The sequence below is a fragment of the Lygodium microphyllum genome, chromosome 29 (genome assembly GCF_053477565.2).
Source record: "Lygodium microphyllum isolate KBCC chromosome 29, Lygodium_microphyllum_v1.1.10, whole genome shotgun sequence".
Taxonomy (NCBI): Eukaryota; Viridiplantae; Streptophyta; class Polypodiopsida; order Schizaeales; family Lygodiaceae; genus Lygodium; species Lygodium microphyllum.
Genome location: NC_141163.1, coordinates 51,422,487 through 51,566,665, shown reverse-complemented (window position 1 = coordinate 51,566,665; position 144,179 = coordinate 51,422,487). Strand labels below are relative to the sequence as shown.

General features: G+C 41.4%; 2 protein-coding genes and 1 pseudogene across 4 annotated transcripts; 1 reads left to right on the top strand and 2 right to left on the bottom strand.

Annotated features, from left to right (window-relative positions):
• Nucleotides 1-3,680: 3,680 nt before the first annotated feature.
• On the bottom strand, nt 3,681-12,088 carry LOC148010619 (short-chain dehydrogenase/reductase SDRA pseudogene; annotated as a pseudogene).
• A 17,784-nt stretch (nt 12,089-29,872) lies between these two features.
• Nucleotides 29,873-142,088, top strand: TRN1 (transportin 1). 3 transcript variants are annotated; one of them, XM_087671007.1, is made up of 29 exons: nt 29,881-30,465; nt 52,766-53,053; nt 53,481-53,570; nt 53,671-53,748; nt 60,725-60,805; nt 61,312-61,362; nt 86,291-86,376; nt 86,505-86,571; nt 86,688-86,744; nt 86,910-86,939; nt 87,046-87,111; nt 87,210-87,323; nt 90,581-90,694; nt 90,894-90,992; nt 91,199-91,327; nt 109,818-109,892; nt 122,176-122,247; nt 122,366-122,476; nt 122,583-122,666; nt 122,753-122,860; nt 139,366-139,467; nt 139,543-139,605; nt 139,707-139,778; nt 139,912-139,983; nt 140,077-140,201; nt 140,277-140,328; nt 140,409-140,477; nt 140,620-140,679; nt 140,955-142,088. In XM_087671007.1, exons 1-29 carry the CDS (start codon nt 30,286-30,288, stop codon nt 141,036-141,038), a joined length of 2,679 nt encoding a protein of 892 aa, XP_087527133.1. In that variant the 5' UTR covers nt 29,881-30,285; the 3' UTR covers nt 141,039-142,088. The 3 variants fall into 3 exon arrangements, 2 of the variants coding, with proteins under 2 accessions (XP_087527133.1, XP_087527132.1); XM_087671006.1 differs by having other exon boundaries at nt 29,884-30,465; nt 139,704-139,778; XR_015689426.1 differs by lacking the exons at nt 140,409-140,477; nt 140,620-140,679; nt 140,955-142,088 and having other exon boundaries at nt 29,873-30,465; nt 139,704-139,778; nt 140,106-140,201; nt 140,277-140,334.
• LOC148010618 (uncharacterized) lies at nt 104,716-109,777 on the bottom strand. The gene is made up of 4 exons (XM_087671031.1): nt 109,755-109,777; nt 109,562-109,625; nt 105,274-106,026; nt 104,716-105,236 (listed from the first exon to the last, which is right to left on the bottom strand). The coding sequence occupies exons 1-4, from the start codon at nt 109,775-109,777 to the stop codon at nt 105,186-105,188; spliced, it is 891 nt and encodes a 296-aa protein (XP_087527157.1). The 3' UTR covers nt 104,716-105,185.
• Nucleotides 142,089-144,179: the final 2,091 nt, after the last annotated feature.

Here is a 144,179-nt window from a genome sequence, read left to right as displayed (position 1 = left end):
TCTCTTTTTGCTTCTTGCTCTTGCTTCCGTGTTGTGCATGAGAGAGGGAGAGAAAGAGTGTGAGAGAGGGAGAGGGTATGTGTGAGGGAGTGAGGGACCGTGGAGAAGCTCTTCTTCTCCTCTCTTCACAATCTTCTTCTTCTCTCCCCCTTTCTTGCATGCGGGGCTATGGAAGTCGAAGCTTAGAGCTTGGAGATGGAACTTGCTTGAGAGCACATCTCGAATCATGGAGCCATTGACGAATTTGTGGGAGGAGACACTCGATCAAATTCTAAGGTAAGCTCACTACATAAGTGTGTGGAAGGGTGCACATGACTATGTGAGAGATAGCCGTAGCTCTCAGCTTGAAATGCTTGAAGCAATAAGCAATCCATGGGTCTTGGTGGTTTGCCCGTAAGGGCGATGACAATCAATGTACCATATATGTGTATGTATGACCAATAATTATTAAAGGGTGAAAATGTACTAGTATCACTTTTCTCCAACACTTTGGTTATGACAACTCTTAATAGATGTCAAGTTTTCTTTACCAATTTCTTGTTGATAGTATAGTATGCCTCGCCCCACTTGGATCTAAATTTGGAGTTAGAGATTTGTGCCTATTTTTTCTCAATCAACCACATAACCATATCATAGTCATCCTACATTTAGTGAGTTATAGTTATGCTAACGATAGTGGATTAGTGTTTAGAACCTAACAAAAAATGGATTATATATGGAGCTCGAAGAAACTACCTTCAACATGACATGGGCAAGAGTAATCAATGGTCCTTGGTACCATGTGGAGATAGGTGATGGCATCGTGCGTGCTTGCACCTATGAGTTTGCATCTTTGTTCAAGCTATCAAATATTGATGTGTGGTTAGCCTACCCTAGCATTCTTGCTTTGCATATGAGATCTCGATATAAAGTATGGATGACCCCCTAGCGTTCTTGCTTTGCATATGAGATCTCGATATAAAGTATGGATGGCCCCATTTTGTGCCAATCTATATAGACTTCGGTCATGGTACATGCATATTGGTTCTTATCCATTGACTTGAAAAATAAAACCAATCCAATAATTGAAAAAATAAGCTTCTCTAAAAATTATTTATATTGTGAAAGTTAACTTTCATATACATATTTATACAAGGTATTGCTAATAATATCACCTCCCTCCTCGCCACACTTATCATCTTCAACAAGAAACAATCCACACATATGTAATAAAGAAAATAAATGCCCTTAGGAATAGCTGGGCAAAATATTCATGAGGACTTGGGATGGGCATAAAAGGCTAGAATTGTACATGAGGAGATACTTTTTGATCATTTGACAAACTATTAAGAATTGTTTAGTATTAGTTATAGCATTAGCATTAACTACCTTCTCCATTATTGTATCTTTCATAGCCATGGATCCATGGAGATATTTCAATGGAAGCTTATCAATTTCTATCCATTTTCTTATTTCTTAGTCATTAAATGTTAGTTTGTTATAGTTAATGCAAGCTTTCCTTTCATTGGTATCAAAGCTTTAGTTTAGATCCAACCAATAGGCCATTTACAACCTTTGGATATGGTGTCTATAGTTAGGATAGGTAATTGGAGTCACAAATCTTGGTTGTTTTGTCAATTCTTGATTAGGGACAAGTTTCTATAGTTAATTGTGGCTATAGTTGAAGACATTATGGAAGTTCTTGGCAAAAGAATGGCGATCTTCCTAGTATTTTGGCAAGTCGTCATAAAATCTGGAGCTATTTTAAAGGCTTGTTGACAAAGGGAGGGATACAAGAGGCTATAAGGAACTAAAGTGACCTCTACTTTTTTAAAGTAGGGTCTCTCAAGCTCTTCCTTGAGCTTTCATGGTGGAAATTAGAATCTATCTTTGGTTTCAATCCTTACAAGCACAAAAGGAATCAAGACTAAGCTTCTTCTTGCTTAAAGCTTCATCTCCATAACCAATATGCCTTGGTTTTCAATGAGGACTTCATGTAGGTCAAGAGGATGATTCAACACTATTTGCAAGCTATCTAGCATGCCCACAACTACGAATCTACTTCAATCCCTTCTACAAGATATGAGGAATAAAGCCATGCTTCATTAGCATTCTCTACTGCTAATACTTCATGTAGAGTGGTATTGTGATTAGTTTTGATTTGCCACCCTATATTGTGGGAGAAGCTTATACCAGATTTAGAGCTTCCAAAATTGCTTGAGGGATAAGAAAAAATTGATGCTTGGAGAAGCCAATAGCTCTATCCAATCATCTCTAGAACATTTTTGTAGCTCTTCTGGGTCATAAAAGAGAAAAAATAGCCTTCTTACTATTAGATGCCTTATGTCCTACCTTATCATGTGTTACAACAGTGTGAAGGTCCTTCTTAGCTTGATTTGCTCTAGAAATCCTAAAAAGACATGTAGAGACTGAGGTTGAGTGTTGTTAACAAGCTTACTTCTTGGTGGTAGATCATATAGTCGTTGAAATTGAAAAAGCCTCTAGAGATTGTTTTCCCAAGGCTGAAGATGGAAATAAGTCAAAACAAGTATTTGAGAAATGTGCAAGTTTGAATGCTACATTAATGCCAAAGATAAGAAAGCGATTAAAACTTGCATTGATGAGTGTGACCGTGAAGTGTCAGAGGTGGTGTGGGAGAACGATGATGCATCAATGAGTATGAAGGAAGACAATAAGTCCAATAAAGATGCAAAATCTCATGCTCATGTTGAGGCATTGAAAACTTTAAATGCAAGGTCATTGTCTTCTAGGTTTACCAAAGGTACAAATGTACTTTCAAATCCACCAAGCAAAATGAATACCAAATCATCTGGAAAGATTGTATCTAAAGTTTCCCAAAAAGAGGCCAATAGGGTGTCCAATGTCCAAGATTTAAGTGGTAAAGTGTGCATTTTCACTTTAACTGAAGTGAATTAGGTTCCAAGATAGATTAGCTTGGACTCATAAACATCGTCTTGAGTAGCTCAAACTTATAGTTCCATTACATTTAATGAGTGTCAAGTACATGCCTTTATAACTTTTTGGATAGTACCACTTTTACTCTCTATGCTTATGGGATTTTGGACAACTCTTTGTAGAGCTTCTAGAGCATACATATTTGTCATATCTCTCATACAAAGTCACTTATAGGCTAGCCTCTTTTGGGCATACATCATTTGATTTCTCAACACCCCCCTCAAATGATGAGTTCCTACCATTGCTGGATTTTGCCCCCCCTGCATGTAAACAAGGACCAGGAGACTAGGTCTTTGGCAGCCTAGTCAAGTTAAGGCTTGAAACTTTACATCTTGGTAGGGTTTGTTACATCCACTATGGGAAATTTTTTGCAAAACATTTTGTATATTTCTCATGCTTTTTTGGCATCTTTTACTTTTCTCGATCTTTTGGGTGTTTTTGATCTTCTTGCATTCTTAGTTGGTCTTCTTTGTCTTCTTGGACTTCTTTTTCTTTATGTTCTTGTTCTCTATAGAAACCTTCTAAGCTAGTTCCTCTATTACATCTTAGCGTAGAGTTCCCCCAATCTCCAATACTCAAGACACATATCCATCTGCTAAATACGGGCTTCACCCTCTGTTCATATGCCTTGAAAAAACAGATCTGACATCTTTATTCCAGTTAGCAAGAGTTAGTCCGTTCTGTAAAGAACCTCTACAATTATTATTCAACAAAGCAGTAGCTTTTTACAGTCTAGAGGGCATTCCCCCGGTGATAGGAAGGGTTTCTCTAGTAATGTATGAAGCATCATCTAAAATCAATAAGGCTACAGTTGCTACCATATCACAAGTAACACCAAACCTATCCAATATGAATTTTCAACTCTGCCTTCGTATCCTCATTTTGAAACAAAAATTCTGACAAATGTGTATGTACAAATCTAGGGGCAACACAATTAACCCGTACATTTGGTGCAAGCTATGCAACAAGAGCCTTAATCAACCCAAATAGAGTTGTTTTTGTAACCCCATACATAGCAATAGCCTTTTGTGGGTTAAAGCATGCTATTGAAGAAATCAAAATTACAGATCCTCCTCTGGATAAGTGAGGAGCTACCTCTTGAATGAGAAGAACTGCTTTAACATTAACTTCCCATAGCTTATTCAATGTTGCATTAGACATCTGGAGAATGGGATCTATAAAGGGGTTAGCTGCTGCATTTGAGATCACAAAAGTCAATATGGCCATAATTCTAAATGGCGAGTTTGATAAGGTTTTTTTTCTTTATTTAGCATTGCTGACATGACAAGCCACTCCAACAGCATCAATCCCAGAGGACTTCAGCTTTGCCATAGCTTCATCCACATTTTTCTGCTTTCGGGATGAGATGACAACACAAGCACCTTCCAGGTCGAGGCATTCGGTGATGGTGAATCCGATGCCCTGCGTGGAAGCGGTGACCACATTGACCTTGTTTTTGAACCGCTTCTACTGGAACTAAGGAGAATCAACCATGGCGGTAGTAGCAAAATGATGAGGAGTGAAACAAACACACCTCCCCTTCTCCAACGCAAATTTGTGTTAAGGCAAAGGCAATGGCCTGCTTTTGCTGATGCTGCTTTCGTTAATTCCTAGGGAATCAATCTAGAATTTGGCCTCTTATAGCAGAGCTAGTGAGCAATCCTTCCCACAGAGAAGTGAAGGCCAGTAGCACCCTTTGAATCTTCCTTTCTCTTCTTTGTCTCTATCCAGTTGCTTCTTCCTTTGTGGCTATTGCTTGTGTTTGAACAAAAGCTAGCCTTCAATGGTTGTAGCCTTTCTCTTTTCTCCCAAATGACAACTTGAGGATATGGAAATGACAATGGACCTCAATGCCAAACAGATCTTCTTGAACATCACTACAACACTTCCTTAAGCTTCTTCTCCTCCTACACAGCACCTCTTACACATCAATGGATCTTGAATGGCTTGTACAAGGAGAAAAGAAAAATGAGAAAGAAATGTTGAAAGACTATGCCCACTAACTACCTAGCTCAACCATGGCTCTGATACCATGTTGAAAAACACGGATCTAGAGCTAGTTAGCTATGGTGGACGCAAATCAAACACGTGATATATTATCAGAATGAGAGATTGTAACTCAAGTGAATTAGGTTCCAAGATAGATTAGCTTGGACTCATAAACACAGTCTTGATTAAGGCTCATAAACATTGAAAGGAGTGTCAAGTACATGCCTTTATAACTTTTTGGATAGTACCACTTTTACTCTCTATGCTTATGGGATTTTGGACAACTCTAGAGCTTCTAGAGCATACATCTTTGTCATATTTCTCATACAAAGCCACTTACAGGCTAGCCTCTTTTGGGGATACATCATTTGATTTCTCAACAGTGCAATTGTAGATGGCATAAGTTTGCTTGAAACTAGTGAAAGATGTTCAACTGCTACCTATAGTAATGTTGCATGTAGTATTGGATTGTGTCAAACATCATTAAGATCTAGTAGTGTGTCAAAGGTATCTAAGAAGAATGAATTGCATGCACTCTTTTGTGATGTATCGCAGGTTATAGTAGAGAAGATAGAATGCATCAAGGAATAAGTGAATGGAACCAGCAACATACCTAGCAACATCAACCTTGTTTGCACCAACTTGAAGACCTACAAAAATTCAGCCCTCCCTTGGCACTCATTGGCAGCTTAAAAACACTTCATTTGGCACTTGGGAACACCCCCTTGATGCTCGACATTGGTGATTTATCATTGTCATTATTTGTGGATTAATTTACCTTAGTCCATGAATGTTTTCCATAGTCTAGATATAGCCACAAACAGTGTTACATCATCACTTTATGTTTATGCTTGGATAGCATTGACATTTGATGCCCGGTTGGTCCCGCATGGTCTCCGAATGCTAGGGGAATGTATGCCTATTGATTGGCCATCATTTGGAGCTGATTTAGTGATTTGAAATACTTAGTTTTACACATTAAATCACTGATGTACACTCCAAGGCTGAAGCTTATTTAGTCACTTTATGCTTTGCCTATTGGTCATCACATGTGCTTCCCGGGTGTTTCATATGACTATTAGGATGCAAATGAAGGTTGGCAAATACTTTAGATGGTTCCGAAATGTATTTTGAGCCTTGTTTGAGCTTTGTATTTATTGGCATTTAGTTGACATTGGTCTACACTAGCATGCTTTGTGACAAAGGTTATACCTATGGTCTATGTATGGCCCATTTGGTACATGCTTGATGCTTATGTTACCTACACATGCTAGTTACATTGTTTGGACTTGAATGCTACTGGAGCTTCGTTTGGCCTTGAATTTGGATATTTTGGAGCTTATTTTGGTCTTGCTTTGGCTCATGAGAGATTGATTGGGATTGTCTTCATGACATTGGATGCTATCATTGAATACTTGACCGCTCATATGCTCTGGATGTCTTATTGATGTATGATCTTGGATACTCTGTCATTAGTGCTCTTACATGCTTTTTTGAGCTTATTTGCTTGATACTTATGGCTTTTGTGCCAGTGGGAACATCTTTGTACGCTTATGAGACATTGAGCAGTGCAGGTTATGTGTATTGAGCTTTTGGATATTTGAGACTAGGGTCTCCTCGTGGATGATGGATGGTTTATATACCTTAATCCGTGTAGATGTACTTGGGCTGATTCGGCTTTGTATTTAGTGAGTAGACATTGACTTGTGTCAAGTCTTGGCAATGGTATATACATTTTGCCCTGTTGATTAGGGGGTATACCAACTTTACTAATGGACTTTATCTGACATGCTTGGGTGTTGGCTCATGTCAGTTTGACTGTTACATGCTCATTTATGCCTGCTTGATGATGGTTTTGCATTGACAATCAGTGATTGACTTTGAATATTGGGTTTTCCCTATTGTCAGCTCTCATTATACACTGTTGTCATAAATTAAAGTAAGCAAATATCTCTGTATTGTCATGTATTTTTCATGCTGAATCATCCTAGTTTGATGTACTTTTGATGTTACCTGGTGGGCAGCATCATTAAATACTCGTTTCTCGCCATTCTACCTTGGTTTTGGTGGTTTTTTGGTCATTTTCTGTAATTTACAAGTAGTTTTGAGCCGTCTACACTGTTTCAACTTACAGTATGGCATCTTCTTCCACTTACAGTGCTATCTTCAACATCACTAAGCTTGATGGTACAAACTATGTCTATTGGAAGAGCCAAGTTTGGCAGGCATTGGTGCAAAAATCGTAGATCAAGCCACTAAGGTTGAGTGGAGAGCAGCCTGAAACTATGACTAATGACAAATGGATGGAGCTTGATGAGTTATGCAAGTCCACCCTCATCTTGTCTCTCACTGAATAGGTGCATTAGAATGTGGTTGGGGAAGCACAGAGTGCTTGGCAACTTTGGGATAAGATCAAGAACATCTATGACAAGCAAAGTCCTACAAGTCAAGTGTATTGGCTGAAACAGCTTATGGATCTCTGCATGAAAGAGAATGTGACCATGTAGCTCATTTGAGCCAGTTTCATACTATTCTTAAGAACTTGGTTTCATAGGGCATTGATTTCAAAGAGGATGTCACTCCGTTGTTTTTGCTTGGAACTCTTAATGAGTCTTGGGATGTATTCTACACTGCCTTATGTGCTTCTGCCACAACTCTGAAGCTATCTAATGTTGAGAGCTCTCTTTCGTAGGAAGAGATAAACCGTAAGAATTTGGATGCCTCTCGTGTAACTCATGCTTTGATAGTTAGACGCCCACATGATGGAAATGCAAAGAATTACCATGGTAATGGCCATGGATGGTGGCCATGAATGAGATTCACAAAAATCTCAGTCCAAGACACGTGGCAAGTCGCACAATAAGTCTCGTGGGAGAAATGCAAATCTGACTTGTCATCACTATGGGAAGAAAGGCCACAGTGTCATGAATTGTGCAATGAAAGGCACAAAGATAAGGGGAAAGAGAAAGTGTAGGAAAAGTCTTCGATCTCAACATAGTACCTGCTAAGTCAAGTGTTAAAATTGAAGAGATCAATGTTATGCAGCCCGAGGATAGTGATGGGGATTATATCCTTGCAGCGACTTCATTTAGTGCTTCGCAGATGACAAAGATACACTCTATATATGCACAGTGTTGGCTCTTGGACTCAGGTGTGTCCTTTCATGTGACACCTTGTTGAGAGTGGTTCCATTCATACTGTTCTGTTTCGGGTTCTGTGCGCTTGGATGTTGACATGTCTCTGAGATTGTTGGCACTAGTGATATTAGGCTATAGTTTCCTTCTGGCAACAATTTTGTTATGCACGATATACATCATGTACCTACATTGACATGTAGTCTCATGTCTATCGGACAGCTTGATGGCGATATCATGTATCTTTTGGAGACTCTGCATGGAAGATTACTCATGGCAGGGTTGTGCTTGCGAGAGGTGCCAAGGCTGGCAGCCTCTACCCCTTAGTTGTTTCCAGATCTATAGTTGATCATGCTTTGTTTGTGGGGTCTTTACCTCATGTATCTCTTTGGCATGCCTATTTGGGGCACATGTCCGTTAAGGGAATGAAAATGCTTTCTAGTTTGTAGTACTTACCGCCCCTTGACTATTCTCATTTTGATTCTTGTGTTCATTGTCTTTATGGCAGGAAGACTAGGTCTATGCATAAGAAGTTTGGTATGTCACGCATGAGTGAGCCCTTGGATTTGGTTCATTCTGATGTCTATGGGCCCATGCCTTGTCAGTATATGGGTGGTGCGAAGTATTTTGTTACTTTCATATATGAATTTTCACGTAAAGTATGGGCTTATCCCATAAAGTAGAAGTCTGATGTATTGGTAGTTTTTCAAAGATGGCTTGCTTTGGTAGAAGCTAGTCTGGGCATAGGAGGCTGAAATGCCTAAGGATAAATAATGGGGGTGTGTATGTCTCACGTGCTTTTGAGCATTTATGTGATGAGAGGGATATTAAACGTCAGTTGAATGCCCCCTACACCCCTCCCCAGAGTATGCTTAGTCATGTAGGTCTACCCTAGCACTTTTACACTAAGGCAGTTACAACTATCGTGCATATCATTAGTAGATCGCCCTGTAGTGCCATTGATTTCGAGGTTGCAGAGGAGGTATGGACAGGAAAGCCTCCCTCTTAAGCACATTTACGTGTCTTTTGATGTGAGGCATTTTTCCATGTGCCCAAGGACAAGCATAACAAGCTGGATCCTAAGAGTGTTAAATGCATATTCCTTAGCTATGGAGACGCAAGAGAGATGGATTACCATCTATGGGATCCGTAAGTGTGAAAAGTCATCCGCAGTTATGATGTAGTCTTCCATGAAGACAAGATGCATAGGCAGCCTGAGAAGATAGTGGAGATACGCATGGTTATATTTTAGGAGGAGCCAGGAGATCCCATACAGCTAACTGGACAACTAGCAGCAGCAATAGGTATTCATGGCCAAGGTGGTGGACAGAATGTTGAGCAGGCAACAGAGCCTGTAGTGTGACGTTCTACTAAAGATAGATGCCCCCTAACATATTTCAGCCCTTGATACATTATGCCTCGGTTACAGATGCAGGAGAGCCTTTCACTTATGATGAGGCTATGCAGAGGGGTGACAGTCACTCCTGGGAGAGAGCTATGCAATCTGAGATAGACTCCTTGCATAAGAATGAGACTTGGGATTTGGTTTCCTTGCCTAGTGGCAAGAAGACTCTGCCATTCAAATGGGTGTACAAGTTGAAGAGTGCCCCTGGACACCCCAAGCCGGCTTATAAGGCAAGACTTGTTGCTAAGGGTTTTAAACAAAAGCATGGAATTGACTTTGATGAAGTCTTTTCTCCTGTGGTTAAGATGACCACCCTTTGCTTGGTTTTGGTCTTTGCACAGCTTGACTTGGACCTATATCAAATGGATGTCAAGATGGCATTTTTACAAGGGGATTTGCATGATGAGATTTACATGGAGCAATCTAATGGCTTTGCAAAGCCTGGCAAGGAGCACCTAGTGTGCAAGTTGAACAAAAGTCTTTATGGCTTGAAGTAGGCACCTAGGGAATGGTATCATAAGTTCGATGCTTTTATACAGTCACAAGGCTATAGTCATAGTGCTATGGATTCGTGCTTGTACATGAAGAAACCTTTGATGGATCTTTGCTTATTTTGGTACTCTATGTGGATGACATGCTATTAGCAGGGAAAGCTCATGATGAGCTAGATGCTCTTAAGACTCAACTTAAGAAGAGCTTTGAGATGAAGGATCTGGGACAGGCCTCTCACATACTTGGTATGCGCATTAGATGCAACAAGCATCAAGGACTCCTCTACTTATCACAGAGGGAGTATATTCATAAAGTCCTTGAGCGCTTCTGCATGATGCAGGATGTGAAACCTATTGGCTATCCATTGCCTTCTTATGTGAAGGTATCTCAAGTCGATTGTTCATAGATACATGAGCAAAGGGCTGAGATGGCCAAGATTACCTATGCATTCGCAGTGGGCAATCTTAAGTATATCATGATAGCCACTCGTCCAAATATTGCCTTTGCAGTTGGTGTTGTGGCACGCTATATGGCTACACCTGGCAAAAAGCATTGGGATGCTGTGAAGGGTATCATGAGGTACCTAAAGGGCACTGAAGATATGTGCATATGCTATGACAGCCAGGATACAAGATTCGTGGGGTACACTGACTCTGATTATGCGAGACATGCAGATAGTAGGAAGTCCACTTCTAGCTATGTGTTCACCTATGTTGGAGGTGCTATCTCTTGGATGTCCAATGTGCAGAAGTATATGGTTCTTTCCACCACTGAGGTCGAGTATGTTGCAGCCACTGAGGCTTGCAAGAAGGCCATATGGTTAGGCCGTTTGGTTCATGACCTTGGTATTGATGATATCCCTACACTACATTTGGATTCTATGAGTGCTATTCAGTTAGTCAAGAATCCAGTCTTCCATGCGAAGATGAAACACATTGAGGTGAGATATCACTTCATACGCAGGGTCATTGAGGACAAGTCTATTGACCTTTTCAAGATCTCAACTGACCAGAATCATGTAGATCTACTCACCAAAAGCCTCTCGACGAAGCGCTTTGCCTTCCTCAGGAGATTGATAAGCGTGGGATGGGATGACGTCTTTCCTCATCATGTTATACATGTGTACATGTTGTACTATCTTTTTTTTCCTTTTTCACTCCTCACCGGGGCAGATTTTCCTTTAAGTGGGAGGTTGTTGGAGGTAAAGGTGCCTCCGCCTAGCTGCCATGTATTTCTGCACTGATAGTACCCGCGCTTGCACACTGCAGGCATCGGGTGCCCGTCAGCTTCACTTTATTCTTTATTATTTTAGTGACAGATGAATAAAGGGAAGGCCAACAGTGACACATTGTGACTATTAGAGTTCCCACATTGTGAGTCTCTCTCTCTCTTGCTCTTGCTCTCCCGCCATAGCTCTCCCATGCAAGCTTAGATCCTTCTCACCTTTCAAGAGGTTTTCACTCTTGGAATGAGCCAACCTGTAAGCTAAGTCTTTGACTCTATCTTCGTTATTGGCTACCTATTGCTCTGCTTTCTCTTTTGTCTACTCTAGCCCTTGATTTTGGTATTGGGCTAAGGTGGCAATCACTTGCTCCTATTCTTGCCATGATATGTGCATTTGTTGTTGCTCCTAATTTTTACATTCTACTTGTTCCCTTAGTATGGCTTGCTTGTGGAGAGCTGCTTGAAGTTGGTTGTGCAGCTCTATCAACTTCTTCTTGGCCTCCTCATCTCTTTGGGTCCTTGCCGCCTACAACTATGTCCTTGTCTCTTCTTTTTGGCTCTTCAACTCCTTTATTTCTAGCTCCTCTAGGTGCCTGTTTCCCTTGGAAATGAAGGCGCACATGTTTTCTAAGGCAATGTGGTTGTCTCTTTCTTCATCATACAAATCATTTAAGCTCTCTTCTCCTTCTCTTGCCTTTAACGCCTCTTTTAGTGCAATCATTTCCCTGTTTAAGATTGTCATTATCCTTGTTCTTTCTACCTTATAGGCTGCAAATGCAATCTTCTCTTCTTCCATCTTTGTAAATGTAGCCTTTTTCTCCTCCATCATCTTGTCAAGTTGGCTTTGAAGCACTTTTACCAATTCATCATGATCTTCAATGTTGTGCATGGTTGAAGGTATCAAAGTAGTTGATACTTCTAAACATGGTATCTTTGGCCCTTGGCATGATTCTGCATTAGTTGCTCTACTAACCTCTTTGTTCTTGTAAGGGGGGCTCCTTCACTAGGTACAGTGCAATTTCTTGCAGTTTTCTCACTAAGTACTGCACCCAGGCCATGATGTTGCTTTCATTGATTGCCCCTTCAGTAGTTCCTTATGTTGGGGTGATTGTCGAGGTTGCCACCACGACTGGTTGGATTGCATGTGAGGGGATTTATCCTTGCCTTCTACCACCAATCTTGTCTTGCCTCTTCTACTATTGCACTTGTGCTTAGTATGTCATCTCGTGATGGCCTCATCATTGTGAAGGGGATGTAATGATAGTAGAGAAGGAGAAGAGGAATATGTGGGAGAGAAGAACACACACAATGTAGGTGCTGTCAAGAATTATATATGATAGCCTTATCGCACTATCTCATATATATGAATAAAGAATATGGGCTGTCAGTGTACACAGGCAGGCCCAAGGGCCTTTTACCCCAACAACCCCCCACTAAAAGACCAATGGGCCAGGGAGTGAAAAAATAAAGAAAAAAGGAAAAGAGATAAGGTGAGGAATCATGACATCTCACCCAATGCCCAATTGGAAAGCGAGCTGTGCAATAAGCGGGAAACTTTGTGAAAGAAGAGTCAAGCATCCCCAAGTCCATGACATCCAGGAGATAAGCGATCCCACAAATCCATACAAAAAAGCAATCCAAGAATGCTTCTCATTAAGTAAGCACAACTCATGAGTGCAAGGTTGTAATGCATAAGCATTAGAGTAGTGCATAGCATCAGCGTGGGGCATAGGAGACAACTGAGAACACATAGACTAAAGTCAATCACATAGAAGAAGGGCCAGCATCCCGGACACATGTTAAACGAGGTCTCAATATAGTATGCGGCCTCAGCGAAGCGGAAGACTGACATATGGCTGTAGCATCAACCATAAAGCACACTAAACGTGCATCAAGAGCATCAAGAGGCTTGAGAGATATCTGCGTCTCATAAAAGATAGCATGAAGGCTGCATATAACCTGTTGGGCATCCAAATCCCATAACTTGTAAGCTTGAAAGTCACCATCTCCATAACCAAGGAGGATAAATTTGTGTGACATACGCATATCTAGCATACATACAAATGCCTGGGAGCCAAACATCCTCAAGTAATCATAGGAGGGTCTCATGCCACTCCATGCCTCATGTGATGTAATAGCATCCAAAGTCAGACACAGCATCCTATTAAGCAAGTAGACTGCCATCATAAGGGCCTCATCCCAAAAGCCATAAGATAACCCAGCTGTGGTAAGCATAGAAGCAACCTTTGCCTGTAGAGTAAGGCACATGCCATGAGCAATCCCATAATACATGGGCATAGAAAATCAATGCTAGATTGCTGACAATAGGACTGAAAGCTAGGAGAGATGGCATGACTCTCATAATCCATTTGCAAGCACCCAAGCCTGCAACCAGCAAAATCCATAAACATGTCAAGCATAATTGTGGTATCCTCAATCTGTACCAAGGGAAAATCCCAAGAACGGTGGGTAGCATGATCCACAAAGGTCATAAAGTACGATGCTCCACCAAGTGACTGGGAAGGCATAGGTCCATATACTGCACAATGGACAAGATCTAGAGGATCATGCCTCTCATGATCGGCATGAGCCAAAGGGGCTCCGCAAGGACCATAAGTACAATTAAGGCAAGCATCAAGATCTGCATGTGACAAAGGAGGCAGCATGGAGTTTGAACGAGACAAGATCCCATCTCTCTATGGTGCATATGGCCTAGGCAATAATGCCATAACAATGCATGCGGTATCCAGATAACTGCAACCATAGAATCTCTTACATAAGAGACATGTATTGGGTAATGAGAACCAACTCTAGAACCTCTGGCCAAAACCAAGCAACCACGACAGATCTTCCATGAGCTATCCTGAAGAGAAATAATATATCATGCATTATGCAACTGACTCACAGAAATCAAGCTCTTACTGAGCATGGGAACATGTAAAACATCCCTGAGCATAAGAGAAGTCCCATCATGCAAAGCTAGGTGTATATCCCTTGTACCAACAATAGCATAAGACTGCTCAAGGCCCAAATCAGTACACCTCTCAACCTCCGTGTAAGAAGAGAATCATGCTCTATGAGGGGTAACATGACAAGATGCCATAGAGTCCAAAAGCCAATCAAATGCATAGGCCTGATCACTAAGCAAGTAAGCTATAGGAAAACAAGATGACATGAGTACATGCTCAAATCTATCATCATGGGTAATTGCATGTACCTCACCACTAGTAAGAGTGGTAACACCTACTGCATCTGCTATATCTCTGACTCTCTGCTCATGTCGAATCCCCGTCTCTGTCTTTGCTACTCTCTAATCTGTCTAAAGCATTTTCTTTGAACGTGCCCAAGATTCCCACAATGGAAGCAAACAACATCTGAAGTAGAAGAACCTGTAGAAGATGACAAGGAATCCAAGTCATCATGAATAGGGCTATCCACATTCAAGGAACTCAAAGAGTCTAGGGTTGTCCCAACATAGGGAACCTACTCATCAAGACAACTATCAATAGAAGCACAAGTGGTAGAAGCATGCTGCTGCAAAAGTACTCTTCGACGTTGTTACGTGAGCGGTGATCGAAAGCAAGCCTCACTCACAACCCGATAACGAGATGTTAAGGAGTGCCGGTTGGAGAAATTTGACTTTTGTCGGATGCACAATACAACTCAAAAAATTTTAATTATTCGACAGAACACCACAAGCCACACACAAAACTAACGCCAAACAATGCCTCTTATAGCTCAAACAACTAAAACCCAAATTTGAGTAAAGCATCATCACACAACCACCACAACACAACGAAAATACCAACAATTCAAAAACAAACCAAGGGAAATATATTATCATACCTTAATAACCTTGAGCTGATGCTCAACACCACAAAATCCAAATTCTTCAACTTCCCAATTAGCATGACAAGAGCTCACTCTAGCATGCGACCCTCCACTCTCCTCTCTCACAAAATACAATTGCAATCAAGGGGGAAGGCCCTTAACTCTTCACTCTCCTCTCCTTATATAGTTTTCGCAAGTTCTCTCACATACATTAGGCTTTTCGCTTTTAGCTTTTGGCTTTTGCTTTTCACTATTTTCGTTTTTTCTGCCCATGCATGTTTGCAACTTGTTTGGATCATAACTTCGTCATATGAACTCCGAATATAGTCATCCGGGTACTCAAAACGATCGAAATATATTTGGTCGACAAGCTAGCACGGGCAGAATTACAAAAATCCATCAAAAATGGGCAAAAATATTGATTTTCGTAAATCACATCATTTTTCTCAATCTTTTATCTTGGACGACTTATTCCCTTCCTTGGCCTATTGTTCTTGTAATTGCACACACTTTCAACATACATATCCTCTTTTTCATCAAGAAATACTCGCTCACGATGTAAAACTTATGACCTTTTCCTTTGATCCTTGAGTCTTCGAAATAAACATTCTATGGATATAAACCTGTTTTTAATGGAGTGTGCCCTAGCAGAAATATGGTTTTTTGAAATGAACTCCATGCCCAATCATTCATGATTTGAAAAAATATCCAATGTTGGATAATGGTATGCAACCAATCAGTCGATGCTTCACACGAAAATTATGGATGCACTGGAGGAATTGTGCCTAACCTATCTACATGTGCTCATGCGTCATGCAAAATGTAAACAAAATTTCTTGTTTATTTAAATCCTTATCCTCACCTCTCAATGCTCTTCAAAAAGATATAACATACTCCGCTCCTCCCATCCAAAATCTCACAAACACTCTAGAAAAGATGGCCTTCAAGATGTCAAATAAGAACAGCCCATCTCACTGTTGGCGGGGTCCTTCAAGTCCCTCTAACTCTCCCAACCACCTTACACACTCATCCATAGGTTCCTAATTTGGTGATGAATATCCCAGATATCGTGTGTACAAGAAATGTGTGTGTTCAATGACAAGTGCTCTCTCATGTACGCATGCAACTAAGATTTACTACATATAGTTGTAGCAGGCCTCACGCCGTGCATGTACTCAATGATGGTGCGAAACATGCATAATATCAACCCATGGCATGGAAGTATTTGATAAGAATAGGATACGACCCCCAAGTGTAGTGCATCAACAAGTGCATCGTGAAGTGCTAGTGAACCCATAATCCCCGTGATGTGCAAGAGTCTCAACAGGAAAACATACCATGTTCCACAATGTCCGACAACTACTAGCAAACTCCACCTTCAACCTGTCCAAAAAAAATACCAAGCTCAACCAAGGCTATCAAGTTTCACACTCAACAAATCAAATAAAATGACATAAACAAATCCTAAGCTAGACAAACACAAGAAATCCAATTACAAAATGACAAAGCAAACTGTCACGCAAACAACTAAACTAGCAAAAATCAAACCCAACTACAATTTGACTAGGGGTTTTTAGTTTTCAAAAAATCGCTTGACAATGCATATTAATTGGACCTTAAAACTACATTTTTTAATTGGTGATTTACATAAGGGAATGTATGTTTTTAACTTTGTGATTTCGTGAAAAAATGCAAGAAAACAAAGTATGCTGATGGAAAAAGCTTTGCATGGTTTGTAGAAAACATTGTAGGCTTCATATGAGAAGATGCATGCAAGTCTTTGCCCAACAAAAGGGCATTCATTTTGATTAGATTTTTGCTTCCACTTACCCTATGACAACTATTTGTAGCATTTGTGCATTGGCATCTCATAATGGTTGGAATGTATATTAGTTGGATATCAAAACTTCACTTTTGAATGGTGATTTACATGAAGAAGTGCATATTTTTCAACCCTATAGTTTTATGCAAAAAGTTAAGAAAACAAAGTGTGTAGATTGAAAAAGGCTTAATATAATCTAAAGCAAGAACCTGAGGCTTGGTATACACATAGTTTTCAAAATAGTCCAACTAAGAGCACCTTATATGTCAAACATAAGGTGATGTGCCTCTGATCATTGTGGTTTATGTTGATGACATACTACTTATTGATCCTGATGAAACACATATTGGTAATTTTAAGACTATGAGTAGAATTTAACATTTGACATGTTAGATTTAGGACTATTACATAATGATTTTGGCATTTAGTTCAAACTTGCAAACCTATTGCTACTCCTATGGAGACAAGTTTAAAGTTGAGTCTTTTATAATGTCAAAGACTGCTTTAATATATTTATCTAACAACAAGCTATGGAGTGCTTGGTTTATATATGTATTGTGAGGCTTGACATTTAGTTTTTAGTCTCATAGATAAGTAGGTTTATGCGTAGCCCAAGCACTCACACACTCTGATATATATATATATTGTGTATAGTAGTGAAGTAAATATTTCGCTATTTGAGTGGTACTTGGCACCCTAGGTTGTTTTATCCCAAGTGAGATTATTACTACTAGATTTATATGCTTTTTCAAATTCTAACAAGGTTGGTTGCTAAGATACTTGTGTATCCACAAGTGGTTTTTGCTTTATGCGTGGTAGCTCATGCATATCGCGGTTAAGTAAGAACCAGCCCACTATGGCCACTTCTAGTTGTGAAGCTAAGTAAAAGAAAGCTTTTATAGCTACAGTTAAGTGTGTTTGGCTCAAATGCCTCCACTGATTTGGGTGTTTTTTGACACTCATCTACCACCACAATCTTTACTAACAATCAAAGCCCATTGGCAATTGCACATGATCCAATGTTTCATGCACATACTCAGCACATTGAGGTGCATTATCATTATGTAAGGGAGAGACATTCAACATGAGAGATCAACTTGGCCTATGTGCTAACACGAGATAATCTTGCAAATCTTTTCACAAAGGCTTTGCCACATGAGAAGTTTATTGAAGCCTTCTGCAAACCTTTGGGCTTATTTCCATTTTTGGTTTGATATAGTCCACTAGGCATGGCATTTTCCTATATATGATTGCCAACCCTTATTCCTCTCAACACCCTCATGGAGATTTGTTTATCACATTTTGATAATGATGTGTATATATACATTTAGAACTGTTAGGGCTTTTTTTTTACCTCTTTAGGAGGTTTTTTTCCTCGAGCCTTGTATATATGTCTATTTACTTTTAGGAAAAACTAGTCTTCTAAATATTCTCTATTGATACCTCTTGATACACTTTGAGTTGTGCTCTCTCAAGCTTCTTCTAATCCTAGATGTATACTTGCATTCTTACAATCCTAAATCCAAAGAAAGAGAGTGAGGAGAGAGTAAAGGATTGGGAAGGATAAGGCTTCTTCTTATAGAAGCTATCAAATTTTTAGCCAATGATGTTACTAAATAAACTATGAAACTCATTGAGCTCATTGCCATTGCAGGTGGTGGCAGCGCCATTGCAGGCAGGTTTGAATCTGCAGACTTGCAACGAAGGAGGTCTCATCTCTCTTCTAGGAGCGGTGTGGCCACCACAGTGAGATGGCGCCTTAATGCGATACCTAGTGGAAATCCCTATATATATACCCAGATAGGGAAACACCAATGCATCGAGTAGATGAACGTAGAGAGCCCGCAAGCATGTCTAGACTACAAGCAAGCGCTGCAAACACCTGATGTTGACATGGCCGCGGTAGAAATGACCCTGTTGCAAGACCAGAAGAGATACAATGAAGCATGTAAAGCTAAGCTTAACGACCCATCCCATCTTCGTAAGGTTACTGTCTCCCTTTCACTTGATCGGGTCAAACAAAGATATGCTGGCCTCCTTTTAGTAGGTGTGTTCTTATATTTTATGGGTTGCCCTCCTATAGAGGATGTGTTTTGTCATTGTTTTGAGGCTACATACCAAGGGAAGGCGAATATGGTTCAGTTCAAGTTTGTGGGAAAAGGATTTTACCTTGTTCTACTATCATTGAAAGCAAAGCACGATTGGTTATTGGCTTTAGTGGTTGGATATGGAGGCAACCTTGTGTATGCCCTACCATGGTGCTCCTCATTCTCTCCGAAAAGCATGTTACAACATGAATCTCCAGTTTAGATATCCTTCATCAATCTCTCACCATGGCTTGATGAGGAAGCATGTACAATTGCAAGCATCTTGGGTCGCATGCTTTATGCCCCCTCTGTGGCAACTTCATGGGGTCTTCTCAAGAATGAAGAAAGGTATGTATCCTATGGGATAGGCATATTGAACTGCCTAAATGTATCCAAATCCAAGACCCTAGTGGCTTTGAAGTGCTGCTTCAGGTCAGATTGTCTCCCTTTCCAGATTGCTACTATCATTGTAAGGGCAATGGACATTTTGCGAAAGCATGTCCCAATAGGCAAGGCGAAGCTACTACACAATAAAATGAGGGAGTTGGCAAAGGGGGTGAGAGCACTATGCATGCTGGTCCATCACACAATGCAACTGAAACATTAGCTCCAAAATAGCCTGCCAGGAATATCGATGCAATTGAAGCCCCTATGGAGAATGCAACGAAAGAAAATAAGCAAGATAAAGCTTAACAGGTTGATAAACATGAACCTTGTAAACAGAGGCCCAACAACTTGGAGAGTAATAAAGAGAATCAGCATCCGAAGCCAAGCATCTTGAAGGAGAAAGGTCACAAGGACAAGGCTAAAACTTCCCTTAAGAAATTGGCCCGAACCCTACTGGTGGGCAAGAACTTCTTTGCTCCTATTGATAATCATGAATTGTTGGATGAGCCATATTACATGTGATGACAGGGTGAAGACCACACCCAAGTTGAGGTATGCTCATGGAATGTTAGGGGCATGGGCTTTGAATTGCACAAACAAATATGTTTTGCTCTAATTAGAAGGCACAAGGCTTAGGTGGTGGCACTCCAAGAAGTTAAGCTTGATGAAGAGGCTTGCAAGTAGCCTGAAGATCCCAAGCTATTCTATCTTCATAAACTCCTACTATAGGGGTAAAGGAGGCTAAATGCTTTGTATCAAGGATGATCTTGTCCCTACACCTATTTGGAAAGCAGGTGATAGTAGCTGCATTGTTGTTGCTATCAAGATTGGGTTTGAGAGGTTAATTGTTGCCTCAGTATATGCATCCAACACTTCAGCTGTGAGGGCACAGCAGTGGGCTGCAATCAAGGACTTTGTTGCTGATCAAGTTTGTTTGCTTGTTGCAGGGGACTGGAATATGGGAATTGATCCTAGGGATAGATCCCATGGGGGAGGCAATATGATCATTGAAGAATGAGAAGTATGGGACAACCTTGTTCTCTCTTGTGACCTCAAGGATCTAGCAAAGATGCATGAGGGGAGCCAACTTCTTCACATGGAACAACAAGCACGTTGGTCCTACCTGGAGGGTAGCGCGCCTAGATCGTGCATATGCTACACAAGGTGGTTGGTGGATTGGGGATAGGCTGACATTTGGAGGACTACATGATATCACTGCTTCTAATCATCTGCCAATTCTAATAACCCTGAGGATGATTACCTCAACAAGTAGGCAAGGAGGCCCTCCTTTGTTCAAGATGAATACTTCGTTTCTTGAAGACCAGTACTACTGCAATGAAGTCAAGCAAGTTTGGATGAGAACTTGGGATCCCAATATCACTCTAGACTTTAGGTGGTTGAAATGCCTAAAGACTGTCACAGATTTCACCAAAAGGCATGGAAGAAGATTGACTGTAGCTAGAAGGAAAAAAATGGCTAATGTTGAAAATGCAAGATATGCCTTGAATATGTCTCTAGTGCAATACCCGAATGATGTCTACATACAAAGGTTCCTAAGTGATGTTGAGATTTATCTTAAAGAAAGGGAGGAAACCTCGGTGCAAGTAGCCAAAGTACAATTGCGGGGAAGCTGGGAGTTGTATGGGGATGCACCGAATACCTTCTTCTTCAACTTGTTTAAGATAAAACAGAAAAATGAGATCATTGTTTGCATGGAGAATGCAGGTGGGGACTTAGTTTATGAGGATGAAGCGATAGCTTCAGTTTTTCACGAGCATCTAGCTGCCATTATTGGCTTAGATCCACTGCAGCCAAAAGATTATCACAATAAGCTAGATGATTTCCTAAGCGAAGTAATCAAGCCTATCCCTCTAGAGGAAGCCCTCTGACTGGAGAGGCCTTTTTCCCAAGAGGAGTTGAAGTATGTGGTGATGCAAATGAAGGTTGGGAAGTCCCCAAGAATTGATGGACTGCCCACTGAGTTTTTTCAAAAGACATGGGACACCTATGCTCAAGACCTAGTTGATATGGTCAATCATGGACTATCATAACTGAGGCCTCATCAAGCCGTCGATCAACAGGCTAAAACTGGCTAATTGGTGACCACTTACAATGTTGAGCTTCTCATACAAAGTGTTGGACAAAGCGCTTGCTGTAAGAATCAAGCATCTTTTAGCCAAAATTGTACACCCTAAACAGTTTGGCTTTGTCTTTGGTAGGAGCATCCAAGACGCAATCTTAAATTTGGTTTTCTCTGTAGATCACACTTTAAGCCTAAGTATGGACTTTGTCCTAGTCAATATGGACATAGACAAAGCCTATGATAGGATTAGTTGGTCTTTCATAATAGGTGTCCTAAAATCACTCAAATTTGGGCCAATACTCATTAGTTTGGTACAAGCTTTGTTTAAAAATGCCTTCGCTTTTGTCAATGTAAATGGACTAATCTCTGCTCCTTTTCTACTAAAGAGATCAATTAGGCAGGGGTGCCCACTAGAACCCCTCCTCTTTGCTCTCATTATAGATCCTCTTCTTAGGAAAATTAACAAGAGGGTCCAAGATGGAGTGATCAAGGGACCACCACTCCCTGATGGTTCACAAGCAGCATCATAATTCTTTGCAAATGACAATGCGAGTATTGTGGTTGCGGATAAGTAGTCTTTCAATGGTCTGCTTGAAGACTTCAATGAATTCGCAACTCTCTTGGCGTCCAAGATAAATCAGGCCAAAACTAAGCTGCTTCTTCTCTCCTGGAAGGATCCTGAACCCTGGCTATAGGACTATGGTTTTAGGATGGTTCAACTAGGGGAAATTGGGGTTGGACTCACCATGAGTCAGCACTTCATGTGGCTGTACACTAAGCTAAATGCTAAGGTGGACATCTGGAAGCATGTTCCCTTGACTTTTGCGGGTAAGCTCATGGTCACCCTCAAGACTATATTCTGCAACCACTGTCTACTTGGGGTCCTTGATTAGCTTCAACAAATTTTCATGGATGAGACTTGAGTAGTTGTTTCGCAAGTTCTTGTGGACACACAAAGATGGAAAGCTCCACCCACAAGTTGGCTGGGATACCCTTACCATTGATAGGAGGGATGGTGGTGCAACCTTGGAATCTCTTCATGATAAATCCAATAAGCTCTGTCTACAGCTCCTAAAATGAATCAAAGGTGGATAGCCATGGATGATCCTTAATCAACATTGGATTTCTCGTGTGCCTATCAAAGGTGTGGTCTGGATTGGCAAGTTATCATGTGTTGTATACATGCAGCAATCATGATCCCGCAATCCGAAGCTGCATAGGCCTTGGCTCATTCGTATGGGAGACAATTGCAGAGGCAAAATGGCGGCTTGCTGAATGCAACAAAAATGGTAATGCATCACTCAGTAGGAGTATATGGCTTAACTCCTTTGCCTGTGAGTCACAGAGCGCCCCAGCATTGCGGGTTTCAGAATAGCTCATATCTCTATCTCCAAGGGATTAGAACATGGCTGGACATATGGGATGAGCAAAATCATTGCTTTCATGATATTAATTGGATAGTGGAGCAGTTTCAACTGACCAATAGACAAAAGGACTGGCTTACTTCTACACTCCTGGAAGTCAAGGATGACTGGCCAGCCTCAATCATGCCAAGGTCTATTCATGTGATTCGGTCCCTAGAGAGACAACATGGTAAAAGACTTGGTCACTGTAGGAAGAAAAGAGACTTTGCAAGCTCGAACCCAATCATAAGTATGAATGTCTCCTCAAGATGAAATAAGATATTTCCTCGTACAAGGTTGCTCACTTGGATAACATGATTGAAGAGGTGTGGTTAGCTACTCCTTCCTATAGACTAAATGTATTTAGATGGTGTCTCCTCCTCAAGAGACTACCAACGGAGAAGAGTCTGGATTGTCATGTGCAAATATCGCTACTCTGCCCCTTCTGCAAAAAAGTAGAAGAAGATGAAAAACATCTCTTTTGAGAATGTGTCCACACTAGGCCAATCTAGAGTAGAATCAAGCGGCCGTGGTATGAAACCAACCTCAAGAATCAATTCAGCATGTTTGTTGCCTTTTTTGTTGATTTTAGAAATCTAGATGAAGCCAACTAGAAACTAATCTCCACGATTAATGATGTTGTTCTCAAGTTTATATGGGGGAGAAGAAATGATTACATTTTTGGGAGAGGACCCAAGAAACCTCCTGATGAGTGCTGGGAATTACTAACTTCGAAAATTAAAGTGTTGATGAAGTAGCCTAGAAGCTTTCACTGGATTTACATGCTTTTTTGCAAAAAGCTTAGTCTGATGGCTTGATGCCACGTTGTAAAAACTTTTACTTTACCCTTTTGATGAAATATATAATTAAGCCGCATTACCCAAAAAAAAAAAAAACTCATTGAGCTATGAAGCTCTCATCATCGTATCAGATTATACTTGACAAGTAAAGTCATTGGCCATTCTCCTCTCATTCTCCTTTCCATGTATTTGGTCCAAATGAACGATAATCATTCTAAACATATAAACAACATACCTTTGAACATGGAAAACTTTAAGCATGCATTCTTAAAACTATGAATGGAGGCTCTTTTGGATTTGTTAAGGAGCTTGTGCTCAACTTGTGTTTCAAGCAAGATCAATCATGCAATGTCAAAAACTAAGGTTAAAGAGATAATCATGTGCTACTATAACTAGATCAAACACACTATTTTTGCATCAACCGAAATTGCATGGCACCGTTCAAGCCAAGATAAGTGCATCATATTTCTCGATAATAACTAGAATGTCTAAGAAAATAGAAGAATGGTTATTTTCTACTTCCAATGCTCCTAAAAAATAATAAATAAACATGTGCACAATTGGTGTCTTCTCTATAACTTGCTAGGTTTTTATGTTGTTAGTGGATGGTGCAAGAATACATAAACTTTTAAAGTTTGCATAATCTATGATATATATGTGTAGGTACATGCATGTCTATGCACACATGTACATGCATATGTATATGACCTATATGTATCACCTATTTAAACATTGTGTTGATTCTTTCTAACACATGTATATTATCAATGGTTTGCATGTAAACTTTTACATGTTGCATTGATATGCATGTTGCCTACAAGTTTGTTTAAGACAAAAAGTCAAAATCTAGAAAATTTATTTGAAGGTGCTAACAAATCCATTGTGAAGCGTTTAAACACTACTTCTCCATGGCAATATTTGGTATCATAGAGACTTAGGTTGGAAATTTACCATGAAGCATTGTCCACTTGCAAGAGCTTTAGTATTTCAAGAGAAGTGAAATCCAAAGATCGAGAACATGCTAACTAACAAGGAATTTGATAATTCCAATGTTTTGTAAATTAATGTGAAAACTCCCTATGTTGTCTTTCTTATGGGTGGTTTGGATAAGGAGTAAGGGTCATACATAAAGCTCATTTAGTTTGTTACTTAGCTTCAAATTTGCACCACTTATTATTAAAACCTTCAATCCTAAACAAATGCAATGTTGTGTTGGAATATCATATTCTCTTTCATGGATGCAAAGGACATACATGAGCTTTTAGACATTACAACTTTAAGTGACCATGCACCCTACATTAAAATTTATTATTTCATTGCTATGGTTTTAACTTTTACTTTTATGACCCACCTAAAAGCTCCATTGTTAGCTACTATGATTTCATAGGAAATGGTTCACCTTTCCTTTTTGCATGTGTATGCATGTGTCTATGTCCTATTAGGGCTTAGTATAGCTTAGCGAACTCTTTATTTGCATTTAATCATGTAGCCTAATATCCATGTGCGTGCGCGCGCGCGCGCGCACACACACACACACACACACACACACACACACACACACACACACACACACACACACACACACACACACACACACACACACACACACACACACACACACACACACACACACACACACACACACACACACACACACACACACACACACAGAGTGTGTGTGTGTGTGTGTGTGTGCGCGCGCGCGCGTGCATGTGTAAACTATCACTTGCAAAAATTGTGGTCTTCAAGATAAGTACATATCCAAGGTTGGAAAATCACAACTAGTGAGGAATTTGCCACTTTCAACATGTTATGGATTTATAAGAAGCTTAGATGATTTTTTGGTTGTGTAATAAGCAATTTACAAAAGCTCATTAAAATTTAGGAGACCTCTAGGAATGGATGTGTGCAATTCTAGACCACTCCAAAAATATGTTACAAAATACATTGTACTTTCTGGCATAATTAATGTGCTACTTCTCAAAGCTTAAATCATTCACTCAAGTTATATATTTTAAAGTGAACCACACAATCTTTAAAGATATGAATCACTCTTTTATTATAAATTTTTATTCTATCTTGCCACTTCAATGTGAGCCATGGTTTGTTAGCTTGTCATACTTCAAAATGATAATTGGCCTTACTATATTGCATGTGAATTATTATGTATGGGTTCTTATTTAGCATATGTTTACATGTCAATCATTACTCTTATACGCACGTGTTCATGAATATGAGAGAGAGAGAGAGAGAGAGAAAGAGTGTGTGTGTGTGTGTGGAGTAGTTTATTATTGTCCATGTAAAGCCAAATTATGACCCATGGGACCTTTCCAGATATACAATGATTCTCCTCCCCCATGGTAGGAAAGGGTAGCTACGGTGAAAGAACGATCTATGCAACATGGTTCTCCCAAAAGCGTAACATGCGGGTGATGAGAGCCCCTAACTTCGATATAGGAGTAGTGGTCAGAAATTGGTGAAGTGGCCCTTGTAAAGGGATATCAAAGTCAACGCGTATGCGTGCATATGCTGGGCATGTCATAATCATGTGCTTCTCTGATTCTACATTCTTTAGTCCACACAACTTGCATAACCTCGTCTCTCTTACCTGTCCACTCCATGCACCTGTCTCGATCAATAAAGTGTGTGATCGAGCTCACAGTTGTGCAATACTTCGTCTAAATACCATTGAGAGCAGGTTGGCTATGGATGGCTATGTGTGTGCCTCTGCATGCATGTAGGATTCCCAACATGAAGGATAGATATGCATATTGTAATAAGCAAGTTTGCCATTCGCTCCCTTACTTTGATGTTTTGCTTGATATTTTCATAAGAGGTCTGATTGAAATGTGTCCATGCATATATCTTCGGATGCCATATCTAGATATCTATCCACTCCCCACCCTTTAAACCATTTTCGCATATCCAGCACCCATCCTGTTGAAAGCACTTTACTTTTCCACGTTTTCTGTAGGCGTGTGCTAGCATTCCATGCCCATTTGGGGAGCCTAAAGTCATCCATTTGACGTACTCGGGTGGCATATCTCAGTACTTGGATCATAGCATGTACCTCAATTGGCTGACAACCAATTTCCAAAAGCATAAGTACATATGGTGTGGTGCTTTTGATGTCCAAATGTCTACGAATAAAAGCTATTTGCAGCTTCTCAATGTCATTCCATGCAAATGAGGAGATACTCCCCCCCCCCCCCCCCCCCCCAACCCACACACACACTTCCACTCCATATAATACCATATGTAGGACATATGCATAAAAAATCATACAACGTATTTTCCAGCATTTAGTATCTATACGGTTGTAGTCATTTTCAACGTGATAATACTTCGTTTTCCCTACTGCTAATCGTTCCTCCACACATGTATGCCATTTGTGGTCTGCAGGTATCTCAATCCCCAAGTATTTGAAAGTAGATACTACCTCTATAGTCTATCCTGCATAATGTACTTTTGGTGGGGTTTTTGATTTCTTGGTGCACACAGCCATTAGCTTTGTTTTTTATACATTCACCATCAAACCACTATCTTGACAAAACTGTTCAAGAATCCCCATGAACTGTTGCATACGTTCCCCAATATATGTAAAGAAGACCACATCATCTACATAAAGTAGGAGCAAGATGGCTGGCAAACATACCAATACGCGGGCTTTTGGCTTCCTCTTTATTCATAGACGTGAGAAGTATTTCCTCTAGCTTATCAATGCATAAACCAAATAATGTAGGGGAGAGCGGGCAACCTTATTTGACTCCCATATTACTCTCAAATACTTGTGACAGCCCGTTGCGACCTCTGAGGCGGCACACCACTTGTTGAATATCCTGTAAATTTCCATGCATAGATCATTTGGGACCCCTAATTCTTGCATTTGTTGCCATAAGCCAACCCTTGGTACGGTGTCAAAAGCCTTCTTAAAATCCACAAAACATCAATACAAGGTTGCTCCCTCAACCCGACTCTCATCCATAAGCATATGTAAAGTAACCAAATGGTCTATGGTGTTATGACCAGGGCGAAAACTTGCTTGTCCATAAGCTCGTTTGTTATTACTTTCTACCCATTTACTCAATTGCATTTCTAGGATAGTGCTGAATAGCTTTGCCATGGCTAAACTGACCATAATCATGCGGTAGTTTGTGAGTAAATTGCAATCTCCTCCCTTATACAACGGTTGTATCCAATTCTCTTGCCATTCTTGGGGAAAACCATATGCAAAAGCATGATGTATCACATGCAACATAAACAATCTCGTCTCCTTTGTTGTCCATTTCAAGATCTCTGCATACAACTACAAAGTATCACATGCTTTTCCATTAGCCATCTTGTTGAGGGCTGCCTCCAATGTTTCTAAAGTGAACAGAGCACTAAATGGCTGTGTATGTACATCACATTTGATGGATTGTACCCTTTTATGCATGTAAAGTTCTGTAACATACAATAGCATGTTAGCATCTGTGAAATCCCCCATAGCATTTGACCGTTTGGTTTGCAATTTTCTCCATGCTTACCTTGGACATTTCTCAAACTCCCTAGCATCTTCACTTTCTTTGGCCACTACATATCGCCGTCACTTTTTACGCGAGAGCATCATATCGTTTTTCCGCCTCACTTCATTCTTGTCCCTTAGGGAGAATTTTCAGCTTTCTATGTCCAGCCTTACATTCATCACCAAACCATTTCTTGCACGGCAATCCTTTGGCATTTTTGTGACTGCTCTTTGGTTTCACAAAAACCTCTATAGCCATATTTAACATTTCATCTCTTAGATCAGCTTGTGTGCTCCTAGTAAGATTGCTCATAAGACTATCCAGGTGACCAGTATATGCTTGTTTCTTGTCTACATCAATACGGAATGCACCAATACCTACAGTGTCCCCTACATGTCCTACATGGTGGCAAATATCAAGTGTCAAGCCCAAAGCTATATGATCCAATTCTGGATGTTTTCCACTCGATCAGAACTCTCTAATCATGGATAAATCATTCATGATGAGAGAGAGAGAGAGAGAGAGAGAGAGAGAGAGAGAGAGAGAGAGAGAGAGAGAGAGAGAGAGAGAGAGAGAGAGAGAGAGAGAGAGAGAGAGAGAGAGAGAGAGAGAGAGAGTACTCGATTGAAAAGGTAATGGATTAGTATGAAAAGCTTCTATGTGACTCCATCCTAAGAGTTGCACTCCACCTAGGGTAAGCACTGGCAAACATTGAGGGGGTCTACTTTGTATGTATCTAAACTCTTGTGATTGATTGAAAAGATAATGAATGTTAGCTCAATGAATATTAAGGAAGTATATGATATTTCTTAGGCAACATATAAGGTTTGGCAATGAATTTTTGTGCATGACATTGATAAATGTCAAGATCCACTTATGTACAAGTGAAAGCACTAGATTGATGGCAAGGACAAACTAGCTATGCCAAGAACGATCAATCTAGTGAAAGCACTAGATTGATGGAAATGACAAACTAGATCTGCCAATAATGATCAAACATAAGGGTGGTTGTAGGGCACCTTTGCATAAGCTCCCTTGTAGTGGGAGTAGGAGATGGCATAAAAAGAGAGGCAAGAACATGGACCTTGAAGTGAGTTCCCATTACAAGAGGAACAAAAACAAGACCTTTGGACTTGGACTTTGTTTTGTTTCTCCTCAAAGCATACAACAATCCTCGTTGCTTCTTTCTCAATGGGCCTAGTTGTTTGGTAGCAAATAATATATAGGATTTAAAAGACATCATTCCCCCTTTAAATATTACTCCCTTTTCCATATCTGCAACCAATATTTCACAAACTTCAAAAGAAGATATATAGCAACATCACAAAGTGTGACAATCATAATTCTCTCTCTACTAAATTTGCATCTCTCTCTCTCTCTCACCTTAAGCACATGAGACAAATTGGTTTGGAATTATGATATGATTAACCTACATGGTAGCGGGGCCCTTAACATTTTGCTTTCAAAAGGGAACATGTAACTTCCTTTGGAGGTACATAAGTAGGGAACAACAAGGAAGGATTTAGCAACAAATCAATGACTTGCACATCCTTTCCTTTGTGTCGTGACCTCTTCCGCCCACGTTAGCGACAAGTAGTCGAAAATGCTCAACATAGTTCAACAAGCGTATATATGTACCCCTAAATTTTGTCATGCTCGAGCAAGTAGGTTTTTGATTGGACCTTGAACGTCCCACTGGCGAGGCGTCCCTCTCTCTTCTCACACACTCTCTCTTCTCACTTGTGTGTGTGCGTGCGTGTGTGTTGGGTATTTGGAGTCCATTTGGTGGCTTCCGTTTGGTTCGTTGGGCGCCCTTCATCATTATGACCAGCATCATCACCATCATCATCATCATCGTCGTCGTCATCATCATCTTCCTTGTTGGCTGAGTGTTTTTGTTTTGGCCCTTGAGAGGGTGTACCGTGTATGTTCTTTTCCCTCATGGTCATCAGCTCTCCCGTCTGTGCGTCTCCAACACTTTTACCCCCGCTCTCCGATCCTTACCTCGCTTCTAATCATTCTTTTACCTCCACTCTAACCTAGGTCTCGATCTCTGAGCTGATCACCGTTCTCTCGTCCCTCCACTCGAAACTAAAGACAGGTATCCAGGCTCCCAGCCGACAGATCGAGGATTCCAGCGTATCAGTGAGGAGCACAGCAAGGAGACCATGGCCATGGCTTCCACGGTGTGGCAGCCACAAGAAGAGGGACTGAAGGAGATATGCACGCTCTTGCAGGAGCACAGGGCCCCTAGTGCCGATCAGAACCGCGTGTTCCAGCAATTGCAGCGGTTCAGTCAGTTCCCAGACTTCAACAACTATCTTACCTTTATCTTGTGCCGTGCAGAGGTATCGCTTTTTCTCATTGAACATCTCCGTTGTTTTTGATCGGTCTGTCAATGCCAATAAGCGATCTAAACACTGCCAGTAGTCTCTCGATCTTATACGTACACACATAGTTACATTGCCTATTGTAAGAGATAGGATGTTTGGTCTTTACAATGACTAGCTGATCTTTACTGATCTTTATGTTTATCCACTTGGTGTAAACTGTGCTGATCACAGAGTAGACAGGCTCACTTGTGCTGAAATGTATCATCTCCGCTCCGTTTAATGGAGCATACTTGAACTAAAGACATAGCCCCTTTATAGGGAGGTCCTGACCTCTTTTTACGTTCAACGTGGAACTGACGAACCTGAACTTCAGCTCTCCAATAGGTGCTGAAGGGCCAAAATCCATCTTTTAGAACTATTTATGAAACCAAATGTGCTACAAGATGAGATCAGCACTCTAAAAGTTATTGAGGAAATATTTGAGTTGATCACAGTTTTACTTGATTTGTGAAGGGTTTGTAGGCTTTGAAGTCTCACCTAACCTTTCTAGATTGCAGCTTCTATGCAAGATTTTTACGTCAGCAACTGTGATGCCATGAGTAATTCTGGCTCATTTCCCTTGTAGGAGCTAAGCCCCTATTTTGAGTCCAATGTTGCAGCACTGTGTTGAGGTGCAGAACTGTGCTATCTCTATTACAAAAGGCATGATGGTTTGATCAACAATATTGTTAACTTTAGAGCATATCAGCTGACATCAATTCGCTGCAAAGCTGTGTCGCCCTATTGAGCTTACCATACCTTGCTTATGCTCACAGGATACATCTTTATGTGCACATTATATGCATAGATATAGCAAAGTTGAGAGCGAGTGGTAGATGTATCTCAATAATGCAGTTGATATAACTCTTTTTGCTAGTGCTTTAGTTAAGCAAATGCTATGATATGTTTATGAAGAAGGCAAGGGATGCCTCCAATATTGGAAACTAAATTTGTGAAATGTGTGGGATTGTGATATGTGCATCTTCGTATGAGAAGAAACAAAACAGAATCTTGAAATGTAGAGTGCTGTATGTCAGTCCACCCACAATGCATTTTGAAACTCCAGAATTCAAGCTGCAATGTGGTCCTTGGCCTTTGTGTGTAACACTTGCCATTTTCCTTGCATCCTTTGCACATCGATTGTTGTGTTGTGATATGTCCTTTGGCTTGCATAGCGCTAGTTTGTATCTATGGCTACCTTGCACATAGTTATTACTTCCTTTATCTAGTGAAGGCATCTAGTCTGGGTGCTTAAGCCCATAGATGAGAGAATCTTTGATGGAAATTGGAAATAGAAGTGGAATGAAATTAGAAATGGAATGGGAAGACCATCGTGTCACCCATAGTGGCTATGGGTTTTGAAGCAAGAGTTATGAAATCGGTTTCATGTGAGTTTTTTAACACGTCAGAAATGAGTTTTTTTGAGATGGAAAAAAAGTATGTAACTTTATATAAATGTAGAATATGACTTATACAATGTAGCAAATACCTGTTGAGCACGATTCATGATTCTACACACTACAAATGTGCATTCAACCTAACATCAATATTCACATGCAAGATGGTCCATTATCCATGACTAACATTAGCTTTAAATATAGAAGCATCATAGATGGACACCATCTCAAACAAAATCATTGCGATCAATGCCAATTATTAATGAAAATGTATGCTAGTTTGTCAAATGAATCCAATATAACTTCAAACATGTTGTTTAGGGTTTTTTGTTTTGGGTGGGAAAAGTTTGCAAGAGGTGTTTTATAGATTTGTAAAACTTGAGATGCTCAAGTACGATATGAGTTTCCTAATGTTATAAAACAATTTTCTTGGCAACTACGATGTCATGGAAAAGGGAGACACATCTAGATTGCAATGTGAAAATTAGTTTGAAATTCAAGCTTTGACTAGTTGTGAATGCCAAAGTTAGGGCTTCAGACATTATTAAGGGAAGGGGTTGGCAAACTTTTCTCAAGGGTCCACTATTTCATATAGGAGCCATGTATTACATGTTGAAGCCTTGACTAGTATCTTGGATGAACATGAGTGGCGTAGAGAAGAGTCAACATGATTGGCATAGGTGAAGGGCTAGTTATGGTTTTTTAGATTGATAGAGGGTAGAGAAGAGTCAACATGATTGGCGTAGGTGAAGGGCTATGTGTTGGAAGGTTGCAAAATGGCTTTACCTTGCTGTAGGTTGCAATCTATCCTTAATCAAAGCAACTTTCCCCGCTAATAATAGGAGTGAGATAAAGGTTGAACTTGCTCTAGCATAGTCATAGCTTGAAAAAAGCCAAAATTTGCTGTTACACTGGTTTCTTGCTGAAGCAAGAGGAGTTAGATGCAAAATGGAGTTGTTTTACAGGCATAATGTTCCTCTTTGTTGTTCCATAGCTCATTTTCCCTTCTATAAAATGATAGAATAGAGATACCAATCTATCCCTTAACTCTCTCGCTATATTTTCTCTTTCTTCTTGTCTCCTTTCATCCACCCTAAGTCTTTTTGCAATTAGAGTAATGGCTCTAAGGCATAGCATCTTCTTCTTGCAAAGAGCACTCATGCAATAGGTTACAATTGTGCTCTTTTGCGTTGAACAGATGCACGAGGAGCTGACTTGTGAGGGGGCTTAACTCGAAATGCATTGAGCCCTTGTCAAGTTTTTTGGATATAGATTCCATGTTGCTACTATATGTGTGAACATCGAGCATCGACTCCCTTTACTTGTAGCATTGGCCCCAGTTGTGGGTCATGTTAGTAGATTAGTAAGCTCATGAGTCTAGGATTGGTTTAGTGGGCTGGGCATAGGGGATTATTTTATGCATTTTTTGGTGCCTATTCTAATGGTTTTTTGCCATTATTTATTGCTGACCAGCATTTATGATTATTTTATTTGCTTGTCGACTTGATCTAGATATTGCCACATTTCTGGCTATTTGTTTAGTGGCTTCCTCCTCCTCAATCATTCATTCACTTGTAGTCTTCTAGAGAAGGTCTCGTTGCAAAGAGGGAGTTGGTGCTAGTGCCTACACAGTAATCGACTCACTGTTGTTCACGATTGTCTCATGCTTAATATGTTAATTCCATTTCCCAAGCATATCTTTGAGTTCTCTCTTTGCAATGTTCTTGTGTTCTCTCTTTTCTTGGAGTCTCCACTTCTGACAAGTGATGTTGACTAGGTGTGAATGTGCCTTTAGGCTAGGGTGGTTAAGGAGTCCTATAAAAATGACCGAAGGGTACATTTGTGTCACATCTCATGTGATCATTACACTTGGACTCTAGCTGCTGCTGATCTTCTATTGTCTGTTGCGACCTGATTCCAGCTCGGATGACAATTTTCAATAGATTTTTGGCCTGTTTTCTGCCCGCGCAAGCTGCATTTTTACTGCAGCAATCTGCGATTTGCTGATCTGCTCATTTTGCAAGCTATACAACTGCAATTTAATGCTTCTCTACTCTGTGTTTTGCTGACCAGCATCTGTGTTTACAGGTTCTTCACCCTCTTCAGCCTGGGTGACAATTGTTTTCAGGCTGATTTCTATTTCTGGTGGCTGCAATCTCACTATTTGATCCTATCTTGGCTGAGTTTGGTCTAATTTCCCTTGTTTGATCTGATTTTCTCTGTTTACTGCAGTCGTTTTGTGATCAGCAGTTCTTGACACTGTGAACTCTTGCCAAGTACTTTGTGCGCTGTTATGCTGTACTCTCTCAGTCTCTCTTCTCTTCATAGTTGGATTTAGACGTATATGATTCAGCATACCAGACATCTGCAGATGTCTCCTATGCAGACGTATGAAAAGCCATTTCATGCTTGGCCAATTTTTGAGGTTTAAAACAATGGTTTTTGCTGGTCAAAACTGCCACTTTTTGCCTAGGAAGTATTTCCCTACAGTTTTGGCATTCTCTCCTGCAGATTACCTGCATGTGCAGCCTGCACACTCAAGCCTCAGCCTATTTGTGTGGAAGCAGCAAGATCAATCATCAGCCTGGGCATCAGCTTGGGCATCAGCCTGTGCACTGTGTAGAAGGAGGGCAGCGTGTGCAGAAATTCAGATTCTCGACCCTTAATCCTTCAGTCTTTTGGGTTTCTAGAGTCTAGAGTACTAAGAGTCATGACATTTTGGGGATCTTAGTGGGCTGATTGTAATCTCAAAATTCATACAGTACCCTTGTAAATTTCAATGTCTTTTATGCTTGTTTATCAAAGTGTAAGCTTTGTTGGAATGTTTACAATTCATATTAAAGTTCAACTTATCATTCTTATATTTTTTTAGTTTTTTAAGAAAGAAATTAGGGCAACGTATGATTCAGCCCAGGGGTTTGAATCATACTTCAATCATACTTTCATACCCGTACATGTATGGAAGTATGAAACATATGTTATCAACTATGCTTCTCTTCATCTGTACTTCCTATCCTCTATAATGGCACCTCCTTCTTGTTCAATTGATGATAAGCTTAAAAGTTCTGATTATCTCACTTGGAGTGCCATGATGAAAGCATGTTTTGTGCAAAAGTGCATGTGGTATGTTGTTTGAGGATCTATTGTGCATCCCCAAACTATAGATTCTATTCCACTTGACAGTGACAACTACGAGGAGGCAATTCTTGCTTGGGATATGGATGATGCCTTGTGCTTATTCTACCCTTCTTAGGTGCATCTCTAAAGAGGTCATTTCGGCGGTTACTTCCTACAGGACAACTTTAGATATGTGTCACAACTCTATAGAAACAGAATTTGTATCCTTTTTCATTAATTTGTCTATATAATGATTTATTAAATTTGTTTCCTTTGCACTAATTAGATATAAAGAAAAGTGCATTGGAGCTGGCCACTGATGAGTGGTCACAGGTTATGGTGGACCCATGCGGTGGGTTAGAGAAAATATAGTTCACACACCTATATGGCCCGATTGGGCGCCTGTGACCAGAACTCACGCATATCAGGGTTAGACTCGCACACAGAAAGGATTGATGCCTTGAAGTGTGGGCTAGATCTACCAGAACAGACAGTTACAATCAATAAGATGGCATGATCATGAAATGCTTGTACAATGTGCATGTGTGGGCTGAAAGCTTGAAATGCACATTTCTTTGCATAGGAAAGTCACATGAAGATTTTGATACCGTTTTTGCGATGTACACGGAAAAAGCTTTTATATGACACCCATATTGGGGGGTTCCCTAAAATTTAGGGACCTTAGGAGGTCCCTAAATTTTAGGAGCCTCAAATTAGCCTAAAAATGCTAGTCCTAAAAAATAGGGATGTCATTCTAAAAATAGTAAATTTTGTACTCTGATTGTGCTTACTAAATTTGATTGTTTCTATTCTTGACAGTATTCAGCCCAAAAAGGAAGGCCATAGAGAAGAGACAAGTGTCAAGACACTTGTCACACAAGTTTTCAAGTGTCCCACCACTTGTCACATCTCATGACATGTGGCTAGACACTTGTCTTGTGCTACTCCACTTTCCCCTTTTGTACTAGCTCTTCCCTCTCCTATAGATAAGAGCTCGTTTTTCTTCATTCAGCATCATTTTTCTTTGCTGTAAACTCATGTACAGCACCCACAGATAGCCAGAAACTGGCCCCATCCATCCCCATCATCATTTCCCACTTCTCCATTATCAAATTCCTCCATATTCCCTCTTCTATCATTGCTGTTTTACAGGACAGCAAGCCTGTAAATTCATTACAACACCTCCTTCTCGAGCTTTTTCTTCCATTTTAGCAACAAGAAGCAAGCCCTATCCATGTACTGCTGATCAATGATGAAGAAAGGCTGATTTCCCCTCTTTCTTCTCTCATACTGTAAAGAAATCAGTTCTTATCATTGCATAATAGATAATGCATGTGTGTTTGTACATCTTTGCATGATCTTGTGAGAGTGAGAATTACTTCTCCTCACTCTCAGGTTGATTGTAACTGAGCTCTTCCCTAAGGGACTTGGGTTGAGCAGAAATACATTCCTTCGGGGGGGGGGGGGGGGGTTTACCCATCTTCAACCCTTAATCTTGTCTCCATTACTTTTACATTTTCATGGCTGTAATTTTGTGAGTAATTTTTCATTTTCAGCTTTAAGTGTTCATTCTCTTTTATATTAAATCTCGAAAACAAGCGAATATCATAATTGTTAAGCATACTACGTTGCTCGGGGCGTTTACAGTGGTATCAGAGATTTGGCTCGGTCCTCACCCCAACACTGGTAGTGCTTACAATTATAAGTTTGTTTGTTTTCAGCCCTTGCATTGAGTGCTTGAGCATATTTTTCTTAGAGTCTCAATGGATCAGTCGAGTGCTATCCTTCAAGCCATTCAAAGTCTTAGAGAGGAGAATCAGCAAATTCGTGAGCAACTTCTCAAATTAGAAAAAGTTGAGAATCCCAAAGAATTCAAGGAAAGAAGCCCATCTGCTTCAAGGAGACAAAGCCATACCAATGAAAGGAGCCGATTAAGAAGTCCAACTACTTCTAAGAGGCAGTCCCATTCTAATTCAAGACAAAGAAAGAGATCGCGTCGAAGCTCATCCTCTTCTTCAAAGTCATCGGGCGCCTACTCTGATGGACCCTTTTCTAGTGACGAAGAGTCACACCCTTCTCGTGGAAGACCTCATCATCGTCAAAGGCGTCGACATTCTTCACCCTTGTCTCCATCTTCATCCCCATCAAGCAGTTCATCATCTTCAACCTCAAGATCCGGGCATAGACGAAGGCATAAGAAGAAGAAGAAGACTAAGTCACTATCTCAACTTGAAAAGAAAATCAAGTTCAGTATGTATGATGGTTCCCGAAATCCTGATCTTCTTCTGAATTTTATTCGTCAATTTCAAATTTTGTATGGTCGTGACAAGTACAAAGAAAAAGAAAAGATTAAGTTTGTAGCTTTACATTTGACCGACTTAGCCCATACTTGGTGGACGGGGTTGGAATATGATCATGCTGCCCCAAAATAATGGCAGTCCTTTGTTCGCATGATACAAAGCCAATTTCTTCCTGTTCATTTCAAAAGAGATGTAAAAATGGAATGGGATCGGCTTTGGCAAAGGAAAAATGAGTCACTTGGTGACTATACCAAGAGATTTTGGGAGCTACTTTTCAAGGTCCAACATTTCAAGAAGATCAGCAGTTCGGAAAAGCTTAGGAAGTTTCAAGGAGGTTTGCATTTTAAACTTCATACTGCTCTTAATCATTATCATTGTTCTAGTCTCAGGGAACTCATTGGCCATGCAAAGACATGGGAAATGGAGCACAATGGCAACAAATCATTCCAAAAGAATGATAAGAAGAGAGTAGCTGATGATGAGGAGTATTCAGCCCCAAATGAAGGACAAAAACAGCGGCAAAAGCAGCCATCAAATCAAAAGAAGATGAAGCCCTATGCACCTTCTAATGCTCCTCAATTTCGCTCCAATCTATACCCACAAGCAAAGCAACTTTTCGAAGAAGAAAAGCAGCGCTTCATGAAAGAAAGTAAGTGCTTTAAATGTGGACAAACAGGCCACATAGCAAAGCAATGTCCAAACAAAGGACAAAGCAAGGTTTTTGACAACAAGCCTAAGTCGCCAGTGAAAATCAATTCTATCAGTGATGTAGTTGCAAACACAACTCACACTCCAGAGATGCGCAAATTATTAAAAGCTTGGGGACAGTTGCAAGGTAAGCAAGCACTATTCTTGATAGATCTTGGGGCGAATGAAAATGCCATTTCCTTGCAATTAGCTAAAGAGCTTGGATTAAAGAATGAAGAGATGGACACTCCGGCAGAAGTTCGCTAAGCTTTAAATGCCAATGAAGATGACACAGTGAAGACTGTGACACCCTACATTGGCAAGCTCAAGTTTCAAATTCAAGGCTACAGTGACGAAGATACCTTCTGTATCGGAGACCTTGATGGTTGCGATGTGATTCTTGGCATGCCCTGGAATCATAGAGTAGATTCAACCATCTTCTCTTAGAAAAAGAAGGTAGAACTCACCAACAAAGGCAAGAAGTACGAGATCCAAGCTGGAGTTTCTGGAGACACCATACCTATGGTAAGCCATATGCAAGTCTCTAGAGCAATTAAGGATTGTGTTCAATGTTGTTTGCTTTATGTCACTGATATAAAAGATAATATGAATGCTGAAAACCAAGAGCGACTTCAGCTCTTGGAAAAGTATAAAGATTGTTTTTTGGAAGATCTTCCTTATCAACTTCTCCCAGAAAGGCCAGAAGACCATCATATTGATATTATTCCGGGCAGTTCTCCTCCTAATATAGCACCATATCGTGTGAGCTGTCCTTAACAAGAAGAAATCAGAAAGCAAGTCGAAGACCTACTCAGCCGTGGGCTAATTAGGCCAAGTAGCTCACCATTTTGTTCACCGGTTCTTTTTGTTCAAAAGAAAGATGGCACATTCAGGATGTGCATTGATTATCGAGCCCTCAACAAAATCACTATGAAGAATCGGTTTTCTATTCCCAAAATTGATGACATTTTGGATCGTCTAGGAGGCTCAAAGGTTTTCAGCCGCATTGATCTAAAGAGTGGTTATCATCAAATTAGGGTAATACCACAAGATGTACACAAAACTGCTTTCCGCACTTCATACGGTCTTTATGAATTCTTGGTGGTTCCTTTCGGATTAACCAATGCACTAGCCACCTTTAATGGAATGATGGAGCGCATCTTTAGAGAGCATCGACAATATGTCGGTACTTTCTTTGATGATATTCTTGTCTTTAGCAAGAATGAAGAGGAGCATCATCAACACTTGGAGATTGTTCTACAATTACTTCAACAAAATCAACTCTTGGTAAATGGTAAAAAGAGTGAATTTTTCATGCATAAAATAAATTACCTTGGGCATGCCATCTCTTCTGAAGGGATTCAGATGGATCCTGAAAAGATCAAGATAATCCAAGAATGGCCTCATCTTCATGATGTACATGAGGTGCGATCGTTTCTTGGCTTATGCTCTTATTACCGCCGCTTCCTCAAGCATTTTGCACATATGGCTTCTCCACTTCATGACATTACAAAGAAGAAGACCTCTTTCCAATGGAAGGAAAAAGAGAAGGCAGCCTTCACAAGGCTGAAAACAGCTCTTACTTCTGGACCTATTTTTATCATTCCAGATTTGGTAAAACCATTTATGGTGGAAGCAGATGCTTGCGGTGATTGTATTGGTGCAGTGCTAAATCAAGAAGGCCATGCCGTAGCCTTTGAAAGCCGCCGTCTAAATGATGTGGGATCAAGGTATGACATTTATGAAAAGGAGCTCTTAGCAGTGGTTCATGCTTTGAAGATATGGAAACATTATCTTTTAGGCAATGAATTCCTTATTAAAACTAACCATCAGAGCTTGAAGTATTTCAAGACTCGAAAGCATTTGTAGGAGAAACATGCAAGATGGGAAAATTTCTTGTCTATATTTCATTTTCAAATTATGTACACTCCAAGGAAACAAAATGTAGTTGCTGATGCACTTTCTAGAGTGCCTCACATTGCAACTATTACAGTGGCTCATTATGAAGATTTTCAAACGATGAAGAATACTTATGATGAAGATACCGATTTTGCAGCAATTTGGTCAAATTTACAGCAACGGGGTTCTCATCCAGATTATTCCATCAAAGACGGTTACCTTCTCATGAACAATTGCCTTTGTGTCACTCTTCCTGTTCGACAAAAGGTGCTTAAAGAAAGTCATGAACCCCCTTATGCAGGGCATAGAGGGAGGGCAGCCACTCTAAGTGCAATTGAGTGCTACTTTTATTTGCCAACATTACGAAGAGATACACATAACTTCATTGAGGCTTGTCTAGTATGCCAAAAATCCAAGTATGATAGGCAGAAGACTCCAGGATTGTTGCAACCTCTTCCAGTGCCCAAAGATCCATGGGAATCTATCACAATGGATTTCATCTTAGGTATTCCAAGAACACCTCAAGGTCATGATATGATTTGGGTCATAATTAATCGATTCAGCAAGCAATCACATTTTATTCCATGTCATAAAACATTGAAATCCGCACAAGCTACAAGACTTTTCATTCAACATATCTTCAGATTACATGGTATGCCTTCTGAGATCATTTCAGATAGATACTCCAAATTCACAAGTAACTTTTGGCATGCTTTATTTGAGAATTTGGAAACCACTTTAAAGTTCTCCTCAGCTTTTCATCCTCAAACTGACGGCCAAACAGAGGTGATGAATCTCACTCTTTTGGATATGTTGAAAGCTTATGTTAGTGAACATAAGTCACAATGGGAGAAATATCTTCCATTATTGGAGTTTGCTTACAACAATACAGTGCACTCATCCACAGGGAAAGCTCCAAATGAAATAGTACAGGGTAAAGTGATTCCTCCTCCAATTATTCGCACTACAGATAAGATTTTTGCTGCTGATGAGTTTGCTTCAGATTTAAAAACAGCAATGGATCAAGTTCAAGCCACTATCAAAGTTGCCCAAGAGCGACAAAAGAAGCAAGCAGATAAACGAAGAAGACCTTTGGCTTTTGAAAAATGTCAATATGTCTTGCTAAAGTTTGATAAAAGCAGGCTCAAACAAGGTTCCGGTCAAAATTCATCTTTTCCAAAGCTCTCCAGTAGATACTTTGGACCCTTCAAAGTGATTGAGAAAATAAATGAAGTTTCTTATCAACTTGAGCTTCTTGCTCATTGGAAAATACACAATGCTTTTCATGTAAGTTTGCTAAAACCTTACATAGGACCAGAACCAAAGAAACCCATTACTGAAGATGCCCCAGAAGTTGAAGAAACAGAGCAACTCTTGGAACCTGAACAGATTTTGTTTCACAAGGATCGAACCACAAGAAGTGGCCTTGTGAGACGAAAATTCTTACTAAAATTCAAGAATCTACCCACAACAGATACACAGCAGGTAAATGAAAAATTCTTGAAGGATTACCCAGACATTCTTCAGCCATATCAAGAAGCTTTTCAGTTGAGGACAACTGAATAAAAGCTAGAGGGCTGTCACAACTCTATAGAAACAGAATTTGTATTCTTTTTCATTGATTTGTCTATATAATGATTTATTAAATTTGTTTCCTTTGCACTAATTAGATATAAAGAAAAGTACATTGGAGCTGGCCGCCACTGATGAGTGGTCACAGGTTATGGTGGACCCACGCGGTTGGTTAGAGAAAAGATGGTTCACACTTCCACCTATATGGCCCGATTGGACGCCTGTGACCAAAACTCACGCATATCAGGGTTAGACTCGCACATAAAGGATTGATGCCTTGAAGTGTGGGCTAGATCCGTCAGAACAGACAGTTACAATCAACAAGATGGCATGATCATGAAATGCTTGTACAACGTGCATGTGTGGGCTGAAAGCTTGAAATGCACATTTCTTTGCATAGGAAAGTTTCATGAAGATTCTGATACCGTTTTTGTGATGTACACGGAAAAAGCTTTTATATGACACCCATATTGGGGGGTTCCCTAAATTTTAGGAGGTCCCTAAATTTTAGGAGCCTCAAATTAGCCTAAAAATGCTAGTCCTAAAAAATAGGGATATCATTCTAAAAATAGTAATTTTTGTACTCTGATCGTGCTTACTAAATTTAGTTGTTTCTATTCTTGACAGTATTCAGTCCAAAAAGGAAGGCCATAGAGAAGAGAAGTGTCAAACAAGTTTCCAAGTGTCCCACCACTTGTCACATCTCATGACATGTGGCTAGACACTTGTCTTGTGCTACTCCACTTTCCCCTTTTGTACTAGCTCTTCCCTTTCCTATAAATAAGAGCTCGTTTTTCTTCATTCAGCATCATTTTTCTTTGTTGTAAACTCATGTACAGCACCCACAGATAGCCAGAAACTGGCCCCATCCATCCCCATCATCATTCCCCACTTCTCCATTATCAAATTCCTCCTAATTCCCTCTTCTATCACTGTTGTTTTACAAGACAACAAGCCTGTAAATTCATTACAACACCTCCTTCTTGAGCTTTTTCTTCCATTTTAGCAACAAGAAGCAAGCCCTATCCATGTACTGCTGATCAACGATGAAGAAAGGCTGATTTCCCCTCTTTCTTCTCTCATACTGTAAAGAAATCAGTTCTTATCATTGCATAATAGATAATGCATGTGTGTTTGTACATCTTTGCGTGATCTTGTGAGAGTGAGAATTACGTCTCCTCACTCTCAGGTTGATTGTAACTGAGCTCTTCCCTAAGGGACTTGGGTTGAGCAAAAATACATTCCTTCGGGGAGGGGGGGGGGGGGTTGCCCATCTTCAACCCTTAATCTTGTCTCCATTACTTTAACATTTTCATGGCTGTAATTTTGTGAGTAATTTTTCATTTTCAGATTTAAGTGTCCATTCTCTTTTATATTAAATCTCGAAAACAAGCGAATATCATAATTGTTAAGCATACTATGTTGTTCGGGCGTTTACAATATGTGGGAGAAGTTACGGATGTTGTATGAGGTTCTGTCAACCATACAAGTTATGACTCTCTATGGTTAGCTCCAGACCATGTGGTTCTAGCCTAAGGATATGATCTAGTCTTTTTTGCTTTGGGTTATATAGGTATAGGATTTGGAACTGGCCTTTCTCCTCAGATAGAATGGTAATAACCTGATTTAATAGTAATTAAAGCAAGTAATTAATTCACATAAATTTTGGCGTCCCTTGCAATATTTCTTTAGCTTTCATTGCAAATGGTTGGAGTACAACTAAGATTCTTTGATCCCAAGTGCTAATCCAAGTGCCACTTGGTGTCAAAACTAACTAGCAAGCCTTTAAACCAATTTGCCCCTTGGTTTGCTTGGGGATTGGCTTTCACCATGCTCCTTGAAAAGCAAATTAGGCCCCAAATCTGATATGGACTGGTTGGTCTCTTGAATCTCCTTGAAATTCTTTAATTTTCAATTGTTGGAATTGAAGTCCTAGGCCTGCAATTATGAGCATGCATCCCAAGGTGGTTGCCAAACCCTAATTTTTGCTATAAGTTAGGGTTTACAAGCTATAGTGGAGATTTTCCAATCTCTCCTTCTTTGGTAATTGAAATGGCTGGATTTTTTTGAGATAAATTAAGAGATGGCTATAGGATGAGAAAGAATGCTATAGAGCAAGAAATTTCAGAGTTTCATCGCAAGGAAAGCTGTAAAACTGTGTTGCCTTGCTCAAATAGCCATGGAGGCTGTCCTTACAACTTAGGACTACTGGAAAGGCTATTGTCCCCTCTTGTATGTTGTTACTTGCACCAGAATGGCCTTGGGCTGCTATCTCCTACACTTGGAGGGCTCTAAAGTGCTGTCACTTGCTGTAGGAGTGGTCCTTGGTGGTTGCAAATCACATCAACAATATCTCCTTGTTCTCTAACAGTCTCCTTTTCTTTCACAATGGCTAGAATAGGCTTCCACCAAACCTCGAGAAATGTTTTTTCCACTTGCACGGGCAAGTTTTGCTAAGTGGCAATCCTCTCATTCCAATTTTCAGCATTATCTAGCTTATTAAATTAATTTTATAATTATTCTAGTGTCCAAAAAATAATTCCACCAATCAATAATTAAATTGGCTATGCCAATTTGTCTTTCAAGTATCCTTGAAAGTAGTTATTTGCCCTTAGAATGTCATTAATTGATAAATTAATGCCGAGTCTCTAATGTCACCATTGACATTAGTGGCAAATAAATTAGTCTAGGCCAAAATTTGACACTGGTTACCACCTAGTACCTATCAAACATAACTTGGCAGTAAAACTGAGACTTCAGGGTCTTGGGTCCCACACTGTGAAATAATTAACTTGCACCTCACAGGTGTACCATTAGCACATTTGATTAACTTTTAATCAAATGCTAAGCAAATCAATAAAATTTCATGTCCTCGTCACAGGATCAGCTTTAGTACATGTGAGTTGCCCTTTCAAAGGCTGTTTATGTTGTTGGTCTATTTTTTCACCTCAAGGGACAATGTCCAAGTGGCACTTGTTGCATGAGCATTCTCAACATGTAGTATCCTTTGCATCTCATTGTGTAGAGTACCAAAAGGTGGATCTTGAGTTGTCTCCACCAAAGGTTCTTTTACCACACCACCAAATCTTAATCAACCCTTTCCTCGTTATTGATGCCCTCGAGTGGATGGGTAGCTTGTTTGTTTTGTGATGGGTTTGGTCTAAATCAGTAACCAAATACTCCTTAATCCAATCTTGTTTTTGATTAAGGGCTAATTAATGACTTGGTCATTAGTGATACTTGCCCTGTCCTTGTATCACAAAATGTGTACACTTATCCACTGCATAGACCAGTGTCAATTTATTCGTTCCCAGTGCAATGGTCATCGTACCAAGAGTTAGAGTTCATTTTAATCAATCATTAAGCTGATTTTTTTGTTCTAGTCATAGAGCCCATATTGGCTTTAATGGTTGGGAGGTGAGCATGATGTTCGTTTCCTTTATGCTTGTCTTGTATGGCTTGCGGTGTGTTGTATGTGCAAGCTGGATCCTAGTAGTGTGTTACGACATTGAATCTTGTGATGGGACCTTGACTCAATGTATTGTAAAGAAATGCCCTAAATGTAGAAAACACAAATACAATCGTACAAGGGTAATTTAGAGACAATGAACACAATGAATAATCTGGAATGGATGAATCTAAATAATACAATGTGCATGCAGCAAACACACTATGGAATGAATGAATATTGTATCTTAAACTTTTGTCTTGAGGACTAAGGCAAAGGTAATGAGTAGAAGAGTGTCGTATTTTGATGAATCTTGAAACACAACAAGGCAGCCTCTGAAAACGTCTAGCAACAGCAAATACAACAATGTGGATGCCACATTAGTTTCGGACAAGAAGAGAGAGAATTTGTAAGCATAGCTACTAGAGTGTGAGTGATAGTTTGGACGGCTTGAGAAAGGTCAAAACGCAGTAGTGTGATGTGGGTGACAGTTGATATGGATCAAATGCAACCTTTTGGAGTGAATGCAGCCTATGGGAAGTGATGTGTTGGGGGTGTGTGTAGATGCAATAAACACAGCCCAAATCAGGTCACCAGCTGCAAATGCAGCTTCTTGGAGGTAGGCGACGGCTAGCAACAGCATTATGGGGTGTGAACAACGAGATGATGGTTGGAAATAAACACCAGAAGGATGTAGATAGTGTAAGGCAGCTTCGTTGAGACGTCCTCTACGAATGGGGTATGGAAAGCGAAGTTCTAGCACTTGAAACTTGCAATAAACGAGATTGGACCAAGTGAGAGGGCAACTTGTCTATTTACAAAAAGTTTGGGGCCTCCTAAATTAGGGTTTACATGTGGGACATTGCAACTCTCTCGAACGGCTCTTGGTTTAAAAGAATGGTTAAAATTCATTAACTAACTTGAGTTTTGAGGCTGTTTAATGAAAGCTAATGATAATTCACCTCAACATATACTATTGATCCTAGGGTTAGGTTGAGCCTGTTTTGGCATCATTATTGGGAGATGATTTTGTTGTTCATCCATTCATGTTTCCTTCTATTCTTGGTATGGTGTTTGCCATATAATGTGCATATGTTGAAAATTTATGTTGACCTTTGATTGGTGTTAGCCTAAGAGAACGATCCAACCCATGGAGGATATGTTACTTGCATGCTTGTCTCTCATCGACTATTAGAGTGAGAGTGCTACTGTCCACAAATTGACTTTGCTTATAATAGAGCTACGTGTTCGATTATGGGATATAATCTAGTCATGTAGACGTATAAGAAAAAACCATTCATTATAATGTAATTGAAAGAAGTAAAAATGCAATCTCAAGTGGTTGTTTTGCACCACATGCAAGAAATGTTAACAATTGTAAAGGAAAGCATTAAAAAAAGTTTAGCTTGATTGTGTTCTGTTTAGAAAAGTTGTTTAAATTTCGAGGTTTAAGTTATTGTCCTATCATTGAGAATCGATGATAGGACAATAACTTAAAGATGATGGGAAGGCGTGTAGTGTGCTTTTTAGAGAATGTGTAGGTATAGGAGTTTTAACCCTGATATACTTGAGTTCCAATTGGGTGCATGAGTTCTAATCTTAAGTACCCAATCGGGTATTATAGGTGGAACTGTCTATTGTATTTTCTTTAACCCATTGGGTAGGTCCACCACAACCTATGATCACTCATCATTGGCTAGCTCTATTGTACTTTTCTTTATGTCTAGTAACCTGTAAGTGTAAAAGGAAACAATTAAATATATAAATAACGACATTGGAACAGCGGTAGCATGATCTAGGATGCATCTCAGTGGTAGAGAACTGCATTCAGGGCTGTTCTGCTCAGGTAATAGCTGATTTGGGCCATTTGACAATTCCTAGTGCAGAATATAGACTGAATTCTGTGACTGAGAATAGCTTGGGTGATTCAAGAGCTGAAAATCAAAGATTTCCCTTTGCTTTGCTACTGTTCTCTTCTTCCTTTGTGAATTTGGGCATTCTCAGCACTAATGCGCTGATTCAGGTCTGAAACTCAGCAAAGATTAGGGTTTTTCAGTTCCCTTGGAATATGTGATAGCAAATCTCAGCTATGCATGAAGGGTATTTGTTGTTAAATTTGCAGCAAACCTTTGTGAAGAATTAGTCATCTACAACAAGGGTGCCTTGCATGCAATTTAGAAAGATCCAATTGGGACCCCACATACTCCCACATACTCCAAAGTAAGGGGCAAATTAGGGGAATTTGCTGCTGGTCATTTAGAGCAGCCAAATGTTCCAGATTTTGTAAGAGAATTGGCTCGGTCAATAGAGGAAGGGGAGACTAGAGGACAAATCCCTTGAGTTTGTGGCAGGGCCTTCATCTTTTGGGGGATTCAATCATTCTTTTGGTTGTACAACAAAATTGTGAAAGACAAACTAAAGAAATACCACAAGGGGCACCAATTTTGGGAATCCAACCAAACTACAATAGCAAGGTGTTACCATGTACTAAGAAATGCCCTCTTAAGACAAAAAGGATATACAATTTTCTTCTAGTATTGTATTGCGACAGTCCTCTAGCTTTACCATCAAGATTTGCAATATAGAAGGTATCTTTGTCGTTATAGCCTTGAATGTGAAATTTGAGCTTGTCAATGTAGGGTATTGCGGTCTTCACTATATCTACATCATCACTTAAAGCTTGGGAAACATATGCTGGAGTCTCCATCTCTTCATTATTTAATCCAAGCTCTTTAGCCCACTCCATGAAAATGATGTTTTCCTTTGCTCGAGGGTCTATTAAGAATAGTGCTTGCTTATTTTTTTTTGTTTGCAACTATATCATTGACAACATTGATTGTCATTGGGGACTTGGACTTGCCCTCGAAAACTTAGCTTTGTCCTTTGTTTGGACATTGCTTTGCTATGTAGCGTATTTGTCCATATTTAAAACACTTCTCTTCCTTTACAAAGTATTGCCTTTGTTCTTTAGAAAGTTGCTTGGCTTGTAGGTATAGATTGGGCGGAATTAAGGAGCATTTGGATATGTATAGAGCTTCATCTTCCTTTGATTTGATAGTTGCTTTTGTGGTTGGTTTTGTGTTTCTTTTGAGGCTAATACTCCTCATCATCAATCTTTTTCTTTTTATTTTTTAGTTGGAATCATTTGTTGCCATATGCTCCATTTCTCATGTCTCAACGTGGTCTGCGACTTCTCTGAGACTAGAACGATAATAATGATTAAGAGAGTGTGAAGTTTAAAATACAAATCTCCTTGGAAGTTCCGAAACTTTCAGAGCTACTAATTTTCTTGAAATGTTGGACCTTCAAAAGTAGCTCCTAAAATCTCTTTGTGTAGTCATCAAATGACTCATTTTTTTGTTGCCAGAGCCGATCTCATTCAATTTTTCATCTCTTTTGAAATGAAGAGGAAAGAAATTGGCCTTGTATCATGTGAATGAAGGACCACCATGACAAGGTTGTCATGTCCAATGGTGTTTGATTAGTACCGTCCGAAACTAGTATGGTACTAATTGGACTAATAAATCTTGGATATATGTTTGATGCCATGCCCGATGAAAAAAATATTAATATAATTTTAATACCTATACTTAATGTTGGGACTCAAAATAATACACTTTAAACATTTAGAGACTTTATACCAGGAGTTTACATATTAAGAGCTTGAGGATAGAGCGGATGACCGATGGAGAGCTTGAAAGTGGAGGCAGGGTGGAGATATAGCAAAGGAGAGCTTGAGGGAGTGGGATTAGAGAGCAAATTAGAGAGAGAGAGAGAGGGAGACTATATTGCTAAAGGAGGGCAAGGAGAGAGAGAGAGAGAGAGAGAGAGAGAGAGAGAGAGAGAGAGATTGGGGTATTCACAAGTGTGTTGTGGAGAGGAAGCCTAGACAACACCTACAATTTACCTTGAAAATGACCCAAAATGGTCACAAATAGGCCCTTGAAACAGTTGGATAGTTTCCATTAGATGCCATCGGATGTGTTGTACTAAATAGGACAGATTAGAGGAGTTGACTCGTTTGTCGGACATGGACAACTAAGCACCATGATTGATTTTGGTGCAACATGATCATATTTCAATCTCGTCTACCAATTATGGGCTAGGTCCATTAAATATAAAGCTTTAAACTTAAATCTTTTTTTCCCCCTTATATTGGTTATAAGAATACAAAATTTGAAATTGATGAATAAACTTAAGAAAAAGATTAGGATTTTGAAAACTATCAACATATTGAATTTGATCCTTTTTAAGTGGAGATAGTGACTTGGTCTTCTTCTTCTTATGCCTTCGTCTATGATAAGATCTTGAGGTTGATGATGGTGAAGTGGTTGATGGGGATGAAGATGGAGACAATGTTGAGGAATATTGATGTCTTTGTCTTGATGGTGAGGTCTTCCACGAGAAGTGTGTGACTCTTTGTCCCTTGATGAGGGTTCATCAGAAAAGATATTGGATGTCTTAGAAAGAGAGGATAGACTTTGATGCAATCTCTTTCTTTGCCTTGAAGTAGAGTAGGACCTTTTATTTGTTCCACTATGTCTTGTGGAACTAGTTGGGCTTTTTGATTTGCTCCTTTCATTGCTATGGCTTTGTCTCCTTGAGGTAGATGTGTTTCTTTTCTTGAATTCTTTGGGTTTCTAAACTCTTTTTAGTTTGAGAAGTGGCTCATGAATATGTTGATTTTTCTCTTTAAGGATTTGAATGGCTTAAAAGGCAGCACTCAACTCTTCCATTGGGACACCAAGAAAAATATGCTCAAGCACTCAATGCAAGGGTTGAAAATAGATAAACTTATAATTGTAAGCACTACTAGTGTTGGAGTGAGGATTGAGCCAAAGCTTTGATATCATTGTAAATCCCCCAAACAACATAGTATGCTTGATAATTATAATATTTGCTTATTTTCGAGATTGAACTATTTGAGAAAATAGAAAGAACAAATATTTGAGGCTGAATATGACAATTATTTAGAAAATTACAGCCATGAGCACCTTTAAAAAATGAAGACTATTGAGAGTTGAAGATGGGCAAATTTCTTCGAAGGAACGTATCTTTGCTCACCCCAAGTCCCTTAGGAAAGAGGTTAGTTACAATCAGCCTGTCATGTAAAAGATGTATATGCATACATGTATCACTTACTATGCAATGAAAACAATAGATTTCTTTACAAGATAAGAGTAAAAGGAGAAAAAATCAACATTTTCTTTGTTATTGAATAACAATATATTGATATGGTTTTCTTCTTGTTTTTGAAATGGAGAAGAGCTTGCGAAGGAGGTGTTATAACGAATTTATAAGGCCGCTGTCTTGTAAAACAATAGCAAGAGAAGAGAGAATATGGATGTATTCAATGATGGAGTGAATGATGATGATGATGGTGGATGGGGCTAACTTTAGGGTATCTTTAATTGCTGTACATGAGTTCATAACCAAGAAAATTGATGTAGAATTAGGAAAAACGAGCTGTCTTTTAAGAGAAAGAGGAGAGCTAGTACAAAAAGGGAAAGTGGAGTAGCATAAGACAAGTGTCCAAGCCACATGTCATGAGCTGTGACAAGTTGTAAGACACTTGGATTCTTGGTTGATATGTGTCTTGATACTTGTCTATTCTCTATTGTCTTCCTTTTTGGACTAAACATTGTCAAAAATAGAAATTACCAAATTTAATAAGTATTAGTAAAACACAAAACTTACCGCAATCTCTATTTTTTAGGGCTAGCAGTTTTAGGGCAATCTAAGGCTCTTAAAATTTAGGGATGTCATATGAAAGCTCTTTTCAAGTACATTATAAAAATAATAATGTAATCTTCATATAACTTTCATATATTAAGATATGTGCATTTTAAGATTTTAGCCTACACATGCACATTCTACGAACATTTCACGATCATATCATCTTGTTGATTGTAATTGTTTATCCTGGCCTCAGTTTCGATCACGAATTCAATCAGGTCATATAGGTGAAAGTATGCATAATCTTTTTCTTTAATCTATTGCATGGGTTCACCATGACGTGTGACTACTCACCAATGACTAGCTCTAATGCACTTTTCTTTGTGTCTAGTACGTGCAAAGGAAACAAATTTAATAAATAATGAGATATGCAAAATAATAGAAAGGATACAAAGTCTTTCTATTGTGTTGTGACACATCTAACTGAGAGACAACTATGTCAGATTTTGGAATCACAAATGATTTTTGTTTTACCTTATACCACTTCCTTTCAGATCTTCCAACACATGGATTATTGTAAGCGCGGGAAAGAAGTGAGAATGATAATACTTTGAACTTAGTCGGTACTATGTTGAGAGGGGAATCGGCCCCTCCCTCTTTATTGGAATTTATTGAAACAAAACCACGGGCACCAAGTGCTTGAATCATATACAAAAGGGCTGATTTGTTGCAATTCTTAAAATTAGGGTTTTGAAACCCTAATTTTTGCAAACTCGGGCAACTAGCTGATTTTCTTCTTTAGTGCTTGGAGTAGATCAAACTAAGTGGAAAGTGCTTCTTGGATGAGAGATAGATAGAATAATTCAAAGCATATGGCTGAAATTTTAGCATGAGAGCTTATTCCAAATGAAAAAGGAGATTTTCAATATATAGGTGTGGGGGTTGGATGCTCAAAAGTGGAAAGTAGAGGTTACAAATGACAAATGTTTGTTGAAAATGAAAACTGTAAGGACACTTGTCTCTTCAAAATGATACATGTCCTCTTTTAAATGCCACATGTCACTTTTCTAGATAAAGAAGCTTCCTAATCTTCTATTCTAAAAATCTCTCAAATGGTTAAAAATTTGAGATAGTTGCTAAATACAAAATTGTTCCTTGTGAAATTCGGGAGCCTTTGTTGCGAACAAAATTTCCATTTGAGCAACTTTCAAAAATAGTAACCTCCTAAAATTTAGGAATTGCCAAATTTAGCTTTTGGAGAGCTTCATTATATAGGTTTACCGGTTCATGGTTTGTTTCTTCAATCATGAGGATTTGGTTTTACTCTTGAAGCCACTCGTTATATGGGCTTCTAGTTAATGTGACTATTTGAGTGTAAAAGTCTTAGTCATCTGAGCTTTTTGGTCAATTTGACCACCCGACTAAACTTTTAATTTCTCTTGGGCATCTCATCAAGGACGACCCAAGTATAATTATAGGGCGTTTGGGCCACTGGCCACGCTTAAATAGAAAGATGAATATTTAATCATATTTTGAAATACTTAAATAATACAAATTTCCTTACAAATTACATGAGCATCAAAGTAAATTGGAATCAGTGAGTCAATATATCCTTGTAACAATTGATATACAAAAGGTTTGTACAGTTAAGGTCCTTGGTATGGATCCCCAACCTTGCTTATGAGCTTAAGTGTTTGTATGTGAGTTTGAGATTTTGAGTTTGACTTTTGGTTTTCTTTCTTTTCATGTTTGTACCAGGGAATAGCTTTCAAAATCTTTCTTAATTAATGATAGATTTATAATGCATGATATGGGTTTTTGAGAGTGAGGCACTAAAAAATTGTCAATACTTGAGAATGCTCGGAAAACTAGCTTTGTGACTTGGATGATGTGTACAACTTGTTTTGTCAAAGTCAAAGATAATGCAGCAATAGGATAGTTTGCAGTTGCCAAATTCATTTATGCATTGGTCCCGAGTAGGATTCGTCCTTGTCATAACGAGGAAGAAGAAGAACTGAGCTAGAGGTTTTGGGTTGTCTGATATCTGCTTTAGAAAGCTGTGTATGTTACGCCACTAAAATTATCTGTCTGAAGGTTGGCTGTGAAGTGCCCGTCGTTGTTTTGTGACTCTGCAGCTGAATTGCCCTTGAGATATTTCTGATAATAAAATTGCTTTGCAGGGACAATCTGTTGAAGTCAGACAAGTAGCAGGCTTACTTCTGAAGAACAGTCTTAAAGCTCATTATTCAAAGGTTGTCCCAGAATATCAAGAATATATAAAGGCCGAATTGCTGCCATGTCTTGGGGCCTCTGATAGACATATACGAGGGACAGTAGGCACTGTCATAGCAGTCGTGATTCAACAAGGTGGTGTGCAAACTTGGCCTCAATTGCTGAATGCATTCCTCCAGTGCTTGGATAGCAATGATTACAATCATGCAGAGGGAGCTATGGATGCTCTGTCAAAGGTATACTTTTAAAAACTGTGAATATCGTCTAGAAACTGTGTTCTAACTTCTAATCCTTATATTTCTTACACGGAATTGTGCATCTGCACTTATGTTGGCCAGATCTGTGCACCACGTCTTTGTTATTCAGTAGGCTGCCATCAATGGGCATGCCCCACAAGTATCTTGTCCTTCTACACAAGAAAATTTACATCAAAGCTTAGGGATTAAGGAAGATCATCTGATCTCATGTACTATAACTTTATAACGCTCAAGGTTATATCTTGTTCAGTTGCATGTGCATAGCAATCAGCAGGCTCTCGATGCCCAATTGTGCTATTTTGAAGCTATCCAGTTTTGTTAGTTTTTGGCTCTCCAGAGTCCACAAGTTCACTACTGAAAGTAGCTTGCATTTTCTCTACATGACCATGCCTTTTAATTGGATCAGATTTGTGAGGATACACCAGAGGAATTGGATGCAGATGTCAAGGGCATTTCTGAAAGACCCATCAATGTCTTTTTACCAAGACTACTAAAGGTTGAGTCCAGGACAAGTTTAATTCGTATGCACTTTATGACTAGCAACATGTGAAGGCACATGAAGTATGCTGGTCTTATAATTTGACGTGTCTTTGCAGATGTTCTCATCACCGCATGCTGCTCTCCGAAAACTTGCATTAAGCTCAGTGAATCAGTATATTGTTCTCATGCCAACTGTAAGACACTACTTCTCTTAAGTTGCTGAGTTTTCTTACACATTTAACTAGTGGTTGATTTGTACATTAGGGCTGGTATCTTGACATTGACACCAGTTATTAAGGTCTTTCTACTGCTGTTTAGGGCTAGTATCTATTCAGTAGTGTGTTGCCAGAGAAACACATATAGAAGTTGCATACTAAGATGAGTAGAGCTGCTGCAGCTTTTTTATCTTTGTGGTGTAGATTCGATTCTGATTGCTTGACATTTGGGGGATGCACTGAAAAATAGAATTTGAAGATTATTGACTGACGAGCTGATGAAAAATTGTACAGGAGCATTTTCATGGGTTAGAGATATGTATCATTGACCAATTCATGAAGTGCACTTTGACAGCAGTATTTAGAGGCACACAATTTGATTAACAGCATGGGCAGATGGATAATGGTGCTAATGGAATTCAGTTAACTGTGGAAGGTAACAGAAACAAATTTTGAAGGGAACCCAAAGCAGGGTGAGGATGAGTCCAGGCCCCATTGTACATAAAAAATAACAAACGGAGGAGAATGAGTCCACCTTACATGAAAAATAAAAGACAGAGGAGAATGAACCCACTTTACACAGCACATAATAAACGGAGGGGTAAAATCGGAGCAAAAGTCCAGTTCTACACAATAGTCCAGATAAGATCATGACTGGGCAGGAACACAACTTCCACATGTGACATATTCATCCATGATTTATACATGGGCAAGCATCATTTGAGTGGTTTTGGTTTGAGGGAGAGAATAGGGAGTTGGCAATGACGTGTCATGATGTTCATGGAGTTGATACTTATTGGCTTCGTGATGCATGGATATGGATATGGCAAGCACTATGCCTGGTCCCTTTCAGCTTTTGAGTGTGATCATGGATGTGTATAGTTTGGCATACAATATGCATTGGGAAGGAGAGGTGATGGTTCTATCCTTCCACGATATTGCCATTCAGAGAGACATGTGAACTGGAGGCTTCTTGGGCAGCCTATGCTTTTGGTCATTTTCATGGTCATTGAATGTGTAAAGAAATCCTTGAACAAAGATAGAGAACTCAAGAGTGTACAACAAACACAGAGTGAACGGTAGATCTCAAGATGATGAATGAGTGAATGCATCAAACTGTATGCTGAATATGATATAATGGGCCTCAAACGTGTGTGTCGTGAGGACCGGGGATGAGGTTAACTGATTCCTGAAAGATGAGTTGAAGACACTGATGTCAGCTTCAAGACTGTGTTGTACTGTGTCTGGATCTTGAAACACAGCAGCAGCAGTCTGAATATGTCTGATGATCTCTGAGGGAAGTGGCAGCATTGTAGGTAGCTGTCCAGCTGCAAAATGCAGATGCTGAGGGGATGCATGATGATGTTAGCAGCTAGATCACCTCCAGTACGCAGGTGAACAGCAGGGTGGCCTGTAAACACAGGTGCAACAGCTGAGCAGAGACCTCTAGCTGTGAAAATGAAGGCCTGCAGTGGATGGTGGCAGCAGAGAGAGTCTTCTGGCAGCTTGGGAATGCAGAAGACGTAGGGTTACAGGTGTCGGAGGCTAGAAACTGTCCATGAACAGCTGGGCAGCAGGAGATGTGTGAAAATGCAGCTGTAGGGCTGAAATGGTCACCTACCTGAGAAAAGTAGTAGGCAGCTGGGCAAGATGGTGAAGATGATGCTGTAGAAGCGAGATGGTGGATATGATGCTGTAAAAGCTCTCATAGCCAAGTCGCCAGGCTGAGAAGTCCTTGCAGATGGCAGGGGCAGCACTCGGAAGATTCCCATGAATTGAGAAGTTCTCTGGGATGGGGTGTGGGCAGCAGTAGAAGGTGAGAGTGCTGAGAGTAGTTGGTTGGAATTAAGGCATTGAAGGATGCACTCAACATAGATTCCTATTTTCAGAGGATTTGGAATGCATTTGTCCTACTACTACTACAAAAAAGCAATTTAATAATAATAAAATAGTATTAATGGCTTTTGGAGCTGTTTTAGGGGACTAAAATAGGGGTTAATGGATGATATTTCAGATTAAATGTGGAACCTAAAACTATGGCTAACAAAATGGTCTACCAACTTTATGATCATCACATTGTGTGCCAACTTCATGGTCAGCACACTGTCTTCCAACTCCTCATTTTACTCGTCTTGGAAACTAGTATTGTTTTTATCTTCATCATCATCATATATGGAGCTTTAATTTAGGCTTTTTCCTTGTAGAGATTAGCCATTATATCATTAGATCCTGATGTCTTATCACTTATGTAAAGCAAGTAGCTTATAATATTATCATTCGGATGATTGTCACTAGCATGGAGTTCCAGTTATTTAGAGGTTATATCCTTAGTATGTGTTGTGAAGAAATGCTCTAAACGCAAAAAATACAAAACCAATCGTATGACAAAGCGCAAACTGATAAACTTAGAACATAGTTAGGGTTAGGGTTAGGGTTAGGGTAATTCAGAGACAGTGAACACAACGAATAACAATGTGAATGAATAATGAATATATAGTGCTCATGCAACAAACACAATATGCAATGAATATTAAACCTTGAACTCTTGTATATTTGGGATCAAGGTAGATGTTATGAGCTATAGAGTGTGTTGTACTTCGAATGGATCCCGAATTGTAGCAAAGGTAGCCTTTGAGTATCGAACACTAGTAAATGTAGCCAATGAAGGCAACCTCGTTAGATGTGCATTCACACTCACACATTTCTCTGGCTATTCCTATGTACTTCTTAACACTCTTGTAGGGATGCGTTAGGATATCCATCAATCATATCCGAGTGCATAAGGCTAGGCTTGTTGCCAATGGTTTTGCTCAGAGGGCAGGGTTTGATTACTTTGAGACTTTTGTACCAATGTCGATGCTTTCCGCACCTCTTATACTTTGATAGTTAGAGGCAATAATGGTAGGAGCGGTAATGACCGCCATGGGAGAGACTCTCAGTAGTCTTGTATTCGGCCATAGTGTAATAAAATGCATGAGGGAAAGAGCAAGGGTAAAGTACATGACAAAAATGATGATTATAGCATTATCCCTAGCAAGTCCAATGTTAAGATTGAAGAGATTAATGTCATGCGGACTAATTTTGATGATAATTTCATACTTGTAGCTTTTTCTCTTGATACTTCATATTTGACTGATGCTATATTAGGATATACTTAGTGTTGGCTAATATTTAGGGGCTTCCTCTCATGTGACCCCTCATAGAGAGTGGTTTCACTCCTAGCGCAGTATGATTGGATTTGACCACTTGGGTAATGACTTGGCATTAGAGATCGTTGGTATTAGTGATGTCCAGCTGCAGTTTGGTTTCGGTAGCGCGTTCACTCTTCATGATGTGTGCCATGCACTGGCTCTTACGAAGAGCCTTATCTTTGCTGCCACTTTGGATGATGCAGGTTATGTTGTTTCTTTTAGTGATTTCTCATGGAAGATTGCCTGTGAGAATCTTGTCATTGCACGTGGTGTTAAGTCCAATGCTCTCTATCCCTTGCTTGTATTTGGATCAGTTGACCATGTTTTAACAGTGGATATAGTTTCACATGTATTTCTTTGGTATCGTCGCCTTGGGTATTTATCCTTGAAAGGAATGAAAATACTTATCCGTTTGCAGTATTTTCCGCTCCTTGACTCTATAAGTGCTTTGAGTCTTGTGATCATTGTTTATATGGCAGGCAAATACGTAATATGCATAAAAGGTTTGGTATGACATGCATGGGTAAGCCTTTGGCTCTTGTTTATTTAGATGTATGTGGTTCCATGCCTTGCAAGTCGTTAGGTGGTGCAAAGCATTTTGTTACCTTCATTGATGACTATACACATAAGGTTTGGGCATACTCTATTAAGCAGAAATGAGAAGTCTTGGCTACCTTTGTGCCTTGGCTTGCTTTGGTTGAGAACTAGTTCGGATATAGATTGAAATACCTAAGGTCAGATAATGGGGTGAGTATGTCTCTAAAGCCTTTGAGCAGTTTTGTGACGAGAGGAATATTAAGCGTCAATTGACCACTATCGTGACGTTGCACGTCTACTGTTGCAAACCTAAGGGTGGAGTTTTTCGCCAAGAATTTGAACACATTAGTTAGCGTCATTAGGAATTTATTTTCCGTTGTGTGTGTCTGTGTTTTTATGATTTTGTGGAAGATACTACATGGGGAGAATGCATATTATGGAGTGATGAATTTCGCCATGAATCATTGCTTCCATAGAGTTTGTGCAAGGTGGATTTGGCTAAATAAAACATTTGAGGGCAATATATGAGTCTAATGGAGTTGTTATGATGTCATGGTGATTATTTTATTAAGTATTGTTTTGGAAAGCTGAAATGGTTGCAACATCCTTTGAAGTACGTTTGATGTTCAATGTAGAAGAAGTCACAAGTAAAAATGAATGTGCAAAACTTGTACAATGTATGGAGGAGCTTGTTCAAGGATTGGATACCTTATACATTAGAATGTTAAGGATAGTTGTTTCCATGGACGTGTCATTAATATTGAAGAAAAGTCATTCAACACCAAAGATGAGGCTGTTTTATCAATGTGATGTAAGGGGGTTGAATTTGGGTGGTAAACACGAAGATTGATAGAGTTGTCTTCGAGATTTGGGACGTGCTTTGTGTGCCTGTTGACACTACTACGCCTGAATCTACCCCCGAGCTTGCATTACGAGACATTACCATCGAAGGAGGCTCTTCAAGAGATGAGGATCTAAGTGGTATCATCAATTTCAGTAGAAGTGATAGCCATGCAGGAAGTGGGAGCCGTGTGGGCATTGGTGATTTTTTGGGCATTGATATGAACTCTAGATGGCTTACTTTATGTTTGCAACAGCCCTGAGAGTATCCACCGCTCTCAAGGGGCTTTTGGCATTGTTGGGGATCCAATGACAGATCAAACTTTAAGACCATCTCCAACTTCAAGCCAAGAGACATTTGTGTCTTTTGAATCTGCAACACTAAAGATATCGCAGGACTTGTCTAGCAATGAACTTCACAGATCTGTAAAGCCACCTATTTTTTCCTGCTTTGGTGATAGCTCTTGCAATAGGTGACCAGTTTGACAAGTACTTGAAGTATGCCATGTCGTTGCAAGGAGCAATAGAAATCTCTACGCAAGTGACTGGTCAAAATGATGAGAATATGGCATACAATAGTGAGTTGCTGTGTGGAATTTTAGAAGCATATTCGAGCATTTATCAAGGGTTTAAGAACATGAGAGTTCCTTACACTGGGCACATCCTATAGTTTCTTGAGAGCATCTATGGAGACAAAGACAAGGATGATGCTGTCACAAGAGCTGATGTGGGAGTTCTTGGTGATGTTGCTGACACTCTGGGTGCTGCGGCCATCCCTCTTTTCGAGTCATCAGTGTTTTATAAAGATTTTCTGGATGAATGCTCTTCTTCAGATAATCAGCAAATTGAAAGAAATTGCGGATTGGCCAATCGCCATCGCCCATCATCATGGAGCATGTTGTAGTGTAGTACGATCGCAAAGGTATTGGATAGCCATTTTTTTGACACAGATCTTTGCAACATTGTTTATTCGGGAAAGAACAACGACAACAAGCCTGTCAAAAAGTGCAAGAAGATTGAGTAGATCATGAAGCATTGCATTGGCAAACCGCAAGAAATTGTTGAGTCTAAATCTGAATGTTGGAGGAGGGATGCTCCTATTCGAGGACCTTGAGACAGAGAATCAGTTGGATTGGATGCGATCAGAACAGGAGGATGACAGCGTTGATGACGAAGAAAGCATAACGACAACTTTTAAATGTTTAATAGCCTTAAAAGATATTAATACCTTAAGGATTTGGTGAAGAGTTAAACGATAACTTTTAAGAAATCTTATGGCATAAAAAGCCTAAGGCTTTGTTGGAAAAGCCAAAAACATAATGATGCTTGAAAAACTATATAAGAGGCACTAGTGGTGCTCTTAGGGAGATATGGATATAAAATCAAGTGAGAAAGGCTAGAGGTTGAGCTTGTATCCCTCGCCTTCTTCGAAGATTGCCATCGAATTTGGGAGAGAAGGCTTGAGATCGAGCTTAAAGCCCCTCGCCTACATTGAAGTTTCTGCCATCAAGTCGCGTATGAAGGTGGCTTGAGTTGAGCTTTAAGCTTCTCGTCTACTTTGAAGGTCGTCATCAAGTTCCTTGGAGTGGCTTTCGAGTTGAGCTATGAGCTCCTTTCCCTCTTCGAAATTCTCTTAATCAATTCCACAAGAGTGGCTTGAGTTTGAGCTTGATGCTCCTCGCCTTCTTTCTCAGTTTGAGAATTCGACCTTGTCTTTCCTCAAAATCTTTTGATCATATCTAAGAGTCATTTGAACCTGTATCTTGACTATACCTTTAATCAACAATTTGTTTTCTCATTTGTCTTGAATCTAAAATTCTTCTGGCCACCCTTGAATAGAAAGATGAGCATTTAATTGTATTTTTAAGTACTCAAAGAATATACAAATCACATTTCAAGCTCTATGAGCATCAAATTAATGTTTATTATTGAGTTAATACATCTAGAACAAAAAAAAAAAACCCTTTGGACATTGGAGGGTCCCATTCCATGTTGCTCAATTGCAAAAAATATGCAAGTTGAAATTCTCCAAAATTTGGGGTATTTGAGTTTTGCTCTTCCGATAAGTTTGTTAAGTTTCTATCCATTTATTGTGTTAATGTAGTAAGTCAGTATGCTAGGATGTCATTTCCCTTGCTCTTGTTCCTTGAATTCAGCTGCACCCCTATTTTAGGGATTCTTGTTCCTTCTGTTCTCAGTTCCATGTTACTGTGAAGGTAAGATAGTGTCATTCAAATGTTGTATCCATGTGTACTTTTTGCAGCATGCTGTTTCCAATTTTGAAGTTAATAAGAGCAGAGTTTTAATTCTGTCTCTGATGTCTTTAATGTCTTCTCTATTTTTTTGTTCATGTGCTTGTGTTTGAAGCAATAAGTTGATTGGTGCAGGCACTATACTTGAACATGGATAAGTACTTAGAAGGTCTTTTTTCTCTTGCCAATGATCCTGTTCCTGAAGTACGAAAGTTGGTATGTATCCCTGTTAGTTTTTACCGACTTCTTAAGTAAAAAGCTAGTGGCACATAGAAACTTGTTAAGTCTGATGTTTAAGGGGATGCTCTTCATTTCATGCTAGCTAAAGTAAATGTATTTGTCCTATTGAACTCTGAAAATCATAGGACCTCCTGTTACTTTGTCCTCTTCATCAGAGTACATTCTACTTGTCTGTCTGGTTTTCCTTTCCAATACTGCTTGACATGTAACATTTCTATGTCTTGGCTTGTTAGTCACACCATTGTAAATATTGATGCTTGTCAATGGATGTTTTTGAGTGCAAATGGATCCTTTGTGGTTTAATCATGTATTATGCATCAGCAATCTGAGTCAAACCATTAAACTTATGTCTTCTCATTCAAGGTGCTAATAAGGTCTAACCAGGGTTTGGCACATTTGATTTGTTTGTGGATAGATCTGACATCAAGTGAACTTTTTTATTTACCACATTTGCCTTGTGTTTTGCGTGTAATCTTTGGCAGGTCTGTGTTGCATTCGTGCAGCTTTTAGAAGTCCAAGCAAGCTATTTGCAGGTAATTTAGCCTGTGTAAACCTTATTCTCTGCAATATGCCAGATTGGTTATCTGATTGAATGATATTAGTTTTGGTTTTGTCTTGAGGACATTTGGGCCTTTGCCATTATTATTTTCTCATCTTCAGGGCTTTATAAACTCCCAACCATTTGGCTTGTTAATAGTACTCATTAGCATTACAGTAAGTGATTTCATTTCGGTTTTCCAGAGTTCCTTGCCCTGTGACTCTGTCTACTTACTATGGTCAACGTAGTTTGCAATTTTGACTTATTTGTTATCTTCATAATGGTACTCTGCTGACCCAAAGAAGGCTGTGTTATGCTGCTTACATCATAATATTTGGCAAATCAAATTGTTGTCCAAGAAATGGGTGTGTCAAAATAAATGAAGGCAATTCATACATGGAATTCAATGGAGTGGAAAGGGCTTCTCACCTTATTGTGTACTCTCTCATGTAACTACGATCAAAATAAATGGCTTTGGAATATTGTAGTCCCATTATCAAAATAGATAACATTCATACCCTACAATGCAAAATTGACATGGTGAAATTTGTTCATGACACCTATTTTGCACAAAGTTTGGGGGCTTTCACTTTTTGCATTTCACTTGTTCCCAAGTGTTGCTAAATGCAACACTTTATCCCTACATCTTACGCTCACAAAGAGAGAGCACTACCTTCTCTCTCCAAAATAATTCCACACAACTTATCTTGACTAACATGATCACATCACATCTATTAAGCTTCTTAACCTGGGAAATAACATCTATTTTACTTTTCTCAGCTCATTTTCATGTTTTCAAAAGTTGTAGATGACGTTCCTTCGTCAAATTGTGCACATCAATATTCTTTGATTGGACACAATGTGGAGAGACTGAGGTCCTAGGCTGTAGATGTTCTCTGACTGGCCACGATATATCTAAAGGGTCCTATACTATTGCAAATGTGGACACTGGTATCCTTTGACCATCCACAATATATATAAATAGAGGTCCTAGCTCTAAGCATATAGTAGTATATATAGAGATGAGTTACATGAACAAAAATAGAATGTCCAATTCAAGCTTCTCCACAACTAAAGAGCGTCTCCCAGTTCGAGCTTCTCCATGACCTAATAGATTGCCCAATTCAAGCTTCTCCACAACCCAATGTAAGCTTCTCCTCAATATGAGAGAGAGAGAGAGAGAGAGAGAGAGAGAGAGAGAGAGAGAGGGGGAGGGAGAGAGAGAGAGAGAGCTGAGCAAGGGCCGCGGGGCGCTTGGTCTTGATGGGAGTTAACCCTTCTCTGTGCCTACAGCCTGTGCTTCTCTGCAGGTTTGTGCCAGCACCCACTTACCTTGCACGCAGAGACAGTGGATTCATTGGACTGCCACATGCCAGACAGTTAGGGTTGCAGACTGCTGTGTAATCAGTTCTGGGCAGGCGGACAGAGATGTGTTACATCAAGTGCAAACCCTATCTCTGCACAGGGCTCATAGCTGCAGTTTCTGGGCGTGTTTTAGGCGGATAGAGCTGTGCCACCTTGCAGATAGACACTGTCCCTGGACAGAATGCAGCAAACAGATTTGGGAAGCAATCAGTTGCCCTGTGCGCAGTGCTGCCCTGTTTCTGCAGGGAGATAGAGAGAGCGAGAGAGAGAACACCTGGTGAGCAACCTTGTTTGTGTGTTTCTTGGACGCACCCCTACTCTTCATTCCCTGCACAGAGGCCTGTTCCTTAACTCTTGCCCTTGTTGCATGTAGAGAGAGAGAGAGAGAGAGAGAGAGAGAGAGAGAGGGGGGGGGGGGGGCGCTAGTGGTAGTAGTGATGTGTGTCTTGTGTGGTCATCTCGTGCTTGTGAGTCTCAGTCTAAGCCAAATGAGGACATTAGAAGCTTTGGCATTCTCTTTGCCTGCCCTTTTATGTGCTTCAAGCACTTTAGATGGAAGGCACATTAATGCATTTCTTTTTGGGCACTTTTGGTTGTCTTGGGTGCCCTAATTTGGGACATGGCCACTTTATTTTGACCTCTCTCTTCTGTCTTGTGTTCAACAGTTTATTTCAGGATTCTTTCATGCTTCCATTGCAACATCCACTTCTGACATGGTATTAGATTTTAGGATCTCCATTTCGAGTGCTGTTTATGTGATTGTCTCGTGTTTGGTATGTGGATTCCATTTCACAAGCACACCTTTGAGTTCTCCTTTGCAGTGTTCTTGTGTTTTCTCTTTCCTTTCTCTTCTGTCTTATGTTCAGCAGTTTATTTTCAGCATTCTTTCATGCTTCCATTGCTACATCCACTTCTGACATGGTATTAGATTTTAGGATCTCCATTTTGAGTGCTGTTTTCTCCATTTTTCAGTGGTAATTATGATGACTATTTTGGCATTTATTGCTGATGTATTCTTTGCATTCTTTTTGGCCTATTTATTCAGGCTCCTCCTCCATAGTTAGTCATTCATCACTTGCAGATCTAGTGCATGCCTTGTGGAGAGAGGGATCTCGTGCCAGTGCCCATGCAGCTAGTGACTCACTATTTTACGCAATTGTCTCGTGTTTGGTATATGGATTCCATTTCACAAGCACATCTCTGAGTTCTCCTTTGCAGTGTTCTTGTGTTTTCTCTTTCCTTTCTCCTCTGTCTTGTGTTCAGCTGTTTATTTCAGCATTCTTTCATGCTTCCATTGCTACATCCACTTCTGACATGGTATTAGATTTTAGGATCTCCATTTTAAGTGCTGTTTTTTGTTGATATATGGTATTCTATGAACTGCTTCGGCTGATCGTTTATTGCCTACTATCACCGTCTCTTAGCTTAACGATCCTTGTTTGTTGCTAATTGCCCTTGTCTTTTACTCTTTGCAAGTTGTGTTTATGGTTCAGTTGTTTTGCGCTTTCATTCCTTGATGTCGTTTCTTGTTGATTAACTGCATTTAATGCATGACCAATCTGCATTTTGTTATACAACTGCTGCATTTATTGCATTTAGTGCTTTTCTAGATTGGTTAACAACATTATTCAATTGTTTTTGTGATTAGCTTGTATTACATTGCGTGTGAACTTTTGTTAGTGTAGTTTGTGCTATGTTTTGGCTGTCCTCTCCCTCTCCTCCTCTTCTTTCCTTTATTTTCTCTTCCTATCCTCTCCATATGGCTCCTTATGTGCTGCTCCATTGATGACAAATTGCACGGCCTTGATTACCTAACATGGAGTCCTGTTATGGAAGCATGGTTTGTGCAGAAGAGATTATGGTACGTTGTTTTGGTCGACCAACATTAAATGCTAGCCGATATGATGTATTATTTGCATTTTGGTTGGCCTATTTATTTAGGCTCCTCCTTCACATTCAGTTATTCATCGCTTGTAGATCCAGTGCATGCTCTATGGAGAGAGGAAGTTGGTGCCAATGCCAACACAGCTAGTGACTCACTATTGTATGCAGCTGTCTTGTGTTTGGTATATGATTCCATGTCCTGAGCATATCTTTGAGTTCTTATTTGCAGTGTTTTTGTGTTTTCTCTTTCCTTTCTCTTTTGTCTTGTGTTCGGTAGTTTATTTCAGTACTCTTTCATGCTTCCATTGTTGCATGCACTTCTAACACGGATGATTGTGACGGAAGGCTAGCTCAACAAGGTGCCATTCAAAAGTAAAGTCTTTCTTTGGAGAGTGATGATTGGTGGACTTTCCCTTTCCTTGGCTCTCTCAAAGCATCGAATCTTGAATGGAAACTACTTCTTTTGCATTATCAATATGGTCCTCTCATCACATATTTATTTCTTCTTTTGTGGCAAAAAAAAAAATTCTAGTTCTCGTTTGATATTTGGAGAGCTATGGTCGGACCGTCTTTGTACCCCTTTGTCAGGGACTTTGCTTAAGGTGAAATTTCCTACTCAAATACAATCGTATGACAAAGCACAAACTAAAAATAGAACGTAGTTAGGGTTAGGGTAACTCAGAGACAATGAACACAGAGAATAATGAAATGAATGAAAGTGAATAGAATACAATGCTCATGCAATAAACACACGATGCAATGAATGAATATTGATCCTTGAACTCTTGTGTCTCAAGGATCGGGGTAGAGAGTATGAATTGGAGTGCGTGTCATACTCTTGACGGATCCAAAAATGTAGCAAGGCAGCCTCCGAAGGTGTTTGGTAGAGCAGAAAGCATAGTAGTGGATGCGGGGGTAGTAGATAGGAAGAAATCAGCAAACACAAGCGTGAATGATGATATGGCAGCCTGGTGGACTGTAGCAACAATAAAATGCAAATTTTTGGACTATCTGGGTTTGGGCAGCACCAACTTTGGCAAAAACGGTAGCTACAAGAAGTGAATGCAGCTAGGTAGTGGTCACCAAGTGTTCGCATCTTTTCCAGGCTGAAAACGCAGCCTGATCAGCACCAAAATAGTGGACAGCCATAGTCATCTAGTGGAGAGCAGCAGTTTCGTGATGAACAACGGTGGAATCAGGGCTGAAAACAGTCGCTAACAGCAAGAGATGGCTAGGTAGCAGGCGCCAGTGGGTGGACAGCAGTCTAGGAGAGCTCTGGCTGAGACATCCTCCGTGTATGGGGTGTGGACATCGAATCTTTGGCACCTCCAAGTTGCAAAAATTAGATTGGGATGAATGGAGGGCAGCCTGTCTATTTATAGGAAGTTTGGGCCTCCCAAATTAGGGTTTGCATGTGGGACACACAAACTCTCTAGGGTCACGTTTCTTTTTAATAAAAGGTTTTCATTAATTAAATTGAGTTTTGGGGCCTTTTATATAAAGCTAATACTTTTTTAGCTCAACAACCCCTCCTAGGCCCTAAACTAGAACTAGAAAGGAACTATAAACAAGCCCAAGTCCTTTTTCTGTTTGTTTATCTCAAGGCACCCCATCCTAAAGCAGCCAGGGCATCGGTCAAAGGGTGCATGTATGTTGCCCCTCCTCAATAAAACCACCCAATAGCAAGCCTATTACAATGTAGGTACAAGCATTTGTTCTACTGATATCCTTTTGTTCTACGTATGTATGATGAGTGGCTATTGGGTAAAAACCATACACATGTGCTTGCATGGTGTTGATGACCTACTAATACCCTTCTCGTTGGTAAAAGGCTATCCCTACCATTGCTAGGTATTGATGATGAAGAATATTGAGATGGGGAGAATATGTGGGAGAGGTAAAAAAAGATAGGTGGAAGCAAGCTAGGTGAGCAAAGCAAGCAAGGGAGACTACCATTTGCAATGCCGCGAATATGGTCGATACAGAGTTAACCACTCCAAAGACCGAAAAGTGATAAATGTGTACATATATATGCTTATAAAAATAGAACCAATGCACTGGAGTTATGCAAAAGGCAATGTAAATGATCATGCTCATGCAAAATGCTATACAACGGTGCCACTTGGACAAGGCCCTCACAGGGGAATTGTTTAGTTGTCCAAGCACTCTTTTACAATCATGGATGATGTAGATCATGATACAAAATGCAAAATATTCAAATGCATGTGTAAACAACACCATGTCACCATTAAGAGAAAAACTGCCTCCTCTCAAAGTAGAAGGGAAAGTTGGAGGGAGTCACCCTCTCCTATCAGTCAGGAGTAGTAAGGGAGGGTGTACTTGAGCCAATCCTGGGAAGTAAGTACTGTAGGACTGGCCGATTGAACGCCTTGGTTAATACGTATGCAAAATTTTCACGTGAAGGGAAAAACTCCAAGCGATTAGTGTCTAGCTCAACTCGCTCTCTGGTTAAGTGGAAGTGTACTTCAATATGCCTTGTCCGTGGGGGTGATGATGGGGTTACCAGCCAGTGCAATCACAATTTGGTTGTGGCAACAGAAGATAGTCGCATCGACACAAGGGAACTAAAGGGTTGCCACCAAGCTCCTCAAAGAGATGACCTTGGTGGTGCCATTGTCCTATACTTAGCGTTGGCCGTGGAAGATAGGGCAAATATCTCTTCATAGTTAGTATCTTGCTTTTGTCGAAACCCTTACACGATAAAGCAAGCCTTGTACTTGTCTAAAGTCCCATCAACTTTTAGCTTGATCCTAAAAATGTACTTGGTTCGATGACTCTCTTATGACTAAGACGAGCCACCAAGGTCCAAGTCTCATTTTGGTCAATGTTCTCGAACTCCTTTTTGATGGTCTCTTACCTTTGGGGGTGTTGAAGAGCCTTTGGCCAACTTTCTGGCTCGGAATGCACTATATAGTCTGTCATAAACATCGATGCAAATGAAGCCTAAGGGGCTAATTGAGCAGATATTCTAGGATCCTCTAGAGTAGAATTTGGTGGAAGGATCCTCAAATCTCGCATGGTTTGTTTGTACCAGGAGATAATGGGTTTCGCGGAGGGGGGTTGGGGGACTGAAGAATTAAGGGGGAAGGTTAGGAGCATGTAGTAGACTTGATTGATAAGGCACTGTCTTTGATGGTATATCTTGAGAAACCGGCTCGGATTTTGGTATAGAAGATTGTACATTATTCCTCTCATTGAAAAAGACCTCTCTCCGAATGATCATCTTGTTTGTTTGAGGATCAAACAAATGATATAGGCTTTCGCCTTGGAGATATATCCTACAAAAATAAGGAGATCAGCTTTGGGAGTGAGCTTTCCTATCTTATCATTAGGAGTGCGCATGTAACCATGACACACGAAGACTCTAAAAGTGTGAAACTACATGTTGAGTGCCAAAGAATGCTTGATACAAGGTTATTTGAGAGACCACTACAATGGGTATCGGTTGAGGATGTACACCGAAGTGTTCACAATCTTGACATAAAGGTGCTCGGGGAGCTTTGCTGCAAACTATATAGAGTGGTGCCATGTTCATGATTGTCTGGTTTCTATGCTCTACAACTCCATTTTGAAAAGGGGAGTTGACAGAGGTGAGTTGGCAAGAGATGCCATGTTCCTATCAAGACTCCATGAACTCATTGGAGATAAACTCACCACTTCTGTCACTCCTCATGCAACCGACATGATGACTAGTCTGGTTATGTATCAACAACACTCTTGGAGAAAAGTAGGTAAATGTGCGATATGTATTCTTTAAGAAATACACCCACATGTATCTCGAGGAAGCATCCACTATAAAGAAGAAACACAATGTGCCATTCAAGGCAGTAGTGGAAGTTGGCCTGCAAAGATTAACACAGATCAATCTAAGGGGTACCTTAGCTTTATGTGTATATTGTTGAGAGAATGGAGTACGGTGCGGTTTCCCTAGCTGATTGGGTTTACATACATCTCTCGAGAGTTTTAGGCATGGAGGGTCCTCCACCATGTGTAGGCAAGACAACTCATAAAGAGAGTTGTACCCAAGATGCCCCAAGTGGTAATGCCAAAGATGCTCATTGTTTGTAGACTCCTGTGCGGTGGCTAAAGCTTGAACTATGAGTTCTCAACTATCAGCTTGGAAAGAATTTGGGTCATGTGTTAAAGGCCACTAGGCTATGTCTCATCGTGAGCAATCACCAAACTAGTTTGAGAGTGAAGGACATCGAATATGGTGGTTATAAAGAAGACCTCTTTCCCCAATCGGCAAAGTTGTTGAACCGATAATAAGCTCACCTCAAGTTGGGGGACATGGTAGACATCCTTTAGCGTAGCCAGACCCTTGTCAATAGTAAAAGTGGTACGACCATGAGTTTGTATCTTAAGTGAGGAGTTATTCCCGATCTGGACACATTAGGTTGCAGGGGCTCGAGTGAGAAAAATGTTGTAGATGAGGGTCATGTGATGTGTAGATTCATTATCCACAATCCAAACGAGAGAAGTGGTTCTTGGTTGCGAACAGTGGGCATTTGTAGTCACCTCATTGAGAGATAAATCATAGATGTGAGTGAGACTCACATCCTACGATGTCTCTAAAGAGATGAGATAGGCCTAAGAAGACTGGTCAGACAAGCCCTTTGGCGTTAAGAAGGAAGTCAACTGTGATGATCGACTGGTGGTAGTGTGGGTTTGGCCATACCACTACCCTAATTTTGGTTGCCATCACCTTGCCTCCCTTGTTGGGGGTTTACTTGAGTCTTTGATTTTGGTTGCGTACTTTAGCCATTGATCGACACTCGTCATAGTAATGACCAACCTTTTGACAATGTTGACAATACCTATTTTGTTTAGGTGCATTTTGCCACTTGTGTTGAGAGAAGTCTGGGAGGTTACTTGTGACTCATTGACTTGATTTTGGTCTTAATTTTGATTTTTGATTTGAATTTTGGTTTTGTTTGCCCTTTCCATAAGGTGTCAATGGAGTACATCTTCACCCTCATTTCAATTTCCATCACCTAATCAAAATCAATTTAATGCATTATCATTTCCACAATAATTTTTAAACCCTCCCACTTCTTTCACTACATCACTATTACCTTTCACAGCATTCACTCTTGTATATCAAACACCATTGCACACACCACATTGAGGGGTCCCTCAAACATAGGCACATCCTTTAAATCCTCTACAGCTTCAGTTATAGGTGGTTCTTATGCAATTTGGGGTAGGAAGATGATACAACAAGGTCATTTTGACTTTGAGAATCAAAATGAAATGAAGGAAGGGAAGAAAAAGAGATACTAGACTTTTTCTTATAATCACCCCTTCTTGTATTAGCTTACATATGTGGATCTTCAATGGGAGATTTGCCATGATCAACATATGACACTCTTGCTTCAACTTGTTCTTTACCAACATGTTGCAAAGGTGGTGAAGAAAAAGAAATAGACAAAGGGACAAAAGTAGAAACTTATGTACCTTGCACTGAAGTAGGAGAGAGAGATTGAAAATGGGGGACATACTTTGGATCTCTTGCCAAGAGGGTTGCCCGTTCCTAATGGAGGTCTTGATGGCCTTACAATATTATTAAACTTATACACTACATATGATGAGAAAGAATCAAATATACCTTCTTCATCCAGCTTTTGTTTGAAGGCTTGTTGATGTAGCTTTTTGGACTTCCTAGCTGTGTGAGTCAACATCAGTTGTAGCTCCTCACGTTTGATGTCTCGAATGTAGTCAAAAGGATCTTCCGCCATGTCGGAACCTTGCAGAGCTGGCAGTGGATACCATTCCTACTTAGTTCTCGGCATAGGCTCCTTTGGGGATTGAGTTGGTGTAGATGTGTTCGAAATCATCTGTCCTACTATAGTTCTTGGCTTTTGAGAAGAGCTTTCAGATCAAGGTCTAGGTATCTTTAGAGAGTACTTAGCTCTGATACCATATAAAGAAATGCCCTAACATAGAAACTCAAATACAATTGTATGACAAAGCACAAAATGAAAATAGAACCCAGCTAAGGTTAATAATGAAACGAATCAGAATAGAAAACAATGCTCATGCAGCAAACACACTATGCAAGGAATGAATACTGACCCTCAAACTCTTGTGTTTGGAGGATTGGGGCAAAAAGTATGAGCTAGAGAGTATGTTGTACTCATGACGGATCTTGAAATCCAACAAGGCAGCCTTCGAAGGTGTCTGGTGTTGGGAATAAAGGGCCATCGTGCCTTTTATACGTGCTCGGGTGTGCACTTGTACTTAAATAGTCCTTTACATATAACTATCAAAAACATTAAGAGTGGTACATATTTTTGTATCCACACATTGTGCATCACATTCTACTATTGCCACTCACTCTCTCACTCACTCACTCTCTCACTCTCTGCCATCACTATTGCCTAACATTGAACCTCCATTGTGCATCCATCACCACATCTAGCAGCAGCAAACGTAGTAGTGGAGGCTAGATCATTGTCAAACGGGTAGTAGATAGGAAGAAATCAGCAAATGCAGGCCTGAATGATGAAATGGCAGCCTAGCAAACTACAGTGACAGCAAAACACAGATTTTTGGACTGTTTGGGGCTGGGCAGCAGCAGTTCTGACAAAACCGGCAATCGGGAGGAGTAAATGCAGCTAGGTAGCAGTCCCAAGTGCTGATGTCAGCAGTTGGGCTGAAAATGCAGCCTGATCAGCACTAGAACAGTGGACAGCAGCAGTTGCCTGCTGAACGGCAGCAGAGTTGGCGCTGAAAACTGTCACCAACAGCAAGAGATGGCTGGGCAGCAGGCGCTAGTGGGCGGACAACAATCTGGGACAGCTTCAGCTGTGAGATATCCTCTACATACAGGGTGTGGACAGCAAAGCTGTGGCACTTCCAAGCTGCAAAAATGAGATTGGGTTGAATGGAGGGCAGCTTGTCTATGTATAGAAAGTTTGGGGCCTCCCAAATTAGGGTTTGTATGTGGGACATAGAAACTCTTTAGGACTATGTTTTTTTTAAACTACAAGGTTTTAACTCATCAATTAATTTGAGTTTTGGGGCCGTTTCGATAAATTAATGCATTTTTAGCTCAATATGTGCAACCACATATGAAGATACTGTTTCACTTTCTTGGATTTTGGGGCTGTTGGCATAATTGGGTCATTCAAAATGCGTTCGCTTTTGATTCAGCCTTTGGTGTTTAGAGAGAAACGTCTAGGCTTAGGGGTCTTTTTGCATCGACAGTTAGATCTTGTTTAGCATGTTGAGATCCTCTCCATGGAGGACTTGGTTTCTTGGCACATGGCAATTTCTTTTGTTCCTTGACCGTGACTTCTGTATTTCTCATGTGATTTTATATAATGTAAATATCCATTGAGAGAGAGAGAGAGAGAGAGAGAGAGAGAGAGAGAGAGAGAGAGAGAGAGAGAGAGAGAGAGAGATCAAATCAAATCATTTGGAGTAGACCTACATAATTAGAAGCGTGAACATAACCCGTGTACTTTGTTGCTATAGCAGTCATGTTTGAATCGAACAATGCTTTTATGGATCAGGCAGTGAAGGCTTTGGGGCCCGATTCGAATGTTGAAGAGGGGGAAGAAATGGTTCCATGTATCAAGATGGCGGTCCCCTATTCTAAAATTTAACCTGGTCCTGATACACAACCGGCAATCAAATGCAACAAATATGCCTCTAATGCTTTGATGTAAGACCCTAAGGAACCTCCGCAAGATGATTGCTAGCCGCGCTCCTATGCACATGTCACATCTACCATTGAGAAATCGCAAGATTTAGACTTGGAATACTTGTTGGAGTTTGCTAATACATTATTGGGAGATTATGTCCAACACAATTGTGAGACCTTCCATGTCCAAGATCAGGATGATATTTTGGAAGTTGTTTTGGATACAAAGACAATCATTTTCATCATTTTATGAAAGAGGGGTTATCTTGTTCTTTACAAACCGAATCTCAGTGTTTTTTTGGATTGGTCATTGGTTGAATTCCCTACTGTTGCGTGAATGTGTGGAAGAGATTTTTGTGGGAACATGGGGCCTTTATGAAGTAATGTTAAAGTTAGCTATGCTTTGTGATAATCTCTTAGCTAAAGTGCCTTTGTTTTTTGATTGCCGCGTTGTTCATGCTATGCCTTGGTCACCCTTGGCTAATTTCCAATGCTTGCTTCAATAGGAGTGCCCGATTTGGGTAAAAGTGGAAGCTTGCCTTGTTGTGTACTGGTCTTTGCTAAAGGAAGCTATGGTAGCTATTGATATGATCTTGGTGTCTCCAGCTTTAGGGCAACAAATCGTAACTGCATGTGTATGTTATGGGATACCTCTTGCAAGAGGCCTAATTGGCTACTACGGCTAAATTGCCCTAGTATGCCATCATTGCATTTTTTATTTGAAATGGGGTATTTTTGCTAGCTATTGTTTCTTTTGTGGGTAGTTGGGGCATTTTATGGGTGAATGCCTAGCAAAACATGTAGCTCGTATGGTTGACAGTCTTATGAATAATGAGGCCCTTGCAGAGATCAATGTAGAAAAGGGGAAAAACCCTATGTAGTCTTTGGATCACCTGGATCACAGTTGGGTTAATGTACGCCCTAAAAGAAGCAAGAAGAGTTTTATTGACTTTTTAGCCGCTATGCTTGGCCTTGCGCATGACTCTCTAGGTACCTATGTTCGACAGAAAGATAAGGCCCTCGTAGCAAGTCCAAATAATGACAAGTCTCTTTTGCCCCTTGGACACCTTTTGTAGGGAAAGGTTCTGTGGACCGTTTTAAAGATCTATTGGCAAGACTTGCCTTTGACACATGGGGTAAGGTGGTTACGCCTTGGGATCACAGTTATCCAAGGTCCGTCCCAAAAAGGGGAGAGGATCCCTCTAACTCAAAATCGGCAAGTTAGAGGATGAACTCATTTGCAGTGCTGGCTGATTTTCTTGATGAGGGAACTCTTGAATTGCTAGCACAAAAAAGTTAAATCGAGGCAAAACCAGCCTCAGGTTTGATCTTCTTTATTTGAATAAATATGAAAGGTGCTAGTTGGAGCGTGTGTGGCATTTGCTTGTGCAATAAGCACATGACATGTGGCGCATTCTACGTGATAATCAGTGGGTTGTTTTATGTGCTGTTGAGCATAAGAGTTAAGATGATGCAAGCAAGATTGTGGATTGTGATGGGTTTTGCTTGTTTTATGCTGGGGGCTTTGCACAACATTACTTTGGTGTGCTCATGGTCGTTCATGAGAGATTTTAGCTAGTCCTGATCAAGAATGATGCGTAGGGTCATTTTCTAGTGGTTGATGTCATGCTCGAAGGGGAGGTTCTATGGCTGGTGGGCCTACATGAACCGAATGATCCCTTTTCTAGATGTGGTTTGTGGGATGAATTGGCAGCCGGTTTTGGACTTGTAGACCATGTTTGTTGATGGGAGATTTCAATATGTGTACTGATGCATTGCAATCTCCTCTGAGCATTCGGTGATGTATGCTCGTGAGAGTCGTGTTTAGCATGCGCATGGTTTGAATGTATTTAAACAAGAATTGGGATCTTGCTAGCTATCTTTGCCTTCAAAAGGCTTCAACTATCCGGGTGTATGATCTGTTGATTAAGGATAAGCATTGGTTGGTTACTAATGTCAATGCTATTTGGGACATGCATAAATCCAAGGCTTGGTCGAAAATGACAATGATGGAAGGATGGTTGAACAAGACCCCATTCAAATGCAAAATGCAAGATCTTTCTTTGGAGAGTGATCATTGGTGGGCTTCCTCTTGCTTCGGCCCTTTGCAAGCACCGAATCTCAAATGGCAACTTGTATTTTGTACAACTAGCATGGAATCTTTGCATCATAGATTTATTTCCTTCCCTTTGGCTCGGAAAATTTGGGCTCTATTGATAGATATTTGGCAAGTGATGGTTGGTCTATCGTTGCGCCTTTTGATTGGGTTTTTGCTAGCGCCAAATATCCCACCTGGTGCAGTCACATATGAAGGACTTCTTCCGTTTTTTAGATTTTGGGGCTGTTGACATAATTGGATCACCCAGAACGCTTTTGTCTTTGACTTTGCTATGGGCATCCAAGGACATATTGCCAAACTCAAGGGTCTTCTACATTGGCAATTAGAACTTGTGCAACATGTTAATCTTCTCCCTAGGAAGGATTTAACTCCTTGGCATATGGAAATCTTTGTTGCTTCTTTGCTGTGACTTTTGTACTATTTAGTTTATTTAATCTTTTGTAAAGCGAGTTTATGTACGATGCCCTAGAACCACCCTGCATTTTGTAATCTTGTAATCTTGTACTTTTTTTTCTCGTAATTAATACAATTATCTATTGCGCGCACACACACACACACACACACACACACACACACACACACACACACACACAGAGAGAGAGAGAGAGAGAGAGAGAGAGAGAGAGAGAGAGAGAGAGAGAGATGTGTCTAGAGGCCAAAATTGGCCTATGAGACAAAACAATGTACAATACTAATCGTCACTAGCCATCCAAGTGTGTCGTGCTAAAAGATGATGAGTGATATACTGTGAAAAGAACCTAAAGTGATATACAAGACAAAATAGTGTCCACGTAGGGATACAACAGGAGGATAAAGGAGTACATGTCTAATAGTAAAGGTAAGGGATATCCATATATTTGGTCCCATCCTATGAGGATCGATGGATAGAGTATTACATCTTTGATGAAATAGTATGGGGGTAGTCTAGATTGAGACCTCAACTTTGTCATGTGCTGCTCATGTCACTAGTGGATCTCTCTCATCTCTCTTTGGTGTAGCATCGGTATCCTTATATTTGTGCTTGGTATGTTGCTTTGATCTCCAGAGCTCTCTGGACTGTCACCCATCTCCGTGTGGCTGCTATATGATAATAAACTCGTACAACCCAAAAGATTTCCTAAACGCCGTCTTAGGCACATCTTCCGGTCTAATGCATATCTGATGATGCCCACTTTTCAAATCTATACGGCTGAATATGGTTGCTCCTTGCAATTTATCCATAACATCATTGATTTGAGGAATTAGAAAGCGATTCTTTATTGTGATCTTATTCAAAGCACGATAATCAATGTACCATTCTTTGTTTGCTTCAAAAGAACTGAAGAACAAAAAGGAGATGAGCTGGGATGAATTAGCCCTTTTTCTAACAGCTCATTCACCTGACTCAATCTCTTCTTGTTGGGCTGCACTGACTTTGTAGGATGGCTTATTAGGTGGGCTATCTTCAGGGATACGATCTATGCCATGATCTTTTGGCCTTTTAGGCGATAGCTGCCCTGGAAGTGATTGAGAGAAGCAATCAGCATACATTTTCAGAAATGACATGTGATCCTTCTCTAACTTAGACATGTTCCCAACATTCTCACTATCATCTTTATCCTTAGTAAAAGCCAAGTATGCTGAAATATGATTTTTCATTACTTTAGAAATGGCAGTTGCACATACAATAGGGATAGATTTACCTTTGAACTCTACATCAAGTGTGAGTGCATTTTCCTTATGTTGAATAGTGATCTTTTTGCACGAGAATCAATTGCTGTATGCATATGGTGACACCATGGTATACCAAGCAATATATCACAACCCTCAAATGGAGCAATGAAGAACTCTTCGCTGTCCACATATCTCGGTTTATGCAATTGAACCTTTCCAATGAGTGGTGTGATAGGCTTGCATGGCCTTTATATGCCATTTCAACCTTCCCCATGGCTCCCATCTCATCCTCTTTGATGCCTAGATGGGTTGCCATGTCTACATAGATGAAGTTTGCTTGTGCATCATTATCAAGGAAAATCGATGCATGCTTGTAGTGACAGGTCAGGCACGAAGATCGAGACATCAGGTGTTTCTTAGTTGCGGAGAGACAGAGAGAGTGAGAGAGAGCAGAGCAGAGAGAGTGCATGATTTTAGGTACAATGACGAGAGAGTACCTTTAGGTTTTTAGATAGATATATATGTGTAAGTACAATTGCTAAGGGTGTGCACACCCGAGCACATTTAAAGGCACGAGGGCCTTTATTTCCAACAACCTTCCATCTAAAGGCATTGTGCCTTAAGAGGAGAAAAGAATCAGCTAAGTCTAGGTATGTACAAAGATGAAATACATATATCTATCCAACTCCCATTATTTGTCGGCAATGAGCAAACTGCTTTGTTGGAAGACCCTTCGTGAGAAGGTCTGCAAGATTATCATCTGTATGCACTTTGACAAGTTCAATGCTCTTGCTGTCAAGTACATCTCTAATGAAGTGGTACTTCACTTGTATGTGCTTTGTCTTTGCATGAAAGACAGGATTCTGCGCTAGCATGATAGCACTCTGACTATCACAATGGAGAATATGTAACTCTGAGATGCCAAGCTCTTCCACTAGACGTGAAAGCTATAAAGCCTCCTTGCATGCCTCAGTGGCATCCATATACTCTGCCTCTGTAGTAGACAATGCAACACACTTTTGTAGCTTGGAGATCCAAGAGACTGCTCCTCTTGTGAAAGTAAACATATACCCAGAAGTGGACTTCTTGCAATCCACATGACCAGCATAGTCTGCATCCATAAAGCCAATAACAGTTGCCTTCTGTTTCCCAAAGCAGATGCACAATTGCTTTGTGCCTTTGAGGTATCTCATAATACCTTTCACTGCATCCCAATACTTTTTGCCAAGGATTGCCATGTATCTGCTAACCACTCCCACTGCAAAGGCAATGTCAAGATGTGTAGCAACCATAGCATACATCAAACTGCCAACAGTTGAAGTATATGGTATCTTGGCCATTTCAGCCTTCTCATCATCAGATGTAGGGCTCTTCTCTGCACTTAGTTTCACATATGGATGCAATGGAACCCCAATCGGTTTCCCCCCCTCCATATTAAAACACTGCAAAACCTTGGAGATATATGCCTGCTGAGATAGATAGAGTAATCCTTTCGACCTATCTCTGAGTATTCGCATACTAAGAATGTGATTTGCATCACCAAGATCCTTCATGTCAAAGCTGCCATGAAGACTTTGCTTCAGTGAATCCAAGGCATGAGTATCCTTGCCAGCAATCAGCGTGTCATTAACATACAAAACCAAGATAACCAGGCTGCGATCTGCTGCCTTTTTGGTGTACAAGCAGTGATCCACTTGACTTCTATGGAAACCTTGAGACTGCATAAATGTATCAAATTTATGACACCATTCTCTTGGTGCTTGTCTCAGCCCATACAAACTCCTTTTGAGTTTACATACCATCTTTTCTTTCCCTTTTTCCACAAATCCTTTAGGCTGTTGCATATATATGTCTTCATGCAGATCACCATGTAAAAATGCAGTCTTTACATCCATCTGTATGAGCTCCATGTCTTCAGCTGCAACCAAGCCCAAAATGGTTCTCAATGTAGTCATCTTGACTATAGGAGAGAAAATCTCATCAAAGTCAATTCCATGCTCCTGCTTGTATCCCTTTGCAACCAATCTTGCTTTGTACCTTGGCGAGGAACCAGAAGTGACCTTCATCTTGTAAACCCATTTGCATGGAAGTGTTTTCTGCCCTTTAGGCAATTGCACCAAGTTCCAAGTGCCATTTTTCTCAAGAGATTCCATTTCTGACAACATCGCTTTATACCATTTCTTCCTGTCTTGTCTGTCCATTGCTTCCTTGAAGCAAGATGGTTCACCACGGTCTGTCAACATGACATAATCAGCCACATTGTTTGCACCAGGAACAAATCTGTCAGGTTGTCTAGTAGCCCTAGACGATCTCCTAACCCAATGATCATTGTTTGTTGGTTGTTGAGCATTTTCAGCTTGCTGTTTTGGCATTTCAGCCTGCAAATCAGCATTAACAGCTTGTTGTCCTCGCTGTTCCTGCACATGTAGTGGCTCATTATCATGAGCAATAGCTGGTTGATTATTTCCAGCAATAGGTTCATTTACAGCAGGTATTTGCTACTGTACAACGGGCACATTTTGTTGTCCAAAAGGTATTTCTTCCCGGAATACAACCCTACGGACCTCCTCAGTCTTTTCGGGCTGTTTATGCATGTGATCTTCCCGGAAGATAACATCATTGCTGCGTACTACTTTCCTTTTCTCGGGATCCCATAATCTATACCCCATTTTACCCTTGTCGCTATATCCTAGGAAGATGCATTTACAGGACTTTGGCTCAAGTTTGCTGCGTTTTCTTTTCGAATGCGCACAAAAGCCTTGCAGCCAAACACTTTCAGGTGAGCATATGAAGGTGGCTTGCACGACCACGCCTCTTGGGGAACCTAGAAACCAAAAAACGCGGCCCCCCCGCCCCCCCAAAAAAAAAAAGAAAAAAGACATGTCTGGTGACCGATTAATTAAGTGAACTGCTGTCATAACAGCCGTTGCCCAAAAACCATGGGGTAATGCATCGTGAGATAGCATTGTATGGACTTTATCCTGTATGGTCTGATTCATACGCTCTACAACTTCATTTTGGGGTGGATTATGAGGGGCAGTGAGCTCCCTCTTTATCCCTTTGCTGTCACAAAATGCGTGAAAGGCCTTGGACACATATTCCCCACCATTGTCAGAGTGAAGGCACTTAAGTGTCTTATCTGTTTGATTTTTAGCCAATGCGAAGAATTTTTTAGACTTGTCGAGCCCTTCATCCTTGCTATGAATAGGATAAACCGATACCTTCTGTGTAACATTATCAACAAAGGTGACAAATATTTCTTTTTCCCTAAAGATAATCCTGGCATCTGACATACATCTGAATGTATTAACTCTAGAGGAGAAGATTTCAACGAAAGAGACTTTTTATGAGACATCTGTGCATGTTTGCCATAAATACAATGATCACAATGCTCAAAATCAGCGTAACAAAGACAAGGCAAGTAACCCAAATGAGAAAGCACTTTCATTCCTGTTTGACTCATGTGTCCCAACCAGCCATGCCACAAAGAAACGCTTGGGTGCTCGGTCACGGCAACAACATGGTCACGTATACTAGATTCACGAAGTGGATACGAAGTATCACTCTTGCAACCTTTGGCAATCACTCTAGATCCCTGACAGGTCTTCCATTTTCCATCACCAAAGGTGGTATGAAAACCATCATCATCTAGTTGCCCTGTGCTAATCAAGCTCTTCTTGAGCTGAGGTACATGCCGTACATGCTGAAGTATAAAGATAGAGCCATGCTGAAACTGCAACTACATACTGCCAATACCTGCAATGTCACATGCATAGTTGTCCCTAAGATGGACAACACCATGTCGACCCCCTGTATAGGCAGAGAACCACTCTTGATGAGGGGTGACATGAAAGGAAGCACCTGAATCGAGAATCCAGGTATGCATGTCATCATCTGTATCTACAAGTAAAGCATGTGCATCAAAGTGCGAAGAGACAACGAGTACATCACTCCCACTATCACTGTCATGAGTGACTACATTCACCTCTTCAATTTTTACACTGCTCTTCTTAGGCTGACTGTCCTTCTTCTCTTCCTTGCTATCATTTGCAATGCAAGCCCAAAACTGTCACCCAAGTGACCAAGGTACAAACAAGTACCAACCAGCAATAAATGACCATGTAGAAGCACAGATTTCAGATCTGTAATTAAATTTTCAAAAGCACTAAACCATGTGCTACAACATTCCACAACTGATTACAGCTGTTCCAAGGGCATATGCATCACATTACATCACTCCCACTATCACTGTCATGAGTGACTACATTCACCTCTTCAATTTTTACACTGCTCTTCTTAGGCTGACTGTCCTTCTTCTCTTCCTTGCTATCATCTGCAATGCAAGCCCAAAACTGTCACCCAAGTGACCAAGGTACAAACAAGTACCAACCAGCAATAAATGACCATGTAGAAGCACAGATTTCAGATCTGTAATTAAATTTTCAAAAGCACTAAACCATGTGCTACAACATTCCACAACTGATTACAGCTGTTCCAAGGGCATATGCATCACATTACATCACTCCCACTATCACTGTCATGAGTGACTACATTCACCTCTTCAATTTTTACACTGCTCTTCTTAGGCTGACTGTCCTTCTTCTCTTCCTTGCTATCATCTGCAATGCAAGCCCAAAACTGTCACCCAAGTGACCAAGGTACAAACAAGTACCAACCAGCAATAAATGACCATGTAGAAGCACAGATTTCAGATCTGTAATTAAATTTTCAAAAGCACTAAACCATGTGCTACAACATTCCACAACTGATTACAGCTGTTCCAAGGGGATATGCATCACATTACATGAGAAATCCCAAATGTTAGCTGCAATTTCTGTTGTGCATGTACCCATGGGCATAAAATTTGATACGCACGGTCAAAAGGCCCGAAATTTTTGTGCTCAAAGCATCAACCACACATCTGCATTTTCTCTGTCATGCATAGAATAAGCCAATTCTGCCAAAGTGGAGCAATTTCAGGAATACCCCCAAAATTTTACTAGGTGTTGGTGTCCAAATTGCATGGAATTGAACTTGCATGTACATAAAACGACCAAATGCTGCACAGATTTTGCCCAAACTGCAAAAGCCCTAAATTGCACGAGGTCCAATGTGCATCAATGTTGAGAAATTGGATAAATTTCAGCCCAATTTGTGCATGCACATGAAAAGCCCCAAATGTCGGAGGCAAAATGTCACAAATTCCTGCAAATTCTGGGATAGATATCACTGTTGCATCTTGCTTGCACCAAATCTGGACAAATCCCCAAATTTTCCAAGTCTTGCGTGCACTAATTTCAGTGAAATTGAAAGAATTTCACTAAAATGTGAAAACCCCCAAAATTCTCGAGCAATTGTGCATCGGCTTTGCAATTTTTGAGTAAGATTGTCCAATTCTGAGCTGAGATCCCTAAATTCGGGAAAAGCCCCATATTTTTGGGCCTAAATCTGCATAGATTTGCACACTGTGCTTGAGCGCGCGAACACCCAGAAGAGAGAAAATAAAGCAGATTGAAAATTTCTGATTAAAAAAAAAATATTGGACTGTTGACTTGTCCGTCGTCAGTGCAGTCATGTCGCGTGACGGCTTGTCACTTGCGCCCTTCCCCCCCACCCGCTACGCGGCAATCAACTGTCGCACGCCTGTCGACTGTAACATGCTTGTCGACTGTAGCATGCTTGTAGTACGCCTGTCGACTGTCCGCTCGCCTAAGCCTTATTGCAAAGCTGTCGTCTGTCACGCACTGCCAGTCTTGGACCCTACGCTTGGACTTGTCGTTTGTCATGATCTACTAGTCTTGGACCTGACGCTTGTACACGTCACCTCAATTGTCGACTGTTGTGCAGGAGCAAGCTTCTTCTCTTGTGCAGACTTGATTCACATTTCATAGAAATGCGAACACTGTTACCAACGCTCTGATACCAGTTTGTAGTGACGGGTCAGGTACGAAGATCGAGACAGCAGGTGTTCCTTAGTCGCGGAGAGATAGAGAGAGCAGAGCAGAGTGTGTGCACGATTTTAGGTACAATAACGAGAGAGTACCTTTAGGTTTTTAGATAGATATATATGTGTAAGTACAAGTGCTAAGGGTGTGTTCATACCCAAGCACATTTAAAGGCACGAGGGCCTTTATTCCCAACAACCGATCCTTAATTTTGCCACATGCTTTGCACAACTCACTAGCATCATCATTGGGCTGATCACTAACAACGTTGGGCACCAATCCTACTAATGTTTTGGGCTTCTTTCCTTTAGAATCTCCCTGATTTTTTGATTTTCCAGATTGCTGCCTATTGGGGCAGTCCCTTGCAATGTGACCCTCTTGTTCACAAATAAAATATTTATTTGCAGCCATCAATTCCCTATGTTGTGCCAATGTTTTCGAGCCTTTCTTTGCTGTTTTGGCCTCTTTTCAGGCTGATTTTCATATCTGCTCCTTCTCTCAGTCTTAAACAACTTTTTATTTGGCTTCTCCACACTCTCTTAGAAGCCCTAATTCTTCCCATGCATCAAAACATTGGCTGTAGCAGCAGTCTCTATGAGCTGAGACATGCTAGACATTGTGGATTTAATGCAAAAATCCATGATTCCTTTAGGTAGGCTACAAACATATTTTTCCACTTGCTCATGAAGGGGTATGGGTTGATAAGAAGTAATAGGCAGCAATGCATCCTAAAACTTCATATTACATTGCTCCAAATTCTGACATTTCTTAGCATCCAGCTTATTCCAAGTTGTCATGATGTTCACCTCAAAGGTACTTGTCAACCAAATCGATGCAAACATTTGCTTGAATTGTACCCACGTTGAAGGTGCTCTACCTTGCATCAAAAGAATGGATCACCATTGCAATGCATTCCCTTTTAAGAAAGTGGCTGCCTTTCGAATCTTCGAGGACTCGGTGAAATTCCCTTTGAATAGACTACATCAAATTGTTGAATGAAAGTCAAAGCTTTCAACCTATCTTGTGCACCATTGAAGGACTCAAACTTCAATGCTTTTTCATTCTCATCATAGTCTTTTGCTGCCTCTTTGGGTGTGAAGTTTTCATACACTGGCTATTGCAAAAAGGATGCACTCGCTGAATTTACATCAAAACCAACACCAATTGGAGCATTTGCATAACCAATATTCATTGCTTGAGCCCCATAAGCATTCGGGGTGGAGATGCATTACCAAACATGCTACTTTGTGCCCTAGGCATCGAGCCAATATTGTCATATGTAGGGTTTCACATATTTCTAGCCATACCCAAATACATTGGGCCTTGCACACCATGCATTGGTTACTGCATATCATAGGGATTTTTTCCATCATTCACGTATGTAGTCCTTGTCCAACCATAGCATGAAAAATCGTGCTTCAATATCCTAGCTATCCCATCATAGCTTGTATGCTCGGCTATCCAAATCCATTGGATTGGCACTTCCATGATGGCTTTGAATTTGCATTCCTTGCTCTATAGGTACCAATTGTTTTGCTTCATTAGCATTTTTAGGAGCTTCAAATGAAGGGTTTGGTATTACCTTGAGTGCACCTGTCCTGAAGGTGTAGAAGATGTCTTCTTCTTCTTGCCTTTGCTGTCCTTCTTTAGAGCATTCAAAAATTGGGTAAATTGAGGATCCTTTGCCAATTCAGCAAAGAGATTTACTATTGTCCTCATTAGGTTCTTGAATTGGTCATCAAATTCCTCTTTACTTTGTTGGTCATCAGCCTCATTATGCCTCGAAGTCCCTGCATCTTGCCCAACAACAACATTTTCAACTTGCTGTCCATTGTTTGAGCCTTGTCCAAGGTCAGGCATTGCATTTCCTTCATTCCCATGCGAATGTTCATACTGAGAGGTTGTAATCACTGCTTGATTGCATCTCACTGTATGAAGACATATTGTTGTAATTTCTCAGCTGAGTGCAAAAATCAGCACTAGCACAAAGCTTTAGCTTACAATCAAATGCCTTGGGCCCACCAAATTAAGGGATCGAGTGGTATTTTGGCAATGGAACTATGAAACCAGCCTTCGTTCTTAGAAAGGGTGGTAATTCCTTGATTAAACACTAAATTACAGTAATCAGCAAATGAATATAACTTAAAATGCATAAATTACCTTGGTAATCCCGGCAATGCAACCATGAAACCGGTCTTCCTTCTTAGAAAGTATGACTTAAAAATTAAGCACTAAATTACAACAATCAGCAAATGAATATGACTTAAAATGCACAAAATTACATTGATAATCTCGAACATTGGACACCATGTTGCCCCCCAAAACTGGCACCCTTTTTGGCATTTCTTTAACTTGATTGCTAATGGAATGAGTACAAGCTGAGATTCACAATCTCCTTTACTATTCCAAAAGCCCCTTTTGGTGTAGCAACAATCAACAATCAATTCGGGCCAATTACCCCTTGAATGCAAGATCCCCTTGGTTGTAGACTTGGTTGGTGGACTTGTATGTTGAAGTGTTGTGTGAGGTGGATCAAGAACATAAGAGCTTGCTCCAACTTGATCTTTCCAATCATGTGCATTAGAACCATCTTATATTCCTCATGAGTAATCCTATACATTATGCATTGAAGATATTAAACTTGCGAGTCTGATGAAGCCATGTGATCTAAAGGAGACAGCTGAGAATACGAATCCCTTTTACCCATTGTCATAGATTGTGAGGGAGAATGTGTTGGCGATGATGAAGAAGGCATCTCAGAAGGTGTCCTTGTGTTCTGGAGGGCCAAACTTAGTTCTTCACAAGGCTAGAGGATATCTAGCTCTTAGAGCACATCTGCTCTGATACCATATAACGAAATGGTATGTCAAACATAGAAAACACAAGGTATATGTCAATACAGAGAATACAATTTGTAGATGCTGAATGCAAATGAATGACAATGAGTATGAATGAAGCATGATCCAATCAGTGGGCCTTGAACCATGGTGTCTCTAGGGCTGGGGTAAAGAGGGCTGAAGGAGTGGGTGTCAGAGTGTCGTACTCAAATGGATCCCGAATCACATTAGCAGCAATGTTGATGTGTTTAATGATTATTGAGTGATCCGGCAGCAGTGTAGGCAGTATACCAGGCTAGCCTAAATGCAGATGCAGGGGTTGTAACAGGCCTGCTGCCAGCAAATACAGATGGCAGCCGATGATGTGGGTGCTACCCGAGGTGGAGGGTACCAGGCGTGAGAACGGTTCGTAAGGCTGCCGATAACACTTTGAGAGAAGGGGCAGCAGTCAAACAAACTGCAAGAACTGATGACATCCTTCAGAAGGGATGTGGACAGCAGTGGGTGGTGAAAGAACTGTAGGTGTGGGAATAAGAATGAACAAACGCAGGACATCTATTTATAGAGGATTGGGGGTGCATTTGTCCAACTGTCAAAATTAGGCAATTTATTATTGGTATTTAGCATTAAATGCTTTTTGGGACTGTTTTAAGGAGAATCCACCATCAGTATCTCTCTCTGTGAAGTTCAACCCTAATATTATTGGCTCAACAACTTGCTCTCACTAATGGCATGGCTGTTGGCTGTTTATAGCTTGCTTTTTGAACATTATCTTCTTTCAGCCATGGATAGAGAGGGAGACCCCAGGCACTTCTGTTGCTGGTCACATGACAGCTTTGTACCTGTAGGTATTGTACTTTGTTCTTGTGCTTTATGTGATAGATTCCATTGCCTATTTATGATCTTCTTGGAGCTCACTATTCTCTGCTTCCACTCTTATTGTGCAATGTTCGTGTCTTTATGTTATATGCTTCCGCTTCAATTGTTCACTCTCATAGTATGTGCCTGCCTCATGCACTATCTACCTGCTATTGGGGCCCTTGTTGTCTGTCTGTGTGCATACTGCTCATCTGCTCACTTGTCTGTCATGTGGGTGACCTCTTTGGCAACCCATGCCAAGGGAAAAGGAAAAATTATGACAAAAACAGTTTTCCCAAGACAGAAAAGCTCAAGAGAATCTTTACTTTGGAGATGTCTTAGCTTTTCACTGTTCTATGTGGCGAGATAATTTTTGGAATGTAAATGTGGAATAACTATTGGAATGTGCAAGTAAGTGTCTTTTACTATTAATGGTTAGAGATTTCTTGCTACTCATGTTTTCTGTACTTTACGAGTTTAATCTGTCAATTTGATGTATTGATTTAAGAAAGATTGCTTTTAAGTACTGCACCTGAAACTGCATTCAAGTCTGAATACATGCAGTAGTTCATTATGCTCTGCTGAACATGCAGCCTCATATAGCAAATGTTATTGAGTATATGCTCCAAGCTAACCAGGATAAAGAGGATGAGGTGGCGCTTGAAGCATGTGAATTTTGGTAATTCTTTTTGATACCCAATGGCAAGAAGATGCTTTTACTATTTTCAGAAATCTATGTATAATGTTAAGCAGGGGTATAGTCAGGGCTATAGGCATTGACCTTCTAATGGTGACCGAATTATGCAGGTCAACTTTCTGTGAAGCTCGTTTGGCGCCAGATTTGCTCAGGGGTCACTTATCTCGGTTAATAGGGGTGGGAGCATGAGCTATTTCTGTATATATAGTCAAAATTGTTACAATTTGCTTCTTTCTGTCAAGAACCGCATAGCCGTAATGTAATCTCATAAGTGTATACTGGAACAACTGCAGATTCTCTTGTCAAACATGGTGTATGCTGATGATGATGAGGCACTGTTTGATGCTGAGGTGAGACGGCTTTTTAAAGTGTTTGACTGTACACAGGCTTTTGTATTGACTTCAGTTGCTCAACTATTCTGCTCAAAGTGGACTAGGGCCCTGGTTTAGATTTTAGCTCTAGGGACGGGAATTTTGTGATGCAAGCCTGACTTGATTGAAAACAACTTTTTGCAGGATGATGGGTCGATTCCTGATACAGATCAAGTGAGTGTTGATATCCTTCTAGGTGGTTTAAAAAGCGTGCTGTAGCTCATTTTCAAGGTTCTTGTAAACTAAACTTGATCATTAAGGTTCTGCTCGTTATGCGTAGGATATACGGCCTAGGTTCAGGCAATCACGAGCACATGGATCTGTTGGTGAGGAAGAAGAGGAGGAGGTATAACTCTTCTGGCTAGTGGCTTGAAGATACTCATAATGGAAAATTCTTGTCCTTTCTGATGAAGGAGACATAAAGTTTATCTTGTAACTGTGCAGGAGGATGATATTATAAATTCTTGGAATTTGCGAAAGTGTAGTGCTGCAGGCCTTGACATCTTGTCATCTGTTTTTGGTGATGAGATGCTCCCAATCTTGATGCCAATGTTGCAGGTATATCTGGATTATGTGGAGTTCTGCAACATCATATGTTTCTGTGTGTATGGCTTGAGGGATCATATTACAAGATTAATATGCTTGAAGATGAATTATTTGAGAATGAAAGTAAAGGTTACCTCTTGTGCCCATGTCTTTAATTGAAAGAATACTTTTGAGACTGTTCATGTCAAGCTATCTTGGCCTAGTATCCATTTTGCCTGCTTTTAATCTTATTGCAAGTCCAGCATTTACAAATGTCGTTTTGAGGGAATTCATGTTGTCATGTGAACGTGCTTGCATACGGTTTACACGATTACAGGTGTACATATTATAGTAGGCATATAGTTATCTCCTAGGATCATTTTGTTCATGCACCTTATGAACATGTGGTCCCTAGACAACTTCACATAGATCTGAAACTTCATTGCATGAGCATGGAAGTGCTACAAGACTGGATAATGATGCATGTCCTCAATGGTTAAATGGTGGGCTTAAATGATTTGGCTGACTTTGTTGTTGTTTTTTCACAAATATGGTGTCTTTGTAATTTATTGAAGAGGTTTCAGCTATTTCAAGTTGCTCTTAGTCCTCAGTCAGCCTCAAGTTTTCAGCAGTCAGCAGTCAGGGTGCACATGTGCTCCTATATATGAGCTTTTTATTTTGGGTGTTGAGCATTATTTCCTTTGCATATGCAATGCCAACCATGAGCTTTTAGCAAGTTTGTGATCCTTGCCACATGCAATGGATTTATAAGTGCCCTGCACAACATAGTACATTCAACAATTAGAACACTCGCTTGTTTTCATGACTAAAATTTTCAAGAAAATTGAAAGACGGACAATTGAGGCTGAAGATAACCATTATTCAGAGATGACTTCATCCCTACACACATAAACAAGATGGAGACAATGTACATAATTGCTATGCGACAAAACCAACTTGTTCTTACAACATTGGTGAGTTGGGGGGATCGACTAATTCTCACAAAATTGAAGAGGAGGAGAGGGCGAAAATTAACTTTTCTTCATTGTTGGTCAGCAATAAGTTGGCATAGCTTACATCACAATCCCACAAGTAAAAGAAGAGAAGTAGAAATGCTTCAAATGAGGAGGGAAATTGGGTGATTTGATGATGAAAAGAAGGAAAATGAAAAGGAAGATGGCTGTGACCAACTATGGGAAGATCTTCAGCTGCCACATAAGATTACAACAAAGATTCTGGTTATAGAATGAGAGGAAAAGAGCTCTTTTTATAGGGAAAGGGAGTCTCAAGTACAAAGGGAGAATGTCAAGTAGCATAAAACCCATCGACAAATCAGCGATCTTGGTTCTTGAACAGATATTTATTATTGGCACATAAAGCAAGGAGGATAAGAGGTAAAACTTCCCTATCTAGTGGAGTTTGAAAATTATTCATCGATGGAGGCAAAATGGATGAAAAATGGTAACTTAGGAGATCCATCTTAGTTGTTGCAACTTTATTGAGAGTCATTAACTTGAAACCCACCTTGATTGGGACTGAAGCATGTAGAACAAAGTGGAGATCTGGAGTACTTGGTGTTCAAGAGGGGGTAGTGCTTGTTTTTGGGGGTAGCACTTGTTTTTCCTGATAGACAAATTGACCCGGATATTTGGAAGTTGCTTGGTGATGCTTTATGCTTATTCGAGGTATTGTTGTGTGGCAGTACATCTGGTTTGAGACTTCTATGATGAGTGGTCATGACACTTCAATTATAACATTTATATGGGCATTAGTACAACTTTGTGTACCATAATGAACATCATTTGTTTAAGAAAATTTTGTTACTCCTTCCAGTTTTGGGATACAAGGCGTAACCTATGGTGGCTGTATTCATTGCAAATGTTGCTTGGAGTCATAGCCCCGTTCCACCCATTCCATGTTGCTATGCTTGGAGTACTTGGTCACATGTATTGCCCAGCTGTGCCTGCCATATAACTACTACCATGTGTTAGCTACATTTGGATGCAATTGAGGATACTTGCCATTCTCTTCAAGACGGGGATATTTCTCAAGGATATGATTTATCTTTGGAACTCTCTTTGAAGTTTTGTGGGTCTAAGACATATGCTTAAGTTATGTTGGACATGGCAAGATCAGTGTCAGGCAGATTGATTTTCTTGTGTCTCCTTAAATCTTAGTCATTTTGGTTTTGATCAGTTGCTCTTTGGTCTTAGATTGTGAGAGCAGCTGGAGACAGCTGTTGGAGCATGGCAGATCTGTGAACAATTGTGTGGGTTCTTCAGTAATGATTAAGAATTATTGCAATAGGTGCCATGCTTTTGGGCCAATCTTTCTTTGTGTCCAGGTGTAGGAACATTCCAGCTCCACTGTTTGTTCTTTTTCTGTAGCTGAATTTTTGTGTTAAGATCAAGTGCTTGCAAAATAGAAACTTCACTGCCCTTTGATTCATCAAAGGCCAGTTTCATAATTGTTATATTGTACGATTTTTTTCAAACATTTGTAGATGTTTAGTGTATTTGTTATGCAGTTTAGAAAAACTACATTCCTTGTCTAGAGCATTATGAAAATCTTATTTGCAATGACATCGAGCTGAACAAATCTTAGGCTGACCTATTGCTTTGATCATTATGTTATTGCATCTCTTGTTCATTCATTTGAAGCTTTCTTATGTATAGCAAAACTAAAAGACGGATAATGTCTTATTTGCAACTCGAGATCTCACAAGGGATGCAATAGTATTGTGGACATATTGGTGATCCATAATCGACCTGGCACAGGCACCGGCCTATATGTTGGTAATTCTTGTAGAGGCTCTTAAGTCATATGTTTCTCCCACCTTGTGGATGAATTTCATTGGGCTTGAATAAAGGGACATTTCAATTTGGCTCAAACATTTCAATTGCTGGTAAAGTGTTTTGCTAGAGAACTTAATTCAAAATTGAGAAGTACTATCAGTGGAGGAAAACTAAAGACGGTTCTCTCTTTATATGGGTGGCCTCTGTTGGGCTCATTACCTTTTTTGGCATTTGTATTTATGTAAATAGAAGAGTGGTTTGACCAGAACTGTGTGCCTATACATTTGAATGCATTTAACAGAAATGTACATGCATGCGTAGACATCCTTCAGCATGATGGCTACAGTTGTTTTTGACATTTGTAAGAATGACATTATCTACTACTTCCAATGGATGATGTTCACGCTTTTGAATTATAGCCATGTAATGTATAGGCTTGAACTTGACTGCCAGTTTAGAGCATTTCTTTCACTCTAGTGGTTTTTTTGTCGGCAGGCAAAGCTGGAAAGTAAGGGAGATGCTACTTGGAAAGAAAGAGAAGCAGCTGTTTTAGCCCTTGGTGCTGTTGCTGAGGGATGCATTAATGGACTTCTCCCCCACTTAGCACAGGTGTATAGCAGCTGTCACCTCCTAATGATCATGTTGGGTGTATGGCAAGCTTCTAGGGAGAGATTTACTTTACACGAGCCTGTAGAAGTAAAACAATAAATTCTGTGGGGACTCCAGTCAGCTGCCATGTTTTAGAAGGTGCATTTCTGTTTTTGTTCATGCTCGTGCTTGATTAAGAGGGTTTATAATGAATGTACAGATTGTAGCGCTTCTTTTACCTCTCTTGGAAGACAAGTTCCCTCTTGTGCGTAGCATAAGCTGCTGGACATTATCTCGCTACAGCAAGTGGATAGTACAGGTAAATGTCATATGCAACACTGGTTAAGATCTGTTGTATAGGTTTATGTTGGTGCTTTGATTGGATTTGCCTTTGCTTCTGATTTCTTTTCTCTATTGCAATATGAAATTTGTGCTATTGTAACCATACTTTTATCTTGACTATGCTCTATGTATCTTGAAATAATGATTCTAGATTTCCCCAATGTTAATGCATTTTGATCTCAGGCTGCTGGAATACATTCGGAGGGCCACACACAATTCGACAATGTCCTGTCTGGGCTTCTCCAGCGCATCTTAGACAACAATAAGCGTGTTCAAGAGGCTGCCTGCTCTGCCTTTGCAACCCTAGAAGAGGTAGGGCAAGTCAGGGCATTCATATAAATTTTCATTGTTTCTTCTGAAAATAGAGTTGCATAGAATATGAGGATTAAAGTTTGACATTATCATGCCAGCATTATTGATAGAAAATAGGAAAAAGCAGCTTTTGTACAAGAAGCATATCAATCAAGGAACCATGGTGGAATCCTTTTTACATAGATGTGCACTATCTGTCATCATTCAACTGTCACATATTGCGAATGTCGATTCATACCTCTTTGGAGGCATCTCTAGGACATACTCAAGAAACGCACCAATGTGCAAGGATGGTTTCTGGACCAAGATTTTATGAAACGAGTTCAGGATTACAGAACCCGGACAAACACAGATTGTAGTTGAATTTTGAGACAGCAAATTAAATGCACATTGTTTTCTTCCTGAAATTTTAATTCCCCCATGCATTGATTGATGTTGCCATTTTTCCACCTCAAGGTTAGTGGGATGTTCTTTATTAAAAAGTAAGCATACTTTCTAGCACACACTGCTTTCTGCTTTTGGTATTTTGCCATTTACTTATTAAAACATACCCTTCTTCAGTATTTGTCCCAAATTAGATTGTTTTGCTAAATCTACTTTTGGAGCTCCCTCTGCATATTCTGGATTCTGATATTCTTGCAAATCTGTACGATCTCTGATAAGTAACTTGACATCAAAGTTGGACATTTCACACTAAACTCTCTCTTGATCTTCCTCTGTGCGGTGAAGAGATAAATGGTGCTACTTGGTGCAAGTAGGACGAGACATGACTCCTATAGCTACTTTTAGAGTGGATTGCCTCTTGGGCATCTTGGTTCCAATGGTGGCAACGCAGGCCAAGGCCATTGAGGTGGAAGGACTAGGAGATTCGGAAGCATCTACTTCTATGCCAAAGGTAACAACCTCCTCTTGAGCCTTAGCCATGCCTAAGGATACATTCCTGCTTTGGTTGGAGATGGGAGAGCACTTTTTAAGATCTCTCTACTTGTGTAAGGACTTCCACAAAACTTTCAGGTCCATTGGTAACAATTAGACTCATTCAACGCCTTCTCCAGGTTTTGGTGTGAAGAGGCTTAAACATTATGGTAGAGCACGAGTAAAGGTAGTAGAGAGAGAGAGAGAGAGAGAGAATCTGACCTTCCGTCACCAGCACAAGGTCTGTTCCGCCCTGCTCGAGCCCTGCCCCCGCCCACCTGCGAACAGCTGCTTGTCCTGCGAACTGGTTTCCCTGGCTGACCAGAGCGGGGTCTCATTTCGTCCTGCCTGTCCCATCGATTCGTCTCCTGTCCCAGCCTGACGTTTGCCTTCTGCCTGCACGAGCGTGTTCTGTCCCAGCACCTGGTAATCAGCGTTGACCTGACCTAATCTGACATCCCTGCTCTGTGCCTGACAGGAGGGTGTGATGACCTGCCCTAATCCAGGCAGACTGTGGCAGCAGGTCTGTCATTGTGAAAGTGACTGCAGTCTGAAGACACCTGTGACACAGGATGACAGCAGACTATTGATCTGTACCTATTTGTAAATACGCATAGAGAGAGAGAGAGCGCCCTGCAAATAGCTTCAGATCTCTTGTTAAAGTGGTGATACAACATGGCTGGTCTGGACATGGCCTTTATTGACCAAGCGGTGGCAGCCCTTGGTCCGGATTCTGAAACAGAGGAACCAGAGGATATGGTTCTTTGCACAGAGGAGATGCCACCTGGTCCTGACTTCCAGCCTACGGGCAAACACACCAAGCATACTTCGGAAGATGCAATGGATCATCAGGAACGTTCTTATGCTCAGGTTGCTTCCGATTCTGTGGATTCTTAGGATGTTGACTGGGAGCATTTGTTGGAGTTTGCCAACACTCTGCTTGGTGATTATGTTCAACATAATCATGAAGCGTTTTTTGACTTTGAAACTGAAGATGTTCTGGAAGCCATTGTGGATCCTAAAAATGTTTTGCGCTCATTCTCAATGTTTTATGAACGTGCTGTTATACTCTTCTTCATTGGTAGGATCCCAGTGCTTTCCTGTATTCGTCAGTGGCTGCAAAGTCTACTACAAGGGGTGTGTGTTGAAGAGATTTTTGTTGGGTCCGAGGCTTTTATGAGGTGCCGTTGAAATCCGAGAAGCATCGTGCCGATCTGCTGACTAAACTGCCATTGTTCTTTGATCGCCGTTTGGTCCATGTTGTGCCATGGCGCCCAATGGCAGATTTTCAGTGCTTGCTTCAAAGCGAATGCTTGGTGTGGGTTGAAGTGGAAAACTGTCCGGCTGTCCATTGGCCACTGTTAAGGGATGCCATGGCTGTTGTGGGCGCTGTTTTGATTCCCCCGAGCCTAAAGGCCACGAATCGTAACCGTTTGTGTATGTTATGGGACACTGCTCAGAAAAGGCTTGCTTGGTTACATCTTAATTGCTCTGGCATGCATCCTTTGCACTTTCGTTTGAAATGGGGTAACTTTGCAGGGCATTGTTTTTCGTGTGGAAAATTGGAGCATTTTATGGCCGAATGTCGAGCGAAGCAACTGACTTCAGATGCTGAGGATGTTTTGCCTTCCATGGAAGATATGGTGCTTGATGCTCCATCGTAGGATGCGACCCAGCCACCTAAAGTTTTGGATAAAGGCAAATAACATGTTTCAGGTTTGGATTTCTGTGACAATGACTGGCTAGATGTACGTATCAAAAAAGGTAAAAGGTTTGATGCCGGCATGGCGGATACTGTGCCTAATGCTTCACAAGATTCCTTGGGTACTTATATGCGCAGGAAAGACATGTTGTCTTCAGAGCACACTACTCATGCTATGGTTTCTTCTGCTCCTCGCAATCAGCCCACTAGGAAAGTATATACGGATGGTTCGAAGGGCCCACTTGCTAAGTTGGCTTTTGATGCTAGAGGTAACGTGATTACCCCTTGGGATCATCGTTATCCCCGTTCCATCCCCAAGACAGTGGATATACCGTCTACCTCTAAATCTGGCCGTCAGAACTCTTTTGTCGTGTTAGCTGATTTTTTGGATGAGGGAGTCCTTGACATTCTAGCAGAAAAGGTTAAATCGAGGCAAGCTTTGCCTCGTTCCTGATTTTCTTTTTTGAATACACATGAAGATAGCCACGTGGAATGTGTGAGACATTTGTTCTCGCAATAAGCAACATGCCATGTGGAGTTTATTGTATGAGAATCAGTGGGATGTCTTGTGTGCTGTTGAGCACAAGAGTCACGGTGAAGGAGGAAAAGTTGTTGATTGCCATGTGTTTCGCTTGTTTTATGCAGGGACACATGCCATGCATTATTCTGGTGTGCTTATGATTGTACATGAGAAATATCAGCCTGTTCCTATTAAAAATGATGTACATGGTCGTTTTGTGGTGATTGAAGTTTTATTTGAAGGAGAGATCTTATGGTTACTTGGGCTCTATGTTCCAAATGACCCTTTATCCCGCCGGGATCTTTGGAATACTTTGTAGACCTCCTTGTCACTTGGTAGACGGGGTTTTTTGATGGGGGATTTTAATATGTGTGTTGATCCTTCACAGTCCACATCAGAGCATTCAGTGATGGATGCCTTGGTAAGCCGTGTGTGGAATGCGTTTGCTCTTGCCGTACTTAAGTAAGGTCTCTGGTCATGGCTACACCCTTCTTCTATAGGGTTTACTTTTCATTTTGCGCAGTACACAACTACATGGTCGCGGTTGGACCGCATGTACATCATGCAGGATGATGCTTTTCTTCCTGAGATGCTGGAAATGAAAGTGTTGCAGCAATATGCCTTGTCGGACCATTTTCCTCTACAGCTTGAGATGCTTGTACAACCCCTTGCACCTTTTAAGCAATTTTTGGATAGACTCCCGTTGTGTTTCAACTCGTCTTATTTGAAGCATTCAATCTTTCAGGGTTATATGCAGCAATTGATTGACAGATTTTTATTGGACTTCTCCTCTGAGGGCAACGCTTCTTTTGAACGATTGCTCTCTAATGTACAGCGGGTTGTTAGGCAGTATGGGATCCATCATGCCTCTCTTTGTTGGTGGCATCGACAAGCAGCGGAGAAATTACTAGCTTTGGTTCGTTCTCTACTGGTGGAGACTCCAGATGATGTATTTCTGCTGCCATTGGCTATGCGTTTGGGTGATCTTATTAAAGAGTTTCAGTTGAAATCTTATCAGCAGGCCAAATTGCAAAATTTGACTAAGAATTTGCAAGATAGTGCTTGTCACACTCATAAGTTCTTTCGAGCTCTCCATACATCTCCTGCTCGAGAGAATATGACTAGACTCCAGGATGCAGAAGGTCAAATGGTCATTGATCCTCAGACTATTGTGAATATGTGTAGGAATTATTTTCTAGACCTTGTTGGTTCTACTCCTTCACCTTCTGACCAAATTACTCATGCCCGCTCAGTTTTCTATGATTTGGTCCGCAATCAGGTTCCACATGACATGCAAACTACTCTGGAGACAGATATTCGTGAGGCGGAGGCTATGGATGTTTTGTTACACTTGCCCAAGGATAAAAGTTCCGATTGGGATGGTCTCACCAATGAATTCTTTGAGGTTTTGCTACCCGACTGGTGAAACCATTGACAGCTATGTTTCAGCAGGTTTGGGAAATGGGGTTCATGCCTTCCTCATGGAAAGAAGGACTTATCAAACTGCTTCCAAAAGTTCCTTCGCTGTCTATGTTGAAACATTGGCGACCAATTTCGTTGATGGGTTCTATGTATAAAATCTTTTCCAAAGTAACGGCGAATCGGCTCCATAAGCATCTTCTTGCCATTGTGCATCCGCTTCAATATGGTTTCATTAAGGCCGAAACATTCTGCATAATGTCTTAAATGTGCAAATGGCTATTGACTATGCAAGGCACCCTAATCAGGAGGTGGTATTGATTCAATTAGACTTGGAAAAGGTTTTTGATTATTTAGGCTGGTCTTTCATTGCAGAACTTATGTCTACTATGGGCTTTGGTACTCGGATGCGCTCTGTGAGACAGGGTTGCCCTTTGAGTCCTCTCTTTTTTGCCCTTGCGACTCATCCGGTTCTTTTGATGTTATCTCATATGGCAGTTTCTACTCAGTTGGTTGGATTGTCTCTTTCTTTTGGACAGCACTTCATTAGTCAATCCTTGGCTCATGACAGCTTTATGATTTTGTGTGCGGACAAGGATAATCTTCGCAAAGCATTAGATGTTTGGACTCTCTTTGGTCATGCTTCTGGTCTTCATATCAATGCTTTGAAATCAGCCATTCTCAGTTGCACGGAGTCAGATTTACAGTCATTGGACTGGCAGGGAATGGCTGTTCCCCGTGGTTCCATTGTCAAGCATCTTGGATACCCTTTGGGTGTTGATGTTCGGCCAAAGCAACTACTAGAGTGGATTTCACAGAAACTGGCAGCTAAGTTTCTGTATTGGAAGTCATAGGCTTGGCCCTTCCATGTTCGCCTCAAAGTGGCTTAGACAATTATATTGCCAATGCTCACATATTTCTTGCCATTGCTGCCTTGGGCTACTACTACATTGAATGCTCTTACTCAGTACATTCTTTTCATGTTATGGAAGAAGGACTCCTTGCATGCAAGCATTTCATGGATTTCTTGGTCGCATGCATGTACCCCCAAAGGCATGGGTGGTGGGGCTATTTTGGATGCCGAAACTCATATGCTGGCACTCCGTTGGGCTCTTTTTCGTGCCATGTGCTTGGATCATCACCCGTGGGTCTTTATAGCCCGTTATTTTCTTGAGGATCACGGACTTGTGCATGGTAATATCCAAATTCGGAGCTCCTGGTGGCATGTTCTTAATGCAGACTCTCGGTTTTCTAGTCCTTCATCATCCGTGCTTGGTCATTTGGTATGTTCTTGAAAATTGGTTCTCCAGAAGTCTCAGTGGCATCCAGCGGAGGATTGCTTAGCTACTAACTCTTTTCAACTGGAATTGTTGGCAATCTCGTGATTACTTTCTTAGGAAGGCAAACATGAGCTCAGACCAAAATTTAACTGCATGGCACGTTTGGGCTTGACTTCAGTTGTAGATGCCACCCTTGCCAGTCGCAATGTGTTGATATCGTTTCGTACAGCGAGGATGCTTTTCAGGATCCCTTGTGGATACCATGATTTATGGGGACAGCTTTTGATGGTGCTCCAGAGCAGACAACCCTTTCCTGCCCTTGCTTCGGATCGTCCTTGGCAGGACTGGGACCTTGCAGGCCGACTGAATTTGGAAAAGGCCTCAGCGAACCAGGTGTATCATCTTTTGATTAAAGATCATCAATGGCTGGTTACTAAAGCTAATACTGTATGGGGATTGCGTAAATCTCAGTCATGGTGGAAGGCAACTGTGATGGAGGGCTGGTTGAACAAGACACCTTTCAAATGCAAGGTCTCTCTTTGGAGGGTGATGATTGGTGGTCTTCCTCTTGCTTCAGCCCTTTCCAAGCATCGAATCTCCAACGGCAATTGTTTCTTTTGCACCACCAGTGTGGAATCGGCCCGCCATCGATTTATTTCTTGCCCTCTCGCTAAGAAAATCTGGTCACTCTTGTCAGCGGTTTAGTGAGCAGTGGTTGGTTTCTTGCTAAGGCCTTTTGATTGGGTTTTTGTGCGGCCCAAATACCCCACAGCGACACAGTCACATATGAAGATCTTGTTTCACTTTCTTAGATATTGGGGCTGTTGGCACAATTGGACCATTCGGAATGCTTTTCATTTTGATTCAGCCTCTAATGTTCAGTGGCATATTGCTAGGCTTAAAGGTCTCTTGCATTGGCAGATAGATCTCATTCGGCACTTTGACTTCCTCCCTGGGGAGGACTTACTTCCCTGGCATATGGCAATTTCCTCTGCATCTTTGCCATGACTTTTTGTAACTCTTTTGTCGTTTAGTACTTTATAAATATAACATCCATTACAGAGAGAGAGAGAGAGAGAGAGAGAGAGAGAGAGAGAGAGAGAGAGAGAGAGAGAGAGAGAGAGAGAGATGAAACGAAACGAAATGTTATATTAACGTTTACAAAAGGCCAAAATGACCTATGAGACCATGAGTTACAATCATGTGTATGACGGTACAACTATCTGGGCAAAATATGTAGCACAAAGTAAAATAAGAAATGAAATGATATATTAACGTCTACAAAAGGCCAAAATGACCTATGAGACCATGAGTTACAATCATGTGTATGATGGTACAACTGTTTAGGCAAAATATGTAGCACAAAGCAAAATAAGAAAGGAAACTAACTATGGCTGTGTAAACATAGAGCTCTATCTAGTAACAATGAGCTCCAAATGGTACAATCTCATGTGGGTATGGAGGGCCTAGCTCTAGCCCAAGCAATAATCCCTTGTATCCGCCTATGAAGGTGTTGTCAGTGTCTGTGTTGAGGCCTAGGACGTTTGGATGGGCTAAGCTGAATGGCTTGATCAATCGATACTCCTTGTCTGTGTGTGGACTGTGGCGGTGGGAGAGGCTCTCGTGTGGACTGTGGTTGTAACTATATTGAAGTCTTCTGAGTCTCCTTTGCAAAGAAGTTTGTGAGTTGCCTCTGCGAAGGGCCTTGGTGTCCTGGAGCAGCTGTACTCCTGAGGTGCATGTCACGAAGCCGTCGTATCTCAAGAAGAATGAGGCCAAGGCATCGCTGATCGGTAAAATTCATGACTCTGGATAGTGGTCCAAATCTGGCTCTAAAGAGATAGTGGAAATGACCACGGACCTCATAATACGTTGGGCAGCGGCATATATAATGCTCCTCTATCTCTGGCTCTAATTGGCATATCTGGCATATGCGCTCCTCTGGTGGGATGGATCTATATCTGCCAGTCTAAATCTCTAGCTGATGTGAGGAGGTGCGCAACTGGCCAGTACATCTGATCCCATGGGAAAGGTGGATGTCCATGTATCTCAGGTGAACAATGAATCCATCGTCAGTAGTGTGAAGGAAATGCTAGTGGTAGAAAGCCATCTTTGTCCCTAGCTCCTGCCCTGGCAACAACCATGTCCGCCTGATATCCAACTGGGTAAGATCCATCTTGATGATCTTGCGAATCTCTAACCTGCTCAGATCAAGAGATGGTGCATAAAGGAAGGACTGGAAGGGGAGTAACTTGTCCATGCTAAAGCCATGCAGCTCAAACCAGGCCGACATCTGTGCATACCAACATGAAGTATCACCCTCTCTGGCAAGTTGTTTGGAGGACTCAAGGGCCAACTGAGCATATCTGTGTCTAGGTAAGTCCCATAGACTATGTATGTATGTGACCGATCGGGTGAGGGCTTCTACCACAATCGGTGTAGCTGCTAGCTTGGCTCTGATGATTTCATGTGGCACTGAGGCCTTACATTTGATCCTGAATATTATGGACACTAGCGGTTTCTCCATCGATCTCCATCCGTCATAAGTGCGCCCTGATCTGCTATGGTGGTCAAGATTGGGCCCCCATATCTGTACTCCATAAAGTAGTGTGGATGTGACCAGTGTATCGAAGAGCCATAGCTTGGTGCGGGGTTCTTGGAATTGCACCTGTGAGCACATCCTCTCCAAACCACCTAGTGCTGTGTATCCGCAAGTTAGTCTAGTGTCTGTTGCCTCTCGTATAGAAAAGATGGGCCTTGTGAATAAGACTCCCAGCCATGTATAAGAATCCACATACTCCAGTTCCTCAGATCCATTTTGAATTTAGGCACTGATCTCTTGACCCATTGTGGTGTAGTATTAAATACCATCACCTTGGTTTTACCAAGGTTCGTTGAAAGCCCATTGTCCAAGTATAGGAGTGTAATGCGTCCAAGTGTCTCTGTAGACCCTCTGGAGAGTCAGCTATCAATACAATGTCATTTGCATACAATAGGAGAGGTATACAATGAGAGAGAGAGAGAGAGAGAGAGAGAGAGAGAGAGAGAGAGTTGTGTCTTGTGTGCTTTCTTGGGAGGACAAATTGGAGGAGAGGCCTAAGTTTGATCCCATGGCTCGCCTTGGATTGGTCTGAGTGGTTGATGCCACTCTCTTGCCTCGAGGCATGCTGATGTGTTTGTCAGATGGGAGAGGATCGAGGTGCAGCTGAAGTGCAGTAGACAGTGTGAGAGTGAGAGACAGAGTTGAGCACGACTCCCAATGCAATAGTACTGAATAGAGTGTTAGCTGAAAGTACAAATGATAGCCCTTATACCTTAGGGTTATAAGGGGCTGTTCACACCCGAACACAGTAAGTGCCCGTAAGTGTGCACCACAAGCACATACAAAATAGTACACATAATCTGGGGGAAAAAACCTCTCCTACCGAGAGTAAAAAGTGCCCCAGTGTCCTAGTGATCACCCGCACACTCCCATATGAGCGTAGGCGTAAGTAAGGCGTGTGAGATACCCAACAAACCCCCCTGGAGTGAAGAGTGATCAAGTGTACAAGGATCATCCGCCACCAAAGGGCGTCAAATTCAAAGCATCGCGAAATGCTTCAAATTTGTCTCGTGGAAGAGCTTTGGTGAAGATGTCTGCCACATTGCTGGTGGTAGGACAGTAGACAAGGCTGATATCACCTGCATGTAGCCTCTCTCTGACAAAGTGGTAGTGAATCTCTATGTGTTTCGTGCGAGCATGAAACACAGGGTTCCGTGCCACTGCAATGGCACTCTGATTGTCAGTATATAAAGGAGTAGGCTCCGTAACAGATACATCCAAATCAGCAAGTAAGCGTCTAAGCCATACGCACTCAACTGCAGTAGTGAAGGCTGCCTTGTACTCAGCTTCACATGACGACGTGGCAACAGTGGATTGTTTCTTGCTAAGCCAAGAAATGCATGACGAGCCAAGAAAGAAACAATTGCCACTAGTGGAGTGACGAGTATCAAAATCACCAGCCCAATCAGAGTCACTGTAAGCATGTAACTGCAGTGGTCCCCCCTTGGCATAAAGCAATCCAAGAGCTCTAGTACCCTGCAAGTAACGAAACACACGCTTCACAGCTTGCCAATGCGACATACGAGGCTGATGCATGTACCTGCTCAAAACTGAAACGGCAAACTGTATGTCTGGCCGAGTGTGGCATAGATAGATGAGACATCCCACTGCTGGAGCATAAGTATGGATATCAAACAAATCACTGTCATCATGTAATGACAGTTTGAGCCCAGGTTCCATGGGTGTACAAACTGGCTTGCAATCCTGTAAGCCAAACTTCTCAAGAAGTTGCCCAATGTACCTTGACTGACATAATCCAATGCCTCTAGCATCATGTACAAACTGGATGCCCAAGTAATAGTGCAAAATACCCAAGTCAGACATGTCAAAAGTTTGCTGTAAATTATTTTTGAATGCTGAAATCTGATCAGCACGTGTTCCAGTGAGCAAAAGGTCGTCTACATATAGACACAAAATCAGCATGGATCCCCCCTCTTTATGTACATAAAGGGTAGACTCAGATGGGCTGTTTACAAACCCCTGACTAAGCAAGAAAGCATCTATCTTTGCGTACCAAGCTCGTGGAGCTTGTTTCAAACCATATAGAGCTTTTTTCAGCTTGCATACTAAATTTTCTGAGCCTTCAACTGCAAAACCAATGGGCTGCTGTACATACACTTCTTCCTGAAGTTCCCCATGTAAGAATGCAGTCTTTATATCCAGCTGATGCACTTTCCAACCAAAATGTGCAGCCAAGGCAATCATAGACCGAATGGTCGTCATACGGGAGGTAGGAGCAAAGGTCTCCTCATAGTCAATGCCCTTTTTCTGTGCGTAGCCTTTAGCTACCAGCCGTGCCTTGTACTTATCTATGGATCCATCTGCATTCCTTTTCAATTTGTAGACCCATTTCGTACCAATGGCACGCTTGCCAACTGGCAAAGACACCAAATCCCAAGTATGATTCTTATGAATAGAATCCAATTCAGCTTGCATGGCTGCCATCCAATGCACACTATGTCGTGCATCCTCAAAACATTCAGGCTCCTCATTATCATGAGTACATGCTGCCATAACAAACTCCATGGAATGTGCTGAATCATGCAGTCGAGTTTGCCTTCGAGTACGACCAGCCAAGGGTGTTTCCAAATGACTATCTCTCATAGTCTGCGTGTACCATCTAGGCACCTGTCTTGCTTCCTGACTGTGTACAAGTTCCTGCTGAATTTCAGTTTCAGCAATGTGCTGATTTACTCCATGTTCCATAGGAGCAGCTGGCTGAACATTAGGTTCATTTGCTGAAGTACCAGCTGAATCACCAAATGTGATGGGCAGCAGCCCTTCAAAGACATCACGGGCAGCCTGATATGTATCAAAACCAACCAAGGATAATTCTGATTTTTCATCAAATACAACATCCCTGCTGACAAAAACCTTCTTGGTCACGGGATCATAGAGTCTGTAGCCTTTGCTTTCGCTGCTATATCCCATAAAGATGCATTTTACAGCCTTGTTGTCCAACTTCTTTCGAAGTACCTGTGGAATATGGGCATATGCAAGACACCCAAAAGTACGGAAGTGGCCAACAGAAGGTTTGCGGCTGTGCCAAGCCTCAAAAGGTGTGACGGTTTTCAAGGCCTTGGTAGGGCATCTGTTCAAAATGTGGCAAGCGCACATGACGGCTTCCATCCAAAAACTATGAGGCAAACTCTTTGCCTTCAGCATACATCTGGCCATCTCCATGAGTGACCGATTTTTCCTCTCTGCTACCCCATTCTGCTGTGGAGTATATGCAGTAGTGTACTGATGGATAATGCCCTTCTGCTGCAAATAAGAATTCAGCATAGAGGACATGTATTCCCCCCCTCGGTCCGAACGGAGAGTCTTAATCTTGCAACCAGACTGAGTTTCCACAAGTGCACTGAAAGCCAAAAATGCATCATACACTTCTGACTTCTTTTTCAAGCAGTAGACCCAGCAAAAACGTGTAAAGTCATCAATAAATGTTACAAAATAGTAACAACCACCCAATGACTGTGTCTGCATGGGCCCACAAACATCCGAATGCACAAGCTGCAATCTGGCTGTTGCTCTAAAAGCAACATCACGGGGAAAAGAGAAACGATGCATTTTCCCCAAAATGCAACCCTCGCATAAATGCTCAGGAGGTCTCTCCAAGAGAGGTAATCCATCCAACATCTGAGTACGCTGTAATAGCATCAAGCTGCCATAGTTTACATGCCCCAAACGAGCATGCCATAACTCTGCCTCTAACATAGCAGGAGTAAGAGTGGATGTCAAATATGCAGACTGATCTACCGAAAGAGCATCCAACTCATATAACCCATGACACAGAGAACCTGTCAAGACCAATGTCATGTGTTCCTTGTCACGGACCATGCAACGGTCATCATCAAAGGTGACCTGCAAACCACAACGTGCCATAGAAGAAATGGAAAGCAGATTCTTCTTAATGCCAGGCACATACAAAGCATCCTGTAGGCGGAGAATAGAGCCATCAATGGCTGTAAGCTGAATCTCCCCAATACCACGAACAGGGTATGATGCATTATTAGCACACTGAACAGGCTTCCCAACGGGAGGTGCACCAAGAGAAGCAAACAAATCTCTACGAGATGTGATATGCCGTGAAGCACCACTGTCAAAGAACCAAGTGTCAGCATCTTCTGTAGAGCTAAATGCTCTATCAGCCCAAGAGACATCATAACTGCAAGTGTAAAAACAATAGTCCCTGTCTGCAACAAAGGACGCGGACTCACTAGCAGTGGAAGGAGCTGCAGAAACAGACATCCCTGACTCCTTCTTCTTCTCTTTGGCGATGCGCTTCCTGCACTCAGTGATGTAGTGGCCAGGCTTCTTGCAGTAATGGCATTTTCCTTTCTTGGCTTGCGTGCCCCCCTGTTTCTGACTTGTCTGTGAAGTGTTACTACTACCAGAACTCTGCGAAGCATTTTTCCCTTGGCTGTTTTTACCCTTCTGCCTTGACATAAAAGCCTGCTCAGAGGCTATACCATCCACACCACTGTTCCGTCTAGTTTGTTCCTCCTTTAGAAGCAAACTGACAAGCTGAATGAAAGTGATGGGCTCTTTCGAAATCCTCATAGTGAGGTTCAAGGCAGTATGAAAAGCCAAGTAAGAGGGAGCCAGTGAATTCAATGTCGTAGAAATCAGCTGCGCATCTGAGTAGTACTCATCCACATTCATGAGTTGCTCCCGCAAGTCCTGAATTTTGTTGAGATGATCCTGCATAGAATCACCCTCATTCATCTTTAGAGTCTCTAGCTCTTTCTTCAAGAAAGAGATGCGAGTCTCATTCTTTCCTGCAAACATCTGCTCCAATATCAACCAAGCTTCTTGTGAAGAAGCTGCTGAACGAATATGAGGAATGATAGAACGCTGAACTGCCAATGCAATCAGCGACATAGCCTGTGCATCCCGTGTATCCCAAGTTTTCTGAGCTGCAGTTCTTGGGGGAAGTGGCTGAGCGGGCTGAGGTGGAGGGGGCTGAGGTTGCCCTCTTGCACGTCCTCCTGGAGGAGGAGTAGCGGGAGCCACAACTCCCGGTCGTGCTTCCTCTCCACTGACATAATCCCACAAATTTTTTGCCACTAATACATTCTTCATCATGAAAGACCAAAGGGAATAATTGTTCCCATCCAATCGGTCTTCCTTGGACACATAGGTGAATACATCTCCTCCCTGATTTGCCATTATTTCCCAAAAGGCAATTGAGCAATGTCAATGCAGTACGGGCTGGAAATCTGCAAATTTCCAGAAATTGCAGCAAACACAAGTCTGCAATTAATGTGCAAAGGGTACTCTGTCACAAAAACTGTCACTGATGCACGCTTTCCAAGGTGCAATTAGTGCTCAGCAGCACTAAAACATCAAAAGCCCCAAAATTTTCTGCCCAAAATTTCTGTCACAAATGTCTGTTACAAAAGCCCCAAAATGTGCATTCAATGTGTCACAGACAGACACAGCACGTTTCCCAATGCTGAAAACTGAACCTGCTGTTCAGCACGTTTCCCAATGCTGAACCTGAACCTGTTGCACGAACTCCTGTGTAAAAGAAAAGTGCAGAATGTTACCTCTGCGTGTTGACGACGGGCACGATTCCCGAGATAATGACTGCTGGGTACAGTCGGACTGACGCACAGGTACAGGCGTGCAGGTCCAGTGACACGCGCAGGCAGGACTGGGCGCGCACTGGGCAGAGGAGGCGGTACCCAGGACTGGGTGGTGGAAACAGGTGACGCGCTGGCAGCTGGAGCTGACGGCACAGTCTAGCTCAGCGCAGGGAGGCTGCGCAGGCAGACTGACAGGCGAAGGGGCACGCTGGGCAGACACAGGGCAGAGGACACGCTGGGCAGAGGTGGCAGCACGCAGGTACAGGTGGCGCGCTGGGCAGGGTGCGCTGTGCAGGACAGATAGCACGCTGTGCAGGACACGCACAGGTACAGGCGGCTGGGGCAGAACTGGCGGGGGCTGGCTGAACTGGAGTGGGCTGCAGACTGCAGACTGAAGACTGCTCTGAGCTGAGCTCTGATACCAAATGTCAGATGGGAGAGGATCGAGGTGCAGCTGAAGTGCAGTAGACAGTGTGAGAGTGAGAGACAGAGTTGAGCACGACTCCCAATGCAATAGTACTGAATAGAGTGTTAGCTGAAAGTACAAATGATAACCCTTATACCTTAGGGTTATAAGGGGCTGTTCACACCCGAACACAGTAAGTGCCCGTAAGTGTGCACCACAAGCACATACAAAATAGTACACATAATCTGGGGGAAAAAACCTCTCCTACCGAGAGTAAAAAGTGCCCCAGTGTCCTAGTGATCACCCGCACACTCCCATATGAGCGTAGGCGTAAGTAAGGCGTGTGAGATACCCAACAGTGTTTTCAGACCATCAAATGGGTCTTTTGGGTCCCTCTTGGCTATTGTGATCTTCGGGGCAAGTTCTCTAGACTTTTGCAAGATTGGTAACCCTTTCCTATCTTAGACTCAGATTGTTTTTGGTAGGATTGGGACCCTATAGGGCATCTGAGTCTTGAGTCTTCTTTGGTTAATCGGGTTTATCATCTCATGATCAGAGATCACTTGTGGTTGACCACCAAAGCCAATGCGCTTTGGGGATTGCACAAATCTAAAGCCTGGTGGGAATTGACAGTGATGGAGGGATGGATTAACAAGAAGCCATTCAAATGTAAGGTATTCATTTGGAGAATGTTGGCGGGTGGTCTTGCTCTTGCATTAGCTCTTCACCACAGGGGTATTTCCAATGGGAAATGTTTCTTTTGTATCACTATGGTTGAGTCTTCTCATCATAGATTCATGTCCTGTGCTTTTTACTCAGAAGATTTGGGCCCTCCTTTTTGACATTTAGCATGTTGTAGTGGGTTGGTACATGTAGTCCCATGGAGGCCTATGGAGGAATTTCACGATGTTCTTAGCTTTGTAGTAGGCATGCCCAATTTGGGTGGAAGTCGTTAATTTTCCTTCTCACCTTTGACAACTCCTTCCTCTTGTATTGAGATCTCTTGGTTAGAGGTCATGGTGGAGCCTTGCTTGGTCTCTTGTGTAACAGAAATAGAGCTTGCATGCTTTGGAATAGCGGAAAATCTTGGCCCAACAAAATTCATTTTGAGGCATTGGGGTTACATACATTAGTTTTGAGCTGAAATGGGGAACTTTTCCAGGACACTGTTTTAGATGTGTCTAGTTGGGCCATTTTGTTTTTAAATGTGATTATTCTCTTGAGGTTTTGCAGCGTGGTTTGGATCTTGAGGTGGGATTTGTAGGACCATGAACCCCAGGATATGCCTTTGCATCAATTGTGTTTCTCCCTTTGTGCCTCTTGGTCTATGTGGGAATGATAATACAGATCCGTTTCATGCTGAGCTTGTAGGTGAGTCGTGCCTTGCTTGTTAGGAACAGTTGTCCAAGGATGCTCTTGGGGTTAGTGTGGTTAAACGCCATGGTAGACAGGAATCCCACTTGATTTTTGCACATTTGGCTTTTGATAATGCCACATGGACTTTTCAATGCAAGGGTAAGGGATTTTACTCTAAATCTCAATCATCTCGCGTGCTTGTAGCTGGAATAGATGATAAAGTTGATTCTAATTTGAGGTTTGATGCTCTGGGAGATGGTTACCTTGTTGGGATGCATTCTGTACTCAACAACAATAGTCCCTTGGCCCTCCTTCCTTGGTGCATTGGCTATTGGTTTGCATGGGGTGGATCTTGTGAATGTGATCCGTCATGAAATGGAGAAATTTCAAGCTGTTAAATTTGTGGGTGTAGAAGAGAAAACAGTGACTTTGTATAGTTCATCCCCTCTTTGTTCATCATGAGACTTGCCTTATGGAATGTTAAAGGGGTTTCATCATGCAGTAAGCAATATAGATTGTGGAGGATTGTTTTTGCCAATAATTGAGATGCTTTTTGTGCGGTGGAGCATAAGTAGCACTCGTTGGTTGGTCCCATGCATGTTTACAAGGACTTTATAGTGTTCTTTAGTGGCCGGTTTCCTCGTAAATTTGGAGTTATATTGGCTATTCGATCTTTATTGCAGCCATAATTGGTTTGTTAGGACGTTCAGGGTAGATTCTTGGTGGTGGAGATTATGTATGAGGGGGAGGTTTTGTGGTTGGTGGGTGTGTACCCTCCTAATACAGCCTGGGATTGTTGTCACGTTTGGGAAGATTTGTAGTGCCTCTCTATGGTCCTTCAGGGGCTTGTTAAGGGTGACTCTAATGTTTATGTGTCTATGAACTAGACAACTTCACTTCACTTTGTTATGGATGGTCTTGAGTGTCAGGCGCGGGATGCTTTGGCAGCCTTGTTATTGAAAAAAGACATGTGGTTGTGGCTACATGTACATTTGCCAGAGCGATTCTTTCTTCTAGGAGTGATTGACATGTGGGGTGGAGAGACAACATGTTCTTTTTGATCATTATCCTTTGGTCTTAGAAATGACTCACCGGCTGGTTCAGGCCTTCAAGGCTTTGTTTGCTTGTTTGCCTCTGCATTTAATATACTTTAGTTTGCAATCAAAGAATGAAATATGGAAGCTTGCATCATTTGAAGTACCAAAGGAGGACCATGAACAAAAGGAGGATCATGAAGTACTTAAAATTTTTTTAAACCTCACTAATATACCCAATGTTATTCAATAGAAAAATAATGGAGCAACTTTATGTGTGGAAGGATTTGGGGACTATCAAAGTTGAATGGCATCTTACACGCAAAATGAGTTGTGGGCTGTGGCCCTTAGGTTCATTTGTAGAAAAAACACAAATTTAGTTGGTGTGTCTTATTATATTTTCCATTGATATATCAAAACCACCAAATTTCTCCATATTTTGCGTGTTTTACGGGTTTTGCACCATTAATTTCAATCACAACACTTATGATTTTTTCTTTTTTGTTGAATGATCGGTTTGGGGGGTGCATGCAGCAACTGATTACTGGGTTTAGCAGGTAGGTTCTATCTAGGGAGATCGATGTATGGCCTGTTTTTAGGGATGATGCATGTGCTTTGTCCCGACAATCTGGTATTCAGCATGCATGTGCTTTTCATGTTGAATTGCAGCATTTGCAATCTTTGTTGGAAAATTTGGTGCCTATGGAATAGGCTGGGGATACCTTCAATGACTTGGTCACATGTTTTGAATGGTTGAAATGTAGAGTCCAAGCTCTTCAAGAAGAGAAATATGCTAAATATAAATTGTGTCCCGTCTTGATGCTTTGCATGATAATATCTCTCAGACTCATAATTTCTTTGCTCATCTACACCAAAAATATGCTCGGAGAATATTATGTGTTTGATGAACGAGTAGGGTGACATGGTTATTGAGCCTAGCTTTACTATTCAGATGTGCCTTGAGTACATAGTAGGGGATGTTGGCAAAAGTTTTGTAAGTTATGTTCGATGAGTGCCAGTGAGCAATTCTGGCTCTAGGCATTAATGCCATGTTTAAAGGGCTTAGCACATTAAATTGTGGATGGTCAATGGCCAATTTTAGGGCCAAGAGAATTTTGGAATTTTCATAATTAAGTATTGTTGGAAATTCATTTTCTAGAGGCTGTATATGCATTAGCAAGTGTGCCATTTGTCAAAAGGGGAGAGAACATGCCATGTAAGGCTGCTTGAGGCCACTGGGGAGACACAAAGAGGGTCATTTTAGCTAGGGTGACTGTTGTTGTGTGCATTCTGTGGTTGCTAGATCTGCTTTGGAGCACGTGACAAAAGATTGCATGCGTGACAAGACAGGGGCAGCAGTTTTCCTTCTCTCCCTTAGTGAAAGGTGGCCGTGGAAGAGGAGGGCTCACGAATAGCGCTTGGGTTCTACCGCCCTTGTCGAAGCTATTGGTGCCATCAGAGTCACCATCTGTTCTATAAAGATTCAAAGTAGAATACAGATGCCATCAGAAAATCAGGGTTAAGAGCCTATGCTTTAAGATGCTGCTGCAATACATGCATATGCCATAGGAAATAATAATCTTCTTTGATTTGCATGCCAACTTGATGGATATACTGCTTGCCATTCCCTTACACCACTTTTTTTCTTCATGTATTTTATTTCAGGAAGCTGCAGAAGAACTGGCACCACGACTTGATGTCATCCTGCAACATCTCATGTTTGCATTTGGAAAGTATCAGGTAAATCTCTTCCATCATCAAGTTATGAAAGAAGTTGCTATAGGATGTTCATGCCTTAAAAGTGTAGTAAACTTGTGATTTTGTGCTTTCTGCTACATTGGCTTTTTCTCCTGAAGTCATGATTGAACAGAACAAGTTCATCACTCCATATGATAGTATTGTGAGACTTCAAGGTGTTGTCTCACCTGTAAGAATGATGAACTGTTTTTAGCTGCAGTTCTTGAGCCAAGACCTGGCCGTGATCATGGCACTTAATAAGGCTGATACAGTTGTTTAATTATATGGTCTATAGATTCTTCAGCTTTAAAAGGTCCTTATATGTCCATCTAATTTAGCAACTGTTAGCATATTCGATGCTTGGGTATGGGAACTAGGTCTATGAGAGTGCAAGGATAAGGATAGACATGTGGATGGATGAGGATGGATGAGTTGGCATGAAAGAGTGGCCACATGCAATGTAACAGGTGTGGGCAATTGCCTATTGAAAGAGGCACCGACTAATGCAAATTAAATCTTGCTTGGTTGCACAGCCCTGATGGCTGTTTTAGTTTACATTCCTCCGCAAGTCACTTCATTTGGTATCGAACTAAAGAGCCTAGCGTGGATTCTTATCAAATAGTCATGCATGAAATCACTTAGATAAGTTCTTAATCATTCTGCATCTTAGAAACTCTAAGCTCTCATCCCCTGCTCAATACCCACGGTCACAAATGTGGTTCATTCTCTCTTGTCACTTCACCAAATCGAGTAAATTAGTTCAAATTGAAGCCAAAGGTCAGACCATCATTTGACCTAACAACATTGATGGCCTCAGACATGCAAAAGTTTGCCATTAGTGCCAAACACAGTTGCTGTCAGAAAGTGCACCTAACCCAAAGAAACGGGCTATCCATAGGCAAGAAGGCATTAGATCCGTCGGTTTGTGGGACAAGAGGGACTGCCCCCAAGCTGGGAAAAGGGTTGTAGAAGAGAATGAGCTCAATAGAGCCTTGTCTCACATGCCAATTGTCAGTCTCTAGTCCTCTATTCAAGCTCAAATCTCCATTAAAGATAATGAAGCTTGAGTAACTGGTATTTGTGCTGACTATTGCTCTTCTTAATCTTCTTTTTTGGGTCTTCTTGTACAAAGCTTTTAAAGATATTTGTGTGCTCATAATCAACAAAGATTTCTTTGTTACACAGCTCACATATCCTGTTATTCACACCAGAAAATATTCTCAAAAGCACTCAAGGTGTTTTGGATGCATTTGCAATTGATTACGAGTACTAGTGTATGTTTTATTGAGCCTCTTAAGCTTCATGCTTCCCTTTGAAAAGGCTCTAATCTGTGGAGTTGTAAGGACCTAGATATTGTTGGGATCAATTTAGCTTGGGAGAGGTTTATGAAGAAAGCATTAGAATATATAGCTGCAGGCTTAGGAGATGAGTTGCTTTCCTTTGAAAATCCTCTATTCTGTAGAATTGTGAGGAGTTAGACATTGTTGGGATCAATTTGAAAGCTTAGTAAAACCTCTCCATCAGCACAAATGGCCACACAAGATGTAATTGAGAAGTTCAGAGGATTTGGATGTTATACATGGCAATTCAAGATTATGTAGCTACTTGTGTAGAAGAGCCTTTGGGGCATTACCATTGGAAAACACATGGTAGCAAGCTTGGGAGACGGCGGCAGGATTTGGAGATGAGTGTAGATATCATACAGACAAATTTCGAGTGCAAAGGGAAGTGCTCAACAAGATGTTTGGGACTGACTCCAAGTATTCTAAGGTGAAATTACTCATGTAACTCTATAACTTGAAGTGTCCAAAAGATGATCTCACTAGTCACTCTGAACAAATACAAGAGTATTTAGATAACAATTTACTTTTCTAAATGTACATGTGATGAAGATGTGGCCAAAGCCATTCTTTTGGCAAGTTGTGATGTAGAAGAAAACACCACTCTCATTGAGACAAGGGGGCTAATATGGTTAACTTAAAGCAGCATGACATTTTGGCATTATTAGAAAGGGAGAGCAAAATTAAACCTATTGGAAGCACTTCGTTCACTTCCATATCTAGTCGATACAAGAAGGAACCTTCAAAGGAGCAATCAAGGGATTAAATGTAATCAATGAAGGTATAGCCAATCATGAAGATAAGGATTGCAAGAACAAAGGCAAACATCAATGCACAATCTATAAGAGATTTGAACATTGAAGTTAAGTATGCAAGCAAGTCACTTTAAAGTCATGATGTACTTAATGATTCTCATTTCTCCATTCATTTGACACTCATTTTGAAACAACTATATATTAAACTTATCTTTTGGCACCACATAATGTAAGCAAGGAAGCCCTTTTCAAATAACTTGAGTTTATGTAAGCTTCTATAGTTACGCCACATGCTTATGAGAATGATAGAGAACTTTGAATGAGGGTATCTTTCTAATCACATTCCATCTTTGATGACAATGGCAATTGGTTATGGCTGACTATGCACCAAGAGGGTTGTTAGCATGTTTGATGCTTGAGTATCAGAACTAGGCCTAAGAGAGTGTAAGGGTGAGAATAGACATGCGATGGATAAGGATATATGAGTTGGTACTAAAGAGTTGGCCACATGCAATGTACTAGATGTAGCCAATTGCCTATTTAATGTTGAGAAACCCTTCACCCATAGTTTTGCGTTGTGTGTTTTCCATTTAGGGTTTCACAGTGGACAGTCCTAAAAAGGGACTGGGCATCCACAGTGTGGTGCCACCCTAGACAATTGACGCCCTCCCTTCAGGCGCCACCCTAGACAGTCTCTTGCCTATTTATAGGCTATCTTTGTCACTCATTACACACAGCTGATTCATTCAGTTCGTCACCTCTTTTCTCCAGCCTCTCCATTGCCCTCACACCCCTTCAGGAGGATGTTGTGGTTCGTAGTTCGTGGCTGTCTTTATCATCTTCCTTGTGCTACGACACCCTTGTTCTCTTGTATGAGATTCACTCCATGATTCAAATCTTCATTCCATTCATCAAAGTTTCTTCTCTATTCTCTTCTCTTCTCAGTGTTTACTGAGTTCACTCCATGTTTCTCCACGCAAACCCTACTCTCTCTGGTATGTCATCTTTTGACATGGTATCAGAGTTGGGTCTGCTCAAATAGTGGCAAAGATCTTCCACTCCAGTGAAGGCAAAGACCGGTGGCGGGTTCGACATTCACTTCTCTCCTTCTTCCGCTGCATCAACACCCTAACTGGCAACTGCTCCCTCTTGTGTTTGTTGTTTTCTAGTCTGCATTCAAGGCTGTTGTTGCCGCCTCAACTTTCCCTTTGCTGCATTTGTTTGCTGGCAGCTCTTTTGTTGCACTTGGCGGTATTCCAACACCTACCCTCTGTCGCGTTTCAGCTAAACGTCTGGCAACAACCTTCTCCCTCTCTGACCAACAGTTTGCCCTGTGTTTGACAGTTGGCGGCTCCTCCCTAACTACTGGCGGCTTATCCTTGATTGTTGGCGGCTTATCCCTGACTGTTGACAGCTGCTCCCTGTTTGCTGGTGGCTCCTCCTGGTCTGTTGCAAGGTGCGTTTGCAACTGGCAGCTGAATTCCAATCCTTCCACTACCCTTCCACTTGAGGTGGACATTGCAGTTCTTCCTTCACACTGCCCTCACATCCCTTGAGGCGGACATTGCGATTTGTGGTTCGTGGTTGACCTCTTGCACCGCTTCCTTCTTCAGCAAGGCACATTGGTACCCATGGATTCTTTACCAATAGATGACCAGTCTATTGGGTGCTCCTATTGTGGCATCATTGGACACACCACTGATGCTTGCCGATTTCAACCTTTGCTCCCCACCCCCGAGAGTATATGCATCTTCCACATGGCACTACCTTTGCCACCTCTCCTTTTTGGGCCACAAAGATCGTTCTGCATCAGTTATCAGAGTACTATGCACAAGGCAATAAGACACATCCGATGTGCACTAAGTCCTTTCGAGCACATAGAGGATCGACTGGTGCTACAATGTCTTGGAGATCGTTGCAATGTCAACGGCAATCTTCTCCTACCTATTTTTAGGTATAGTATCTACCACAGTCCGCGGTATCGCAGTCCGCTCCATCGAGAGACAGTGATTGTTTGATACTGTCTCCTCATCAGTCCGCTCCTTTGAGAGATAGTGGGGTTGCTCGACTCCTTTCTCTTTTTCAGCTTCCCGGTCCGCTCCATTGAGAAGTAGCGACTGTTGCTCACTCATTGCTCAGTTTGAGCCCCACCCTTCACCCTCGCCTACTCAGGTTCGAGAGGCCACCTTTGGGAGTTTTGCACTACCTAAGATACCTTCTTTGGCACGACCGGCGGCACTTCCTTCATCCTCTGACGTTTCAGAGTCCGTGATCCATGAGTTTTTGGATTCCCTATCTACCTCAGAGGGGGATTCAGAGGGGGCTGATCTTTCTTTGCCCTCTGAGGGGGCATCTACATCTACTGCGACTTCAGAGGGGGCTCCTATTCCTCTAGTTTCAGAAGGGGTCCCCACCCACTGCTTAGTCCTTCGCACACCTTGGCGGAGGCCTTTTACCTTCTTTTTCTACCCTTGGATGGGGTGGCTTTCTTTTGGCGGTCATCTCATCTATTGATTCCTAGGATCTTGAGGATCTACCTAGATCAGGGCCTTGGAGGTTTAGCCGCGACTTGGTGACGAGACCTTCGTATTTCTTTGCGTATGGATGCACGAAGCTAGTTGCTTCTCTTCTGAGGTTGAGTTTTGGGTTTTCCAGTTCACTCTGTCTACTGTTCTTTATTGCAGGTTACCTTTCAGGTGAAAATCTTGGATCTTAGGGATCCCCTACATTTTCTTCCTTCTCTTCTTCTTGCCTTGGTCCCCTAGTCAACATGGAGCCAACTCCCGAGATTGAGTACGAGCATATCCTTATGTTTCTCGACACCACACAAAGTCCGACATGCCTCCTATGCATTGCATGTTTTCATCATCTTTGTACTAGGGCGCTTGGGCAAGTGAACAATTTCTCCATGAGGGACACTGTGCAAGTGACACTTGCTATATGAGCATTCTTCAACATGTAGCATTCTATCTCCACCTCATTCTTCTCTTCTTCCCCTTTTTTGGGCTTGGGAGGGGGTGTTGAGAAACCCTTCACTTGTAGTTTTGCGTTTTGCATTTTGCGTTTTGTGTTTAGGGTTTCACAGTGGACAACTCCAAAAAGGGACTGGATGCCCATGTGAAGAAAACTACTAGGGTTTGCACTGAGGACACACAGAGTGTATGACCACAACAGAAACAGAAAGAGAGAGACAGACATAGAGGGCAAAACTCAAACCCTAAACGCGAAACTCAACTTGAACATAGAAACTCAACACAAATAGATGAAGGGAGAGAGAGAACACAACTTTGAAGTGAATGAATGCTGTAAATGAATGTAAGAGTGTACAATGTGCTCAAGGGCAAAGCAATGTTGGAGTGTGACGTCCATCGGAGATGGATCCCAAGTCTGTGATCACCAGTCGGAGTGTAGGAGTGTTGAATAGTGAATGGCAGCAGGCTGGTCACCAAAACACAACAGTTTGGAGGTTGGAAACTGGTAAACGCAGTAATGCACCATCGATGGGAGGTTGGAAACTGCGCATAGTCTGTTGTAAAGGGCAGACTGAAACAATGTCTGATGTGGCTGGCGATGACTGGATGGTTAGATCGTAGTAGATGATATTGTCCCTAGCAGTTGACGTCAATATGGATGAAGGCGCTAGCTGTAGGAGCAAATACAGATGGAGTGGCAGGAGTCTCGAGGGCTGGACAGCCACGTGGGAGAAGGCTGATGGTTGAAATCTACACGTGGAGTGAGAGACCTGCACAGATGGAATGAGGTTGAATGGGGGCAGCCTGTCTATTTATAGATGTGGAAGGGTGTCCCAAAAATTAGGGTTTCCACTAAACTCTCTCGAACTGCTTTCCGTTTTAGGCTTTGCATTGAACTCTCTCGAACCGCTCCCCGTTTTAGGGTTTTACTCTAAAAGAGCATTTTTTAGTGTGTTTTGGGGCTGTTTAAGAGGCTAATCAGCAAGTAGTGCATGTTTTAGCTCAACATCCCCTGTTAGGCCCAAAACTGAGCCAAAAGGTTAGGCCAACCAGTGGGATGTTTATTGACCCCAAGGCTTTCCACCCCAAAGCAGCCAAGGCATTGAACAAAGGGTGCACGTCGGTTGCCCATTGGTCTACCAAGACTACAGAGGCAATGGTTATCTTACCAAGGGAATCCAAGTAGTCACCCGAGAGAGGACAGGGCATCGGACAAAGGGTGCACGTCGACTGGCCAGTGGCCTACCAAGCCCTACAAAGGCGGATGGAACTACATGTAACTTTTTTTTTTTTGGAATAAGTGAGGTAAATTTTATGGGATACGGTCAATTGAGTAATAGTGACCCAGAAGACGGGAGTAGGGATGGTACACCCAACACATCACAAAACAGAACAAGCTAACCCATCCACTTAGGGTGTCGAGGACGAGAAAAAATAGGTGATGAGGTATCCATGTGATGAAGGAGGATGGTGGTGTGGTGACATCTGCCGCCGGTGGAAACAGCTTAGGATTCGCTCAGATGGTGCTCTGCAGAATGAGATGCAAAGTATGCTACATGCTGAAGAATGCTCATGCAGCAAGTGTCACTTAGACAGTGTTCCTCATGGGAAAATTGTTTGCTTGCCCAAGTGCCCTAGTACAAAGATGATGAAATCATACAATGCAAAGAGTAAGGTACAACAGGGGGAAAAAGCCGATGTCGAAGACAAAGTGCCATCGGTGGAAACAGCTTAGGATCGGCTCAGGTGGTACTCTGTAGAATGAATGCAAAGTATGCTACATGCTAAAGAATGCTCATGCAACAAGTGTCACTTGGACAGTGTCCCTCATGGGAAAATTGTTCACTTGCCCAATTGCCCTAGTACAAAGATGATGAAATCATGCAATGCAAAGGATTAGGTATAACAGTGGGAAGAAGCCGATGTTGAAGACAAAGTGCTGAAGCCTGTAGAATACCAAGAAGGGTAGGAACCCCCTCTCAACCTGGATGTAGATGCCGAAGAAGGAAGAGGAGCCTGATGGCGGTCTTTGGATGTTGCCGAGAACCATAAGGAATGAAAGAAGAGGAAGTGGATGAAGCACCCCGCTAGAAGAGCAAGGTAGAAGTCATCGCTATGATAGCATCGAGAGAGATGCTGCACGATTCGCCTCGGGAGGGGAAACTGCAATGCTAGAAGAAGAGCAAGTACTCCTAGGATGATGAAACCATGAAAGGAATGGTGTGTATCCCCATGTCTCTAGCCCAGGTAGGACCAAAGTAATTTGCAAGCTAGTTCTACACTGAAGGACAAAACCTTGCAAAAGAGATGAGATTCTGCAAACATAGAGGTTAGTGGTGAGATGCTCCAAAGCAAAACATAACAGAAATGAAATCTAACTCCAAATAAGTTCAATGAATGTGTATGTGTGAGTAAATGCAGCGGAAGACAAAAGAAGGGAAAAGCTAAGGACAATGAATCCTATAGGCCCGACTCTAAGAGTGCGAAAAATTAATGCTAGACTGACCTAGGGTATTCGAAAGGACCTAGAGACATACTAGTCTAAGAAGGTGGCCACCATCGCGTATGTCTAGTAGCAGGGCTCTGCCAAGGGAACACCTGACAAGGTGGGGAGGAAGGTGAGATAGATGCATGAAGTGCAATAACGTGATCGAAACTTGCAGACCAATCAACCAACCCCTTAGGGGTAGTGAAAGAGATGGGCTGTTGAGGTTGTACTCGAGCCATATGTCCAATAACAACGGCGGGTACTGAGGGAGCAGATGAAGCAGGAGCGGATGGCGTAGCCCCACTGGATTGTGCAGTCTCAGTGGTCTACAGAGGCTTTTTAGGTGGAAGACCTTGGGCCTTGGAGCGACACTCCTTGTTCACATGGCCCGCTCTCTGGTAGTGTGTGCAAAACTGGTTTTTCTTAGGGAGTTACTGCTAGATAGGTCTAGATTCTTTGGTTCCATCGGAGGAAGAGGAGGCACCCTTGAATTGGCTTGCCTTCGCATCTTGCAAGTTCTTGCCATTGGTGGTTTTACCTCCCAAAGAAGAGGCAACCAACCCCCTCTGCTCTGAATAAGGCTGTGATGAGGATTTCTTGTGGACTTGATCATGCAGCCTTACGCAAGAACTGGAACTCAAACTTGTAGAAGGTTGGTGATCTAGGTTGGGAGATGATGTGTTGAATGAAATTGAAGTATTTCTCGGGCAACTTATTTAAGAAGAATGTAACTTGATCGTCATCTGACTTTGGGGAGCCAATAGTAGTGAACTCGGCAAGTAACCGTCTATATTCAGCCAGCTTGACTTTCAGATCATCCCCTTCCTTAATAGAGAACTCTCGAAGCTCAAAGTCGAGATTGATGTGCTGAGTACGATCACGAGCCACATAGTGGTCGAGAAGGTGTCTCCAGCACTCTGATGCGAGCGGGAAGTGCTGCAACTGAGAGTGAAAATCGGGAAGCAACCCTTGCATCAGCTCAACATTGGCTGTGGCGTTGTGGGCTCTCCATTGACAGATGTAGTCAGGGTGAGCTAGTCGAGGGTCCGGCATAGGCTCTAGACCAATGACGAGGTCCGAAAGACCTTGAGACTCAAGCACTTGTTGCATGAAATTTGACTAAATGGTGAAATTTGACCCATCAAAACGTGTCTTATTCGTGAAGGCATTCTTGGCCATTGCAACAGGAGTGGTAGTGCTCGGAGATGGATAGTGTGAAAAAGTGAGGTGTGGGTAGGATAGGGGAGTGGAGTACACTTGGGAATGGGCCCCAGAGTGCCCACCAGGCATGCGGGTAGTGTGCAAGGTGGATCCATAGGTAGGGATGGGTTGACTAGGCATGGGCATGGTAGCCACATGAGAAACCCAAGGAGGTGGGATGGGAACATGGGGAGTTGATGGGAATCCTTGAGTAGGTGTAACCCAAGGAGAGTGTGAAGATGCACCATAAGTTGAGGATGGAAACCCCTGTGTATGAGTGGTCATCTGAGATGTGAAGCTGGGGATAGTGAGGGGGATGCCCATCGCAGTCGACCCATGAGTTATGGGTGTGCTCATTTGTTGAAAGGTGAGAGGCGCTGTGTTAAAGGGTGGCATTCCCCCTAACAAAGTACCACGGTGCGAAGAGGTAGAGAAAGGGATGGAGAAGGAAAAGGTGCTAGGAGCGGAGATGGAATATCCAACCCCTAGGGTGTGTGATGTAGATGTGGAGTGTAATTCAAGGTTTTGAAAAGATGATGAGAGGTGATTAAGGTGTGATATAGAAGAGGGTGGGATGGGAGGGAAGTGAGAAGTGTGTGTGATATGCTTAAATGAAACAAAAGTTATAGATGCACATGAATTCCATCTGCTTCGTGAGTCCCCCTCTATTGAAGTTCACATACGCAAAGCCATTCGGATCCTGTACCTCAAAAGAAGAAACATGCGAGGGTTTTGATTAATGCAACACAAAAGAATTGTAAAAACCTGACATTGGACCTGACTGAGAGGATGAAGATGGATCGCCAGACGTTCCAAATGCCGTATGTCCTCCATGATCGGAGAGGTGGCTAGCCTCACCAACCTGTTCGGATGTGGTAGCAAAATTGGTAGGAGGGGTGTAAACATCATCGTATATGTTGCGATAGTACTCCTCAAAGTCCTCCTCTGTCATGTTAGTGAAATCTGGAATAGGAGTAGAAGAAGGTGAAGGTGAAAGTGGAGTGTCGTCCTTCTCATTGAGTCCATAATGCCATCTCAGGGCCTCCAATGTTGGAGAAGCTTGATAAGACATCATAGGAATTGGAGAAGATGTTTGGGACATTGTGATTCGGTTACGAGTCGTATTGTGTGCCTCGCACGAAGACTAGCTCTCCACAATATCCGCAGGATACTCTTTACAAGAGCACTGGTTTTGATACCATGTGAAGAAAACTGCTAGGGTTTGCACTGAGGACACACAGAGTGTACGACCACGACAAAAACACAAAGAGATAGACATAGGCACAGAGGGCAAAGGGCGAAACTCAAACCCTAAACGGAAAACTCAAAACTCAAGCACAAACAGAAGAAGGGAGAGAGAGAACACAACTCTAAAGTGAATGAATGCTGTAAATGAATGTAAGAGTGAACAGTGTGCTCAAGGGCAGAGCAATGTCGGAGTGTGATGTCCATTGGAGACGGATCCCAAGTCTATGACCACCAGTCGGAGTGTAGGAGTGCTGAATAGTGAATGGCAGCAGGCTGGTCACCAAAACACAGCAGTTTGGAGGTTGGAAACTGGTAAACGCAGCAGTGTACCACTGATGGGAGGCTGGAAACTATGCACAGTTTGCTGTAAACAGCAGGCTGAAACAGTGTCTGATGTGGTTGGCAATGACTGGATGGTTAGATCGCAGTAGATGATGTTCTCGCCAGCAGCTGATGTCAACATGGATGAAGGTGCAAGCAGCAGGAGCAAACACGGATGGAGTGGCAGGTGTCTCGAGGGCTGGACAGCCACGTGGGAGGAGGCTGATGGCTGAAATCTGCACGTGGAGTGAGAAACCTGCACAGATGGAATGAGGCTGAATGGGGGCAGCTTGTCTATTTTTAGATGTGGAAGGGTGCCCCAAAAATTAGGATTTCCACTAAATTCTCTTGAACCGCTCCCCGTTTTAGGGTTTGGACTGAACTCTCTCGAAACGCTCCCTGTTTTAGGGTTTTACTCTAAAAGAGCATTTTTTAGTGTGTTTTGGGGCTGTTTAAGAGGCTAATCAGCAAGTAATGCATGTTTTAGCTCAATAGCCCACAGTGTGGTGCCACCCCAGATAGCTGATGCCCTCCCTCCGGGTGCCACCCTAGAGAGTCTCTTGCCTATTTATAGGTTGCCTCTGTCACTCATTACACACGGCTGATTCATTCAGTCCGTCACCTCTTCTCTCCAGCCTCTCCATTGCCCTCACACCCCTTCAGGAGGACATTGTGGTTCGTGGTTGTCTTCATCATCTTCCTTGTGCTACAGCACCCTTGTTCTCTTGTATCACATTCACTCCATGATTCAGATCTTCATCATTCCATTCATCAAAGTTTCTTCTCTCTTCTCTTCTCTTCTCAGTGTTTACCAAGTTCACTCCGTGCTCCTCCCCGCAAACCCTAATGTCTGGCTGCTACGTCGTCTTTTGACATTTAAAGGGGCACCAAATAATGAAAATTAAATCTTGCGTGCTTGCACGTCTCTTATTGCTATTCTAGTAGACAATCCTCCATAAATCACTTCAGGAACAGTAGTCTGAACTGTCATGAGGTGTGTAGTTTTGGTAGACCTTAATTTTGCATTAATATCTTCAGGAGACTCAACCTTGTTAGTAAGATTACTGAAACGTACTCAAATGAGCATAGGTCAAAAAATTCTGAGCATATATTAATTTACCTGCTCCTGGATATCTTTTCCTTAGCTCATTCTTGCAGATTAGCAGCAATTCTTTCTTTGCCCTTTTTAGTTGTGTCGCGTAAGTGGAGCATTGAAGCATTATGAAATGTAGATTATTACATAGAACCTGTGAGAACTTGATTATAGTGACGTTTCGAACATATAAAAGGAGCAAAGATGGACACAACATTTGAAATATCTCATCTTTGCTTTGGGATGATACAGGAGCAGCTAGTTTGGTATAGGGTTTGAATGGCAAGCACCCAAGATTCTTACAGCTGCTGATAATCTTTTCTTTTGCTTTTGCATGAGAGGGAGGGGTTTAAATGAGCATGTCAAATAAACTTGTTTTTCCTTGACTTAGTGCACCATGATTCATAGCACAAGTGGATGTGGCATCTTTTTAACCTACAAATGCTCACTGTTATGTTCAAAGGCATCCAATGCTAAAGTCCATGGACCTGTGCAACATTCTGGATATTTCAGTAGTAAGTACACAATAGAATAATGTGGGATGGTGTGGAAAGGGGTGAAGAATTTATATTGCAGTGCTGTCTGTGACCTTGCGAATTGTGTGGTATCCTGAATTGAATATGAATGGTGGAAACATTTGTGGAATGTCAAATTGTGTTAATTGGGACTGAATGTTGTTATCGTGGCAATGGAAAACATAATTGTTAAGATGCGTTAGGTCTTGAGTGTTGATGCCCTTGGACAGTGTGCGCTTCTGTTTGCTGATTGTTAGAGAGTTTGGATTCGTTGCATGAAGTTCAGCCATGGCAATTATTTCCTTCAAGTTTCTAAATCTTTTAAATGTTGTCATTGTTACGTGTTGGTTGTAGAGAAGAAATCTTCGGATTTTGTATGATGCGATTGGAACACTTGCCGATGCTGTTGGTGCTGAGCTTAATGAGGTATGCCATTTTGGAATCAAAGATTCATTTACCTGCTGTCTAAAAGTAATATAACCTAAGTTTTTTGTTTGCATTTCACTGCTCCCGGAATTCACCCAAGCTTTGTGGAAATGTGCAGGCAAAACATCTTGAAATTTTAATGCCACCTTTGATACAGAAATGGCAACAGCTTCGTGATTCTGACAGAGACCTTTTCCCATTGTTAGAATGCTTTACATCCATAGCACAGGTCAAGTTCTTGAAGTACTCTGGATCAAGTCTGAGTATATTTGGACTATGCTTTCTGTTTTCCACAGGATGCTCGTAACTGATGTCCTACTTGGTTTTGACAACAGGCTCTTGGTCCTGGTTTTGCACAGTATGCTGAGCCTGTGTTTGTAAGGTGTATCAACCTTATACGAACACAGGAACTTGCCAAAGTAAGCAAGTGGTGGTATTTAAGATGCTATTGGTTGTGACAGTATGGCTTTAGCTTTTTTATGTACTAATTGCTGCTGTCTTTCAGGCTGATCCTGGAAGAGCTGGTGTCAACTATGACAAGGAGTTCATAGTCTGTTCTTTAGATCTTCTGTCGGGACTAGCAGAGGGTCTTGGCAATAGCATAGAGAATCTGGTACTTTTTCTCTTGCAGTGAGTTTGTGCTAGTTCATGTGTGTATGAGTTAATTTGATGTTTATGAAGATTAGTCAGCAAGAAACTTTGTAGGAAAAATTTGGTGGAAAAGAGAGGGCATGACTTAATCTCTCACAAATTCAACAGAAATGTAGATGTGTGAAATGCAACTGTGCTCTTGGCTGGAATGAAAGAGTTTTGTAGGGTTCTCTGTGAAGTGGAAATTGGGTAACTGTTCTTGTACATGATTAGTCGACAGTTCTTCCTCTGAGCATTCTACTTGTATGTGTAAGATCTGAAGTCTTATTTAGTCGATTAAGGAAATTGTAGGAGTTATAAAACTTTTAGTAGAATGTGTTTTCAGTCAAGTCTTGGCCACACGTTACAAAATTATAGTGTGTTTCAGTGAAGGATGCTTTATTAATAGTTTTCAGCATGTGCGGTAGGGGATCTTTGTTTTATCCTTCTATGGCTTGTGCAAGGACAAGAAATTTCTTCTGTATTTCCATGGAAGTTGGATGGAGATGGGCGGTCATTAATGACATGTTAAGGATAAACACGGAGAAATGCAAAAGTATGCCACACAATAAACACAATTGGAAGATGATACAATGCAGCTTCCAACCTTCTTGACTCAAGGGCCAGGGCAGAACTGAGAGTGGTGTCAGAGACGTCAATAACAGCTCTGAGAGTGTGTCATAGTGGAGATGGATCCCAAACTGCAGCAGCAGCTGTCCACCAGGGATGATGATGAAGTGAGCAGCAGTGGAGGAAACAAAAAGCAGTCCTCCATGGATGTCGAAGGAGACTTTAGGCAATAACACAAGATCTGCAAGCTGGAAATGCAGCTCAATCAGGCAGGAGAGGATGGCATGATGGTGCTGTCAGCTGGCAGTCCTTCAGAGGAGCAAAAGCAGGCTGATGCAGCGCAATCAGGCAGTAGAGGATGGCATGATGGTGCTGTCAGCTGGCAGTCCTTCAGAGGATCAAACACAGGCAAACTGATGGCAGTAGCAGGGCGGTTGTGTAGACGATGTCCACCAGCGGCTGTCGACGACCCAGCAGAGGCCGATGATGGCAGCAGCAGTGGCTGGTGACAGCAGGATGGCACCTCTAGACAGCAGAGTGGCACCTCCTCAGGCTGGCAATTGCACCTCCAATGGTGTGGGTGGGCTAGAGTGCTGGCGATGGCTGATGGCTGAAAAAGCAGAATGAAGGGACGAAGTAGAGTGCCCATAACATGTCCAAAAGGGTTTCGTGGGCATCTGCTCTAGTAAATAAACTAAATACCTTTTTCGTAAAAGATTTTAGGCATCTTTTTGTGGAATAAAATTGGGCCATATGCATGATAATTTTGTGCCAATGCAAGCCTTTGATTTTTTAGCTTCAACACTCCCTCTCTGGCCCAAAAGAGATGCCCAACAGAAAGAGAGTCTAACTTTGCTCTCTTCTGCCCAAGGGTTCTACCTAAAACCCAGCCTCAAGTGAAGGAGAATGCTACACCTTAAATTAAGCAACACAAATGGAATTACATTAGAAAAGCCTAATTGTAGATGCCCACCACCCCCCCTGTAAGGGCTTTGTAGCTATACCATGGCGTTATCACCGGAAACACCTATATAGGGAGTAGTAGTGACTTTGAGCCCTGCTTGGTTTCCACTCTACGTGTGATTCTCTATACCCAGTGGTGAACCCTCTTATGTGCGGCGTCACAAGGGTGTAGTCGTGTGATGTGCCTATGTTGTACTGTTTCTTTGATTGAATAATACAAGAGTATACCTTGCTCTCACATATTGTGTTACCTTTCTATGTGTTGAGTGTGTAACGAGTGTAGGTGCATCACATTGGTATCAGAGCAACTCTTGCTCGGAGTGGAGTGCTCACGGAAATAGGAAAAAAGATCCAGTGCCCCAAAGAGAACGAGCCGAAATGACCCAGGTCGCGTTGACCCACGTTGCGACGACCCTTGTTGGGTTGACCTCTGCGTGACACCTTGGCACGGCAACCCCGATACCATCCGCCATTGAAAGACGTGACGTGGCTTTCCCATGGCACAACCACTACCCAAAGGTGAAACGTGGCTTCCTTGCGTTGACAACCCCCACCGACCACATGGAGGATGACAGAGAAAATGTACCCATCCCAACAATGGAAGAGAGGAAGAAGAGTAGAGGGCAAGAATGGAGAGTAGCCCAAGAGGAGAAGGTAGCCGGATTGGAGAGGCAGTTGGAGGGCATGTCAGGCATGCTAGAGTCAATTTGGAGGAACATGCATATGAAGGAAGAGGAAGAGAAAAGGAGAAGAAAATTAGAAGTAGAGCAGGGCTATAGAGAATGGTGCTACAACAAGAAGAAGAGGAGAAAAGGCTAAAAATAAAAGAGGAGATGGATAGATTAGGGAGAGAGGAGACTTCTAGGAGGGTGCAAGATAGAAGAAAGGACAAGAAGAAGGTAGTAGAAGTTGGAAGCAAGAAGAAGGACAAGAAGCATAGCTATAGAGAAGAGGAAGATAATGATAGCTCAGAAGACGACTATGGCAAATTCAAGGTGCCCCAACCCGCCAAGTACAAAGGAGAGAGAGACAGGTTGGTTCTGAAGAAGTGGATTGCAGAGGTGGACAGATACTTGAAATATGCTAGGATCATCGAAGATAGGAAGGCAGAGGTGGCAGCCATTTACTTGGAAGAGAACATTGCTAGTTGATACTTGCTAGAAGAGGAGCAGAGACACACCATCTTTTCATGGGAAGAACTCCAAGAGGAACTCAAAGCTTATTTCATTCCAAAGATGGAAAAATTCAAAGTTAAAGATGAATGGAGAAACCTCCAACAAATGCAAGGGAAGATGAAGGAGTATGTTAGTAAATACAGGCAAATCATGCTGCAACTACCCAACATGGACATTGATACCAAATTGCATGGATTCTTATTTGGGATGCAAGAATGGGTAAGAAGAGATGTAGAGAGGTAGGAGCCAAATAGCTTAGCCGACTAGTGGACTTGAAAGGTAGGAGGATAGCCCAGGGGAGCTAGAACAAATTCAACATCAACCTCAACAACTATTCATGGAACTCGAGACCCAATGCTTCTAGAGGCCCGTTCACGGAGACGCGGAACCAAGCCTCCAACATAACACCAACTGTGTCACAATCCGCATTAGTACCAAGAGGAGCAGTTGGCAGATGGGGGAACAACCACTATAGGCCAACTCCAAGTGCGTCATATGGTCCCACGGGATCAACACATCATGGTGGAGACCCCCAGGTCTAACCATGAGGATGAGATGTTTCAAATGCGAGGAACCACACTATGAAAACAAATGCCCCATGGAAAACACAGCCTCATCAAGCCGGTTGAGGGTGAATGCCACTAGTGCGTATGGAGGAGAGGAACCAAAATCCTTGCGCATCCAAGAAATCCCAAGCGGAAGTGATGAAAGCATGGACCACCCAAGAGTGGGGACAGTCAGTGCACAATCCCAGTGTATGGCGGCTCGGGTAGCAATAGTCCACCACCTATACATCAAAGGCAGAGTGAGCGAAGGGAATCAAGCTATTATGGTGGATACAGGGGCCACTCATTACTTTATCACATTGGAGTGCGCAGCCAATCATGGATTGAAATTGTCTAAGGTCCCAAAAGGATTAACATTAACATTCGCACAAGGAGAGGCCAAAGAAGTGAAACAAGTCTTTGTAGTATAAGTAGAAGCCGGGAAATGGAAAGCAAAGCTCAACTTCTTAGTAATTCCCATGGATGATTTTGAAGTTATCGTAGGCTTGGAATTCTATGATAAATATACCATTGCAATGTTTGGAAAGGGAGTTAATGAGATAATGCTAGATATGCAAGGAGGTGTCAGAGTATCCTGTGACAAAATGCAGTTGCCAGGCAGAACACCAATCAAAGTGCAAATGAAGGAGAACAAGCCTGGAGCTTCTTGCCAAACAGTGAAGCCAAGTCCAAACCACCAGGAGTGCCAACCCAAGCAACATCGTATCAAGTGAACCCTATTAGGCCACACATCATGCCATGCATCGCCAAGCAAGTGTAGTTAAGCAAGGAGACATGGTCTACCTATGTATGATTCGACCCATTGAGCAAGAGATCACCAAGAAGCCCAAACCCCAAACCAACAGCACAAAAGGGGCAGAAATACTTGAGGAGTTCGAAGATGTAATGCTAGCAAAGCTACCCAATGGCCTACCACCCAGAAGGGATGTGGGCCACTAAATCGAACTCATTCTAGGATCCGCGCCACTGGCCAGAGCTCCTTATCGCATGAATCACATAGAACTCATGGAATCGAAGAAGCAGTTGCATGAGCTAGAAGAACGAGGTTTCATCCGCCCCAACAAATTTTCCTTTGGTGCCCGAATGTTGTTTGTTAAGAAGAAGGATGGGGGGCTTAGACTATGTGTAGATTATAGGGCTCTTAATAAAATCACCATAAAAAATAAATGTTCCATGTCCCTAGTGGAGGACCTCTTAGATAGGCTACACGGAGCCAAGTACTTTAGCTGCATAGATCTTAGGTCAGGCTACCATGAGATTCACATAGAAGAAGAAGATATCCCTAAAACAGCTTTTCGCACCCGATACGGTAGTTTTGAATTATTAGTCTTAGGATTCGGACTAAGCAAATGGGCCAGGCACATTTTGTGGCCTCATGGATGGAGTCTTTAGACTCGAGATAGATATCTTTGTCATTATCTACATTGATGATCTACTAGTCCAGTGAAACCCTAGAAGAACACAAGCAGCACTTACACTTGGTCTTTGAGAAGCTGCGAAACCTAAGCTATATGCCAAATCAGAAAAATGTGAGTTTGCAGTAAAAGAGTTAGAATTTCTAGGCTTCATTCTAGGAGCAGCTGGTATCAAAGTGGACCCCAATAAAGTAGAAGCTGTCCAAAAATGGCTTGTACTGAAGACTGTAAGGGAAGTGCGCAAGTTCCTCGGCTTCATAGTATTTTGCAAAAGGTTCATCAAGGATTACAGCTTCATCAACGCACCCCTATCCCACCTTACCAAAGAAGATAACACCTTTACATGGGGTAGCGAGCAACAAGATGCTTTTGAACAGATGAAGAAATGCATGAGTCGAACCCTTGTCTTGCTTACTCCAAATTATGCACACGTAAGGAATGAACTTGAAGAGGAGAGAGAAATAATAAACAAGATGAAAGAAGAGACAAAAGACCAGAAGATGAGAGAAAAAGATAAAAAGGATAGGGAAAAAGACAAGGAAGCCATGAAGGCTGTGAGTAAGGAGAGTTGAAGATGAAAGAGACTTATTATTCCTAAATGATCAATTATCTAATGTTATTGAAATATCCCTAAAATATATACCTAATTTTTACTTCATTACAATCCATCCCTACCTGAATACCTTTTTTTCTCCAAAACAAGTAGAGAACTTATTCCAAGTCCAATGGTGAAGTGGGGTAGAGTACTTTGCATCAAACCCTTTGAGATCTCCACAGATGCATCCGACTATGGCATTGGGGGCGTACTGGTCCAAGAAGGCCACCCCATAGCTTATGAATCCAAGAAGTTCACAGATGTTGATGGCACACATGAGGTATTGGAAGGTAACAAGGGTGTTAGTCAGCCTAAATGGCATGACTATATAGGTAAACAATCTCCATTCGGTGGTGAATGCCACCTTGCGCTTGTTGTTTGGATGGACTTGCAATTATAACTTGAGAAGCCATTCAAAAAACTATAAGCTTCATTTTGTAGCCACTCTCTTTATCATGTGCTTAATATATAATAATGGGTAGCTGTCTCTGTTTGTAGCTCCGTTGACCTTATTATATTTCATGCACACTCGAATCTTTCCATTCTTTTTCATGACTATCACTATAGACACAGCATGGAATTTACACCCTCGAGGAGGGAATTCTGTTTGTAGGAAAGAGATTGTATATCCCCAACAATGTGGAGTTGAAGAAACTCATCTTACATGAAATACATGATGGAAAACTAGGAGGACACAAAGGACAAAGCAAAACACTGGAGGCCCTTAGGAAACAGTTCTTTTGGCCCAACATGAAAGAAGAAGTCATTGACTACATCAAGACATGTTCTACTTGCCAACTTGTAAAGGCACCACGCTCTAAGCCAGCCCATGGGATGTAATTAGTATGGATTTCATTGTGGAGCTCCTCGAATCCCATGGATACACCATCATTTTTGCAGTGGTGGACTATTTCTCCAAGCAAGCCCACTTCATCCTTGCCAAACCACCATTGAATGCCAAAGAGGTAGCCTGCATCTTCTTTACATATGTGTTCAAGCTACATGGCCTACCCTTATAGCCATAGTGTCAGATAGAGATGGAAGATTCACGAGTGACATGTGGAAGGAACTCTTCAAGACCCTGGAAACATAGTTACGATACTCATCATCCTTCCACCCTGAAACAGATGGGCAAATAGAAAGAGTCAACCAAGGCATTAAAGATTATCTCAAGAGTTACGCTTGGATGGACCAAAAGGATTGGGCCTTGTACCTTGATGTGATAGAATTCCACTACAACGGCTCCATCCACTCCACCACAGGTTACATACCCTTTGAATTGGCCACATGAAAAGAAGTCATCACACCCGTTGCCTTAGCATTTGGAGCGGCCAGAGCTGAAGATCAAGATGCCGAGAAATTCTTGAAGAAATTGAGAGACCGGAATGCGGCTGCCAAGTAGAGCCTAGAACAAAGCAAAATCACCATGACAGAGCAAGCCAACAAAAAGAGAAAGGCTGTACTTTTCACTAAAGGCGACATGGTTCTAGTTAGCTCTAAGAATATGTCACTTTCAAAGAATATGAGCCCCAAGTTCAACCACCGCTACTATGGGCCCTACCACATCACTCAAGTGCTAAACGAAGTCATCTACAAACTCGACCTGCAAGAAAGTATCTGTATTTATAATGCTTTTCATGCTCGTCTTCTGCATAGGCTCTATCCTGACAATTGTTGAGAAAAACAAATGATGTATAACCAAATGTGTGCCCAAAAGAGGCTTGTTCATAAGTGGCTTTGTATGGAAGATAGACATATGATGTATGCTCTAGGAAGAGATGACAAAATTCCATAAGCACAGTGAGGTACAATGGTACTATCCAAAAGCTATGAAGGCATGTACTTGTTAACACTCATTTCAAGGTAATGGTACTATCAGTTTGAGTCATTGTCAGTGTCATTGTTCATCTTACACAAGAATGTGTTTATGAGTCCAAGCTTCCATCTCGAAACCTAATTCACTTGTGTAATAGTTAATCTCTGTAAGTCTATGTCATCATGAGTTGTGTATTCATCTTGCGTCCTCCATAGCTCTTGCTATGCTCTAGATTCGTTTTTGTGACATGGTATCAGAGCTTAGCTGAGCATGGCATAGCTCCGTACACTGCTTTCCTAGTCTCTCTTCATCTCTGATCATCTCTGTTCACTTTACATCCAACTCATGACTCCATTTTCAACTTCAACTTCATCTTGACCTTCATGTCTGCCATAGCTAGACTACTCCTACCCTTGCTTGAGCTCTTGGATCTTCCTCCACAAGCCAAATCTCTTCAAGCATCCTTCTGAAGAAGTGTTCCCTGACTCAAGAAGGATCTCTGTGTCACTTTACAGTAGAACATTGGGGTCTCTGCTACTCAGCATTGCACAAATTATTGCTCGTTGTCTTGATTGTGCCTGCAAATTGTCATACCTACTGACCTTGGAGGAGGTAGTGTGAGCAAACTAAGGCATCTTAGCCCTTGCTCTCTTCAAGAGAGTTGTTCCGCAGCTTAAGGCGCCCCTCCTTGTCACATTAGATGTTGACATTGTGCCCTGCAAGACCCGACATTGCAGAAATACGTGAAACAGACGCAGATTTCGCAAGCAAGGATTCGATTTGATCGAGCATCTAGCACAAGGTGCGATTTTCCAAATCTTTGTGGGGCTTTTGAAGTCCCCTAAGTAGCCAATCTCAAGCTGAAAGGGCTCTCCCAAATTCTCTCTTTGTCTATCACAATTTGTGAAACCCTAACTGTTATCTCTGTGGGCAGCCATAGGCAAAGCTTCAAAGCTTGACATTTTCACTGTTTCTTCTCACTGAAGCTATCAACAGTGAGTTTAATCACTGAGCTACACTCTCTGGAGCTCACTATAGATTTGGAAGTGCCTGAGTAAGTTTAAAAGTCATCCACTTGAAGATCAAGGAGACCACCTGAAATCAGGCAACATCAAGCCTGAAATCAAGCTAGCATCTCTTGATACTATTTTTCTTGTGTCTCTTAACACATTGAAGTATAATTCTTCTACTGAGCAAACTGAGAATTCGAAGCTCATTCTCAGTTGTGGGAATGACCAATTTCAAGTTTTTTACGAAGATACTTGTTATGAAGAGTAATACAACTCTCCTTGCCAAATTGTACTACATAGAAGATGCCTTTATTCTATCTACAGGAAGAAATGTAGATGCCTACTCTAAAGTGCAATCAATGATTTCATTTGAAGTTTTTGAAGACATTCCAACTGCCTTGGTCATCATACAAAACTCAAAGTTGAAGGTACATTTGCTTGAGAGGGACAAGAAGAGCAAAGTCAAAGTCAAAGAAGCTACAAGCAAAGTAAAGAGTAACAAAGCAAACAAAATCTATGTATCCCAAGATTTATGTAATGGTTCAACAAGTCATGTCAAGTCACAACAATGCACCTATTTGTATCTATCTCGAGCTCACTAAGAAAAAGAACCTTACAAAGAAGACTAGAGTACAAGATAATGAAGAACAAGTCAAAGATGAAGAGCATGAAGAAAAGACCAAGAAGATCGAGGACATCACCAAAGGATGCCAAAGAACCAAAAGAAAAATGAAGAAGATAAAGAAATTTCTACTGCTGACAACAAATAATTTTTCCCATAGTGGATCTCTATTTCCCGTAGTGGATCTTGTTTTCCCGTAGTGGATCTTGTTTCCCGTAGTGGATGTAAAAGCCCTTACCAAAGGTGTAAAGTTTCAAGCTTTAACTTGACTAGGCTGCCAAGGAGTTAGTCTCTCGGGCCATGTCATCATGTGGGGGGGGCAAAAGCCACCAGCAAGGGTAGAGACTCATGATTTGAGGGGGGGTGTTGAGAAAAACAAATGATGTATAACCAAATGTGTACCCAAAAGAGGCTTGTCCATAAGTGGCTTTGTATGGAAGATAGACATATGATGTATGCTCTAGGAAGAGATGACAAAATTCCATAAGCACAGTGAGGTACAGTGGTACTATCCAAAAGCTATAAAGGCATGTATTGGTTAACACTCATTTCAAGGTAATGGTACTATCAGTTTGAGTCATTGTTAGTGTCATTGTCCATCTTACACAAGAATGTGTTTATGAGTCCAAGCTTCCACCTTGGAACCTAATTCACTTGTGTAACAATTAGTCTATCTAAGTCTATGTCATCATGAGTTGTGTATTCATCTTCCATCCTCCATAGCTCCTGCCATGCTCTAGATCCATGTTTGTGACAACTACCAATGGGGGCGGCAGGTACCAATGCTCCATTCCAATGGCCCCTTCGAAGTAGAAGTATTTCTCCGACGCCGGGAACAAAAAGGATACCGTGAGTATCTCACCAAGTGGTGCGAGTATCCTCTCAAGGAAGCCACTTGGATTTCGGAAGCGGAGGCGTGCAAACGTCAACAAGTCAAGCATGACCAGATTGAGACCAACGAGGAGTGAACGATACTCGCAACGAGACGGAAAGCTCGATAGGCGATGTGGGCTTTAGATTGAGAGTCCAACGGGCAAGATTGAAGACCAACAGACAACTGAGCGAGCGCTAGCAGGTGCACACAATAGTCTAGCCAGGCGTGCAGGTCGAAGCGGAGACTAGGCGCACCAACGAAACCACGTGACCAGACGGGATGGGTCCAGCGTGCAAGCGACGGTTGCAAGGAGTTGTGGTGATTGGTGATAGGTCATGAGAGCGGGCCAACGAAACCCCCCCCCCCCAAAAAAAAACCCTTTAACTAGAAATTTCTTTTAATCTTCCTTATCCTCTGACGGGGATTTGCGCGTGGAAGCACAGTCAAAATTGTGCAAATCTGGTTTTGAAAATTCAGGGCTTTTCCCAGATTTGAAGTTGTTTATGCTTGACAGTGACATTTGTGTCAAAAATTGTAGACATTGTGCGTGTTGACCTGAATTAAACTGGGGATTTTGCCAAATTTGTCAGAATTTTGCTTGTTTGAGTAAAATTTCTTGACATTGGACTCGGAAAAATTGGGGCTTTTCATGTATTGATGAAATTTTCCTCAGCTGGGTGAGATTGGCTGACATTTACATATTGTTGGACCTGGAAATTTGGGATTTTGTGCAGATTTTGGTAAATTTTTGCAGTATTTGCCCGTGTGGTGGTCGCTTTATGTAAAAATAACAGAGGTTTATTTCTGGTTGGAAAGGAATAGCAGTGTATTTGCTGGTTCAGCTTGTGCTCTTGTAGTTCAGTGCATTTACTCTTGTGTTTGTGCAAAAAATGGTAGCAACTTGTTCCAGTTCTGACATTAAAAGTTTGATGGAAATCAAACAGTTTGATGGTCAGGGCTTTGACCTTTGGAAAGACTGTATAGAGGGCATATCATCCTTAAAGGATTGTGAGGATGCTTTGTAGGAAGATAAACCGGCACAAATGTCTAATGCAGATTGGGCAAGAGTCAACAAAATGGCTGTGGCTTATATAAAGATGGGTGTCACTAATGATATTTTGACAGACATTAAGGGCTTAGATACTGGTTATGCAATATGGGAGAAGTTGAAAACTACTTATGAGATCACCACACTTGTTAATCAGGTGCATTTAATGCACAAGTTGGTGAATATGCGACTGGATGAGTCCAAGCTTGCAGCTGAGCACTTGAGCGCATTTATTGGTATTTTAAATCACTTCAAGGATGCTAATTTGGATTTTGATGATAAGTTGAGGGCGATCTTTCTGATCATGACACTACCTGATTCTTGGGTGACCTTGGTAGTTTCTCTCAGTAATAACCCCAATCTCTTATATGATGGTGTGAGGGGTTCAATTCTAAATGAAGAAATTAGACGCAAGTCTAGTGGAGAAGGTAGCAACTCAGCTTACAACATTAGAGGTAGGGCTGAAAAGAAAATTGCAAATGCTAGACAGAGAAGCAGAAGCAAGAGCAAAGGAAAGGAAAAGAGTGATATTACTTGCTATTAGTGTGGTCGGAAGGGTCACAAGAAGCCTGATTGCAGATACTACAAGAAGGAACAAGAGAGAAAGAAGAATGCAGGAGACAAAAAGAAGAAAGAGGAGGCAAATGTATTTGAGGCAGCCAAAGGCAAGGAAAAGGCCAATGTGGCCTCCATTATAGTCATAGAGGAGCTCTCGAATGCAAAGGTTGATGTATTATGTGCAGTTGATTATGATCTCCTTGTATGTCACATGCAGGATATGTAGATTACCAAGGCTGATGTGATTGATGCACTTTTGTTAGTTGATCATAGTGTCACTCAGACTTGGATTGTAGACTCTTGTGCCTCCTTCCATGTAACTCTTTGCTTGGAGTGTTTCGCTATGTTCAATGCAAGTAGTTATGGAAAAGTATAACTTGAAATAACCATGCTTGCAACATTGATGGGATTGGCACTGTACACTTGTCTTTGGATAATGGGCAAGAGCTTGTGTTGAAAGATGTCAGATATGTGCCTGGCATCAATAAGAGTTTACTATCTGTTGGTCAGCTTGACTTGCATGGTTACACTACACTGTTTGGTGGTGGTTTGTGGAAATTGAAAAAGGGTTCCATGCTGATTGCAAAAGGAACTAAGAAGGGCACTTTGTATTGTCTGCACTGTAAAGCTTTGAATGAAAAGTTTCTTGCAGTTGCTGAAATTGACTGTCATCTGGAGTTGTGGCACAAGAGATTAGGGCATATGAGCCAGAAAGGACTTGATCTCCTTACCTCTTTGAAGAGGGTTGATGGAAAAGACTCTAAAGTTGATTTTTGTAATGATTGTCAGTTTGGAAAGTAATTGAAAAATTCCTTTTACTTTGGTGTCTCCCGTAAGTCCAATGTCTTGGACTTAGTGCATTCTAATGTATGCAGTATGCCCGTGAAATCGTTGGGTGATGCTACATATTTTCTCTTTTATTGATAATTGTTCTAGGAAAATTTGGTTTTATCTGTTGAAAAAGAAAAGTGAAGTATTTGCTGTTTTTAAAACTTTTCATGCATTTGTGACCACTCAGACAAGTAGAAAGGTGAAATGCTTGAGAAGTGATAATGGGGGTGAGTTCACATCTACTTAGTTTAAGTCATTTTGTGACTTGCATGGAATCAAGGGGGAGCTTACAGCTCCTTACAACCCTTTTTCAAATGGGGTGGTTGAAAGATACAATAGGACTTTGTGTGAAAGAGTACGGTGCATGCTGTCCACTGCTAATCTCCCTCATGAATTTTAGGGAGAGGCACTTAAAACCGCAGTTCACATTTGCAACCGCTCTCCAAACAGGTCCTTAAGCAATGGGATTCTTGAGGAGGTTTGGTTTGGCAAATCAGCCTCATATGACCATTTACAGATATTCGGTTGTGATGCTTTTGTGCATGTTAGAGATGAGTTGAGGAATAAACTTGACCCAAAATCCACCAAAGGCATTTTCATGGGCTATGGTGATGAGGGTGAATTTGGCTATAGAGTGTGGTTACCATAGTTCAAGAAAATTGTTCGCAGCCGTAATGTTGTGTTTAATGAGGTAATGAGGCAAAGTTGCTGAAAAGTACTTTAGCCTTCGATGAAGACATGAAAAAGGTCAAATTGCAGAATTTGTAACCACCTATTACTTCAAATGATGAGCCTCATGATGTTGTACCACAGGTTGAAACTGATGATCAGCCGGTTATTTTTGAGCCAGATGATGATGGACAGTAAATAGAAGCACAAGAAGGTCATGAAAATGGCTTACAGTAGCCAATAAATGCTGAAAATAACATACCTCCAGATGTAGACCCAATTCTTGAGAATGTAGATCATTGGGTACATAGGTCTACACACTTAAGAAGACAGCCACATAGATATGAACCCTGTTTGCACTATGTGATGCTTATAGATGAGAGTGAGCCTCTTACTTGTAAAGAGGCTAAGTCATGCAAATTCAGCAGTAAGTGGGAGCTAGCTATGCAGGAAGAGATTAAATCTCTATATGCTAATGATACTTGGGATCTTGTGTGGTTGCCCAAAGGAAGAAAGCCTCTTTCAAACAAACGGGTTTACAAAGTAAAACAGTTGATGGACATTGCACATTCATTCCTTCCAATGTTTTGTCACTCTCTTCTATCTCTCCATTGCTGCTCACACCCCACTTAGAGGACATTGTCGTTTGTGGTCTTCATCTTTCTCTCCACTAGGCGCATTGTCTCCTTCACTTTCAGGCTGCATTATGGGCTGCAGATTCTCTTTCTACACCTGGCGACCATCTCTATCATGCAGTGTCAGATTGTACCTACGCTTTTGGTTTGCAGATTCTCTTCCTCTAGTTGGCGACCATCATCTCCATTTGGGGGTAGCATGCACTTGCATTTTTGTTGCCAAATTACCTCTCTCAACCTAGCTCTCCTCCTAGCATCGGCCTTTTGGGCTGTGTTTTGTAGTCAAACACCTCTTTGTCATTGGCGATGGCTCCAGCAAGCACACGCTACCTCAGACGCACGCGTTTTTGCAGTTCTTGCTCTGTCAGGGGCTAGATTTCCCTCGTGTAGTAGGTCTTCTTGTTGATTCTCAGCTTTCAAAGTACGCATTCGTAGCTAGTGATCTTCTTCCTAGACTCTGATGGCAGTTGAGGATTGTTTTCTGCTCCCTTGACAACTCTCCTTCATCTTTAGATTACTTCGATATCCCATTGCTTGGAGGACTGCGTCTTACTCCCTTTAAGTGCAGGCTTCCTTTAGGTGCTATTGCATGATTCAAACAAGACAGTGCAGTCATAATGAGAGCTTTGGTTCTATTGTATCAGCTTTGTCCACTTAGCATGATTTAGTTCATCATCATCATCTTCTTCTGTGTTTTTTGAGTTTCTTTCACTATATCAGTTTTGTTCACTTAGCATGATTCAATGCTTCTCATCATCTTCTTCTTTTGTGTTTTTTGAGTTTCTTTTCTCTCTTAGTTTTTGCCATACGTACTTTGTGTTTCACCTTGCAAACCCTACTGTCTCATTGGTTTGCTTTTACAATAGTCATTTCTTGACTCTCTCATGCACATGAGTTTGAGGCTAAGGTGGGCTTGTGGATTTAGGTCTATAGGAGGTCCAATAGACCTATTTGGCATCCCCTCCTAAGTAGAGAAGTAGATGATTGTGACAGCTATTTGGTGGGCACATGACCATGGGGCACAAAAATGGCCTAGCGGAACTGCACACAAGATATATCAATAAGGAATTCTTTGAATTCATGATATAGAAAGATACTACATTGAGGCACATCTGAGGACTACACCCTCATGATGCTGCACATGTGAAGGTTGTTTATAGAGTTTAGATAGACAAAGTAGATCTTGGTGGTAAGTTTACACTCTCAAATTATTCGTATTGAGTATCACATGACATTCAGATAGAGCTTGCTAGTGTAAACACACCATGAGTGAGTTGTGCTGTTTTTCTTTTTGAACTGAGGCATTTTCCTTTCTGGTACACATCCACACTCGATTCCCATTTGTGGTTGTTTCAAGCATAACCATCAGAGGCTCATTTTGTTTGAAAGCCATCTATTGCTTGTTTGAGGCCTTCCGAATGCGATGCCTTTGTGTACATGTTGAAGGCCAAGGGATTGTATATCGAACAATAAGTCCAAGCATTATGTTATTGAGTACATTCAACAGACACAAGAATATTGCTTTGGGGCATGGAGTTAGGAGAGGTGATTATGAGCAGAGATATGGTCTTCATTGAAAACTTGGTTCCATTGTTTGGTTCATTAAGTAGCCTTGCTTTCCATGGTGCTTCTAAGGAGGCACATTCCATTTCTACTTGGGCCTCACCCCTCCCTTGTCAATTGCTATCTTTGCAGTCGCTTTTGTTGAGGATATTTATCCCACTCCCACCCTTGCCATCCACCTTGCCCCTTTTGCTAGAGGTGCTAAGCACAAATTTGCTGGAGTTAGAGGGGGACTGTTGTGAGACAAGGTAATGAGTTGGAGTGTCATGGATGATGGTGTAGGTGATTAAGAGGAGCTAGAGGCAAGTGAACCTCCTCAATAGTTCATTTTTGAGTGCCACACTGTGGTTCAAGGCACTCGTATAGGATTTGGTGGTTAATTCTTTCTTAAAGCCCCACTCAATGGTCCATGGAGGCATAGTCAAAGGGAATGGCCATTTTTGGATCCTTCGTTTCTCCCCATGTCTCATCCCCTTCCCTATTGATGTGACTATATAGTCATAGGGAATGGCAAGTTATGGCTGTCCCATGACCATTCCCATCCCACGTGACTACGCTTGGAGGTTTGAGATGGTGGTTCATTAAGTGAGAGAGAAGACTCTTGGCCCTCGTGCCAAGCTCCCTCCAAAAGAGGGTATGCTTGGCTATGGATCGCTCGTTGTTGTCATGGTGTGGATGACCCTGTCAAGCACGCTGTCATGGTGTGGATGTAGGGTCAGAGGCCCAGCCTTGGCCCTAGAGAGGATATGCTTGGATATGTTGGGCCTTTTGAGTCCTAGGGGTAGGGTAAAGGTTATTTATCAAAGAAGGCATACCTAGACCAAGGGCTAAGTGCAATCTTCTGGAGGGGAAACTTCAACAAGGCCAAGCTGATTATCAAAGAGGGCATGCTTGGATCTACGGCTGTCCTGATTATAAGACATGGTTATGTAGAGGATTACATATTCTATGGAGAAGCAAGTAATAGTTTGTTACTCTTCTGTCTATAGAGGTGTATTATAGGGATGCTTGTAGAGCAACTCCGAGTTCTTTATGGTCTAGAAGATTTCTTATGGAGAGCATGGCTTTGGTATTATCAACTTCTTGTGACAATAAGAGCAATTTGGCCTTAGCTTGGAACGTCGTGCATAACATGCATTGTTGGAATATATTGAGGTCCAGTACCATTATTTTTTGAGAGAGGATCTTGGATTAGGAGCTAGGACTTGTGTATTGTCCTCAAGATAAGGTGGCAAACTCCTTCTCAAAGGCACTTTCAATCACTTTTGATATTCCATCATTTTTGTCCGTTAGGTGTTTATGCACACCCTAAGTTTCAGATGGGTGTCAACAGTTTGGTCATCGCTTCCCTATGTACATGGATGTCTTAGGTGGTGGTTCACTAAGTGTGAAGTGTGTGCTTATGCAGATGATTACATATTCTATTTGTCTGCTGTGTGAAAGTTCTATCATTCTGTACATTGATTGTTTTGAGGTGTGCTGGTCTTTTTTCCTTTGGAGGGAAGTTTTAGCTCGTTCTGGAGCTTTTGTTTTTAATGATCAATGCACAGGAATCTGCAACTAAATTAAACTTTTCAGGTTATGCGAAGTGACCTCCGGGATCTCCTGCTCCAATGTTGCAATGATGAAGCTCCTGATGTTCGACAGAGTGCTCTAGCCCTGCTGGGGGACCTAGCAAAGGTATACATCATAATTGCAGTTTAGCATATGAAAAAACAGCTCATGTGTTGCTTTGACATTTTGGTTATTTCACAGTCCTGTACTGCACACTTACAGCCACATCTAGCAGACTTCCTAACTCTTGCGGTGAAACAACTGGTATCTTTACTTTTAGCAGACCTCCTTTATTGAGTCATCAGGTTTACTTTTGCAGTTGTCCTTCTCTCCAATTTACATTTTATGTATTGGAACTGCAGCAGGGATCTGAAGTTAAGGAAAATGTATCGGTTGCAAACAATGCTTGCTGGGCCATTGGGGAAGTGGCCATCAAGGTCTGTTTCTGCTAGCTTAGTTACACGAAAATCATTATGATTCCTTCATGGGAAAGGCTTACTTGAGTGCTGTGAGCATAGCGTTGCAAATTAAAATCCTAACATTTTCCCTTTATTTTCATTTGAAATGCAGATAAGGCATGAAATATCACCTATTACAATGAATGTTATCACATACCTTGTCCCGATCTTATCAAATACAGAGGCAAGCACATACTTTTCCAAGTTTCTTCAGCTCCTGGATCTGTGTAGGTTAGGAGGGCTGCTTTGATTAACATAACAGCACTATGTTGTCCAGGGTCTCAACAAGTCGTTACTTGAAAACAGTGCAATAACCCTTGGTAGACTTGGATGGGTGTGCCCTGAATTGGTAGCGCCTCATCTGGAGCATTTTATACAGCCTTGGTGCCGGGCATTACGACAGTACGTGGTGTATTAATATATTCACTAGAACACAAAACTGTCGACCTTAGGTAAACTTACATGGATTATTTGCAGGATTCGTGATGACATTGAGAAAGAAGACGCTTTCAGGGGTCTGTGTGCTATGGTAAATGCCTGCTTTGCTGTATGTGTAAGGAATATGGTCGTTGATGGGATGTAGCATCAGCTTAATGCAATTTGTTGCAGGTCAAGTTGAATCCTGGCGGTGCTGTCAGCTCTTTTATTGTGATGTGTGAAGCCATTGGAAGCTGGCATGTAAGTTCCATCGTTGAACCCTTCTGTGCTGTGAAATATTTCAAAACTGGAGCTGCCTATTATTTCTTGTAACCTTCTGCTACTTAAAGGGCACAATGTTAAGTACTTGGCCATCCTAAGTATTTTTGGTAATATCTTGCAGGAGATACGTAGTGAGGATTTACATAACGAAATTTGCCAGATTTTACATGGCTATAAGCAGGTGAGAATGTAACTCATCTATGATGCTTGTGGTGCACTGAACTGGCTAATGACAAGCTCTAGCTGTCTTCTTGCTGCCTAGTTGTGCTATTTCTTTGAATCTTTACTAGTAATAGTATTCAAGCAGATTCTGTCATTCTAGATTCTCTTTTGCTGTCGTAATTTGCAAGTTTTGAGATAAATATGGTGTTTAAACTGTTGATATGAGATGGTGCAGACAGTTCTGTTAATCAAGATTTACAGTCTCTAGTATTCTGAGGAGTACATTTTGGACAGATGCTTGGCAGCTCATGGGAACAGTACATGTCAGGTCTGGATCCTAAAGTGCAGGAGAAATTGTCAAAGAAGTATGGAGTCTGATGCTATTTTGCAGAAATGAGAAACCTAGTATTTGCCCGCATAATTTTGATAGCATTGCTCTATCACCAGTCACAAACATACAGGTGCCAGCCTTGAAAGCTTCTTGGTAGCCCTTCCTGCTTGAATCATCAGACTCAATTCTTGGGTTTAAAGACAGTCATGGGTACATGTGCTGCTTGCTGCAAGATTCATACAGATTTCTTAATCTAGCCATTTAGATGATTGAGGCTGTAGACTAGGATCAAAGCAGAAGTCATACTTGCACCATGTGGAGGCTTCAGAATCAACATTTTGGTGGGTGTGTCACAATACAGATGGTTGATGTCTCTGATGTGCACTCTCAGCATCTGCTGCAAATGGTAGGTGAGGGTCAGGACTGTTGAGCCGACCATCGAGCAAATTTATCAGAATTTTCTTGCTGCCACTTTGCTTCATCTGGAAAGGAAGGAGAGTGATCTGGATGGCCCACCTGCTTTCATTGTGGGTTGATTTGTCACATGGTAGCCAATAACATACGAGGAAGGGCAGTTTTGGTTGGCGACTTGTACAGTACGCATGGAGAACAGTGTGCTGGCTTCATTTTGACAGCATCGGTTATATGCATTGCTCCATAGGTAGCTGTGATTGGTTTGAAATGCCGCAGGAAAATCTGCATGCATTAGAGTTTCAAAATAAGCCTTGTAGAGAAGGTGGAAGTAGTTTCCAGGATAGGTTTGGCAGTCACATTGTACTTTGTAATTGATCAGGCTGGTTGCAAGATATTGTCAAGCTCCATCCTACATTTTTTGCACAGCAGCTATATAAAAGTGAAGTTGATGGGAGTGATGCGATTTTGTAATCTGAGAATCATTACAGGCCGTGAATCAGGAAGCCATATATGTATGTTCAAGATGTATAACAAGATTCTCGGAAACATATTGCCACTTTTAAATGAGGTGGCCATGCCCTCAATGAGCCAATACTCAAAAAACTGTATTGTTGTATTTCGAGATTTGAAATATGACAGGAGTAAATATTTTAATTATTTGCTGAGTTTTCTATTTTGAATGATATTTATTTTCTCTCCCCCTCTTTTCTTTGGAATCGCATTACTACTGCCGCAATCCATATAGAGTTGCTGTATTGACTTTCTACATCAAATTGAAAGTGTGATATTAGTTGTGCCTACTACCATGGCCACAGTACAGAAAATCAATGGATTTGTTATTTTGGTTCACCAATTGATGTTGCCCAAAATAACATGCCAGAAAAGGAAGTGCCTTCTGTTTTCACTAGTAAGGTCTCAGTATTGCCGTAAAGAACAAATGTGTGAATTATTAGTTCTCCCGTTTTTGGAGGAACATTTCCAACCAAGGTAAGGAAACCAAGCCACATGTAGCAAAATAAGATCACCATATCTTTTTGCGCGAGGTTAGTGCATGGAATGTCATAGCCATACAACGTCTTTAAAGGTCAAATGTATACCTTATACCAACTTGGAACCATAAATTGGCACAAAAGTAGCCTCAGAAAAGACAAAGCATTCAGAAGGCAATTCATCACTGCATTAGCTAGCAAAACCTAGCAATTTAGTTATTATATTTCTTAATAATAATATTATCACGAATGTCGCCTAGCACCGCTTGCCAAAGAGTGCATGTATGTCCTAGGAATGGTACTAAGAGGACACACACACACACACACACACACACACACACACACACACACACATATATATATATATATATATATATATATATATATATATATATATATATATATATATATAGAGAGAGAGAGAGAGAGAGAGAGAGAGAGAGAGAGAGAGAGAATGAAATGATATATTGTCTACAAAAGGCCAAAATGACCTATGAGACCATGAGTTACAATTATGTGTATGATAGTACAACTATATGGGCAAAGTATGTAGCCCAAAGCAAAATAAGAAAGGAAACTAACTATGGCTATGTGTAAAACATAGAGCTCTATCTAGTAACAATGAGCTTCAAATGATACAATCTCATGTGGGTATGGAGGGCATAGCTCTAGCTCGAGCAATAATCCTTTGTATCTATCTATGAAGTTGTTATCGGTGTGTGTGTCGAGGTCTAGGATGTTTGGATCGGCTAAGCTGAACGGCTTGATCAATTAGTACTCGTCTGTGTGTGGATTGTGGCGGTGAGAGAGGCTCTCGTGTGGACTGTGGTTGTAATTGTGTTGAAGTCTTCTAAGTCTCCTTTGCAAAGAAGTCTGTGAGCTGTCTCTGTGAAGAGCCTTGGTGTCCTGGAGCAGCTGTACTCTTGAGGCGCATGTCACGAAGCCGTCGTATCTCAAGAAGAAAGAGGCCAAGGCTTTGTTGATCGGAAAAATCCATGACTTTGGATAGTGGTCCGAATCCGTCTAAAGAGAGTGGAAACAACCACGAACCTCATAATACATTGGGCAGTGGCAAATATAATGCGCCTTTGTCTTTGGCTCTGATTGGCATATCTGGCATATGCGCTCTTCTGGTGGGATGGATTTATATTTGTCAGTCATAATCTCTAGCTGATGTGAGGAGGTGCGCAATTGGCCAATAGTACATCTGATCCCATGGGAAAGGTAGGTGTCCATGTATCTTGGGTGAACAATAAATCCATCATCTGTGAGAGAGAGAGAGAGAGAGAGAGAGAGAGAGAGAGAGAGAGAGAGAGAGAGAGAGCCTCGTGGGCCTAAAAACCTTTGAATACGAGAAAGGACAAAGGACTATGCCTTGATAACATTTTTCCTTTGTCGCATCATTTTTATTTACTCTTTGTTCACTCACAGAGCTTCTCTTTCAAGTATATTTAAAGATTGTAAATATATCTATCAAGGGTAGCACTAAGCTTCCACACTAACCATATGTGCATAGGTGTAGGATATGAAGTTCTATGTTGTCAGTAATGACCCATTGCCTAGCTCAAATTGGAACATCATCCAAGTTTTGTTTCTTTAAATATCAAAAGGGCTTACACATGAATGAAATCGTAAGACTTGAATAGGCATACACCATTTTGATATTTAATATTTTGATGCAATGTGGACATACATGAAGGCGAGCCATTATGTTGCTATCTGGATTAATCCAAATTTTTGGTGCTTTCAGTCCTCCTCCCTTTTTTCTAGAAACCACTCTCATGT

What these genes read in the sequence shown, in the direction of transcription:
- TRN1 (XM_087671006.1), top strand. Translation starts at nt 30,286, where the DNA reads ATGGCCATGGCTTCCACGGTGTGGCAGCCACAAGAAGAGGGACTGAAG. An exon ending in CTATGGATGCTCTGTCAAAG is followed by an intron (nt 53,054 to 53,480) that starts GTATACTTTTAA and finishes TAATTGGATCAG; the next exon opens with ATTTGTGAGGATACACCAGA. An exon ending in CGATCTTATCAAATACAGAG is followed by an intron (nt 139,984 to 140,076) that starts GCAAGCACATAC and finishes TATGTTGTCCAG; the next exon opens with GGTCTCAACAAGTCGTTACT.
- LOC148010618 (XM_087671031.1), bottom strand. Translation starts at nt 109,777, where the DNA reads ATGGCAAGCAGTATATCCATCAA. An exon ending in GCAAGCAGTATATCCATCAA is followed by an intron (nt 109,626 to 109,754) that starts GTTGGCATGCAA and finishes GAATCTTTATAG; the next exon opens with AACAGATGGTGACTCTGATG. An exon ending in CACAGGAGTTCGTGCAACAG is followed by an intron (nt 105,237 to 105,273) that starts GTTCAGGTTCAG and finishes GCTGAACAGCAG; the next exon opens with GTTCAGTTTTCAGCATTGGG.